Source organism: Calonectris borealis, chromosome 1, assembly GCF_964195595.1.
Source record: "Calonectris borealis chromosome 1, bCalBor7.hap1.2, whole genome shotgun sequence".
NCBI lineage: Eukaryota > Metazoa > Chordata > Aves > Procellariiformes > Procellariidae > Calonectris > Calonectris borealis.
Window position 1 is genome coordinate 150,821,978 of NC_134312.1, and position 144,179 is coordinate 150,966,156.

A 144,179-nucleotide genomic window follows, 5' to 3' on the forward strand; every position below is an offset into this window, starting at 1 on the left:
TTGCGGTTCCCATCCTAGAAGCATAAGCTGCGTGCCTGGCGTGCAGTGTCGGGGTGTAGGTCTGCAATGCCGTTTTCTTGGCAGGGAGATCACTCAGAAGAGTCCCATTTCTCCATTCTCTGCACCAGTTTGCTGCTGCCTGAATTGTGCAGATAAAAGCGGGTGGCAGCTCTGTCCACCGAGGCCTTGGGAAGCTCTAGCTTAACAATAGCAAATGGAGGTTTTTCTTTGCTTGCTTTGCTTTGAGGAAGGGTTGGGGTTTTTTTTTAGCTGAGGTCATTTTGGTGAAGCTGTTCACAGAGCAGTGCTGTAAACACATTTCCCAGCAGGGTGGAGGTTGGGGAGATGAAATTCAGCTTGCAAAGGACCTGACCGCCCAAGCCGGGACTGCCCTGGTGCCAATTTTGCCAATTTACATGGAGCTCAGGCTGTAGCAGGGGAGGGCGAGGAGGAGGAGGACGGGAAGCCCTGAGGCTGGCATCACCACGGGGGTAACTGTAAGAATGACCCACCTCATCACTGGTACTTGGTATTTCTGCCCAGGTGCCTGGAGTGACGTTGGGTGAGGGTGAGAATAAATCCTGTGGGACCTCTCTGTGCACCTGTTAAAATCCAGTAATTTGAAAAAGCAGAGGGTACTAAAGACAAAGAAAACGGGATTTATAGATTTCTGTGTCACATCCTAAAATAATGACATGTTCCACTCCCGGAGAAGGCAGCAAGTGCCTCCCTGCTCAAAGGATGGTTTTCCCCGCTGAGCCCTCTGGCCGCGCGTGACGGCACTGCTCGGGTACTCTGTCCCCCAGCCCCTCTTTCCCGGCCTCCCCAGTCCTGGGCTCCCTTGCCTCGGGCTCGGGCAGCGAGGGGTCGGCAGCTGAGCGCGGCAGTGAAAGCCCCCGAAAGCAGCGAGCAGGGACCTGCCAGCTCCAGACTACCATAATTTAGCCCAACCGAACACGCCTAATTTCTCAGTCACCGCTTCTTGCACACATGACCTGTTAAAAGGATTAAATTAAAAGAATTCCCAGAGCTAATCTAGTGATGATATGATGAGAGACAGGAGCTCAAGCGTATCCCAGAGGTGGCTCATCAGGTTTCCTAGGATGTATTATTTATGGGGCCATCTGCTTGAGACAAGTATTGAAGTCTGAAGGGGAGGAGGATTTTGATGGCATTCACTCATTTAACTGGGATGGGGGGTGCTGAGGCTTTTCCCCTCCCCAAAAATGCTGCTGTAGTTATTTATGGAACGAAGCCGGCAGCAGAGTACCTGTGTGCCGATGCCTTCAACAAAATCCTGCTCAGCTCTGAGAGCTCGCCCATGTCCTCACAGAAGGGGCCATTCATAGCATGAGGGAGAGAGGTATAAATGGATTCCAGTCTGAGTTACTGGTACGCAGGCTGTGAAATACAGCCGTATCTACAGAGCCGTGCCTGAAATGTGAGGAGGCAGGGGCAGCAGCCAGAGGAGGCAGAGTCTGCAGGAGAACAAGAAGAATTTCCCCAAAATAGCAGGTTTAGTTACTGTATAGCTCAGTAACTGTAGGATTTGTTTACCGCTATTATAGGCAACACGAAGCAAAATCGCAAATGTAAAAAAAGAAACTGTCTCTCTCTCTGATTTGGGCTGACATGCTATTTAAATAATATGGGTCAAGAAATCTGAAATAAAATATCTTCATGAACAGGATTTGTGTTCTTCCCGTTCTTGTCCATCTCCCCTGGTGCTAAAAGCAGCCACCTTCTGCTGACATTTCCCCATCACAGTTGCATCATCAGATTTCTGAATATCGAAGCTTCCTCAGGCTAATGTCTAAGCCTTTCTTAGTGGTCGGGAATGAAATTCCTTGCAAAGCTTTAGTTGGGAAGGTTCTGCTAAACCTTTACATAGAAATTTGCTGGAAGCTACCTGTCAGTTTGCTGCCCGTTTTCCAGTAATTCAGACTAATGACTCGTCAACCCTCCCCCCTTTTTTTTTCTCTCCTTCCCTTTGCATCTGTCTAGAAGTTGCTTTCTGCTCCAGTTACCAGTTTAATAACACAAGGCTATCTACCGAGGCAAAATACTCACCCAGTCTTACTTGATTTGTCTCATGACTGTTTTCATAATCCTTATTTTGTTAGTTATTACAAAAAAAAAGATAATCTGGGCAACTGGTTGCACGTTTGTACCTCTGATTTGGGGTATTGCTTAAGAACTGTTCTCCTGGACGCTGGAGCTGTGCAGGAAAGTCCCTGTGCAGGGGATTAGGTTTCTGTCTGATATGTGACTTGTGATAATGATCCGTGTGCCAAATGTTCAGGCAGGGAAATGCAGCCTGCGGAAGGAGCCTGGATCAGGCCATACACTGGGGTTGTTCTCACTTGCAAGCTTCTCTGTGGTGTCTTTCCAATGTAGCTGCCCCCCGCAAGCCGTCCCACCACCCCCCCGGCCGTGGCACGCTGAGGCACCATCGGGCTCTTCTGGCTGGGGGACAGTGCTGTGGGACACAGAGGCTGGGAGGAGGGAGCAGCCCCACGAGTGGCCTTCGGGCACATCAGCATAACCAGTTATCTGTGAGGGCCTCCGGCAAAGGGCTGGGTGCCCTCAGCATCCCCTGCTCTGTGGCGCCTGGACCGTAAGGGTCAGGGTGCTACGAGTTGGGTGCATATAGTAAAGGAGCTTCTCTATAGTGGGAGCTTCTCTGTGCATGCTGCCATAAGGCACTGCGAGAGCAACCCCTGGGCTCATGCTTCGGTCTCTAAAGACCCAGCAAGGCGCGTGCAGTGCAGACCAGACACAAACCCGCATGAAGATCAGCACCTGGGGACATGCACTATCTTCTTGTTGCAAAAGTCTGAGTTAGCAAGATGATAAAAAGCAACCAAGCCACTGGAGTCCCTTTTTGTTCCCATTGCTTTAAGACTGATACCAGTGGCAGATTTATCTCTCCTCCTCCCAGCCCAAAAGCCTCATGAGGACTGGATTTCTCTCCCGAAACTGCTCTGGTTGCCAGCCCTTCACCTACTGCATGAAATGACTCACAGGGACAAGAGCTTTGGGCAGGACAGAGGGCCAGGGATTTTAAAGCCCTTGCAGGACAAAATACTGGAAGGGATGGCATCAAGTGGCTTTTGAGCAGGTGCCTCTGCAGAGGCTTCTTCATTTTCCAGCAAACCAAGCAGAAGAGTCATGAGAGCTTCCTAAAGAATACCTACGAGCAAGCAGCATCATGCCTCGCTATGTGTTTGTGCAGCCATTATCACAAAGCGCTTGGCTGCTGCCACCCCACAATTAAATCAGGGATGAAATCCAGTCTGCCTGATTTTACTGTTATTAGTCGCCGCTGTGGCTACTCGGCCACGTTGGGTGGCAGTGCTTCTTACGTCGCCTCTTTTGCTCAGGATAATCTTCTGCCAGGTGGCTGGAACAATCTCATCCCTCGCTGCTGTTTAAAGGAGAGCCCCGTTGCTCAAGTTCGGCTGCCCATTTCCACGTCCTCCCTGGTCCCATGTCATATGCTTGTTGGGTGCATCACTGCGCTGGGCTCACGAAGCCAGCTAGGAGAGCAGCCTGCCTCTGTTGTTGCTGTGCTTGGGTGAATGGACGCGCTGTTGGAGCCAAGGTGGCTCCAGTGAGAGTGGCTCCAGGAAGGGATGAGGGGAGAAGAGAGGGTGTTCATGGTGGTAAGCCATCAGGGTGGTTCAGTCTCATCTAACTTGGTCCTCATCCCTGGCTGGTGCCCTCCTGTCCGCTGTGCTGCAGCTCATTCCGTCAGTGACGGGGTGGATCAGGAGAGCAGGTGAAGTGATGGGGAGGTTGTTTCTCTTTTTTCCCTTGGGATACTTGCAGCCAAAGCCACTTCCCTGATGCGGATCGCTGCATAGCTGTATGAAGAGCTGTGTGGACAGACACAACAGTGTGGGAAGAGGCAGGGCAGGGATTGCTTAACCCATCTCCGCTGTTAAAAAATGTTCACTGCATCGGAGCCTTAGGGACCAGACTTGAACCTACATTTTAGTTTTCTAAGAGGGCAGATCTTTCAAGTAAGCACTGATGTTTCCTGTGGAGCCAGTGAAGAATAAAAAAAAGTTTTTGGAGGCTTCCAGGTTCTGTTCCTTTAGGTTTAGATGCCTACACTATGTGGATTGGGTTTTGCACAGTGAACAGCAAGCCACAGTAGTGCTATTTCTGAGGTGTGCACGATCATGTTACTTCCAAGTGGCAGCAGTAAATACAGCCTCGCTTCTCAGTACTCCTGCATGAGCGTGGATGTGTGGCTGGTTGGCTTTAGATGAGCCCCGTGTGGAGTATCCAAGCCCTTATGGACTCCATGCAGCTGCTTCACCACTGTATGTCCAGATACATGCCACGGCCACGAATATTCACCCCCATGTGGTCAGAGATCCTGAGGTATGGTCCAATAGGTACATCCCTTTCCACTGAATGCCTGGATATGTATCTTATCTTAACTGTTCTGGCACTAAAAATACATAATGTGCCTCCAACATACAGCTGTAACTGCATCAAAAGTTTCATTAAACTGATTGTGATTTCCTTAGGCCACTTGCAATGTTACTGGGATGTCCCATTAAAAACCAGACCTTTTCAGTGCACAGATGCCACGCTCATTTTCTGTCCCTGACTAGTTACAGAGTCAGAGAAATTATTTTGCTACTACTGATGCCCATTCTGTTTATTCCTCCTGGATTATCCATAACAAGAGGTAAAAAACACTGCGCCTGGAGTAAAACATAGTTTTGCTGCTGCAGCCTTGCGAGGTTTTGAGCACGGCTGGCATTCTCCAGGAGTATGGGTCTTTACTGGACGGGACATTATTTCCTGCAGCAAGGTGAGCTTGCAGGCCATGCCTTCTCCCTCTGGCCCTCCTGCTGACCCTAGGTGTGCCATTCCTCCCTGCACGCTGGGTCTCAGCTCTGCCGCGCCGGCGGATACTGGCTCCCAACACCTGCAAGAAATTAAAGAGCACTGAAATACTCCCGGGTGCCGGTCGCTTATCGTACAGCCGACACAAAAGCCCAAATTCCTTTCACATGAGAACATGGGTACATCTGCTTGCAATCACCTTTCTCCAGGCAGCCGGCCTGATTAAGCAGAAATGTGATTCTTCACACTTGGACTGGGGAGCGCTGGCAGACGCCTGCAGCCGAGGGGCTGGGATTCGGGAGAGGCAGAATAAACACGCCTTTCACGCCCGGCATCCCCAGCAGTCCCGTGGCTCCCGCGCTCGCAGCCTTGGTCGCTTCTTGCCCTGCTTGCAGGAGGCAAGACATGCTGATATAAAGAGAAACTTGTTCTGTGGCAGGAAAAGTCATTTCTTCTGGCCAGGCATTTGGGAAGGAGACAGGAAGCATATAATTTTAAAGGTAAATTGATAAAATATTTGTTTGTTGGAGGAAGGGGAGGAATGTCAAAAACATGTCAGCGTTCTTTAGAAAAAAATATTGAGTCATCTTACTCCTGCCCTGATGACAACTGTGGGGTGTCGTAAAGAAATGTTGTAGCCTTCAGCGTTCCGTAGCCTCATGCAGGGTACTTTCCTTGCTGGAAGGATGCTCTTTGTCCGTGTGCGCACAGGGGTGTGAATGCACACTCCGTAGCGGAGGAGATGGCTAAAAATACTAAGAATAAAAAGCAGTGAGTGGACACAGAGGAATATTAGCAGTGTCTCTGGTAATGCTATTGTTTGTTTCTTAATATTTTCTTTATTGCAGCTGACGGACAAGGAAACAACTAAAAATCGTTACTTTAATGAAAGCTGCAGTTTGTAGCACAGATGCTACAAACGTACTTTTGTAGATTATGGTGTACGTACTTTTGTAGATTTGTCAGATTCCATTTCAAAACTTGCCCTTCATGCTGCTACACAACAGGATCGAAAAAGTAATTTATAGGTCCAATTAAGAATGCCATGTTTGGGGAATAAAGGGAAAGTATTTTTAACAAAAGCAAGCTTGACAATTGAGTAGCTCAGCTTCACTGTGATTCCTGAAAGCAAGCTGAAGGCAGCAGCTGCAGTATACTCTTAATCCTCAAATCTGTTCGTCAGTTAATATGTTTGTAAAAGCTACGTTGCCCCCCCTCCCAAGACTTTTTTTCACCAGCTCATAGTCCAGAGAGCCTGAGGACTCCGGCCAGGTCTGCAGGAGGTACTTTGCCGGCACAGTGCTGCAGTTGTAGCCGCAGTGCCCCTGGGGCACACGTGTCCCAGCCCAGCCACAGCATCCCTCCGGCTGGACTGGTGAAAATGGTCAGGAGTGACAATTTGCCACATCCTTGACTAACACAGCGGTGCTGCGCTGGAAGGCTGGGTTAGCTCAGCCTGCTTTGCGTTTGCTCTTTGGAGACATGGGTTAAATCGGGCATGGACTTCTCCTCAACTCTTTGAACTGAACTCTTACCAAGACCTGCCAAGGTCCTGCTTTAGGCCAAGCTCTATTCTTGGCCTCAGACAAATGCCTAATAGAGAGGAGAGCTCTCCTGAATAAGTGTGACTCTGGGCATTTTTAGGAATCTAGCTGGTTTAGGGAAGTTCTTAATATAAGGGTAGGGTGGAAGAACATTGTCCCTTAACAAGTGCAGGGAACGGTGATGGACAGACACTGTTTTAAAAAATTTGGCTTGCAGGGATCTATTCACTTGTCTGCATGTTTGAACATTGCAGTTTGTTCACCTGCATTCACATACACATGCAGAATTTTAAGGTGACAATAGAATGACCTACGCTAGTGCATGAAGATTCAAAGGGAAACATCTGTCATTAAAAAACAATAGGAAAAAACATTTATTTAGCACAGGCTGAAATATAGAAATGTTTGCATGCTGTGTTTGGCTTGACTTACTATAGGCAAGACTTAACGATGTACAGAAGGGTTGTCTGAAAGAAACGGTGCAGGATCTGATATTTTCTGGGGCTTCTCTCCTAAATTTTCATTGGATGTTGCAACATGCTGACACTCTGTAATAAATCCTTTCGGGTATTATTTAGAGGTCTCATACACAATGCCTTTTTTTAATATGCCTTCATTCCCTGTGAATGCTAATGCAGATATACGGAGATGAGAAGCTCTCCGATGATAGACACAGACAGGATGCCTTTAAGGCTATGTCAATGGCCTTTGAAAATATCGATCGCCAAGTGTGGTTACTGAGAAAAGATGCTGAAGCCTTTGGAACCGAGCAGTTAACAGAGCGTGGATCAAACCTGGATTTTCAGTTATAGGACGGATAAACCCTTTTGTCAGTCTGTCCCTGTGGCAGTCAGCCAGTCTGATGGTTGGGTCTCAATGTAGCGATGGGAAAATGCACATCTTTGTTACTCTGCTTTGTGAAGGCTGCGCTCGTAGAGAATATTCTTACTACTCGCCACGCAGCTTTCATCCTCAGCGGGAGGCACAAGCACAAGTCTTTGACTTCTGGGAGTAAATGTGGTTTGTCAAGGCCTTGCAGAATTGGGTCCCGCTCTTGCCCCTTGGTCTTTCCGATCTGTTACGCTACCACCCTTTGCCTGCTCTGCTGCCTACCTGCAGCCCCTCTGCTCCTTGTAGCTCTGTCATCAGCCATCGTCCTTTTTCAGGTATTGCCTTAAGCCACTGCTGTGCAATTGATGGGAAAATGGTAATGGTAGGGTGAAGGAAAGTTGGCTTCTGCTGACATTTTTGTATAAATTTGGAGCAGCCAATTTCATAGGGGATTCGTAAATGTACAAACTCTACGTTACTACCTGTCTTTTCCTTCCTTTCACATCCGAGAGAGATGCATTGGTTTTAAGGCTAGAAGACATCACTCTGGGCTGATCACCTGCATAATTCAGATCCTCTGTATAAACTCATGTTTCAGGATCAAGAAGAGTACTTGTGACAGAGACTTTCTTTTAGCAAGAAAAAAAAATCTCCCCTGGATTAAGAAAGATCCACATAGTCCAAGACAATCCTTCTGAAGATGTTCCAGAGTTGTTCAAGAAAAATGTCTTATACCTTCCACATGCTTGTTAACACCCATCTGATATTTTTCCTCAGGAGTTAGACTCTGAGCCTATTACACATCCAATTAGCTTATAAGCACCCCAGAAGGGAGGCTGCTTCACTATCTGCACACGCATCGCCCGTGCACAGAATTCAAATATTAGTAAAAAAAAAATACATGTTTCATAACTGTAATTGTTCTTGTCACAAACTCAGCCTCAGATCAATTTGGCTAATTTATTCCTGAAGCTGCTCACATAGTCTGGGAAGGGAAAAGGCAGATACATTTTCCAATATACTGCTATGCAAAGAATGTGTTTAGATCTTTGAATAATATTCCTGGTTTATATTTTTTATTTACGTATAAGAGTTTAGTTCTCTGTGTGTAAGAGCTTATTTTAAATGAAAATACATGTTGTTTAAGTGGAAACCAGAGATGGATATGGGATAGAAACCTCTGATGAAATAAGAGGAGGTGGAATTTGTCCATAATGAAACCAAAATGAGGGTATTCTGTCAGCCTTTGTTTTACTTTGTTTCATTTTTAGCCTAGCCTGGAGTTGTCTGTGCGCTCGCAGGGAAATCAATCTGTGCCTTGGGCAGCAGGATCTCTCCCTGCCTAGGGGAGACTGATTGATCGTTTCACATATTGAGACCATAGGTTTGATGGGAACTGTATAGAAATGTGACAGTAGTGGAGATTTGAGGGTTTTGGCTTCTTTACTAATATATATACCTTACAACATATGCTCCTTTTTCAGATAAAATGAAAAAGCCCTCTCTTTGCTGTGTATTTCTCTCCTTTCTCTGCTGTGCAGCTCTCTCCTTCCTCTCCAAACATTTCAGTATGCCTTTTTTTAAGCGCAAAACAAATTAATAAGTCATGCAAGATTAGTACTATAGAAAAGCTTTTCCATAGGCATATTTAACGTTTTCGTAATGATTCGGAGATTTGGTTATATTGGTATTGGGGTGGGTTTTTTTCCTTTAGTGTAGCACTATTTCTCATAAAATGGCCAACCCAAACCACAGGACAAAAATTTCGTATGAAATGATCAAGGATTAAATGTTGACTTTGCTAAATCCAAGGACAAGTGTTGCATTTGAATCAACAGGACTAGGATTCTTCTTGTCCAGGTGCCTAAAATTTGCTCAGCAGCAGGCCAGGCTAGGTCTCTGAAAAATGCGCTCTCATGTTGGGTTCTGCCTGCTTCAAAGTATGACTGATCTGTGCTTCCCCAGTTTTCTCTTCTTTGAAAAAAAAGGCAGCAAGCCTCCTATCTGACCATCTCTGATTAACAAGTGATTACCAACAGCGAAGTTATATTGCATGTCGCATGCTGTCCCTGCATCTGTATTAATCAGCATGAAAAATAAAAATTTAAATTACCATCTTTAAGAAGATATTCCTAACCCAGTTATTACTTGAGTGAAAATAAATAATTTTATGCTACTGTGCAGCCTCTCCTGCTCTATCATATAGTCATTATGGTAGCTCGTGCTCATATCATAGCTCGTGCCCTTTCTGTAGGGTACGAGAAGTCCTCAATGGTTTGTCTGCGTGTTTACTCGCTCCTGTATAGCTATACACTGGCCTGGACGCACATGGGAAACAAAGAGATCAGATGTCACCAGAGCATCACCGTACAATTACCCTGCTCAGGTCCTCCCACCTGTCAATAATGTTTAGCTAATATGTATTAGACTTACAGCCACGGCATCGTTACTAATAATTACCAGGTGAAAGCATCTTTCCATTGTGGCCATTAGGTGGTAACATTACCTAATAGAAAGGCAGTCACTGTCCTTCGCTTAGGAAGAGTACTACAGACCTGCAGTGCAGGTTGTGAAGAGATGTTAACCCAGGAAAATGTTCTTTAAAGCAAAAATCACTGCAGTCTTCTTTAAGAAAAAGGAGTTGGACACAAATGTTTATAGTGGCAGATCTGAAGAAAGGACGAGGCGAAATACTTTTGTGTTGGTTTTGGTAGCAGCAAGCGATTAAATTGCTCACCACACCTCGAAGAATTACAGCCTCAGAATTCCCAGATTAGCTTTCTGGTTAAACTGTGTATCTGGTCTGGCCCAAACCTAAGTGATCTGGCCCAAACCGGGCCTGTCTTGCCCACCAGGACATTTTTGATGGCGAGGAAACAACATACTGGAGATGGATGGCAGCGTATTAGCTCCTCTGTGCTTCAGCCATCCCCACTGGGAAGAGGTCTGGGGCATAAGAGCAATTCTGCCGATGCCTGGAGGAGCTAGCAGGGACTTCAGAGGCCTGTCTACATCAATAAATGTGGGCAGGTTCTTCTGCCTGGGTGAAGGACAGCCAGCTTCAGTTCAGAAGTCTCGCAGCCCTATAGGCACAGACAGAGCTAGTGGGCCCTGCTGTGAGCTGGGTCAGGCCCCGTGCCGGGCTTCGGGATCAGAGCCCAGCAGCGTTCCCCTCCGCCACCCACCGAACACAACCCCAGGAGAGCAAAAAGTCGGGGATAAAACGCCCGCCTTTCCAGGGGAGCCACGTTTCTGTACGATGGCGTTTTGCGAGATCCAGGCGTAGCAGCAGCAGACTGGGATTTAATCTTTCTGAGATAAATGGGATTCCGTAGGGCTCTTATGATTGAAAATACTTGTGTGCATGAATACTTGCAGGACGGACGCCTAAATGATCACAACAGGCAAAAAAATCTCCCCTCAAATTTCCATACCCCGCAGCCGTTGTACTGCCGGGCTGGCACACAAGCCCTTTGAAGCCGCTGGCACCCAAGCACAGCCGGGTGCAGCGGGGCTTCACGCGGGAAGATTAAAGATGTCACGATCTCTCACTCAGCAGCAGCACGGAGAGACTGCAAAAAGGGCACTCTCCTGGAAACAAACCCAACCATAAATCAGAAAGGTAATCCAACATCAAATGAACAGAGGCACGGGCTTGTTCACAGGCAGGGCTTAGGCAGGGCATTGGTGAAACTGGAAAGCACAGATATAAAGCAGAGCCAGGGAAAGCGGCCACAAAGCAGATCAAGAGAGGTGTAAGGTCACACGTGATAATGTCAGGAAGACAAGTGAGGTTTCTGCTCTGATAACCTGAGAATCGTGCTCCGAGCTGGGATGCGCTGCCTGTTATTAAGGCTCCCAAAGGCTCATGTTCGACCCGAGGAGAGAGCAATCACCTGCCCTCCGCTGCGGATGGCTTTGCTGTATTTTGACTGTTTGGGCAGACATTTTCTGTGCCGGGGGCCTGCCTCAGGCAGGCTGGCGATGCTTCTGAAAATTTCAGCCCACGCGATTCCTACCTGCCTGAGAAGGCAGGCGGGGAAGAGCAGGTTGGTTTTTTCATGCTAAAAGCGCCTGGCAGGCTTGAGGCAATGTTCCAGCTCCCATGCTTTGAAACGGGGGCTTCACACTGAGCAAGGGGTGGCAGCAGCTGTCTGGGACGCGCCCCTTTTCCTTCCCCAGGAAAATGCTCCCACTTTGTCCCATTTCAAATTAAAAAAACAATTTAGAAGCGTACACTCAGTAGGCATGCGCTGTGTCCCTGCAGGTCTCTGAGGCTTGCGTCCACGCTGGTGAGGTTGCAGTGGAGCTGCGCAGGGCTTGCCCTGCCGCCCAGGCTGTCATGCATCGCTGCAGGCTGCTGGGGCTGAGGGGACTGAGGCACAGGGAAGGAAACCCTGGGTAGAGCTAACCCATCACTGTCTCAAGCCCTTTGCTCCTCAGCAAGCAAACTTGTTCTGCTAGTAAACTTCTCTTTGCAGGCAGATATCCGCTCTGGAGCATGCCCAAATTTAACAGGCATCCAAGCCATAGCTAAGGGGTCATGAAGGCACTGATTTGGCCGGCAGGGACCAGTTCTAGGCATTGCTAAAGCCTCAAACACAACACAGGAGGAGGAAGCGATCTGACCGGAGCACTCAGATGGGATGGGATCAGTGTGGACTGAGATTGCCCCTCTCTCCACAGTGACCTGCTCCTGGGCCAGTGCTTACTGAGCACTGTGTGGGCCTGACCCCCGGCTATTCCTTGGGGAGGGGTGGACATAATACCTTCCTCCAGCAAAAAGGAGAAGTTCTGTTTCACCAGTTCCACCCCATTCCCCCTTCTGGCCGAACTCTCCCATTGTCTTCTTACTTGGCCTCAGCTCTTGCAGACCCCCCACCTGAGCCATCACAGTCCTGAAGATAACTAACCCAGCAAAAGTAAAGCGGGTCTGCTGGTTTAGCACACTGAATTGGCTCCAAAAAGTACTGGAGCCAGTGCTAGTAAGAGAGAGGAGGACAAGCTAGCAGGGGGCAGAGAGAATTCCCCATCTTGGCAGTAGCAAGCCACCATATTGACTTAAGCCCTTAAGGCTATGGCAGCTGCCTTGGGAAGCACAACCTGGTTTCCAGTCGTCCTCCAGTTTGTGCCGAATTCATTGTATCCTACTGAACTGTGCGTTGGAAAGGCTGGCTCCTCTGGTGATGCTCGTTACAAAGGAAGAGACTCGTGTGCTGTTCTGCGAAGGGGTTTAGGGCTGCAGGTGGCAAGGGGAGGCATATTCCTCCAGCCGTGATGAAGGTGCCCAAGTGTCTGAAGGTGTTGGGCTTGCAGAAACTCCTCTTGTCCCAGCTTCCCCTGGCCTTGTAGTTGTTGACATGATAGTGTCCCCAAACCAGCTTTCTGGTGAAGCACAAGGGAGGAAATAATGATCTTGTGATGAGGATTTGGTTGGGGGCCTGGGAAGACGGGGAAACCGTGGCAGCTGGGACAGGGCAGTTGGCGGTGGTGTGGGACACTCTTCAGGGAAGGGCTTGATCACCGTGAATAGCACGTGGTCACTGGCAACACGATGTAGCACAAGGTCAGATAGCTTTTTTTATTAAATGAGCACCACCCACCCCATGGGTAAGTCCAGAGTTTTGGGGAAAGAACAAAAATTAAGACAGCAATAATGTGTAGGAAGAGGGATGCTAAAATCAGATTGCTAAAATTAAGATTTTTAAGACTTCACATTTACTAATTTTTGAGTAGTTGCAGCCCTTTTGTTGTGTTTTTTGGTGGTGTTTTTTTTTTTTTTTTAAATGTTCATGCATTCTGGATGTGAATAATAAAGTAAGGGAATGAAAACAAGTCAAAAATAGCTCAGAAATAAGAGTTCAGAAAAAATGTTTTGAAGCATAAAAAGAAGAGTCCCGAGAGACAGCAGTGAAAGAAACAATGATTCGAATGAAATCAGGCTGTGGTAAAAAGACACATTTTAATGTACTACAGTCCCTCTCCACGTCCCTTCCTGTTAGACCTGACTCGCAGACTTGCCACATACTTCCAGGCTCATCCAAAAATACACTGGAAGCAGTGGAAGAGAAAAAGGAGAAGGATTTCTTAGAGAGAGAATTTTTTGTATCCCTCTGCAGAAAGGAAGCAGCCGTGATCAGATAACGCTGCTGAACTAACCTGCTTCTCACTGTGCTTATCGTGTAGCGTGTCCTCACTAATCCTGTCGTGAGGGCAGCAAAGTACCCTCAGTTAGTGAAGGGAGGAGGATGGACAGACCAACAGACACCATTTCTTATCTGACAGGGTCAGCCAGAAGCTGCAAAAAATATCAGCAGTAGCCAAGAACAGGGGGAAAAAAGATATATGGTATTTTAAGCTATTTTCTGTGGAAAATATAAACACTAATGTTTATTAATAATGTGGATCAAAGCAATGGTGCTACCAGGTGAGACACAATGGATGAAATGTGTCCCAAACCATGCGTCGAGGCCAACGAGACTCATAGCCAGTGACCAATAAACTTCCCCTACAGCAAAGGTGGTTGATCGGGGATTTGGGGCTGGTCCTGTCACTACCAGGAGGGCTCTGGAGCGGTGGAAGAAATAGTATGAAACTCAAAATGTTTTGGAAGGAATTGACTGATGACTTAAATGTTCTTCCTTCTGTTTGGAAGGAAAACACAACTCCTGCGGTTTTCTTGGAACAAGCTGCAAAAAACAATATCTGGAGTGCCAAATGCCTCTGTCCTAAGGCTAGAGACCAGGCCAATATGGTTGGGAGATTTTGTAAAAACTTCATTAGCGGAAAATAATCATTTTCTGGGTGTTGGGAACACTCTTCAATGCTGCCATGTTCTTGATCATATGGGTTGTTTTAGTGGATCATTAAAATCTTCGTGGTGCTTCTTTGCAAAAGATGAAGTGTCATCTCCTGCAATCCCCGGCCAATTTCCAATTTATCTATTTGCCTGCTAAGTTAGTAAGCTGATGCCAGGTCTCAGCATTTTATCATAAGTATTGTTATATTTGATGGGTTTTTTCCATGAAAATCCAGCTTTGGGAGGCCTGTGATCATATAAGCATTTAATCTACACTATATTTAAAAACATTATTGTGTTGAAATGCTTGAAAACATGAAGCTTAATAGCAGAAGAAGGCAAGGAACCAAGACCAATCTTTTTAACACGATTTTTTGTGCTTTGAATTTCTGAATATCCTTGAGTGGTCATTACTGATGCTATCTCTTACATTTTAATGAATAGAACACAGTTCTCTCAACAGCTACTGTGATGAGATGCAGAAGCAGAGGTGTCTCTCTGCTATTCAGGAATCTCTTTGTACTTAATTTTAGGCAAAATGTACAATAATAATAAAGGAATTAAGACACTTAAAAATTCAGTGATGCTTCGGGGCTGAGGTTTTTCCCCTGGTTTAGTTCAGATCAGTTAAACAGCCACACATGCCCACACCACTTTAGGTAGTTTTAGAAGCCACTGGGCTTAAAACCACTACACGTAACGTTGGAGATCACGCAGGGGAAACGGGGTCGCCTGAGCAGTCACCAAACGTGCAGCGAGTTGCAAAACTGTTTAAAAAATCAGCTAGAATCTTATCTGCTTATCCCAAAAAACGTACACAAAGTCCTGCAAGCTCCGAAGACAACACTGGCCGGCAGTAGGCTCAGCGATCGGGATTTCTCCGGCTCCAGCGAGCTCCTTGCCTGGCTCCTGCCCGTTGTTTCCAAGGTCAGGCCCAGAGCAGCTTTCTGCTGGAGCAGATTTCTGCCTCAACACGCAGGCTTGCCAGACCATAGCCCAGCCCCATGCTGGGGAAGCGGCGAAACCCGTCAGCTCCATCCTGCTATCCTGCCGCGGGCATCCCTCCGACTAGCGGTCCCCGTTACGCTAAGGGGCTTGACGGAGTTTTACACCGTGCGTGAAAGGGGCCCTGCTCACCACTCCTCATCCCAGAGCTGTCTGGGGAACAGTCCTGCTGACAACGTTAATTAACATCTTTCAACAAAGTTTCGACACCAGGAGTCTACCATTGTCACCAGTGGCGATGAAAGACGTTAACTGAATGACGTCATTAGCTCAGACTTGCTTACCTAGAGCCCTCGGGGATGCTGCGCAGCTGTGCCGGCAGAGAGCTCCCAGTGCTGGCGTGCCAGCCGAGGCAAACCAAGCCCTAAGACAAGCCTTCAACTCCTTCGTCATGAAGCAAGGGATGTTTTAAAGAGAGCGATGTCACTGCTGATGGAGAGAACCCAGGAAAACAACGCAGTATCAGCTACACGCACAGCGGCTGTGTTTTCACATGGCAAAGAGCAGAAAGGGGTACCGCAGGCGTGTCAATAAACATGGATACTCATTTGAAGGTAAATACTTCTAATAATGATGCAGTAGTCACAAGCTCAGCAGAAAGATGTGTGTTACTACAACACCAGGGCAACACTGCCTTAGTCCTTAAAGCAACCTGGAACAGAAATAAAGATTGCTACTGGAAAAACACCAGTCACCTTTCACCACTGCCTCTGTAAAGAAGTGGTGTTATATTTTTACACAACTTTTTTACTTTACGTCAAAAACTTCTGTCCCCTGAACTGAGAAAGTGACCTCTTCTGAGAAGATACTGCACTCAGTTTAACCCTGAGCATTATATTCTTCTGTCAATCATTTCTTCCACTGCCAGAGCAATGATTTTCTACAATAACCTTGCACTTGAGTCAATCCGTTCTCTGGGTTTCACCAGCTAGCATTTTATCTCGGCAGTTTCTTGAGTCATTGTGATACATTTGGTATCCAGAGGAGGTTTTGTGCTTTGTATTCCTTTGGCCCAGAGGCACCAAGTACCTGAAGTTCTGCAGAGCCCCAGCTGAACAAAACATCCTTTGCCATTACCAATATAGCAGTGGACAGTAAATATTCAGAAGTTATTGCCCTGGTTTTATAAATTATATCTACATCATGGCTTTTTCATGTAGCCTTACATACGTGCTCTTCACTTCTGTCCCTGCTAGCTACATTCCACAACTAGCTATCCAGAAACCTCAGGTGGTTTTAGTCAAGAAGCTGTCAACAGTAGGCTCATGAAAGAGCACATTGATTCTGAAGAACGGGCGTTTGCTCCAACACAGGGTGATAAGTCTGCTGACACTTGAAACATGGGGCTATGGGGAAAAACCACTCAAAAGCAGTGACAGAAAGGACAAACTAATTTTCGTTCCCAGTTGCATGGGAGTTGAGCTGGGACACCGGCCTCCTATGGGAGTGCTTCCATCACAGGGGTCTGGAAGGCGCTGCTCCCGCCCGCCCTGCCCCCCCGAAGCCACGGCTCCTGCAGAGAGCAAGGGGTGCTTCGCCTGGGGTGACCGCATCGCTTTTTCATGCTGCTGCCGCTGCCGTCTCACCTGGGATGAGCAGAGAGGCCCGAGCATTAGCTTGAGGGCGGCTGGGGATGGAGGGTGGCAGGGGAAAGGCTTTGGGTGCAGCTCCAAGTACTTTTTTCACAAGGGGAAAGACGCATGGGGCAATCAGGGGTGGTCACCTGAAGCAACATTCAGGCTGGGTCTGAGGAACCGCTGAGGGACCAGCCTGTGCTGGTGCTGGTTCTGTGTTTTATGGCAGGTGGTAAAGCCGGCCGTAGGGCCTTGTCCCACCTGTGCAATTAGCTGTGCCTGAAATGGCACTGACAGGCTCCACATCTCATCGCAGGGAGTTGCCGCACCACCGCACGGCTCCCTCGCCATACACACGCGTATATGTATATTACACATATGTATTCAATGTACATATTTATATACAATTACAATATATACAGTATATACAGCATCTCTGTGTGTGTATATATATACACATGTTTCAGCTGGAACCAATCTGGAAACAATCCTTGGATCAGGCAGCTGAGGCCCCGGCGCTTGCCAGATTTCTCACAAGTAGGTTACAGAGAGAGCCCGGCTCTCCCTCGCTCACCCTTGCCGCCTCCTAAATCCCTCCCGCACTCCTCGCTGTACCCTGGCACTGCTTCAGAGGAGGCGAGATGCCCGTAGCAGTCTCCTGAGTGTCATGGGTCTCTGCTGTGAGAGAAGAGAGAGGTCTGTATCCAAGGATAGGGATTTTACTGGGCTTCATCTGGGGTGTTTCTGGCATTTGCAGGGGAAGGAGCTGAGAGAAACTGAATTCACTGAGGGGAGCTTAAACCCGAATTGGGAAACAGCAGCGTAAGTTTAGGCGCTGTTACAGTTATGATCTTGCTGAGTAAGGACTTTTAGTTTGTAAGTTTGGCTTTTGGTCCCCGAGTTGTTACTATAAGCCAAACCTGTCTATATGTAGAAAAAGAAATCTGAATTATTTTTTAAAGCTGATCAGTTAAAAGCATTGCGGTTTTCTGTGGACTTGGGGGTGGGAGGAATGGAGACAGAAAAAAACCCCTGAACTAAGTCACCTTTGATTGATTCTGATTCTGTTTTCCACCAAGACGATCTCTCAATTTCCATCTGCTGTTACGGCCAACTGACAAACTGGCTTTGTATGTAGAGAAATGTTAAATTACATGCTACAGCTATTTTTTTTTATAATTCCCCTGTTAGAAAAGCCCGCAAGAATTGCTGGAAGCTCTTCACCAGTTGCACTGCGTGGTGTGTCGCCTTGTCTTACCGAAACGCATCCCCCTCCACCTTCAAGCGCGAAGGGCACAAGCCCACGGAGATGGGCGGAGGGGCTGTCGGGGCCGGCCGCGCTCCCTGCCCGCGCCGCTGGCTGCGGCTGCTGCCGGACCCGCAGCCCTCGCCCCCCTCCCCCGGCCGCCTCCCCGCCCCTCCCCGCGGCGGCGGGCCGGGCCGGGGCGCGGCGTGGGGCGGGCGCCCGCGCCCCTTCCCTCCGCTTCGGCTCCGGCTCCGGCTCCATCCTCTCCGTCTCCTCCCGCCCAGGTGGGTCGCCTCGCCGCCCGCCGCCCCCCGCCGCCATGCCGCCGCCGTGCCCACGCGGGGCCCTGCCCGGGGCCGCCCTCCTCCTCCTCCTCCTCCTCTTCCTCCTCCCGCTGCTCTGCGCGGCTCCCGGTGAGTGAGCGCCCGCGCCCGGGCCGGGGTGCAGGGTGCGGGGTGCGGGAAGGGAAGACCTAACCCGGCACGTCCCGGGGAGCAGGCAAAAGTCTTCCCCTGGCATCACACGTGGCCGCGTGGGTGAACGGTTTTGGTCACTCCAAAACTTGTGCAAGCTGAGCATCTTTTTTAAAGGGCTTGTTTTCGAGCGAAGAAAGCATTTCGGACCAGCCGAGCACTCGCAGGTCTCCTGTTGCACTGCCTGGCCGTGGGCTAAAGCCTTGGATCCCTTCTGGGAAAGGGCTTCGGTGGGACAACAGCTTTGATGTGCTTTGGGACAGGCTGCAAGGAAAAATCTTGAAGCAGTCTGGTTGTTAACGTGCCCCTCGCTCAGGGACAAGGGTTTTCCAGGGTTATCAGGCCACCCTGGACGCTGTGTCATGGTACTGGCATCGGCTGTGGTCTTCTGCTGCAAAATATTAAAATTTAATTGGTAAAGAAAGCCAGTTTCGGGGTTTCCTTGCCAAGAAGAGCTGGAGAGAGGATGCTACAGTATCAAAAGCTTCCCTGTAGCTTATGTTGCGCTCGAGAGTGGAAACGGGAGCAAAGGGAGGCACTGGTAGAAACTTGCTGCAGAGTTTTGCCTGGTGGTCTGGAGCTATGACAAAAATACTTTTGGTATTTTTCAAGATACGATTTTTTGTTATTGTTTTTTCCTTCTTAGTAAATGTATGTGTTTTATTTTTACTTGTCTAGATGTTTCAAGGGGAAATAAGCTTAAACTGATGCTTCAGAAACGTGAAGGTAAGTAAAGAGACAGCAAAGTGCTTTCCCTTATTTTTCCTTTGAGTCAGCTATCGTTTGAGTCCGTTGCTATCAGTCAAAGCTGCCAACGTGCTGTCACTCTGTCTCCAGCTCAGAGGGCAATCAGACGAGCCGTGTACAAGCACCCGGTTCAAAGCTGGCAGCGCACAGCCGCTCTCGCTACATATCATACCAAAACCTGCTGCGCATATGGTGCCAGCCCCATGGAGGCTGTGCCTGCATGTCCGTTTGGGACTTGGTACTGGCCAGGCTGGAGGCTCTGGTTATCACGGCCCCCTCTGAAAACCAGGGTTCCCAGCCTCAGGCAGCACGCCTGCGTTTTGCTCTGCGCAGTGTATAGCACCTACCTTTTCCAGTGTATGCATGGCAGACGTGGCGTTTATCTGGTTTATTCCGGGAAGTCACAAGCTTTTCCAAGGAGTTATGATGCATGGAAATACTGCTGGCTCAGGTGCAGAGAAGAAAATGTGCAAACCAGGCTTGCTTGCGATGCCTTGACTTGTTCCCTTTGTCCTCTTGGCCCCACGTGTGCTTCCTTTTTGGAAGACTGCTCTCTCTATGGGAGAGATGATGGCCAAGGGCCCAGCGTGCAGATGCACCGAATAGCTCGCTGGTTGAGGGAAGGGGATGGAAATGGAGCTGGCCGGGGACAAGCAGCACTGCAGCAGGTGGGGGGCAGGATGAAACACCCCAGAAGTTTTGGTTGCCTCCCTTCAGCCTACTCTGTGGCTGAGGTAAAGAATTTACAACCCCCACAGAGGGGACTCCCACTTTCTGCAAACCTGCCTGACTTCTCACTGGGTTTTTCCTGGTATCACCCACCACCTCTTGCCAGCCCTAAAATGTGTGCCCCATCCACGGCTGTTTTCCTTGCGCGTGGGTTCCCCACCTCACCGATCTGCAGTGCTTGCATGCAGGTAGGAGCGACCACGTGCAACAGGCGCCCTCCCTGCGCCCCAGCAGCGGTCGGCTTGTTTGCTCAGGTCCCCTGGGGAGAGGGACCTCCCCGGGGGAGGCTTCTTGAGCGTGCAGACAACACGGCCCAGACCAGGAAGAACTGCAAAGCCTTGAATTGATGATGGAGGGAATATGCAGCCCCTTAATTTCAGCCTCACTCCCCTTTTCCAGTTGTGCGCTAAAGCCAGCAGGCTAAGTACCCAGTAGTGGGTCCCCTGCTGGCAGTGTCCCTTGTGCGAGGCTCATTCATGTGACACTTGTTCAGCTGTCCCGCGTCCCAGTAATCACGCCCAGCTCGAGCGCACGGCGAGTGATCAGTTTCCAGCCCATCGCCGCAGGGCAGCCTGCTGTTTCCCACTCTTCCTGCGACAACTCAGCTATCGTTTTTACCTCTTGAACCTCCTTCCCCCTGCAGTCCTTCGCCTCCCCCTGCGAGTCTGACCCGCTCCTGCTTCAATGGTTTTCACATCTCCACCCGACTTCCCCTTCTGTCCTAGCCTCCTCCCTCACATCCTCCGAAAATCCCCATCCACACCCTTGTTCCTCGTCTATCCCTCATTGCAATGAACCCTCTGAAGCCGAGACATTCCTCCTACTCCTATACATGCTTCTTGTTTCACGGGAAGACCAAACATACCACATTTTATCATTTCTGTGCGTGGCAGGGGACTAGCCAGTCCTCACGTCCATACCTTTCGGAGGTACATAAATTCCTCTAGCAGCCGCAGCAAACTGCTGGCCTCTTAGGCATGGGGCAAGCCAGATGGCACCTCTGGGTCTGGCAGGTTGAGGGCATTCCCATGCATCCACCACGCAGTGTGCTATGAAAGCCTGATGGGCTTTTATTTTCAGGCATACAGGGCATTTAGTAGCACTCATTATTTAAAAGCCACATTTTTACACAACAGATTCAAAAATCTATCTTTTTATGTGTGCCTCCCTTCACACTAGGAAGTTAGCAGTGTTTCTCCAGCTTCTTCAGGCTTTTTAACTTCACCTCTCATCTTCTTTCCCGTTCCTGCAGCAGCAGCGCGGAGGCCAGTCTCCTGTTCTCTCCTCAGAGCACAACACAGCGTATGCTCTTTCAGCTTGGGTTTATTTATTTAAATGCCTTACTGAGCTTATGTCTTTGAGCTCAGAACAGCTCTTATCAAAGCCAAGAGAATGAGGGTAGCTGAGAAATCCTATTACACCGACGATTCCTGGGCTTATTACTGTTACTGCTGCAACACGCATCACGCCGCCGAGCACAAAGGTGATGGCATGATGCGAGAAGCATTTTCTTACTTGCTGCAAGCGGTACGCTTCGGGCTGACTAAAAATTTCCTGGCACGTCTTTTTGGGGGGGAATGAATTTCAGCCCCTGTTGCCACGAAGCCCGAGGTGTCAGTGAAAGAAACGGTGGCCAAGGAGTTCCTAAGCAGCCTGAGACGCCAGAGGCGTCAGCTGTGGGACAGGAGCCAGCCCGACGTCCAGCAGTGGTACCAGCAGTTCCTGTACCTGGGATTCGACGAGGCGGTGAGTGTAAGGCTTTCCAGAGTCGGTAGGGCTTCAGAGCGAGCGGCTGCGAGCGTGGATGCACAGCCACGGGGGCACCCAGGGAGAAGCTGCCCTGTTTCTGCTCACAGACACTGCGATTTCTTTTTTTAAAGAGGCAAACATTGCACAGAAATATAAGCTCCGTATTTGTTAGAGATTTCTGCGTTATTTTGTTAATAGAGAAAAATGACATTAAAATCTTGCGTGGAGTTCTTGCCTGCTACTGAACTTAAGCTTAACAAATTGCAACCAAAGTTTGCTTTGAGAAATAGCCAGACCCAAAGCAATCAATTGTATCTCAGGAAATTAATTTGGCAGCCTCAACCTAATCAATTTGCTTTTTAACACGCTGAGAAATCCACACCAAGCTGGTCGTGATTGGCTTTCCTCAATGAAATGGCACTAACATTACATACCTAATGCATGCATGTGCCTTTGTGGTGCGGGCAGCTCCTGACCATCACGAGCACTGGCGGCAGCTGTGCCTCGACTCTAAATGTGAAAGGAAAACCATTTGGTAATGTGCAGCCAACCTCCCTTCAAATAAGAAGGATACATTTTTTTTTAAAAACAGTTAATTTGTAAAAACACTGGAGTGGAATCAAGAGTTCCTGGCTCTGCACAAAGCTCTACTAAATAGATGCTGAAACAGGGCGAAAAATGTGCATTTAGTTGCAGTCCCACATGTAGAATAATTTCTACGTTAATAAGAGGTAAAAATAGTTAGAGATGTTGAATTCTTGGCTTCTGTCAGCTGCCTGAATACGTTTAATGAGACTGCATTGGCACAGGCAAGCTGGAGTACATTTTGGACCTTCATGCTCTGTGGATTGCTTAGAAGATGAATGCACTCATTTTCAAAGCTGGAACAATTAGAAAAATAATCCTTTGCTTGGACTGAAATAAGGAAGGATACATTTTTTTGTATCCTCCTGGACACTATGCAGCTACAAGTGACTTTTTAACAGCCTGGCTATATCCCCCTCCCCCAATAGGAATAGGAAAAATAGGAAAAGTGGGTTTATGCATCAGAAACTGAAGACTGAGGGCAAATACCGAGAAGTAAGTAATAAGGACAAACCATGCAGGTAAGATGAATTCTCCTCTGAGTTCCTGTGGCATTTCAAAAACTGAAATGAGGCCTGTGGTGGGATACAATGAATCCACTTAGTAGGTTTTCTTCAGTATTAAGACACAGTTTTAACAATGAAATAACTGTTTGTTCCAGCAAAGGACTTGGGCCATACTTACCCATTGTGTATTTTGCAAAACTTTTTTTTCAAATCTCAGCCAAAAATATTTCCAAAGAGTCATTCAGATGGAAAGACTTTGCCTTGGCAAGTATTTGATATCCTTGCACACTGTTTTTCCTCTGCTGTTGTGAGCAGAATTGAACTGCTTATTGCATTTCCATAGCTAGAAGGCTGCACTGTACATTCATTTTTACCCATACCCATTTGCAAAATGGGAATGAAAGATCACAGGCATAAAGCGAAAGCCTGTTGCACCCACTCTGCAGTCAGGGACATCGTGCCTAAAGGCAGGGGGCAACGGAGAACCAAACCTTCAGATTTTTAAGTACAAAACACTGAAATGTTTTTCTAATCCACCACTGAAAAGGTAATATAAATATTAAAGGTGCTCAGTGCATGCTTCAGTTGAAGGCGCTCTGAGTTGAAGCACTTCACAGTGGGCAGAGGGTGTGGGGGTGGGTCCCAGGTGGGGCTGGGCGGGACAGTTCCTGCACTCGGGGCCCTGATAATCCCCTAGAGAAGGTAGGTGCAAGTCACAAAACCCCTCAGATCTAAAGATTTCATTCTGACAAATACGCAAAGGATCCGAATTTCTGAAAGAGATAAAAGGAACCTCTTGCACCACTTCTGTTTCACTCTCTTTGTTGTAAAGTTTCAGGCTTGGAAAGCAAGTATGTTCTTTTTTTGGCAGAAATTTGAAGATGACATCTCCTACTGGACAAGCTTAGGGCGTGCTCGTAATGAATACTATGGTGGATACTACCAACACCACTACGATGAAGATTCACCAATTGGCCCACGAAATCCACACACCTTCAGGCACGGAGCAGGTGTCAACTATGATGATTACTAATGCCATCTATCCTACTATAGTTGGTGCCTATAGGGCTGCACTGGCTGAGGCTGAGTCCTCCTCGGCCAGAATGACCCTGCTTTTCTCCTGTTCATGTAAAACAGCAGGAGTAAAGGCACTGCCAGACTTTGAAGAAAACAACATGACTTCTTTTTAATTATCGTTACTTAGTAGTACACTATATCTAAAGTGTTATAGAAATAAAGCTTTTTTGATAAAATAAACAGGTTGCCATTATTTAGTAGAGTTTGTAACAGCAAGTTTCATTCCAATTGTATTACTACAGATTCCTTTTTAAAGAGCTTTTTCATTTACTTTCCTACAATCAATTGCAAAATTACATTATATCATCTAGTTTGGCATATAGAAGACATAATATAAGCCAATACATTTCAGATGTGCCTGCTTATTCAGATTTGTGTCAACAAATAAATCCAATTATTCTTGGGGGAAAAGAAAAAACAACATTCCTCTCAGTTGAAGTGCTGCCTTATTGCCTCCTCTGCTGTTTCCTTACCTACTGTGCACAGCCCTCCAAACCTGCGTGATACGGCACTTCCACGGTTCCTGTTGGGGCAAGGACACAGATGTTCACAAAAGCTAAACTCAGTGCAGAGGAGCTCACCCTCCTCCAAAGTGAAAGGAAAGGATTCTCCAGGGAAAGGGCTCAATGGAGGAACCTGACTTCAGAAGTAATCGCTGAGACGCAGAGCATCTAACCTGAGTGGCCCCTACCCTCCCCAGGCACGATAACCCAAAGGTTATCTTTGATGAATACTCCCCTTTGTGTCCTTTCCGCTTAGCTGCAAGCTTTCAGTCTAGCTCGAAACAGGGAATAAAATAACAAAATAAGCTATTTAAGATGACGTTAGTATCAGATAGTATCCAACACAGTCCCCAGAAGTAATTTCCTACCATGAAGTTGCCTCTATCCCCAATTCAAACTGGAATCTATACACATTGGGCTGAGCACCAAAATACATCAGAGACTGGGCATTTTAATGAAGTATAGGATTAAAGGGGGGTTGGTTGGTGAGTTTGTGTGTGTGTTAAGAACCCCAAAATACAACCAACTTTTCCACCACAGCAAGATCAGCCACGTTGCTGCTTCTCTCTCGTTACTGTAGAGAAAGTCCTGAAGCAGACCTAAGCCTAGGAGGGCGATTTCAGCTGTCAGGGGCTTCAGGAGGAGCTTGGTGGGGGAAAGCACTGCTGAAGCTTGACAAGCGTAGAGGGAAGGAGCAGGTGAGGAAGGCTGGCTGGCCCCATGACTTCTGGAGCTGAAGAATAAGGATAAAGAGAGATGGAACGTGTACTGCCAACTACAGCAGAGTCAGTGAAGAAAGACAGCATGGATGCTTTAGCTGTCTGTCATCTAAAGCTTACAAGAAGCTTCCAAAGCATGGATCATGGCAACACCATTCTTTACACTTCACTTACTTCTTTCTTAGCGTTGGGTGTATTTCCTAATCTTTCACTTGAAGTCCCTGTTGCGTGATGGACTGGTGTCCAGGAGAGGCAGCCCGGCACTATCCAGCTCCCTGCAGGAACGCTTCCAGGGAGACAGCTTTTTGCCGAGGGAGCCAAATTGAACAAACATGTTAGTCACTCTTCTTCTGCACGCACAGATACGTGCTAGCCTAATGTGCTCCAAAAACTCAGCTTTCCCCTAGGTTTTGGACCGCTTGCTCTTAGCAGAATCCTTGCCAGTTTGATCGGTTTAAACTGGTGTATTTCCTCGGTAGAAGACCCTTTATTCCAAATATGGAATAATCATATTCTGAGTCAAGCACACACTCTTTTGCACAGTTGGAAAACACCTATTCCTAGAAGAATATTTTCATTTTGTGTCCTATCGAAAAAGTGCACAGAATTTGGCAACGTTTGAACCATGCTGATAATTTCATCATTTCCCAGAATTTACAACAACTGGGAATTCAGACCTGCTGAATAAGGAAGAATAAAAAAAGTGCTGTAAATAAATACCATCCCTCCCTAGGCCTTTGTAAGCTGTGTCCATTCCTGCAGGCTGACTCAGTCCGGCAGCCTTCTGTGCCTTGCAGGCTCAAAACAAAGTCTACGATCTCTCTCTTGTGGATTCTCTAAGAGAAAAAAAGTAAATCTTTTCCATTACATTGTGCTGCATGCTGACGTTTTCCACCATGTACTGGGGTCTGGCTGGGATAGAGCTAACTTTCTTCATAACAACAGGTACAGTGCTGTGTTTCAGATTCGTGACTAAACCGGTGTCGATAACATACCCATGTTTTCACTGTTGCCGAACAGCGCTTGCACAACATCAAGGCCTTCTCTGTTGCCCATGCTACCCCCTCAGCAGGTAGGCTAGGGGCGGGCAAGAAGTTGGGAGGGGACACAGGTGGGACAGCTGACCCCAACTGACCAATATCCCATACCATGTAACGTCTTGCTCAGCAATAAAAGCTGGGAAGAGGAAGAAGGGGATGGGGGTTTTATCATCCAGGGTAGCCATGGCTCAGCGACCGGCTGGGCATCAGTCTTGCTTAGGGGAGATGGTGAGTGGCCCTGGGTTTTTTTCCTTCTTTCCTTCACTTCCTAAACTGCTCTTATCTCAGCCCTCAAGTTTGCTCACTTTTGCTCTTCCTGTTTTCTCCCCTGTCCCACTGGGGTAGGGGGGAGTGAGCGGCTGTGAGGGTACTTAGCTGCCGGCTGGGGTCAACCCACCACAAAGCAATAGCTCTGAGGGGAGGGCACCTTCGTTCTTGCAGAGGGGTCCACCTGACTTGAAGTGCAGCAGTTGCAATGATGCAAAAGTACAATGATGCAATAAGCTACAAAGAAAGCAAGCAGGTATGAGCCATCACAGGTTTGGGCAAAGGAGAAAAACTATTTAAAAAAAATTTTTTGTCAAGCATGCAGAGTGCTTCAAAGTTAACCACATTAACAAAGTTAATTTCCTTTGACTATTTCTGTCCCAAACCACAGATGAAACTGTGCACCCCCTCCCAGCCCTTCCATTCTGCTGTGCAGACAGCACAGAGTGTTCACATCATCATCACCCCCAGCCATCCCAGCACTGACATCACATAACCTCTCCACCAAGACAGCAGAGCAGCCATTATTCATTGTGGCTCCCTACAGAACCGAACAGCTTGGCCATGGTCCAGCACTTCATGTTTCAAGACCCGATGCTGCCGCATCTCCCAGTTGGTGGCAAGTCCGTCAGACGGACTGACAGGGCAGTCCTGCCTCCTTTGCTGAGAATACCTCTAAGGTAACCCTTCTGTCAAAGCACAGGACTACTGCTGTGCCCCCACAGCCACCCTCATACGCTCCCCCCCAAGTCTAGACAGAGATCTCTCTCTCCAGATCAAGTGTCTTCATCAGCAGTCTTAAAGATATATTTATTTTATTATTTTTAGGGGCCTACATTCCCTTTAAGTTCCTACTTGTAACACAAACACGTTGGAATGGGGGATTGGGCACTCTTACCCCAGGACTGTTTCCCGGATGGAAGATGTTGCTCAAAACAGCTTTCTCTGCAGTGGGGTGGACAGAGCCCAGACTGTGGTACTTAAGGTCACCCCACAGTTCCCTGTGGCTTCATGTTTTGGACCTTCCAGCTGCTTCAGCCATGGCATGGACCAAGGCATTCCACAGGACCCCCTCCTTGCTGAAGAGCATGTCAGAAACTAGGGAAAACATTGCAAGAATGAACCAGCTGTTGCTTGTTCCAGGCTGTAAATGGCAACAAAACAAGGTAGACAAGAAGTTGTTGCCACATTTGCTATTATGGAATAGGCAAGTGAGAGAAGGAAAGGGATTGGGAAAAGGAATAGAGAACCAGAGTCTGTTTTTTGCAAGAAATATGAATTGTTATTGCAGACCAACTTCTCTGTTGATATGGAGTCGCACTGAGGAACCTTCTGCCATACAAAAGGAGCCCTGCTTTTGTCCTGAGCTCTTGCTGCTGTTCCTGGTGGCTTTAGGGAGCCAGAGCCGCAAATAAGGCATTCCCTTCCCCTGCCACTTGTGATCCAAGCACAGGGAAACGTTCACAACAGAGCAACTACGGATTTGTGGTGGCTACATTCCCACCGATTTCAGGGAGGGGACGTATGCATGTTATGGTTAGCAATATTGAGTACCCACTTCCCTTGCTATTAACAAAGCATCTTCTTCCTGTGGACAGGTCTTCTCTGATCAGCCTCTAACAACCTTCAAGTAGCATTAAACTCAATAATAAAAGCCTGCGGACTAGCTCAATCCATCACACTAATCAAAGCCCTGTTTTGCCCTCTGTAGCCTGTTCTCTAAGGCTAACGAATTTATGCAATTGTGTTCGTGTCTTCTCCCCCTCCCTTGCCTCCTTCTCTCAACTTTGAAACTTAATTCCAACCCTATCTGACAGAAGTGAAAGCTTTTTCAAATATACTACATTTCTAAAAGTTTCTTGAAAAAATAGGTGACTCAGAGACGTTCATAAATACCCGGAGGGTGGTGAGTTCAATGGCTACTAAACTCGCCAGAGTCTATATAGGTTAGAGAAACTGCAAACACCCCAGACACAGGAAGACTGTCAGATCATGATTTCCCCACATAGCAAAAAACCAAACCTAGACAGACATGAGGCTTCTCTAGACTATACATTCATGGAACTACTTAAAATAAATCAGATCTGCAAGCTCCACTGTAGCTTGTCTGTAGACCAGCAATGTGGTTTACAAAGCTTCCGAGCAGCCTACGTATAGAAATAAAGTACACCATGTCAAAAAAAAAAAATAATCCAACTGTGGACCTCACACTGTGGTAACCTCCAGAGTGGTCCTCCTTGCGAGGTTCAAGAAACCCACAGCAATGGATGCCTTGCACACCTTTCCTTCTAGAAGACTTATCTCACTTGCCAGCACCAAGCTGGCCAGTTCGTCACAGACCTCCGCTACATTACATGTTCCCTACTGAGAGAGGAGGACTTGAATCTAACACCGGCTGAGCTGCCCATTCATGCAGATCACTGTGACCAAATAGGCACCTCAAGCCTGGTCATGTCAGTTTTACCTTGTCTGCCTGACCAGGTGACAGCAGAAAACCCCAATTCTCGAATTTCCTGAAAAAAACCCCAAAACAATACGTTGTGTTCAGGCATGGAAATAAGAACACGGCTTGGCTTCATTTACTCCCGAGTCCGATGTTCCCAAGCTTTCAGTACTGTATTCCACCACCCTCCATCAAAAGTGGCTCTTCGGGAGCTGTTTCTCACCTGTGGTTCCCTGCAAACTTGATGCCTTCTTTCTCCTTCTGAGATGTGACACGCCAGACGGGAGCGGAGAGCACCAACGTGCAAACCCTCATCTGCCTTCTTGAAGACTCAGTTCAGCCCAAACCAAACTTGGAATTACCTCAGGCTTTCAGTCTTAAGCACCAGCAGACTCTGTTTTAACAAACACCTACGATTCGCGCCTTTCGAATCAGCGAGGTGGCCAGTCACCGTCTTCAAACACAAAGGGCAACAGCTGCCTCGGCTGCTGTTTCTGGAAGACACTATTTAGAAAGAATACGGGAACTGAACCAGGAACCTCTGAAACAAAAGCTAGAAACAGTACAAAGAAAGTAGCAAATCAATAGTCTGTCCCTCGGGCCCAGTGGGAGGCATGCCACATACTCACAGATGGGTTGTATCGGTACCAGCCATTTGCCCTCTTTCCGATTTGCTCCTTTTATGATGGAGCTCAGGCTGTGAAGTAACCTACAAAGCTTTTAAATTACTATCTGTAGTATCCAAACTTTCAGACTTCCTGAGGAATTTTTTTTTTGAAAAATGCACGTTTTGTGCTAGTCTCCAGAAGCATGCTTGTTCCAGTACAATTTACGTATTTTGCACTGAACTTACTGGATTAAATGAAAAACAGTCCTGGAAGTAACAGCTGGTACCCACAGCTCTCATTTATTCCCAACGGCTGCTCTAAATTCTGGACTAGGGTTGCACCCTTGTGCACCACCTTTTCACAGATGCTTTGGTATCCAGTGGCACAATTTGCATAAGCAGTAAAATATAAGGAGAAAGAGCACCTTCCCCCAAATATAACCTAGAGCTTAAGGGTTAAAAACACCATGCTGGGAGCCGATTAGCAGTTCTCACCACAGAACTATTAAAGAAGTGGGCACTACTTTCACAGACATCCAGCTGTGGTTTTGAGTATAGGGAGAGGCTGTGCTTTGTGAGTGTATCAGTAATGATACGTTACAGGCACATTTGGAGCACGCACACCACGGTGTACTTTTCAGGCAATTTAATACGGAATAAATGCCCAGATCAAGTACCTAGAAAAAGGCTTCAAACAAAAAGCAGACCTCAAGCTGCTCAGCTGTGAAAAGATGGAGGCAATGTGTAATACCTAAATTCTACTTCTGAGTCCAGACAGGAAAATGCTCCCTGGCTCCCCATCGTAGCTGCGTGGCAGATTTCCACCGGAAGAAAACCTGCGCATGTGAGCAGGGAAGAAACCGTTTTGTCTTAAAAGGATCACTGCAGATCCAGTCCAGGCAAGGCGCACAAACGAACACAGCAGCCCCATCATTGCTGGAGTCCTAGGGAACTTTACCAGACAGACTGGATGAGACTCCAAGCCTTGCAAGCACCGGCAGGCTCTGGTGGGTGGCCTAAATAGCACGCCGCTCCCAGAGTCCTCCCCGGGTCCCGGCGTCAAGCCATTGCTACAGGTAACTGCCACTTTGACTATCAACCTAAAGATACTCGGAAGCTAAGAAAACATCAAGCTTTAATGAGATAAAATCAAGTCGCTTTGCTTGATGAGATTTAGGATTTTCAATTTTGAGTGGCACTAAGCCAAAATACCTTTTAAAAACTCTCTGCCAATCTCCCCTCCTAGGTATCCAGTCTTAGGTATTAAAAATAAAGGGGAACTATTCAAAACAAGGGGAATTAGATTTTTTGTTTGTTGTGGGTTTTTTTTTCTTTTTTGGTTAAGATGACAGCCATAGTTATCAAAGTTGAAAGCATTTACTGGCAAATCAATAACTGCTTAAAATAGAAACATTTTCTCCATTAGGGAGGCTGAAGTTAGACTTTACAGTTTAAAGAAAATCTCATACTCCTGCACCACTATCAACTACCTGAACTGGAATAAATCATGAAGTTTTTGTCCAATCTATTTCAACAGACATCCTGCAGCCCTTCCTATATATCTGTTAAGAGACAAGCAATGAAAGACTGATGTTATTAACTTCGAGCCAATTATTTACGGACTGTTACTTTCTAATTAATATACAATAAATGCACAGATGTGTAATGCCAGAGAAGTGCCCACAGTGAAACTCTGAAACTAGTAAATAGAAGTTTCAATATTTTATTAAAATAGCATATTCAACCACTGTAACCAATAATACATTAACTTTATTCCCAGAGTACGCACAACACAGTAGTGATTCAAAATATCCTTATCCACGGTAATCAATGAAAATATCTCAAATTCAAGTGTACAACTAAAACTAAACCTTTGAAAAAATCTCTCCTTTAAAGAATACATAAAGCTCTCATACAGAATTCTTTTAAACTCCTCTATACTTAGATGTCAGTGTCTCTCACCTGACAATACCACTAGCTTTTTTCTTATGCATAGTAGAACATCTCATATTTTATAGTACCCATTTTATAAATAAATTGGCATTTTCCATCCTGTTTGTGTTTATCATCAGCTTCACAAAGAAACCAGTAAATAAAACTGTCAAGGACAGTCACAACAAAATGATCTCACAGCAAGATATAAAACTTGAAGATACTAAAAGATGCTTCTACTCTATTTTACATAAAAAGACAGATTTAAAAAGTGCAAGGCAAGATTTGCAGGGCAAGGGGAATATTTGTTTGTTATTTTTAGGCACATCCACTTCTTTAAAGCAAGCTTCAGAATGAAATTCCAGTTTGTTCTTCATGATACCTGTTTCAAAGTCTCTCTCAAAAAAAACAAGAAGAAAAAAAGATTACATCCGTCAAATGTCAAGCAGGGAACTTCCTGTCCAACTAATAGTCTTCAGTTATGTCTTGTTCTTCCTTTTTTCATCCTTGCGGGTTTTGGTTTGGGAATATACTGATTGTTCGCTTGATACTCAAGTTCTTTACGGAAGTAATGAATTGCTTTATTCAAACCTTCTTCCAATGGGACCTGTTCCCAAAAGTGAGGAGAGAATCGTATCACTCTAAGTTCACATCAGCTCTTTTAACAATGGTATCTTTTTTAATACAGCTATCAAAAGACTGCTAGGAAGTCTCATTCTTAGCCAATGTAAGTATTAACAGCACCACATACTGGTTACACCTCTGCACTACTAATGCATGTTAGCTTTTAAACATCAAATATATCTTCTGATGTAGTAAGTCAAAAAACCCAACAAATTTAAATCTCATCAGATGGCTATGATTGGTCTGTTTGGTGTCAAAACAGACTTACATAATTCTACTTTCAATTCATAATACATTTAAAGAGATAAGCACACAGAAATTTAAGCCCCTTCTGTTTTTAATTGTTAAAGATCCTCTTTCGCAGAATCTCACGGAATGGTGTATACCACAGAAAGGTATAAAGGTGGTGGTTTTTTTTTTATTTTTTATTTCTTCAGTGCTCCACTAATATACAGAAAAAGGGATACGAATTATCACCCAGTATCTCATTTGATATTCTTAAATCCTATACAAATAATTGTAATTCTTCATATTCTATGCCTGTAAACACTATGATTTGTAGACAGGAACAACAGAAATACTACCCACTTTTCTCAGGAGCCATATCCTCTGACATGCTTGCTGATACCACCATCAATACAGGAGGATAAAATAGCAGCACAAAAACTACTTGTCTTGATGTACCAACACTGTACTGCTACTTCAGAGTAAGTTTTGGTACTGACTGTGCCAAACACAGAAGGTCCAAAGTATAAAAGTTAACTGTTTTAAATCTTTTGTGATTGTAACACTTGCCATCGTCCTTGTGCTTTTAGACATAGTCTATTAGTATCTGGTGCCTCTGTAAATCCTTTCAGAAGGGTTTGGAGCTACCTTTTTCTATTAATAGGTTTACATTTACGAGATAGGTTTACATGTTTCCTGGAAAGATTTTTGTCTGCATATCTAAAAAAGCCTACAAACCACTGTGCTAGCTAGAATGGGGAGCTAGCTAAGAAAGTCACACCCTTTCTCGGGATTTAGTAGACCTTACCTCCCCAAACCAACCAGTTCTTATCATCAGCTATGCCTCGTTATATTGCACAGTTAACTTGATCAAGAAGGTTGAGAAAAGAAAAAACAGCAACCATGGGCATTTTGCATTTCTTGCATATTAGCTGTGCAGAACAACCACAATCTTGACATCACCTCAGATAGCTGGTAACTAAGCTTTAGAGGTGGACAGACATTACTGTGGGTGGTGAGATGTTAGACTAACCCTGAGCACATTTCGAGCTTATCAACACATAGAACAAGCTCTGAACATCTCTACATATGATACCCTTAGTCCAAAATAAGGGCTTTTTGTTCTGGTTTACTTCAGTCCACTAGAATAAAAAAAAAAAAATCAAAATGTGTCATCTCTCTCTGGCTAGCTTCTGTTTTGCCTGAGTTTCACATATTTCCCTTTAAACAAACTCTAAAAACCAGAACACTTTTCTGGTGCTCATATTTCTCCCTATTAATCCAAACAAACTTTTTGGTTACAATGATGTTACAGATCATCTTAAAATAGTCTTACTGCAAAGATTTTCTAAATATTTTAATAAAATAAGAGCAATTTTTTCTTTCCATAATGCATGTTACCACAGCAAAACAGGAATGAGGACTGCAGCAACAGCAAACTCATAAGCTCCCATAACTATGTACCACGTATTTCAAAGGATTCATCGGGCTTACAGAAAGGTAGATACTTCATAATATGCATGTGATAATGTTAAAATGCCTATCCTAAAAATGTTTTTTTCTACTTAAGTCTATTATAAATGCTAATGCTAATATGCTCTTCTGCATGGCACAGGCCATACAGTCTTATCCAGCAATTCTAGGGCAACATGTGAGAGAGAGCCTTTTAAACAACTGTCCTGGAGATTGTGTTAAACAGATATTCTGATAACTGAAATGTATCGTTATCATGTGGTCCTCCCCCAACTCCCTCTGCCTCCCTGTGTTTTTGCACACGACAACAGTAATAGAGCTGTACGTACCACAGGTTCCCAGCCAAGCAATAACTTGGCTTTCCTGATGTCAGGTTTTCGTTTCTGAGGGTCATCCTGTGCTTCTGAGAGAAACTGGATTTCACTCCCACTGCCTATTAAACAAGAGACTGTGCATTATCATCCGCAATTCACTATGCTTTGCATTTACATCTTTCCTACCTATTGGAGTGTCAAGTCTTTCTGCCACTTTCTGCTTCATAATTCTACCACTGAAATGCTTTCCACAGACACAGTTACACTGCGTGGTACAGCTGGGTGAACCCGCTGTCCCACAGCAACATGGATTCACAAAGCATTTCACAAAGCTTTCAGCATGGATTCACAAAAGGGAAGTTATGCTTGACCAGTCTAAAAACCTTCTATGATGAGATGACTGTAGCCAAGGGCAGAGTAGTAGATATCATCTACCTTGACTTAAGTGAGGCTTTTGACACTGTCTCCTATAACATCCTTATTGAGGGCTGGATGAGCAGACAGTGAGGTGGATTGAAAACTGTGTGGCCAAGCCCAGAGGGTGGTGATCAGTGACATGAAGTCTGGTTGGAGGACGGTAACTAGTGCTGTGCCCCAGAGGGCAATACTGGGTCAATACTGAGTTGCTGATATACCAGAGGGCTGTGCTGCCATTCAGAGGGACCTTGACAGGCTGGAGAAAAGGGCTGACAGGAACCTCATGAAGTTCAACAAGGAGAAGTGCAAAGTCCTGCACCTGGGGAAGAACAACCACAAGGCACCAGTACGTGCTGGGGGCTGACCACCTGGAAAGCAGTTTGGCAGGAAAGTTTGGGGGTCCTGGTGGACACCAAGTTGAACATGAGCCAGCCATGTGCCCTTACGGCAAAGAAGGCAAACGGTATCCTGGGCTGCAGTAGGAGGAGTGCTGTCAGCAGGCCGAGGGAGATGATCTCCCCCCTCTACTCAGCACTGGTGAGATATATCTGGAGTGCTGGGTCTAGTTCTGGGCTCCCCAGTACAAAAGAGACATGGACATACTGGAGAGGACTACAGTGAACAGCTACTAAGATGATGAAGGGACTGGAGCAGCTCTCCTGTGAAGACAGGCTGAGAGAGCTGGGACCTGGAAAAGAGAAAGCTCAGGGGGATTTTTTCCATGTGTATAAATACCTGATGGGGGGAGTAAAGAAGAGGGAGCCAGGTTCTTTTCAGTAGTGTCCATTGACAGGACCAGAGGCAATGAGCACAAACTGAAACATGGGAGGTTCCCTCTGAATATCAGGAACGCTATTTTACTGTGAGGGTGGCCCAGCACTGACACAGGTTGCCCCGTGAGGCTGTGGAGTCTCCACCCCTGGAGATACTCAAAAGCTGTCTGGATGTGGTCCTGGGCCACTGCCAGCTGTAGGTGGCCCTGCTTGAGCAGGAGGGTTGGACCAGATGACCTCCAGAGGTGCCTGCAAACCTCAACCATTCTGTGATTCTGTTAGCACTTTTGCATTGTAAAAGGACTTCACTTCCTCTTTGCCCATACTCTCCAGTCTGATTTAAATAGCCAACATAGTACTTGCCCTTCCTCATGACAATACACAGAAACAGGACAATTTTGCTAACCAAATCTAGCAAATAGTTTACATGCCATGTTACTGTGGGATTTTATGGATGTAGAACTAAACCGCCTCTCTGGGCAGACTGAAACAGATCCAGTTGTTTGTGAACAGACAGACAAATAGAGGTAACAATTATTCTATGTGCCTGATGGGTTTGTTGCTGTGATTTTCAATTTCCTTCCCTGATCTGTGGATTCATAGATGTTTTCCAGAGGGTGTAGTCCTCTATTAGAAACATCACATGCATCAGCTTCTGTACTGCCTGTTTGAACTTGTCTTTTTCAGATCCCTCCGAAGCAATGCTGGAATCTACAGACTAAAAACCCTTGGCTAATGGCATCAGTATGTTTCACCTCATTAGGAAGCTGCACTAGAAGATGAAGCACAGCACTTTCCTTCCATTCTTGAGAGCTCTGATTTGCTACAGGTATCAAAGCAAGAATGAAGAGAAAGCCACAGTGTTATCTTCCCAGTCCCACATACAAGGGAGGTGCTGACAGCCCTTGCAAGAGTCACTGGTAGATCAGTAAAAAGTACAGAAAAGACTATCACCACAGCATGAGGTTTTTAATGGTAGTTGAGGGAGCGCAGCCTGCATAATTGTGAAGATCCACCTTGCTGAAGTATCCATATTTCAGCTAAGATGTTATGCAAGACATATTCATTCGTATGTTTTACATGTCATTTATGTATTGTCTTTGTGCCAAAACAATGCTAAAAAAAAAATGCATAAACAGTATACAAAATAATTGGCATAGATTGCACAGATACACAGAAAGAATGTATTAATTCTACTGTTCATGCAATATTTTACATACAATTGAAGGGATTTGGATTATCTTATTAATATTTAATTAGATGATTAGGATACAATTAAATGCCTTTGATAAAGTTATTAAGAAATCCAAAGACCAATTAAATTATCCATATATTACACACACTAATCAAGTAATAATAATCTAACAACAATAAGTACTTCATAGCTTTACTAAGAATTACTTATCATACTCACCAACAAGTTTTTTAATTAACTGGGCAAATTCTAGGATAGTGTGCTCTTCTGGGTTTCCCTAGAAATAAAAGGGATATTCATTACAATAGCAATTAAACACCTTAAGACATGTTAGCTTTCTGACATGAGATGTTTCTAACAGGGTCATGTTAAACTCTGAAGAGGCTAAATATTACGCCTTACTCCTACTTTGATGAAAAAAATTTAACTTTGACAAGCTCCATACTTATCAGAAAAGTTGTCCTCCATTACATTTGCCTTGGTAATTCAATGTATTGTAGGGGGGTGCCCAAAAAAATCAGTCTGTAAAGAATGGGCAAATGCACCTCAATCACAGTAAAGGCATAGACCACTCAGCAGCCCACAAAAACACATCATCAGTTTGAAATCTGGATTCAAGGACTTCGCTGAGTTGAGGACAGACGATATAATGAAGTAGTATGCTAAATTCTCAGTTCATCCAGAACTACAAAAATCAACCAATTTAGCTGCAAACAATTGCTTCTGCATTTACTACATCTTACATATCAATGTGCATAAAGGCTACTTGCTTTCCTATACAATATTCCTTTTCTTAACTCTAATTTTTTTACCAACTTGCACATGAACTCCTGATCAACATTTCAGAACAAAATGCTGAAAGCTTCCTGTTAGCATTAGCTCACCTTCATCACACTCAATTCCCTCCATCCCTAGCTTTCCTTATCTAAAGCTGAACATTTAGGTACATACAGATTTTCTGCAGACAAAACATGTGATGAGGTTTAAAAATATCACCATTTGGATAGAAATACAGAACTGAATTTATGGCTACAGTAAAAAAGGAAAATCTATTGAACAACTGCCCTGCAGAGTTGAATACCTGATCTGGCAGAAGTTGGCATACACAGAAATGACCTGGCACATGCATCCTTTTTCTATTCTTATATCCACTGCTGAGAATAAGGTACAACAAATGGGACAGAACAAAAATCCTATTAGAAAAGTTAAGTTCTAAGCAGCCTTAATCAATACTAGAAAATTAGACAACCAAATGCTATCCCATTTTCCTCTAATCAAGGCTAGTATTTCTAGATTTCTAATTATTTCTAATTATTATTAATCCTTCAGTGCTTTTCTTCATTAAAACCAGTCTTCAATCATTTCCTTGGTGTATTTTGCATGTCCTCCCCCCCCCATATTTTGTTCAGTTTTTTTCATATTCTAATTACATAAATCTTTTTGCTAAAACAAATTAAAAACTCTAGCAAATTTATCCTGTTCTTGGAACTGTAAGATCTCAACATAGGGGCTTAATCTTCTTATTTATAAAGAGAATACATGGAAGATTACATTATTCATAATGGAAAGAGCTTTTTTGCTCCATTTATTTCTTCCAGAAATCAGCATCAGTGACAAGGAGGAAAACAGAGGTGATGTTGGCCACGGCACAGTTAACACAGTAGAGTGGAGCTCTCATACTCACCAAGTTGACAGGACTGCTGACATTGCTGTTCATCAACGCCACCAACCCATTCACAAGATCACTATAAAAAGGGAAGAACAGATTGAGGCAATTTCCACTTCCCTATAAATAATATCTAATTGTCTAAAAAGAGAGCTGCCTCCTCAGAGCTCCAGTAAAGCAGATCAGGCAGCTGAGCGAGGAATGCTGAAATCAGATTTACAGTGTATACTTGAATGAGTGCATGTTTTCTCAGCTGTTTGTTCCACAGTCCCGATTGTAAGATATACTGAACTGGGGGTTAGTTTGAAAGGGTGGTTATCTTCGGATACATTGGCTATAGTTCATCTGAACATATGAAAGAATATAAAAAAATATCAAGTTACTAAAAAACAATATTTCCTCTAAAGAACAATATTCCCAGTACCCAAGAATATTTAGAGGCCCATTACCAACACATTTCAAACAGAATAGAATCAGTTGTAATACAGAAGCACATGGCACCACCACCTGCTTTGCAGTTTGTTGTTTTAATTGTCTTCTCGCTTTCAGAAATTCTTAAACCAAGTTTGTTAAAAAACAGTATTTTGGTGTTACCTCTCCCCAGCAAAATAACCCAAAGTTATTTTGGGTTATCAGCAACAAACTTAGCAGCTTGCCCCCAGACATACAAATCCAGATCCCTTTCATTATGATTTATAATCAGGAAAGGAGTGGCTACTTTGAACTGATGGGGTTTCCGTAGTGTCTATCAGCACTGTTATTACTTTCAGCAGAGGGAAAGAACATTTCCAAGCAGAGGAGAATGATTTAAACAACCCAGAAGCCTGGCACGGAAGTTCAGCTAGCACGACAGAACAAAAGATTCTGAGGAACAGATTCACTTTTTTGTAGTGAAAGTACATTCTGGCCTTGCTTACACTGCAAATATTAGCTACAGCAATACCCCCTCAACCGGTTCCTTCCCCCAGATGTACTACGGCATCTACAGCACACACGCTGACCACAACAACCCCAAAGACACACGGTGGCAGTGTTGCATTGAAATGCAAGGACTGACAAACTGCTCAGCATTAAACACTTATCTACGCGTTACCTGCTGTCCCTTGAAGGGAAGAACACATTAATAGTTCAATTCAAAGTTCTAAACCAACTAACGTTTTGTTTCTTGGTACTTTTAAAGACTTCAGTGTCTCCCTTCTGAAAGTAAAGCTGGCCTAAGAATGAACATATTTTTTTTGACTAAAATGCACATGCGTACAAAGTCGGCCAAGCTCAAAGAACCATCAAGTGAAATCAATATCAGACAGTACAAAGAGGCTTACCTGACATACTGGAAAGCTCTCGTCTGAGTTCCAGGTCCATAGACCTAAAACCAGATGAAAATTAGAAAAGTTACATAAATATAAAAGCCCTCTCTAGCTCAATTATCTTTTCCTCACCAATCTAGTATCCCAAGGAGATACACCTGAGACACAAGCTCAATGTTACAGGAATGGAAAAAGATGAGCTTGCAGAGCCTCTGGCAAAGTATCAGTTCTTTGAAGGTCTTCTTCCTCTTGGACGTGTCTCCAGTAAACATATCCTTAGGCATTTTGTTAACCAGAACTCTGCATGTAGAAAACATTCTCAGGGATGTAGGACGGAGTGATGCTTTGTCCTCTCCTGGAACACTGAAAGAGGCTGCAGTATGCACTCAGCCAGAAAAGAGCACCAAATATTTAAAGCAAACCTCGGACTACTAAGATGTGGTTATGACAATCAATTTTTATTCGCTTATTAACAACAGCCGACTTCAAAGAGACCACCAAATGTTAGTGGTCTCTAAAAAAATTGTCAAGAAAAATAGCACTGTAAGTGTTTAAAGCAATCAGGACAAAAAAAAAAAAAGTGGCTCTAAGTATTACTATCTGGGGAAATGGGAAGTAGAATAGTTTCCGGAGGAGACAACTCCCAAAGTCACCTGTACAGATTTGTATCAAAATCTTAGAGGGGAAAAAATAAAAAGTTTTCTCAGGTTATGCGCTGGGACTTTGGAGCAAGCAAGTTGCTTAAGTTCAAACAGATATTAAAGTATACTTAAAGTGTACGTAATGGTATCAGATAACATTATTTTTTTCACAGTTTAATTGTGTGCAGTACTAAAGTCCCTAGAACATGAATACTTAAATTCTGAAAGCAATTAGTAGGCATACTGAAGTGGTGAAAACACTTAAGTGTAACTGGGGATGCACACAACTTACCATCAACCTGCTACAACAGAAAAGCTTTTTGGAAGGACAGACTAGAAAGCATGTTTGTTTTCCTAGGGGACAGGAAAGACAATACAATTGGTATACATGCCATCGTCTGTCACTTGGTAAGCCTGCTGCTCTTTGAGGCCGATTCAGAACCAAGACAGTTCACATTTCAGCAGGCACTGGGTAAGATCAGGGGTTTACCCAATAACTGATTCTGAGAGGAATGCACCAGGAGAGCACACTGACAGCCTGATGGACTCCCAAAGCAAACAGGAAGCAGATTTTATGGACGTATACAGAGCTTCCTGCTTGTTTTCTTTTAGCTTGTGGGATAAGTTTTACAGAACTAAGTCATTTGTGCATGATTTCTGCAAAGTCATCCGTGTGGCTACCTTTCCTATGTGCAGGTGGTGGCTGGAAAATACAATGTAGTTTCCTCCTCCCATTTTCTCTTAATAATTCCTGATTTCTCTTAATAAACCCTTCCTTTACAATAACGCAAAGCAACAATGGTCATGTTTGCATAGGCTATAATTTTTTCAAATTAAAGAGATTGTTTTCTCAGAGACTATTTACTCCATTTGAACAATTCCTTTGAACCAAGAGATTGAATAAATTTGGTTTCTAAAAAGGTCAACACTTGGTATTCCTGTCAGCCAAATTCTGTGATGATACAAGGATGAAACCTTTTTTTGTCTCAACTACTGCTTATTGCTGATAATTCATTTTATTTGACCTGGTCAGCTAAACAACTCTCCCCTTAGTTCTTCTCTCATATTCAGTAATTTCCAATGTCATACAGTTACTCCCTACAGAACAGTGATGTTGGGCAAAATGTTCTATTTCATCCTCTATTACATTCTTGATAAAGTTGAGACAGCACGGCAATTACAAAAATAATAACAAAAAAAGCTTTCAATATTCCCTTCCACAGAACAGCACTGACTCCAGACTTCTCTTACTGATGCTCTAAAATATCCCATGGATTCTATGTTTTAAAACAAGATAACTGCTTCATATTTAGTAAGGCTTCACAAAACTTCCAGTTAGTGTTCTCACTCTCTACTTGTTATAGATTACAGGACTACTTTCAATGAAACTTGAGAAACTAAGCATGAATGAAAAAAAAAGTTTCAGAGGCCAAATATGGCAATAGTTCACTACATGCACTGGGGAACAAACTCGAAAAATGGAAGTACCTTCTGACCCTCTGTAGGCTAGATAAGCTTTCTAAACAGCATTTAGAGGCTCAGACTTTATGCCCCAGGATGCCATCCTGGGAACTTATAATACTGACAAATCAGTATATGGTTACACTCATATTTGGAAACAAGCAAGTCCTACAAGGACCAAAAGTGTCAAAGCAAGAAGCTCCATCTTCTTGTCTGCTTCTACTTGCTTAGTGTCTGGCAACAAACAGAACCAACCTCAACCTGCAGCTCTGGGGAGACGCCTGGGTAAGAAAATCAAACTCTTTCTGCAGGAATTTGAGTGCTTTTTTTTCCTTGATGTTTTGAAAGGAAAAAAAGTACTGAACCCATGTGGTTGTGCAATTAGCTGAAGAGACTCCTATCAGTAGAGACTAGGCAAGCTGGGCTCACTGGTTTTGTCAGCTACTCAAGACTAAGCCCTGACATCTGCAGTCTTAATGCTGACTTATGACACATTAAACATCATATGTCCTAGCAAACACTAGCCATTAAGTCACAGTCAGCCACACACGATTGCTACCATACTCTGAGCACTGATAGTGCTTTGTAGAAAAAAAGTAAATCTCTGGGGAAAAAGCAAATCTTTAGGAGATGCAGTGAAAACAGCATTCAAGTTACTACAGGCTTGTTACTCTGAAATAACCACAAGTCTAAACCAGAAATTTAGCAATGGTTAGGAACAACAGAGTAGCCAAGATGCATCACTTATGACATTAAAAATAATAACAAATTGCCTAAGTTAACAATCACTAATAAACAGCAAGCAAGTAAGCAAATGCTGACCTCCAGAGAAGACCAATCTTTCAAAAATTATCAGTGTACTTAAGTCAGGTGATGTGCGTTGCTTTGCAGAATATACACAATTTGAGCTTTTTTAACTTTATTTTTTATAAAGAGTTCTAGATTTCACCCTGTCAGTAGGGTAGCGTTTACTACCCAAGTTTTGCAGGGGGTAGCCGTATTTTGGCATATTATTTGAAAAAGATTAAAGTTAGGGGAGATCTATGACAGGACACCAAGCTTCACCTTGCCTGGGCATGACTTAATCCCTGGTCTAGACTCTTCAATGCTCTGTCCAGTTTCAGGTTTTGCTCTACAAGAATCACGATAGGGGGAGTTGCCACAAAACTTTCATTCTTTTCTCCTCGGATTGTCTGCTCCTTCCTAGAGGAATTCCTGGCTGAACTCTGGATTTTACAGTCTCCATTAGAAGGAATGCTGTCTCAGTCTCAAGATAGCTGCCCTGTGGAGGTACTTAGCAACATTTTTAGTTATTTAGCAGAAGTCGCTGAGTCATTTCCTGGCACTTCACTCTTCTAATCTAGGCAATATTAACAAATATTTATATGAAGTTTTTCTTATATGTCAAATGAACTGTAAATGTTTCCATGAGCTTACAACTGATCTCAGATTCCAAACTACTTCTCCATGTTTCAGGATGTCTCCTCATTTATTTTACATATCCTCATTATTTTATAACAGTAATCGAAACAGGATCAGGGCATAGGTCAGACACTGTCTGTACTGCTACATTACCAGCAGCATCTTTGGCAGAGCATTGGCCTGTGCCAGCTCTTGCTCTCCCAGACAATGTCGTGACATTGCTTAAGCATTATCAAGAGCCAAGGACCATTCACAGCAAACTGTCTGGATATGGCAACTTGCTTCAGCAGGAAAATTTAGCTGAATAGATGTGAGCCATGCCACACCATTTTGTCAATAGTAACAGAAACTAGTCCTGGCTGGCTTTACTTACTAATATGTGATGTAGCCTGAAGGCCTTTAACATTACATTATACATGGAAAATTTAGGCTCATCTCCAAGCTTGCAAAAAGAGATTTAGATGCCTAACTTCCAAAAAGGGTTCAAGAGAAAGTTCCTCAGCAGGAGGAAGTAACAAAATGCCATGTCCCCATAGAAGAGTCGTGACAGACAGAGATTCAAGTTCAGAATGACTAGAACACTTTCTCAGATTGCAACTGGTAGTCTTATTTCTCTCTGGGAAAGGAACACCATACCATCAACAGAGCACATCTTTGGATACATAATTCTATACACTTGAGCTTGATATACTGAAAGATTAGATTTTTAGAGGGAGGGAAACCCCAGTGTTTTCTAAAATCCAGCCTCTTTCACAGCACATGAGGACAGGATATAAAGATGAACAACTCTTCACATCACTGAGAGGTCATTACTTACTGTTAGTGGTTCTCCCTGGAGGGCTTGTAGGATAAAATTACTGACAACTCTACCATCATTCATATGCATTCGAGGACCAAAAGTATTGAATATTCTGGCAACCCTCACTTCAACTCCTTCCTGTAGGCAAAGAAAAAAGAATTGTTACTGCCTTAGTAAGAGTGTCTTTCTTCCTAAAAGTGCAAATTAACTCTCCCCTGTCCAAAAGCTTTCTTAAGAATCCATCTTCCAGCTTTAACAAGCATTGTTTTCTCACCATGAAACACTTCTAATCTGTCACCAACGCTACTGGAAACTGTAGTGCATACAGCAAGGTAATGTATACTAGTTCTCAGTATTTGTAATCCAAATTCTAAATCAGTGCTAATATAGCTGACGATTTCAGCACATGCATTTTCTTCCAACAAGAACTTTAAGATTTTTCAATAGTACCCTTCCAACAACTTATTTCACCTGTGACTTATCTACTTTTTTTTGCACATAAGTGAATTCTCACAGTCACCAGATATAGTACTAAGGTAGTGTTTCCAAAGATGAGAAAAGTCGAATACTTCAGATGGGTATCTTTACCAACACTATAAAGTAAGTGGCTTTGTAATCACAGCCACAATGTTTCTTAGCTCTCTCCTACTTAATAGGCTGTGTAAATGCATGCATTGCAATCCAGCTCTCTTCATTGGCTTAGTTTTTTTCCAAGAAACATTTGTATCATTCCCTGAAGTCCTTTCTGGAGGATATTTTGCAAATCTTCAAAGCAAAGTGCAACAAACAGATGAAATTGGAAACTGACTGGACAAAACATTTTAACACTGGGAGACTGCAGACTGAAGTAATCTCTCCCTAGGTATTTTCTGTTTATTGACACTTACTCATTTGGACAAGGCACAGTTCATGATAAAACCTACAAGAAGGATGTTTGGTCTTTGTGAGCTGAAGCATGCACTTGGCTCCTGATGAGTTCAGAGCAGTGTGGTATGCTGTAACAGATAGATGCTACCACGTGAGAGTGAAAGCCACGAGGCAGGGAGGAAGGTGTCAACTTCAGCCCAGGCCTCTCCATCCTCCTCATACTCCCTGGTCCTCCACCGTTCCAGAAAAAGCCATCCTTGTATCAGTCACAGGAAACACTTTTTGTCTGAAGCAAACTTTGTGCCGCTGATTCAACTGAATCAACCGAAGTCACAAGCACAATGTTCTGGAGTTGCAAACATTCGGTTATTTCTTCAGAGGACACACAGAACATCTTGTATTTTCAATGCCTTTTACTAAGGCTTAGACCAATGCTTGCCATTTTCTTGGAAGACAAGAGCGTGTATGGAAGAAGTGTCTTGTTGGTACATCTGTAGCTGAAGGCTGCAGCTCACACACACTTCATTCAGAAGAGACCTGGAAACACATTTTTCTTGGAAATAAATGTAGCTTCATGTATAAGAGAAATTTGCAGGAAAATCTGATCTTCTGTCTTGGATCTCCAGGTGATTCATACACAAATGAATCCCCAAAGAAGTTTTATGAAAGCAATAGCATTAGCTTTTTACAGGTGGGAGAGTGAGAGAGGCAAAAGGCACATTTAACACTTCAGCTATTACTTGGTGTTGAGAAATGGGAAATACCAAGTAGTATAAGGAAAGCCAACACTCCCTAGTATGGAGAAGACCAAACAACATCCAGTTCTGTTTAACTGCAGGTAACATTTCAGTCACCATGATCAAATGTTGTTTATATTTGCAACTAAACTGTAAACTAACAGTAACCAGGGAGGTAACTGTTGTGCCATAGGAAAAGCTACAGTCTTGGGTCTTTGTCACACAACAAGCTTGCAATTTTGGCACAATGGAGCCAAAAAAATAACCTCACAACATCCACTTGGCCCTGCTGAGACACTCTGGAAAGACCAGAAGTCCCTTCCCATGCAACATGCATCAGCTGGGAACATAAGCTTTATTTCCTGTTAGCTAAAAAAGCATGGCAGTGTAACATATCAAACATATACTTCCAGCAGCATATTACAGAGCCATTCCCAATGCCTTCACTGTATCTGGAAATATATACTCTGATAAGAGTTTCTCGTTCTTTCATTTTGCCCAGCATTCTATCTTAAAAAGGACACTGACTCCTTCAGGGAGTAATTGTATTTCATGTGGGCTTTCCAGATATTGCCATTAGTAACAAGTTCAGAAAACAAGGCACTTGGAAGCTAGAACTCAAGGTAAAAATAACTCATTAAACAATGCTGACCAAAAATTCTCTCTCATAGTGCACAAGCTACAGCAGCAGCCTTGTTTTCCAGTACTGGCTGGAAACTAGCAAGAGAACTAGAAAAGAGAAACAACACATTCTCTGTAGGCACTTACTCATAGCCACAGTGAATCTGTATTTCTTCTCCCTTCTATTTATTCCCCTCACCCCACTGTAATGTTATCTTGTAAAATGAGTAACTTTTTATTTATAGTGTCATCTTGCAAAGCTTTTCTCTGCAGCCTACTGCTTTGAAAAATCTATTTTCTATGCAGCTGAATTTTCATTTGTGCCTGTAAAACTGGGATCTATCTTCTCAAAAGAAACTCTTTCTTGAGATTTTGGAGCCACTAACTTAAAAATTGTCCCAAGTTTCCTTTTGCCATTTCATGAACATCTCCTTTGAAGTGATCCTTTTTGCATGTTGAGTAACTCTACTCCTTTTTGTTTTAATTGACTACGAATACTTACGGTACGCTCTTACCTATGTCTTGTTATTCTGAATATCAACAACAACATGTTAATTATGACTGACTACCTTCACCATATTCCCACTAGCAAAGCCATTTACTTCCCCAGATTTGTGGCAGTAAGTCGTGTACAGTATTTTATTATATCCTAGAGAAAGGAGAAAAACTTCTTTGGTCCACATTTATACTGCTAAACAAAAGAGAGCTTGAGACTAATCCCTGAAGCTGAGATCTAATGTGATCAACTGGCTTCTGTCCTCACGATTTAAGACTATGCCTTCCTATAACAGATTAATCAGAGAGAAAGTTCCTTGAGCAATACAAAAAAGAGCCCGGGAGCAAGCTAATAAAATGCAGCATTGTGGGCTATCAAAACACCTCAGCTCACTCTATTATTTAGCAGTATGGACACGTTCACAGAGACCGTGCCTGTACAAATGGAGAGGGAAGACAGAAAAGATGCAAGATTGTTATGGCTTACAGAGATACCTCCTCTGAATAAATACTGAGACTATTCTATAACTGTCAGTCAAAAAGTAACATTAGTTTTCCAGTCTGCCCTGCAAAACAAACTTTTCCATGGTCTTCAGCATGAGTCTTTGCCACTTAGTTCTAGAGATTCCTGCTCCAGAAAGCATCAAGCTATCAAAGATGCTATGATAACATCTTAATTTAAAAAGACGTATTTTAATTTTATAAGTCTTGTAAGAAATGATATCTCCTTGCATTGACTGTCTCAGAAAATAGATCAATACAACTCAAATGTCAAGCGGTTCTTTTCACTGAAACAGCTCGGATATATGCTGTGGCTGTAATTCATAAGTATATTAGGCAAGCTTCTCTTACTAATTAACAGTGCTTCCTTCTTTGTAAAGTCTGTGGATCTATCTGAACAGCAAGCATGAATTAGATCTCCCTGCATACAAAATCAGGAAAGGGAAAGCTGCAATTAATTGTCTGCTCTCCAGCAGACAACTGGATTAAAAAAATCTGCCACCGAAAGCCCAGACAGTTGCATGGATATCACTGTGACCTGATACAAGTCTTTATCAATGTTTCAGCTAAAATTACTAAGATTGTTGCCTGCATCCCTTGCTTTATTAGTCACTTTCTTACTGATTCATATTCTTTCCCATGTGTTTCAGAGATCATTAACTAAGTCTCAAAATTGTTCCCAAAACCCTGAATTGTAATCACAGCAGAATTACTAGCACAGTGTTCACCAGGATCCATCTGTGACATGTTTAAGCTACCATACTCCACACTGAGGCTCAGTCCAAGGTATTTTATATATATGTACTGCCTATAGTATAAGCAAAAGGAGATTAATTCCGGGTTACTAACAGCTTTTTAAAACAGTTTTGCAAAAATACGCTGAGATCTGAATTTCATAAACAGTAAAGTACCTAAACAAGCTAGGAAGGAAAATCACAATGATCTGACTCTACTTTCAGCATCATGCAGGTCCCTGAACACAACCAAGGCACACCTCCAGTACTCTTATCTTACGGTTGAAATATTACCATGCTTATAGTTCAACACTTCCCAGACTACAGAAGCTACAACTTCTCTTCGAGGTCTCTCCATACCGTTATTTATACCTCCCTGCTAAAAGTATGTGCTATTTCTGGCACTTGCCCCAGCTTGCATACCTCTTGTACGTACTGTACATGGCCAATGCAAACAGCCACAGGCCTGTTCCACCAACACTTTGACAGGAGACGTTGCCATTGGGAAGGGATGTGTACCCTGAATCAATCATTCAAGTGCCTGAATTACTAGGATATCCCCTTCAGACAGGGATTTTAACTTCAGTATTTTACTGCACAACATGGCTTCTGAACATGAGGCGGCAGATAACATAACCAGTGCAATCATACCCAGTGAATGAGAACTGTATCACAGCTTCCAGTAAGTTTCCAGTAAGGGTCAGGAATACACACAAACAAACAAGAATATATATGCCAAACAATTTAATTTTAATCATCTGCATAATGGAGAGTTCTGTAGAATTATACTCATGAATTGGTGTAACAATGACAGTTACAGGTGAAAGAAAATGCCTTACCAGTGCTTTTAGAGCAATGGTGGCTGTATGAGGAGGATGCACCTTACAAAAATAAGAGGTGTACCAAATTGAAAAGAACATCAGCGATAGGACAAGAGGAAATGGCCTCAAGTGGCGCCAAGGGAGGTTTAGATTGGACATTAGGAGAAATTTTTTTACTGAAAGAGTGGTCAGGCCTTGGAACAGGCTGCCCAGGGAAGTGGTTGAGTCACTATCCCTGGAGGTATTTAAAAGACGTGTAGATGAGGCGCTTAGGGACACGGTTTAGTGGGCATGGTGGTGTTGGGTTGATGGTTGGACTCGATGACCTTAAAGGTCTTTTCCAACCTTAATGATTCTATGATCAGAAACACCACATACTTTGCATCAAGAGATGAATGCTGCTATGGGTATATTCTTATTCAGACACCAGATAAACTTAGTGAAGTGAATCAATCTCCAAAAAAAGTTTGAAGCGTTCCTGACTTCAAAATTCAATTTGCACAACAGTGTAGCAATATCAAGAACAAAGAACTAAGTTCTCCAATTACCTGAGGGAAATCAGAAGATGGGATTTCTTACAGCACACCAAGGAAAGAAAAAAAAAAAAAACACTAGAGCACAGAGACTATGGAAAACATTCAGACTTTTCTTAGGAAACTGCCTGTATTTGTTTAGTCCATGGTTTTGATAATCATTGCAATACAGTATTCTAACCTTGTCTACAGTACAAAGTTATTTTGCAATTGTTAACTGCACAGAGCATGTAGAAACAATAGAGATACTAGAGCATTAGCAAAACCATTGTGTCTGAATATGGGCCAGAAGACCTGACAGTTTTTTCCTGCTTTATTTTCATATAATTTGGAAAAAAATGTTGCTCCACTGACAGAAAAAGCCTCCTATTATATCCACGCTATGTTTGTATTGGGAAGTTCTAACAACTCAGATAAAATAATAAAATTTATAAACAGATACTTAAATAATGAAACTCTCCACTTACAGAGGGGCTCCTATTACTAATGACCCAGTGAAACAAAAGGTTGCATTTTTATAATACTGCCTCAGATACTGCAGCATTCTCCTTCTCCCCTTTTCACCTCACTTCCTCCAACTGAACGTTAACAACAGACTTCCACTTCTACATTTGTACAGGACAAACCACAATGTTCGGTTCACGTGCAGAGCTCCTACACAGCAAAAAAATTATTACAGACAGCTCTAACAACTCATTAGAAAATGTGCAGATCCATTAATCCAATAGTACAGAGAATACATACCAGCAGCTTTTACAAAAAGGTAGGACTATCAGAAGGGCTGTACGACAGTAACTGGAACAAACCAGTTTCAAAAGCTTAGCATTATTTAATCTCTATATTATTACAGTTTGCAGGACTTTACTGAACTATGGGAAAGGGTTTTTATCTGTGGTTTCTCTCTTCCAAAGTATAAAAGCCTATTTGTGAACCAATGGTTGAAAGCAGCACTGATTCCTCTTTCAAAGTGGAGCCAGTTAATCAAGGAGATAAAAGCGACTAACAACAAACAGCACTTGAAATTTTCAATGGAACTGCCCCATTTATTGAGAATATTAATATAACTGTGAGCGTGTGACCTCTCAGACTTTGCAAAGGAAAGGAATTGTGGATGATTTTTTTCTCTTCTTTCTGAATTTCACTGACTTTGTATATAATAACTCAGATGGGACACTAGCTGCGGTGCTGACACCTGCAGTTCAGGGGTGTCAATGCCCTTTCAGTCAGCAGTGAGAGGGGCTGTAGCATCTCAACTCTTACCTACATTAGAGGCACTGCCCAAGGTGGCTGACTGCCTGTAGCACCTTACAGACTCCCTTCTCTAACCTTGGCATCACTACTATTCCTGGAAGTGAAACTCCTCTGCATGGCTTCTAAAAAGCTGAAGGAATCCATGATGTCTTTTACCACTACAATTTAGCTTTGGCCTGGTATTCCTCCAACAGTAACCACCATCTGTGTCATTAAAGGACTGTTCTCTGGGTTTTTGACTATTGCCCTGAGAAGATGCAATGCTTCCTCTTCTCCCCCATGCTGTCAGAACCACAAACAATTCAATTCCATTCTTCCACAGAAAGAATTCCGCATTCTTCCAACAATTCTGCATCTTTTCTTAAGCAAACTGCTAACAAACTTCATGTGATAACACCAAAAAAGAATGCTGCATGCTTAAAAATAATCTATATTGAATATCAAGGAAACGAGCGCTAACTAGAGAATACAGGCTACACTCCCAAAAGACATTAAAGCAAACTACTTTAATTCAACATAACTATTAGTTTTCTATCTAATTACTCAATAACTACCCTGGTTATTCACTATTCAATGTCTTTTCAGCTGCAATTCAATCAACAGTTTTCATTACCACTACATTTTACATCAAGGCTTTTTATGATTACTGAAACCACCACAATTTGTGAATTAAAGTTCAGGGAAAGTACAACTCTATAAAACAGAAAATTACCCCAGAGTTGCAATTGCAATGCACTTCTATATTTAACAAATGTCAACACCAGTTTGCATGTGTTATTCTCCCATATTAATATAATAAACTTCACCTCTAGCATGTCTTCCCCTTCTTCTGTTACCTATTAAGATTTTTTGGTACCTTGAGTCTTCACAGTCCTGGTTAAAGACTATTCTATAAGGCAGAGCATACCACTTGTCCACTTAAAGGTGGTTATACTTCATATTTAGTTATGATAACTCAAGTCACACCTGTATATGAAGTTTATGCAAAAGCATAAAGCACTGGAAGGACTCGGAAGGATAGGCAAAGAGAAGAGTACAGAATGGAGAAAGTAAACAGATTGACAAGCTGTTATCATAAAGAGAGTTTCAAAACTATGCCTTGCACCTTGTTAAGGGAAGCGAGTGAACTGAAAAAGGCTTTCCAGGAGGGAGTGCTAGCAAGCAATGAGAGATGAAGAGAAGGGAATTCTGAAGAACTCTGAATCAGAGGATGCAATTTAGTTCCCAGATGAACAGGGCAAGGAACTAAAGCTTCCCGTGGCTTGAGAAAAGTTCCAGAAGCAGGTACTTCCACTCACACTAAGGAGCATAGCTGACCTATGCTCCCACACATATTGAAGGAGGGAGAGCTGCTCCTGGAAGCCTATAGCAAATATCTTCTCAAACCACACACTCAGGTGCCTCACACAGGATGAGATGAACTCATGTACATGCTCTGAATTTGTGAGCCCTGTTTCTCCAGCCTCTCCTTTCAAGCAGATGCTTCTATATTACTGAATGCTACTACTGCCCTTGGACTCTTTGATAAGAAAGTACTGCTGGGCTTGTTTAAAGACAGCATTTGTAAACAGGAGAGAAAGTCAAGAAACGCTTAATTCATAGGGTCAAAATAAGTGAACAAAACAATGCTGCCAGCAGAAAAAGCACACCAAAAAGGTCTTGGTCAGAACAGCCTACTGAGAAACTCTGACAACTGTGAATAAAGAGTCATACTCTTTGACTAGATTCAAGACCTGTTCTGATTCAAACAACCTGTCTGGAAGTATAATGTAGAAGTTCATTTTTATATTTTTTGGAAATGTGATTAGATATATAAGGTACCTAAGTATGTGCATGATGATGGAAAACTCCGGAAGAAATGACCCAAAAAAGCAGAAATAAACTTGCTTGTTTCTTCTTTTTATTGAAGCTGAGAAGATTCTGGAAACATTTTAGCCTGAAATCCTGTAAATCCAATTGTTTTGGGCTAGGTCACTCCTGTCTGAAAATCCCCTTAAAAGCACAATACTTACTTTGCTAGCAGTAGTCAGATTTTTCCACTAGCAAAAGATAATGTTTCCTCCACTAATAACAGTGTATCATCTAAATTCTGGGGGCAAAAAAGCTCAACAGTGTTTCAGAATATACCTGAATGTGGGACAAGCTAGGGCAGACTTCACTAACCCATAATAAAGTACAAGAAATATCTCACAGAGCTGCCCCTAGGATAGAGAGCTCATTTGCATCATGAGTTTTCACTTAATGTATGTGTGCATCGCAGTTCTACCTTACAAACCTTTACTATCCTTCGTAAATACTGCGTAAAATTTATGGGATAGTATCATGACTCATCCTGTGGCTTTAAGATACAGCCCATGATTTTCAAATGACCTACAGTCTTGCCCTTCTAAAAGACTACTGCAGTGTTTACCACAAACTTGCAAAAAATTCAATACCCTACAGCACAAGAATTTCTCATAAAAACTACGATATTCAACTGTGAACAGATTTCCAGACCCCCAAGGCATATTTTTCTACAGTGAAGTATAGAAGGCATCATCCTGAACAAGAGCAGTACCCCCATATTGTACCTTAAATGATTTAAAAAAGAACAAAGGAGACACGATCCTCTGCCTTCTCTGTCTGGCAGAAGAGATAAGAGAAAATTACTACAACCTCTGTACTAAAATACCATCCCTAAAGTCTTACCACTTAAGTTTAACTCTGTTTTCAAGGTTTTTAAAAGCCCTTAGTATTTTATCATTTAAAGGCTTAAAATTCTACAGAATATACTACATTTGATTGATTTATACCTTTGTATATTAAGCCTGCAAACACCAAGAAACAGTGATATGATTTTCTTTAGTGTGCCACATTTTCTAATCAAATAGTCTCCCAGAGACTAGCTGAACAGCAATTAAATAAGGCAAGATTCACATACAGGTAAAGAGTCGATACTAGGTTAGTTAATGATGAGTTGCTATTTGTTGATTATAAAACCCACAGAAACTGGCTTGTATCATTTCACAAACATATTTTAAATTGCATTTTTATCCTCATGTTACTGTATTTGTCTGAAAAAGTGCATGACATAGCTGAGTATTCCTGTCTTTCCTTAAGGGCTGTATTTATACCTACATAATTTTAAGACATTTCTAAAGTGATTTAAAATACACTCCTCCTATACGAGTACTCGTTAAAGAACTTCCTAATTTTTACCTGTATATTCTGATTTCAATTATGCTCATTAAACATTCCACATTTATCAGTAATGGCCCTATTCAGCAAAGCACTTCTCAGCACAGGACCAACTTAAAACAACTGTTATCTGGCTCCCAAATTAGTAAGGTCACCTCAGTTTAATCTGTCTAAAAACTATTTACAATAATGAAAGACATAATATGTCTATCAAGAAGACTAAAGCACATTTTCTTGAAGAACACTGCTCATCTGAAAAAACACAACAGATGGGAGCAATAGCACTTCTCTTTACTTTAAAGAAAACAGATTTTGCAGCTACAGTATGAACGTTCCTACTCAAGACATTCTCTTTTGCCCTCTACCCCTAAATACACATATTCCAGTTTTGCCACACATCTGGCCTTCATAATTACAGAAAATCCACTGAATCTGATACAAGTTTAATACCTGCTTCATGTATGCATAGCACATGGTCTCTGCAACCCGCTTTCCTTCATCATAGCAGGCTCTTGGACCTATTGGATTCACGTGGCCCCAGTAATCCTCATTCTGAGGGTGAACTTCAGGATCTACAGGGGAAAAAAAACACCTTAAATGATCTTCTATCGAAAAGGGTGACTATATATAATGAATCTTTCAGTAGATCACTGGTGTTATACAGTTTAATAGCTTCTCTCTGAACTATGCATTTAAAAGATATTAAGTTTCAACACCATTCCTTAAAAGTGTGTTCACTGGAACCATGAAAATGACAGTTACGGAAGATGTGAGTCTCCAGTAAGATAACTGAGTACAAGCAAACAACAGCCATCATCTGCTTTCTCCTAAAAGAGTGTGCAAACAGAGGGTTAAATTCAACTCTTCTCTGCAAAGACAGACTACCTCAAGGGAACAAATAAGACTCTTATTAATGTAATTCAGAGAAAATACTGTAAGTTATGTAGGAAGCATTTTTTACTGTATTTGCAAAAAAAGAAAGTAAAGCATCTTCAAGTTTTATAAAATAAGAAACAAGGAAAGAAAAATGGACAAAATGGAGAAGTACTACATTTCTTAAAGAAGAAAGAGTAGAGTGATTTACCACAACGTACTTGCTGTGTTTCTTCTGTTTTATCCTAAGCATTTTTACTAGCTATCACTAGGCACAAACAATCAGGTTAGACAATCCTTTGGTTTGATCCAGTACCGAAGCTCTTGATTACAAAATCAACCAACCAACCAAGAATCTCCTAGGAAGCTCTGTGTGTGCGTGCATGTGTTCGCTCTATATACTTGAAACAATGCAATCACTTTGTTACATTTCCCCACTTTGCTATCTGTGCTGCCTTACCCTCCTTCCTGGGTTTGAAGATTGCATACATTACTACTAAACTTTCAAGTGTTGCAGTTTAGTTTTTGAAACAACGTTGATGGTCAGTTCTGATTAACCCTTCCAGTTTTTATACTGCTCACTCATGATTACAGATGAATTCCTGCCGTATGAGAGCCACAGAGCAATGACAAATGCAGAGAGGTTTTACATGATTACAAAAGCCTACAGCATTCTTAAAAGGGCCCTAGAAGGTGCTGCGAAGGCCACTTCAGCTTCTGTCTCCTTTCTGGCAGAGGCAGCCTTAAGGAGTACTTGGAAGCTCTCTGTACAACACTGCTTTGAGAACTCCTGTGGAAACAGCTAACAAATATTTTCTGACTTTATTTTCTGACCTTTATTTTTCAGCAAAATGACTTTGTCTGTTTAGTCAGAGTATGATATGAGTAGACACTCTCCGCTGGCTTTACTGACACAACAAAGCCTGATAAAGGGAGTTTCAAGTTTTCCACTTCAGCATGCAGACTGTAGCAGAGCAATGAGCCTCCAAAACTTGGGGGGTTTTTTGCCTGTTGGTCCCCTGCTCCAGAAGGGAGTTTGTTCAACTACAGAAGGGTCCTTGGGGCTACCATTTTTCCCTGTGGAGCCTGACCATGGATAATCAAAGGCAAGGGAGGCAGTAGGAATGCTGTACATGCTCAAGCCGCTTATTTGGTTGCCCAGTCATCTTAGTGGATCTCTTGCTTGGGTATTTGCCTTGAATCTTCTTGACTGAAGTTATTCCACCAAAAGTGTACTCCTTCAGGTATGTTCTTCGTCCTTCCTCACTTTTTCCTCACAAAGCTTTGCCTCTTGTTACAGAGATGAGTATTTTTTGTTTCTTTGTTTGTTTTTTTAAAGCCTAGACTCTCATAACTACTAATGTTGAGCAGGTGACTGTGCCTACATATCTCCATTAACCTTGCAACACTGCTATTACCAATTAGGCAAGAGTTTACAACAGCAGCAAGTTTCGCTAGTAGGCACATGGTCTGTTACACACCCCAAGGAAGTACTAAAGATTCTCGCTGCAACCAGCTAGCAGTTCTATCAGTCATTCTCTCACTAATCACTTCTTAGTAACAGCAAAAGGAAGAAGGAGAGATATGGCACCATTGCTCGGTATTACGTTTTAAGAGACACCACAAGGCATGCATGCACAATCGCTGGTTTCTTAGCTTGGAGGTTATGTCCTTGTCTCTTGCACTGTGCTGCACACACTAGGGCGATTGCTAAATCTTCTGGGGAAGACAGAAGCAGATTTGCTACTGAAATAATCTTTCTTCACAGGTTTCATTAAGGCATCTGGATTTTAATCAGAGTTCAACACTCAAAATTCTCCCACAAGTCCTTTTGAAAAAGAGCCATAAACTAAGACATAGGAAAGTTACACAGTCTGAGCCTCCTTCCACCACTCTGACTAGAGATTTAAAGCAAGTACTAATGCCAACATTTTAAGCTGTGAGAAGTACATCTAATAAAGAAATCAAGCTAAAACAGTGATGCAAATCTATCAATCATCCAACAAAAGGTTTGCAAATACCCTTTTACACAGTCACATCTCAAGAGCTCTAAACACTGTTTTATCCTTCTTACCTCCATATACCTCTGATGTAGAGGCCAGCAGCAGCCGTGCTCCAACACGTTTGGCTAACCCTAAATTTCGGGCAGGGAAAGAAGAACGTAATTAGATCAAGTTCAAGAATCTTTCAGTCACGTTAACTGCTTTAATGTGATCCCATTTTACTTGTTTTTAAAGAGAATTCGATTTCTCTTACTACATAAATCTAGCTGTAAATCACAGCCAGAGCTCCCACTCCCAAGCTAGAAGAATTGAGAAATGGCAGAACAGCACCCACATGTGATGTGTTTGCTTCTGGGACTAAAAGTTACACTGAACCAAGATCCAAGAACTTTATATATATTACACCTTAAATAAAGGCCAAGTAAGCATAAACCATTCCAGTTATGAAATCAGGATCTTGAAACAACACAACGTATTATGATTAGCAAAACTTAAAGATAAGCTACATAAAGAAACTGATACAGAATAACATGTTATAAGACAAAACCAATCATTCTCCCTTTATTATGCGCCTTTAAACAGCCTGGATGATCCTACCCGTCACTCAAGATTATTCTGCACTCCATTTCAATGACTTTCTGGCCTTCAAAGAAATCTCTAATCTATGCTGTACAAATGTGTGGTATCTCGATAGCTTCTAAATCACTTCCCTGAATTGTACTCACTAGCGTATCACTCAAATAAGAAACTCAGCTGAGCTAATGCCCAGTGGTTTTTTTGCCTCCTAATAACTCTTAGGATCACTGACACCCAGTTCAAGCTGCAGCATATGCCAAATGGATCAAAGATGGGAGGAAAAAGTAGTGGAGGCTTGAGGCCTTCTTTTCATAGGCCCATTCCTAGCATCAAAACCAACAGACAAAGCTGAAAATGTTACCTTGTAATTATCTAGCATGAAGCTAGACATTAAATGTTCTTGCAGAATTTGCTAGCCAAGGCATGCACAAGAGGGTGCAGTGCTCTTGATGTTCGGGGTTTACAGAGCCAATGCAGTTCCACCTAGTTCAATGTTTGCTGTGGTGGAAAGGAACAGTCACTCATGGCAAACGTGGGAATGTTCCACAGTCACCAAGGTGAGAAGTGCAGTCATGGACACAACTTTGCTATAAAAATCCCACGCTCTTAACTGTTCCTATGATTTCTATAATTACTGCGGTTATTACTCCATAGCCAAGTTACAGGCATGAAGTTCTTGTGCTTTGATAGCTGAGCTTGCATGTTGTCACAGTTCATCTGCAGATATATTTAAAGTACAAAAATCTTCAAAGAAGGGGAAAAAAAAAAAACCCTTATTTTTCTTAAAGAATCAACTTTTAAAAACGTTCAACTCATCTGCTTTACCCTCCTCTCCCTCCAGTAACTCTGTCCAGGTTATATTATGTCTAAAAAAGTTAAGTAAGAGAAAAGACTTCCACTTACCCAGCATGTTTAAAGTCCCAATAGTGTTGGTCTTTAATGTTTTTATAGGATTATACATATAATTTGGAGGTGAAGCAGGAGATGCTAGATGATAGATCTGGTCCACTACAGAAAACCAGAGGTGGGGGGAAGAAAGCATTATTATTTTCCCATGTAACATATTAAATAAGAAAACATTAGGGTCAAGAAACAAGTACTTCTTTCTGCATTTCCTAACATTGGAACTCAGCACTTCCTGTATTGCTACCTACAGATAATATATATGTATGCAAGCCTGTTGTAACTCAAAGCAAGACTTATTTTTTAGTAAAACAAAAACTAAAGCATAGCATGTATCAACACTATTGACACAGATACAGAAGTCTGCCTGGCTGTTGACATTTTTCACTTCTCCCCAATACAGAGATTCCAGCCCCCCCAGTTATGAAATATAATTAACCAACACACCAGACCATATGTTGTAATCAATGAAGGTATACTGATGCCTAACCTATTCTAAAATAAGGTAGCTTGGGCAACAGATTGCCCAGGTAGCGCAAGTCCCAATCTTAACTAATTAAATTTGCTGCATTTCTGTGATTTCAGTGTAAACAAACCTAAAGACTCAAATCACCCATAGGAAATACATATTCCACACAACAGCAAAATACAGCCTAGTACAAAAAAACTAAACAGGTACACCACGGTCATGAGTACAGACTAGGGCCCATGTGAACCTCATGAAGTTCAACAAGGCCAAGTGCAAGGTCCTGCACCTGGGTTGGGGCAAGGCCAAACATGGATACAGGCTGGGCAACGAGTGGATTGAAAGCAGCCCTGCCAAGAAGGACTTGGGGGTACTGGTGGATGAAAAGCTGGACATGAGCCAGCAATGTGCGCTTGCAGCCCAGCAAGCCAACCGTGTCCTGGGCTGCCTCAAAAGAAGCGTGGCCAGCAGGTCGAAGGAGGTGATTCTGCCCTTCTACTCTGCTTTCGTGAGACCCCACCTGGAGTACTGCGTCCAGCTCTGGGGCTCCCTGCATAAGAAAGACATGGATCTGCTCGAGGTGGTCCAGAGGAGGGCCACGAAGATGACTGGGGGGCTGGAGCACCTCCCATATGAGGACAGGCTGAGAGAGTTGGGGTTGTTTAGCCTAGAGAAGGGAAGGCTCCGGGGAGATCTCATAGCAGCCTTCCAGTACTTACAGGGGGCCTACAGGAAAGATGGGGAGGGACTTTATCAGGGAGTATAGTGATAGGATAAGGGGTAACGGTTTTAAACTGAAAGAGGGTAGATTTTGATTAGATATAAGGAAGGAATTTTTTACAGTGAGGGTGGTGAAACACTGGAACAGGTTGCCCAGAGAAGTTGTGGATGCCCCATCCCGGGAAGTGTTCAAGGCCAGATTGGATGAGGCTTTGGGCAACCTGATTTAGTGGAAGGTGTCCCTGACCATGGCAGGAGGGTTGGAACTAGATAGTCTTTAAGGTCTCTTCCAACCCAAACCATTCTATGATTCTGTGATTCTTAGCACAAGAGAACAGAGAGAGAAAAGAGAATAAAGGCTGTAACAGATTTTAAGTTCAAAGGCCAAAGGTATCACCAATCAGGACTTCCTTCTCTCTCCAACTTCTTCTACTTCGGTTTATTTCTATCTTAAGCTAAATGAATTGTGCTTTGCTGTCTATTCATCCAGTAGTCAGGCTTACTTGTTTATTTTCAGCTATTTACCCATTTTCATAAAATGGTCTATTTGCAGAACAAGCATGGCAGTAATTTCTATCAAGGTAGTTCAGAAGATACGTATAGGTATCATAAATGGTATTTGATACAAGGAAAACAAGCACACAGGACGTCACTCAACTTTGGTTTTTTAACAGGCCATCAGAAAAGTTGCTATCTCTGTACTTCAGAACTTCAAAGACCTCAGCTCACCCCAGCAAATGTAAAGAACTGAAAAAAACCTCAATAAGCTGTGCAGTACATCAGAACCAGTCTTAAATATGAAACCTAAAAGAATCCCAAGATATTAGTTGATTAACATTGGTAATCATGAAAATTATAGGCAAATCTTAATTTGAGACCAGTTTCAGCGTATCAGGGTTGCAAAATGGGTTGCATGAGATAAGAATGCAAAGGTTGGAGGTACTACAGGGAAAAAAGATTTTTTTTGTTACATTATAATAAAACCAAACCAATAAAAATTGGACTTATTTTAAAAGCAGTATCTGATATTCAACAAAGCTCAACCTGCAAGCCTTTCATAACACAACTATTGTAAGTATAAAAAGTCTTTCTGTCTTCTATGTAACACGAATCACAGTTAGCCAGAACTACTTAAAAAAAAGAACATGGACAAGTGAATGCCAAAAAAAAATTAAACATAAGATCAAATGAGAGATAGTGATGCTTAAGAAAGAAAAAGAATAAATCCCCTACCAAGTTAATTCAAGAAAAATAGTCAAAAGGTGATGTAAGAATTAGAATGGCAGGATGGAAGAAGGGAAAGCAATTCCTTCTTTGTGTTACAAAGGACAAGTTTGGTTTTTTTAAGAAAACTCAGCACTGAAACCTGAAAGAACCTGGAAAAGTCAAAGCCAGCTGCTATTCTGACAGAAGATAATATTGCATGGTATAAGGCTGTCTTGCCCTAGAACAGAACGCTATTGGTCAAACGGTACACTCAAACATTTTTAACTATTTTCTCAGGTGTTTTATAATTAACAAGCAGCAGCAAATGACAGCAATATAAAATAAAGCTGTATTTTGACAATGTATTGATTACTGTTAGCTCTCTGTCGGGTTTAACTTTCACAGTATCTGTGACATAATGAACTTTTTTTCTCCAGTTTTAAATTAATTCTTCTACCAAAAACAGGGTAGAAGCATCCTTGAGTTTCAAATTAAAAAAAAAAAAAATCCAAATCCGATTTTTCTTTTTCTCCATTTGAATATAACTATACTTGCTTAAACAGCACAGGCTGTATATGAAGTACAACTAGTAGGAAAAAAAACATGAAATATGAAGTTATCACCTACTCTCAACTAGTTGAGAACACTGAAATGTTAGAGGAATGTGTTGAAGGCTTCCCTTCTTCCCTGATTCCCAAATTTCATTTGACAAAGCAAGCACACAATCCTTTGCTTCTTACCTCTCTCTAACATAAAAAAGCAGAGTGGTTAGGGTGACAGTGTATGTAAGTGGCTTGACTTATCTGTGTGGAATGTATCTATTACTTTTCAAGAATCCTTTAAGCAATGAAAAAATTAAAAGTAATTAAAAGCCTTCAAAACACAAGCATCCCTTCATATTAAAACATTACATCCTTTTTAAGATAAGCACGTGTTCTGATAATAAAGCTTTAAAAATACTGGCAAAATTGTCAAGGTAAAATATTTAACCTACTTTCTTTCTGAATCCTCAGTGAAATGTGCTTGCACCTATAGTCACATTTTTCTAGATTAACTGTTGTTTTTAAGTCTACTGAGCAAGCTCATCGCTCTTGTGAGTGCATACTGGCTCATCTGTAGGAGGCATGTCAAAGTTTACCCCGTGCTGCATCTTTGCATTATTGCCCCAACACAAGAAATCCTGCAAAATAATTTATGATTAAATTTTATTCACTGCTTAAGCTTACAATGTCAATAGTGACGACAATAAGAGAAATTATTTCAAGTCAAACCTCATCACACAGAACAAATAACTATCACCAAAAACACAAGATCAGCTTCTAAGGCGATCTGCATGACTGCATCACCCCCAAGTTTTACCGTCTTGACAGAGTAATGATATTTGACAGTTAGCATGCTCAAGCAGATGCCACAAAATATATCTACTTCTTATATGTTACCATGCTCTCTATGGCCTATAGCTGTTAATCTCAAGAGTGGAGATGACCAGCTGCTTACAAGATGTCAAAACAGCCCAAAAAGCTAGAGATACAATTTTGGCGTATGTGTCACATTGGTGAGGACTTACTCTCACATTAAAAAGTGCAGAGGAATACAATTTCACGTAGCAGACTGCTCTGCTATTTGCTGTCCTATCAACAGAAACTGGTATTTCCATTCACTGTCAACTCTGGTGCAGCATCAGAAGAGAGCTTTTCACAGAAGGCAACCTATAGTAGCAACGCATTTAGTATCCAAAGACAGTCTGACACAGTGAGTGCTGGAAGAAGCAAGCTCCCAGTTCAGACTCGATTCAAAGCCCTGCCCGCATTGCTAATGCAACTGAAACTTTTAGGATCCTGTCTGCAACGTGAAAATAGTTAATTGTTCTGTGTGACAAAGTGTGACATGGAATAATTTCTCCTCATTTTGGTCATGGTCACTGTTGACATTGTAAGCTTCAGTAGTGAATAAAATTTAATCAAACTATTTTGCAGGATTTCTTGTGTTGTGGCAATAATGCAAAGATGTAGCATGGGGTAAAGTTTAATTGGTCTGTTGAACTTTGACATGTGACATGCCTCCTACAGATGAGCCATGCATATGAGTGAAATACATGACTGCCTCAAGTTATGCCTCTGAACGTAAGCATCCCCTTCCCACAGCATGGTACTGTCATGAAACCAAAAAAAAGGGGTAGACTGGAAGCTGACGAAAGAAATGCTCGGAGAAGCCGCTGACCGCTGCTTGCAAGCAGCGGGCAATTCAAGCACAGGGGCTCAGAAAAATGAACAAAGTAATAGCTAAAGCCACCTGCAGCCAACGCAGAGCTGAACTCTGACCTGGGTTTTATGCTGTTTCTCTCTACCTATTCCTTCACAACCCTTTCTAAATCTACTTTACAAGAGGCTGTGGTGGAATTTTTGCAGAGTGAAAATGTCACTTCAAAAGCATTGTGGTCCATCAGTAATGCCCAATCCTAGTCTGTCAGAGCAGAAGTGAACACTTTCCTGCCTCCCTACCTCCATCCACTTCATTTTTGTTGTTTTATAAATACCTGCTGAATTTTTGACACACAGCAGCTCCCATAGGAATGGTTCCTTCAATGTACGTGGCAATTCAGATGAACAGGGCCAAAAACTACCTTTCCTTTTGCTGCATCAGGATACAGCTAGGCCTGTGATTATCCAAATAGCCGTACAATTGTTAGCTAGAAACAAATGCAAAAAACCATACAAAACCCCAAAGGTTCCTTATAATTTCAAATTTATTTATTTATTTTTAAACAGGAAGCTAAGTGTAATGGACAGTGCTTTAAAAAAAAAAAAAAAAAGAAAAAAGAGAAAGCACTCTTCTTCCCCTTCTTCACAGCTGGCAATTGCCTTAAATGTGACAAAGAGAAGGAGCTGGGAGACAAAGAAGGTTTTCCTTGCCAGAGACATGGTCTTGCCTGTCTGACTCTGGTTTGCCTCAACATACTTCCTCTCATATGCACAAAGGCTCCTGTGATGAAAAGGTTCAGCAAGAGCAGAACTAGCAGATGGATGGAAGGTGGGGCATTTGCCAAGTGTCAGATGGCCATCTTCTGGGTCAAAGGGACAGACAGCTCCAGGATCCTTCCCTCTTGCCTAGGAAGTAATCTTTAGAGTACTGAGCTGTAGACCAATTCAAAGCATCGCTCATTTTCCAAAACGTTTAGAGAATGTTGGACATTTCAGAAAGGTGGAAAGGCAAGTTTCTTCCCCAAACTGGTCACATTTGAGACATCAAGCTGAAGATGTTGAGACAAGCACAGTTATTTGTCCTTCCACCTGCTCTCTTTTAACTGTCAGGTCTCAGAATTTCAGCAGGCCAGGCAGACATGCCAGACAAAGCCATCTACCTGGCTTGGCTGACAACCTCGTGTGCTCTAGCATGAAGTTGGCAGTTATTAAATACAGCAGGCAACTTAAACTCTCCTCAAGCCAAAACTGTATCCTGTTTGGGTGACTGGGACAGCATCTACTGGAGGATAGGAACAAATGCATCTTGCAGTTGACCTCCACACCTCTTCCTTTTTTATGAAGTAAAGAAAAAAAGTTTTACAACATTTAATTATGCCTGCTAAGAAGACTTGAACTAGCTTTACAATTAAGCCATGGTGCAATTAATTGAAAATGATGGTGTGAAAGGTTCTGCAAAGCTTTACGTAGATAGGTAAGGATCATAAAAGAAGAACAAACAATAACAACAGAATTCTGCAAGTTTTGTATGAAACTCATATCAGGGGCTAGAACTCTGTAAGCCACTGCGAACACAGCAGCAAGAAGTAGTTTACCAAGCACAGGATGGTAGACTAGTGATAAAAAGAAAGAAACATTAGACACATTTTTCATGTTATAATTTTGCTGAAAAAAAGCAAAAAAATAAATCCATTTCAAAATAGCACAGACTTAGAAGCCAGCATAAACATTCAAGCCATTAGGTACCTAGTGAAAAATACAGAAATCTACAATCGACATAAATAAAGTTTTAGTAACATGTTGCAAGGTCCACAGCAACTAAAAATTGTCAGTTGTGCCCTTTTCTATGTGAAAAGCTAAAAAAATCCCTATAATTTAGTATACATGGACTCTAATACCTAAATCTAGACACAAACATTCGGTCTTGCGTTTTCCTTAATGCTAAACAAGTATGATCAATATAACCACTCAATTTTACAAAATATTGCAATAAAACTACCTTCCTTCATATCATCTATCTTTATTTTCCAGCTGTATCGCTGCATGTGTTCTGTGTGCTTTCTAATTGAATAGTAAGGGTAGAATCTACCACCTTTCCTATGCTAGGAAATGACACTCCTTCCTATGAAGGAATGACCTTCATCTCCAATTTCTGCCTTCAACATGTGTCATGGTACTAAAAAGGACTAAATGGGTCACTAACTCCACTAAGCACCTGCATCCATCACTGTACTTGCTGGTCAGGCAGTACTAAGCAGAAAAGCTTTGATCAGAAGCATACAAACAAGTGTCTACAGCTTAAACACATGGACTTTTCTTGTAAAGAACAGCCACACCAATTCTGTAGGTCAGGCCAGAGAAGCTGACACAGTGAAGCGAGACATTTCTGTCGCACTGAACTAAAAAGGACTACAAATACAAATTTATTTTCCTAATGTTAAAATGATCTCTGTAACTTATATGGCAAACTAAAATAACTTTATAAAAGTTTACCATATTGCTTATACTGGAACAATTTTGAAGAGCTTCACCAGAGACCCAGGCACCACTGCGCTTGGCTCTGGACAAACAAAATTAAGTGGCATATGTTATCTTCTGCCTTGTCATGACTTTCCATAATCGTACAATTTAAAACCATCAAGTCGAATGTATTAAGTACCTGGCAGAAGGAATGAAGACTAGGGGGAGAAAAATCTGGGATGGAAATACTGAAGCAAAAAAAAATGTATTGAAGGCACTCACATAAAAAATTAGAAGCTGTATCTGTACGTGCCTTAAGTTATCTGTGAAATGACTTGGAGACGGAACAATTTAGGATATTCTAGAACAGTGTTTAGTAAAATGTTATCATCTTGACTTCTGGAAGGCTGTTATCCACAAGAAGGCAATAGCCTATTCTTTTGGCCAATTTTGTGAGACTGTTGGTTTTAGCCTTAAAGTCAACTCAGACCCACAAGCCAGCAAAGTCACTTCTCAACTTGCAAAATGTGGTTTTATTCTATCATTTTGAAAGCTCTTCAATGAAAGTCAGAAGAGCCCAATATAAAACCCAAACAACCTTTGCATTCACAAGTCACTGAAAACAGAGCTGACTTTTAAGAAATGTTTTGCCAGAAATCGGTTTGCTGGTATCAAGAATAATAATTAAAAAAACCCCAAACCCAGAACACAATAAAAAAAAAACCCCACAGCTTTATTAATTGATCTTCACATCAATTATTTCAATTTATCTCAGAAAGCAAATGATGAAATAGTTCTTCCTTACCTACCGCTTACAAACTCTTTTCTTCTCACTTACGTCATAATATATTAGTTAAGCAGTGCACTTGCATTTCTTTTAAAAGCCTGTCTTCAAGCAACAGAATGGAACTACTCTTCACTACCCTGACCAAAAAGAAATAACCTATTTCGCCTTCAGCTGCCACAGACTGCAATATAGAAGTATTGTATGAATATTTTACCAAGAGCTCCTGTTTAAGCAGTGAAGCATTGGAGGCCATCAGCAAAATTCCTACTCTGCAACTATGCTCCTATGGTTCAAAACCAAAGTGGGCAGTGTGATCTAATTAAGTTGGAAAGAAAAAGAAAAATCTCTAAAAAGTGTAACCCTTGAGGACTACTGTGAACATCCTTCCATGGGAAGAGATCTTTAAGCTGTATCATTTTCTGATATAACGATAAAACGATTTGTGCATTTGTGATTAGGGAAATGAAATCAGTTCAACTGAGCCACTGTTGATAAAGCATTGGAAATCTGTGGCATTTTCAGGCCTGTTTTTGTTTCAAATTTGTGGAAGGAGTGGTAGGAGTGGTAAAAACAAAAAACAAAACAAAACCCCCCACAAACAACCAAAAAGAAACCAAAGGCCTAAATGTGTTCATTGTGAACAGTGAAACAGTTCAGCTGAGGAGGACATCTTTCAGATCCAAGAGATGGCTGGGGGTAAAGGGAATGTGATCTATCACCTTATAAAAGATTGTTTTAAGGCTTCCAAAGGTTGCTGAAGAAGTAGAAAGAAGAAACGCCAGTGGGAGAAGGATAGAGGCTGCGCATGCCTGTCTGACATTTTCTTCCAGTTTTATTCAACTGCTGCAGCTACTGTGGACAAGAAGGTGTGTGTACATAACAGCAGTTGATAGCCAGACCTCAAGACTGAAGACTGAGGGGTAGTGCTTGCTTTCTAGGAGTCCAGTTTGTGGTATGACTGCCATCTAATAACATCACCTTGAAATTGGCTTATATTTTTGTATGTGTTGTTTTTGGGGGTTTTGGTGGGGTGTATGGTTTGGGGGGGGGGGTGTTGTTGGTTTTGGGATTTTTTGGGGTTTTGTTTGGTTTTGGTGTGGGGATTTTTTGGTGGTGGTGGGTTTTTTGGTTTTTTTTTTTGTGTGGGTTTTTTTGTTTGGGTTTTTTTTTTTTTTTTTTTTTTTTTTTTTACACACTATTCAAGTATAACAATAATTCACAGCACAAATACAGACTTTGGTGGTTTAAAAGTGTTTAAAAATACAATTTTTTTTCCTACAAACACACAGTCAACTCTAATGCAAAGGTGGGTATGAACAAGACAGCATGAATCGTCAAGTCACTATGCAAATTAATTACATAACTTCTGTCCTACATTTATTTAATCTAAAATTTCATTTGGTAGTTTTTAATGCAATTCTATTTATTACCATGAAGTGGGTTAGATCACAGTAACACCAGATCAAGCATTCATTCTCATTTGTTCTCCAACTAATATCTGTGCATCTTTACACTAAGGTTTGCAGAAACGTGAGCCACAGTGCTCTGAAGTAACCATCTTAGGGTGCTTGTTGTTTGCTTACGTTAAAGAATGTAGAGAATTAGAGGCAGAAAATAAGCAAAGGTGGATTTCTATACTTTTTTTGCTGATAATACAGAAAAGAGTAATAAGGGATTCTTTTCTTTATACACCATCCTTCAGAAAATAAAATTGTCTTCATGTACCAAAAAAAACCCCATTTATTAGTGGATTAAAACTCAACATAACTGTTAGGCTGAAATGAAAACATCTTTAAAAATCCCAAGTACTTTAAAAATACAGAACTCAACTACAACTAAAAAAACCCTATTATGCAAATTTTGGGAAATTTTCTTTTCAGACTTTTTTTTCCCTTTCCTTTTTCTGTCTTTCAGGATTCCTAAACTACTTTCATTACATTAATTCAGGGCCTTTCCTTTTCTGCTTGAAAAAGCGTAAGTGAAAGCTATGTTCTTGTGAGTGTTCTACTTCTCCAAATGCTAAAGGAATTCCTAGTGGAGGGGAAAGTCATTCAGCACTACAGTTAACTATAGGTATCCCAGGGCTGAGAAATAAAATGTGTGTTTAGGTGATTTATTATTGTTTCTGGCCAATCCAGATCAAGATCCAAGAATGCTGAGTGCCACTTCCTGTCATGGATCAAAGATAAAGACTCGGACAAGGCAGATTTTAGCTTCACAGTGATGCCTATGCACAAAAAAAATAAAGGATAAAAGCATCAAGAGATTTAGTGAAAGCTACACATCTTGAGACTAAACTCACTTTCCATATCAAAAGTGCAAACGTTGTTCTTTCTAGATCAGAAATTAGGTCCTCTTCAGAAATAATTCCAAAGAGAGTAATCAGTACTTTAAGTGTCAAACATCCTTATATGATCTTGTTTAAACAGGACAGCAAATAAATGGGAATTCTTTAGATATGAACCTTCTTTTGTTATGACTTCACAGTCGTTCCAATTTCTTTTTACAAGTAAAAAGGAGAAACTGGGACTAAGAAAGGAAGTATTGATCCTTACACCATGTTACAATAACTATCCCTCATTATGCCATCTTTTTTTTTTTTCCCTTTCCTATGTTGGAATGTAAACTCTGCACTGAAATGAAATTTTATCACATTCCCATACCAGTATATTGAACGTAATTTTAATTCAATATTTAGCCATGCCAGCTTTAATTTATGTTGTTGGAGGATGAAAAGACATTCAGTAAACTGCCCACTGAATAACACATTATAATTTGTTGTCAGTACACAATGGGGAATTGGTGACTTAATTACATAGAACATGGGAGAGGTAGCTGAAGGATCTCAGAATTCCCATTCATTCGTGCCTAATAACTGGGTAACAGTATTAGCAACGATGATGATTCTCTGAGAAGGTCTCATGTGAAATCAGTCAGAAAGAAGGTAACGCAGGGGAAAGATTACGAAAGCTGACAAACTGGACTGGCTGAGGTGTAAGCTACCAGCACCTGGAGACAATTAATAAGATGCTAGTACTATTATCCTGTCAGTGGAAGCAGAAGTTTGAAGTAAAATAACAGGTAGTAACTGAACCAGTGCATTGTCAGAGCAGAGAAGGAGCATGTGTTTGCAGGACTGTTTCAGTAGTACTGTCAAGAATTAATCACAAGCAATAATACAAGAAATGCAATTGCTAGAGATTTTCCCTGTGAAATTCCATCCATTAGAATTCAGCAAGTATAAAAAGTACAACCTCAGATTCATTTTTTTGTTTAAAAAAATAAAACAACAACATTGCTACAAAGCTTAAAAGGGATGGAGCAAACCCACCAGAAATGCAATGTAATTTGAGTAACTTTTCCATTGATTCACAACATACTTATACACTCCCAAAGCAATCTATAAATGCATGTATCTCTCAAATACAGCTATATTAATGCTGTCTTACAATTTGACATAATAGTTTGAGGTTTATAATAGTTTAGATGTTGAGTTACTTCCACTTCTTCGAAGCAGAATGGTTTTTTGTTTGTTTCTTTGTTTAGGGTTTTTTTTTGGTTTTGGGGTATTTTTTTTGTTGAAAACTTGGGAAATTCAGTGCTGCCATTTTCCTATTCTATAGGCTGTGGAATGCTTGTACCTAAAGTAGGAACAATGTTTTCCACAGAAGACACATAAGGCAATTAAGGAAAGCGAGCTGACTTGCCCTCTGAAAGAGCTTATTCCCCTCTCAACTGACCATACACAGTTGCAGGATGTAAGCTGTCTAGTGTAACTGCAGCCCTGAATCAAACTTCTCAGTTCATGACATATCTAGACCGCAGACACTGTGTGCGTAGTAAGCCTGTGCAGGCACACAGGGACATGAGACAACGGATGGGACAGATAGACTGTCCCATTGCCATCTTGCCTTCTCACAAAACCAGTCACATTAGGAAGTTTTTAAGATTTCCTTCCTCCTGTCCACTCAGAAAGGAAGAACAGATTTCAAAGACAAAAGCGCTCTGAACCTCTCACTCGACACTGATCACAGAAATAAGGCTAATAAACAAAGCATACAGGTATTAGATAGACCAATCCAGAAGTCAGTGCATGAATTTCATTTCTTTACAGACATACATACTTAGAGGGTAAAGCACAACAAAGTGCAGATACCAAAGCAAAGACTACTCACCTTCAATGTACAGGGGCTCAACGACATCATGATTTATCAGTTCGAAGTTCTCATGACCAATCCAGTGCTCCACATTTCTTTTCCTGCCCGTAAAGAAGTTGTCCACAACTGTAACCTCATGGCCATCCATCATTAGTTTGTCAGTAAGATGAGAACCCACAAACCCTGCTCCTCCAGTTATCTGCGTTAGGACAGTTGGTATAAATTTCTTTTTCTTTTTACAGAAACACCAGACAAAGTCTACAAACATGAAGACAGAAGAACAGTAGCTTTCAGGTCTTTGCTTACCCCAGGGGAAACAACTCCATTTCCATGCTTGAATTTTTTTATTCAGTATTTACAGCATTTAAAATTTCAAAAGAGATGCTTGACATGTTTCATCAGTGTCCGGCTAGAAATTCAGCTAACCATTCACATCAACATCTCTTTTTCAGATTAGATTTTTTTCCTTTTTTCCTTCAAATTGGATTGTGCCCTTTTATGCGACAGCAAAGCCTAAAAATACCCAAAAAGGTAAGAGGAGAATTCTCTGTGATTCTCATTTCTCAGAAAAGAGACCACAGAATGCCAGGTTGTTTTTGTGGAAGATTTATAATATCAGAAATGTGAAATCCAGCTTTTGTCTGGTTTGAATGGACGACATGTTAGGTGTTCTAAGTAAGTACCACAAATGCCTTCACCCTTCATAGAAGGAAGGAAGGAAGCGTATTCTTAGACAAAAGCAAGTCTTTGAAGATCTCTCATTTGAAATATCTGCTAAAACCAAAATTACTCCTTTTGTGGTTTAATGCATCCATAGCCCACACCCTATCATTTTGTTTTCAGCCTCTCATACCAATAGCTCCGACATCCAGCATTTACCTGTCTTGGAACTTTATGATGTTTTACTGCAAAGAAATAGGCAGAATTAAAATATTTAAAAACTTGCACTCTTGTTCCATTGCAGATGTAGAAGCACGGAAGTTTTTTATTTTTACCCTTTCTGCACCTCAGTCTTTAACAATAAACAAACAAACAAGAAAATCACTAACTCAGTATTGAATCAGTCAACACAGTAAGTAGTAGAACTGCAAGTTGTGTGACACATCCAGACAGACATATCTACGGAAGCAATTATTCTCTCTGCACTTCATAAGCTGTTTTCAAGAACAGACAAAGACATGACCGATCACCACTCTCAAAGAATGAAGGGACTTTTAAAAGCCCTGTGTGGCATCAGTTATATTATATGACTGAATGATCAAATTCACGTTTTGAAGGTGATTCAGCTGTTGATCTCCATTCTTCAGCTGCAGTGACAACTAACCAAACCATAAAAGGACATGGTGAAACTGTCAAGCAGGAATCTAATAGATGATGTGCTACAATGACAAAGTGCTGCGTGGAGAAGGATGTAGATGACTAAAGTTCTTTCCCTTTGGGCTAGTCAAAGCCTAAACATTTATCCTGCCCGCTCCCTCCCCATCCACTATTGAAAAAAGCCAGATTAGCAGAGATTTTTAAAAAAAAAAAAAAAAAACACAACAAACAGGAAAGAGACAAAGCCAAATAGAAAGCTATCAAAAACTGAAAAGGGAAAAAACATAACTACATCTGTTCTCTTCTGTAAAAACTTGAATGTCCACTTCTTGCATTCTCACACTTGTTTTTCTTCTTAAAAATTCAGGGCCATCAGTGTGTCAAAGACATTGTAAGTACCAGTTAATAAAAAAATCACTTAGTTGGTCTAAGGAGAAAGAGGATTTAGGAGAAGCTCTCTTTAAAAAAAAAGGAAATATTCTCAGTGCTCCCACTATCCTGGAACAGACAGGAGGGAAGAACAGGTTTCTGGCAGAATGCTGTGAAGGAGGAAAGAAGAAGGGTAGTAACTGAGGGAGAACAGCCCTCTGCCAGCTGCCACCACTTACCAAGGGTAAAATAATATGCATGGAAAACCTACTGCCATAAGCTTATCCTGACTTGGAAGCAAGCTGCAGGCTTGCTGAATGTTCCAAGGGTTTTGCCTTTTTGTAGTGACCAGGACAAAAGTTTTCTGTAGACGACCTGAACCTATTCATTCAACTGAGGCCCAAGGAAATCCCCTGCTGCTACTTCTATTTCCAGGATTCCAGAGAAGACAAACTCGATGCTCGCAATATGTCTTTGGTGGAGTAAAAGAAGTTGTCTTCCTCCCCATCTCCCTTTTGGAAAAAAACATAAACCAAACCAAGCATTGCTTACAGCACTCTTCTATGCTATATGTAAGCAAAAAAAAGAAAAAGAAAAAAAAAAGCACAAACCAATTTTGTCTGGAAAGAAGTTTCCAATTACTTTAAATATGTAAGCAGTTTTTATGATAAATTTATGTTAGCTTTATTAAGGTATCACTTCAATAGGTATTAGATAAAGAACTACTTGGAAAAGGAGCTGAATTTCCCCTGGAAAAGTAAACAACTGTATAAATTAATTTTTTTATCATTACTTGAGGCTACATTAAAAAAAGAAAAAACGATTTATCACTGAAGCTCTCTGTATAACCCTCCTGTAATCACTCATAAAAGCAAGGTCAATATACTTCATTTCTAAATATGACTTCCTGCAAATCACAATGACATATTAATCTACAAAATCATATACTCTATGTGAATAATTTCCATATCGGAATTGAAGTACCAGCACCTGGGGCTTAAATAGGCATTCTTTAATAAGACATCATTAATAAAAATATTTAATTACGTAGTAGTGCCAATATGCTTGATAACTTCAGTATCTACTAAAAGGCACAAATATTACTGATAATTTCCTCCACTAGAGGCACTTAAAAAATTGTGTATTTGCTAGAGGGTTCATTTCTGCTGTCTGCAGTCAGATTCAAAACATCTAATGTCCCATATGGAAATTATATTTTTTTTTTTATTTTATGCTTCAGTTGGCATACCACATTCAATTCAGAAGAAACCCCAACAACAGATTGAACCAATGTCAACACTATCATCCACAGTATTAACAGAATTCCTTCACTCGCATACGAAAACCTGTGGCCTAGTCACGTCAGAGAACTGAGCAAGTAGATAAATCATGCACAATAGGACAAAGACCTGAGCTCTTTTGAATGGAAGTGCCAGAGTATCTAGTCTCAGCTGAAATACCACCCCTACTAGCAGTCATCTCCAAATAGATGCAGTATAATAAAAAATAACTGCTAGAACTGTTGCCTGATCAGATCAGCGCTGTGGAGACAGCATTCAGAGAAAAATCAGAACTTAAAATGGTTTCCAGGAAAAGATGCAGTGTCATCAAAATATGAAGCAAATCACCTACCAAAGTTCACTTGGGTTGCCAATTCTTGTGTTTACTCCTGAGAAACTTCCAAGTGTCATGCAAGGTCTACGTGAGTCCTCAATAAGCTGACTTCAGCTACTCAAAAGAACATTTTTCCTGTAGGATTACGACAGCAACATTCTAACAGAACAAAACTGCCCACATGGGCAGGATGCTTGTGAAAGCCCATCTGAGTTCCCACTGAACTAGTCCCCAGTCACGTCAGAGAAGAAACGACTGAGCAACTCACTGATCATTTTGGCCAGCTTTCTCCTTAGTAATTTAAACTCTACAAAATACATGGACACCAAAATATTCACGTCCAGGTCACCAGAAAACACTCCTATTCCAACTACTTGCCATGACTGTTGAAGCAACAGACTTCATGAAAATATCCAGTATCTTCAAGAGGCAAAATTTAGAAGTTAATATTAAGAGCTCCATAGCCTATTAACAGCTTGCACCGACACTTTTCTTGAAAGTACCTTCTTGCTTACACAAAAACCATGACATTAAGGTAACTTTACTACACTTGGACACATGAGCACACGATTTAGAAATTTTCAGAATTAAGCCTCTCTCTGATGTTTTCCTCAGTGTACCCTCCACATTCAACAAGGGATCAGGGAGCCTACAGGTCTATCTCCTTCAGACTGTCATAAAAGAGACAGAATGACATTGAAGAACTAAACTAATTTGGTGACACTTACGCTTTATGCAGTTTTGCAATAGCAGTAGTAGTGAAGACTATTGTCTAATAAAGCAGTAAAAACCAAATTTGTTTTTAATTGCATCTTTTCAGCGTTTTTCTTCAAAATTTTGAAGAGTCAAAGCAAAGAAGAACATCAGATAAGTTAGGCACTTTAGCAGGGATTTGTCCGAGACACTGCTCTCTACTACAGAGGCAGAAATTCATACTTCTATATATTACACATCTTAAGTAGCTGTACCTTCTCTGCCTCTTTAAAATGTGGGGACAATTTTTTTCCCCAGGACAGACAGAAACAAGAAAAAAAAAATTAGGACACAGCTAACTTCAAAAGTGTTTGTTGACAAAACTGGAAAGCTGAAGTTGCAGCACAATTTGCTGAGTTAAGAATGCCTTGGACAACTACTTGTCCTGACTTAACCTGCCTTCCTCGTCCACCCTAAAACACCTGTGATGCTTCAAAAATACCAGAAACAACATAGAAGATAAGAGAGATGAACATTCCCTCAGTCTAATTAACTGGTCCTTCTCAGAGTGCTGCAGAGCAGCTACTTTTCTAGCCTTATGATTAGATTTTGTCCAATTCAGGCACACAAGCTTTCTGTCAAGATGTGCCTAAAAAGTTTCCCAGTCTCGGCAAGTTTAAGCCATCTGGGAGCACAAAATGATAGACCCTTTGGCAATGCAGTCCTGAGATATTACAAGCAGAGAACAGCAGCTTAATTGGCAAGTTAAACCTCCAAACCAGAGCCCAAGTGTATTATCCATGTGCTAAGTTTGAGAACATCAACACAGAATAAGTGAAGTACTACTCTAAACCCTGTGCAGCACGTATGACATACAAGGTAATTTACTTTATTCCTGTTCATGTCTTATAATCAATGCTACAAGATGGATTACATTCCACAGGATTTTTTTTTGTTTCCCAAAAACAACCCCTGAGTAAATACCAACTTACCAGGATTCTTTTACGATCCTTTTCTGATAAAAATTTCACTGGTGGGTATTTCTGGGTGAAACTACAGAATATTTCAAAACAAAGAAGAAAAACTATGTAAGTTTCAGCCTTGCTTCTTCTTTCACATATCTGTGTTTGACATATGAAGAACTGCTCTGACAACCTCCCGTTCTTAAAGTTCTGCTACAAGTATGTTTAGTCCTTTTTTCTAAGGAAGGATCTGGGCCAACATGAAAAAATGCCTATGCTTTGTAAAAGCACTGTGAGAAATATCAAAATTGATCTGCAAAGAGTGCTTTTAAAATTTCTGCTTAACTGATTTTCTGGAATGAATCACTTGACTTCTATCTTTTGAGAGCAGAACTGGTGCTAGGCATGACATCACAAGACAGTAAGACACAAGCAGCGATTGGACTTTTTTTTTTTTTTTTTTAAGTTTTGAAAAGCAAACAACCTTCTTAAAAGTTCTGGAAAAGAAAGGAAGTTGTTTTGACTTACCGCATTGACTTCAGACATCTCTCCTTAAAGTTTCAATGTGAAGTTTACAATATAAATTTTTAATTCTCCTTAAAGTTTCAGAGTGATCAATGTAAAGTTTACAATCAGAATGTTGAAGAAACTCTTTTTAAGATACTTCAACAATTTTTACCAGAAACCTTATTCAGTATGAAAGCTAATCCTAATTTTCTTCTCAGAAATTGCTAGACTGCCATTGTTTTGATGGTCTTCAAGTTACTTTAATTTTTTTGCACCTTCTTCTTTACAGGAACTTAATCAAAATGAAAACATCCTAAAATAAAATTATGTGACATATGAATCTTAGGTGCTCTCTCAAGCTTAAAATTGATGCTCAGAACCTTAGATGATTTCACGGACATCGAATTATATCACTTCTTTCTCCCCCCACTGGCATGCTTTCTGCATACAGCAACAAACTCCTCCAAAGGAAGGTGTGAAAGAAGGTGTGAATTTTATTTTATTTATTTATTTCAGTAACTAGCATTGTAGTCTTGGCAATATTTTAATAGCTCAGGTGTTTTTTAACTAAATATCAGTGTGACACTCGACAGAAATCAAACTAGCTTACTCTTCTCCAGTAAGTCCACATGCTAGAGATGCAACTGGATGTAGCATGCAGGAGGTATATATGCCAAGACTTCACACTGAGATTACATTTTCATCTACTCACAGATAGACTCTGACTGAACTGACCCTACACCTCTGATCTTGAAGCACCTCCTCTGCTTCTAACCTGCAGTACTGGCTCAACAAGAATTCTTCAGAGGCAAAGCACAGATGCTTCTGTACTTGTGCCAACCTCTCATCCCACAGTGAAAGCCATTTTCAATTTCCTGGATAGGGGAAATATGGCAGTGGAATCTTCCAATGTTACCCATACAGGAAGACTGAAATAGGAAGCTACCTACACTTGCCTTATTATCACCACATGGGTCACTAATGGTAACCCTATTTCTTTGATTTAAGCTGAGAAGCAATGAGAAACAGCAGTACATAAGTATAATGCAGACATGTAAAACACAGCCTTCCTGTGAAAGAAAGGCAAATCCACCAGGAGGTTAAAAAAAAAAAACCACAAGTAAAGTGCCAAATAATTTGATGCAAGGTAAAAGTCTGTCTCCTCCATTTTTAAGACCACTATTTTAAGGTCACATTAATCCAGCATGGAGTAATACTGCTGCCAAAGGGAACTCCCAACCGTTTTTGCTTCTTCCGTTACACCAGTACCAGCTTAGAGGCAGTGGGCAGGAGTCTGGAACTGATGCAGCTGAATGTTCATCTTTTGGCAACAACGTCAAGTTTATCTTGACCTAATGCTTGCTTTGATGACTACACAGTAATGCTTTTGCTGTGCAAATTATTAATAAAAATTTTCCAACTTTAGCTTCAGTTAAACAATCTCTTGTCATGAGACAAACATTAAGGAATTCTTGTCTTTCCTGCCTCCCAAAAGCATGATGATGGCTTGCTTTCAGGTTTTATCAGCTTATGAGGTAAAAAACCATTGACACCAGAGAGTAAGCTTTGCAAGCAGGATCAGCCTTCAGGCATCTGACAGTGAGTAGTTATTTACTGTCACTTTACATAGATTTATACACATAGATAGATATATACCTACACTATTTGAAAAACCCAAAACCAGTAAGAGCCCATATTTTGATATGGGCCGTAAGAGCCCATAAACCCACATTTTGTGAAAATATAATTCCCAGATTGGCTCATACAGAGGTAAAAAATCATTTTGATTCCTTCTCCTCATTGCTAGACATTTGAAACAAGACTCATCAATACACTGCAAACACTACTCAAAGAAAAGAGCATTTAGATGGCTCCTGGGAGAAGTTTTTTAACTTAACGGTTCCACCCAACAACTCATTGCTCATTTGGAAAAAAAATAACAACTATTAAAAAAAAAAGCCAATCAGGATACCCTCCCACAAACATCCTCTGTGAATGGCAGAAGGAAATACCTGAATTGCCAACAACTGAAGCTGAAGATATACTGGACTATCAATAAAGATTAAATAAGTCAATCGAACAGAGGCTTTTCCTCAATCACATCACCCGGTTTAATCCAAGATATCACATTCCCTTAAAAATCCTGAGAGAAGCGAGTCAGTCGGGCTCATCCAAAGCACATGCACAGACCAAGATTCACAAGCAAATCACTTTACATTAGCTGAACCATGGTAACCGACCACAAGTATGGGAAATGTGAGGTAAAACATATTTTCAGTCTCTTGCAGTTGAAACCAATATGTTTTAGCACACACCTGGGTTGGCCTCACTAAACCATGGTAATCTGTTCACCAGCTGGACTCAAACCAGCAAACTCCTCCACAGGATTTGAACTTCACAAAAATCCAGCACTCCCAGTTTACTTTAGTGGGATTAATCAACCTGAATACCTTAAGCATTAACGTCTTCCAGCATTCAAGGCCCCATCCTCACTTAGATATGATAAAAATCCAAAGGTATGAGGGTATATGCAGAACATATATCTGAAGCCTACAACTACAGAATTGACCGCTACAGAACAGAAACTGTGCTTTTTAACTGCTTCCCAAATTTAGCAAAAAAGACATACCTTTTTTCTAGATCTTTGATTTTCTCCCTTAGAGGTGCAACAGCCTAAAATAAAGGAATAATATTTAATCTTTGAAGAATAGAACAAGATTCACATCACAATACATGCATATAGGAAGTTATGCTAGGGCAAAAATCACGACAGTCTCCTATGAAGAGCTTCACTGAAGACACTCCAAGAAACCTGCATCTTAAAGCATCCTTCATGTCAAAAAATCTTGAACCTTTTTCACCAAAAATCAAATCACCTAGTACTGTGTGAAATCCCTTAACTTATCACTGAAAACAAAACACCTCAAGGCTATGAGTACCATAGCCTTGTTGATAGGAACATCCAATGTTATGATTCCTATTTGGCAAAGTGAAGTCACAAGTGACTTGTCTGAGGTTGTCAAAGGCAATTTATATTGAGCAACAGCACAATAGGACAGTCAGTAAAACCTCAACTATTTAAATGGACAGCAGATACACATACTTAAGAGGACACAGAAGCATTAGCTCCAGTGCAAAGACTATAATTCTCTCAGAACATGGTATGTGAATTTAAAGAAACATCATGTTTAAAAATCTAAGATACGTTTCACAACACAATTTGAGGGTATATCTAGGCTTTTAAAAAACATTAAAAAGAAATTTGTTAGAAAATATAGTTGACCTACCAAGACTTCTGTTTGCATTTTCACTGCTTTGAAAGAGAGAATCACTTAAGTTGGCATCAGTTTCAGGTTCTTTATCACAGGACCCAAATTTCTAACAGTCCTGCCAAATTTCAACAAGTCCCTGCACTCTTGTTTTTAAGTTTACTAAAACCCTGTCACAAAATTTACCATCTAGGACCATACATAAGTTGAAAGCTATCAGAGGGTTATCACTGGAAATGGTACTATATAGCTACACATCATTAATTTGTTTTGCATAAGTATTGCTGGTTAGAGCTAGACAATTCAGGAACTTCATGAACTGAAATAAGCTGCATATTCTTGTTAAGAGGAAATACAGTATTGTCATGTATATTCATTAAACATCTAGCTCTGTGGAGCAGCAAATAGTTCTTGAAACAGTTATACTTATTCTGATGGTTCAAGATACTTGTGTAACTAAACCTTTAAAAACAATATCCAGAAATGCTTAACTTCTCAGACCTTAACTCCGATCCACGCATTGAATTTCAAGCATTTGACCATTCTCAAACAACTGGGATTTTCAGAATGCTTGTTGCAATGTTTACCAGAATTTTTTAAAAAAAGAAAAAAAAGAAAAAAAAAAGGAGAGAGGAATGCAAAAGACATAAACTAAGAACACAATCCTTCCATTGATTTTAAACAATTTCAGTGGGCTTCTCCCTGTGTCCAGAGGAATCATTGCTATATAAACCTGTTGGAATACAAGACACTAGGCAGATCAGACTTACACTAGTACAGTCACACACCCACACAAGGGGTAGGGGGTATTGATCTCAAAGACTTCTGTATCTATTAAATCCTTCGTTTTATTGTTATTAGACTGGAAGTCTAAAAACATCTGGAGAAAGATCTGTTGCACAAATTCTTAATATTTCACAACAAACTGAGGTTGAAATGGAAATCCAGAGGTATTCATACAGAAGTTCACAACCACCGGTGTGTTCAATACCCATGTCTACTCCAGAAATTGCCAGGACTTGTGCTTAAAGCATTGGTACTGCACACCATCCCTGACCACAAACACCACTACCTTTGTTCATTGGTTAAGAACAAAGCAAAGGGAGGTTTCAAATTTCTAATAAAAATTATATATACTTAACATTTTGTAAAGGTGACAGGGGAAAGAATTTGTGTATATCTTTCATTCAGTAACAAAAAACAGTTCTCAGGAGGATTCTACCAGTCTCTGCAGCTAATGAGACAGTAGAGCTATTACTTTCAAGAAAGGTTTAGAGGAAAAAAAATAAAAAGATGAGAGTCACAGATCTATGTTAGAAACTCCACTTTAGTGAAGAACAGTTCAAAAACTTACGTACAGACACAAATCCACTACTTTGAATGGTTTTAGTGGAATGGAGAGTAATGACAGAACTAAATACACCCTTTCAATATGAAATGAGTGAAATGGAGCCCTCAAAACAAAACAGACTACAACTGTTAGCAAACTAACCTCCTCTATTTTACTTTCCACCTTCTGATCCCCATTTTCTTGAAGAGACCTGTTGGCAAGAAAAGAAAAAACATAATCCATACCTAAGCAATAGTTGCTCTACTGCACCTGCATCATGCTTTTCCTGTTAAAACAGTATCTTTAAAGCATCCCAAGTTAGTATTATTTCAAAGACATACTCAGAGCAAATGAAAGCGGATGGTCCAATTCCCACTGAAATCAACTAGTCTTGTCACCAAGTTTGGCAGAAGCTGAACCAAACCCACCGGAAAGAGTAATAACAATAAAGATGACATTCATTTTACAGAGAAAATTAACTTCATTGTAGAAAAGTGTCTAATCACTGCACTAAGGTAGGGTCAGCAGAAATGTTTTTGCGTGTACCTTTACTATGCAAATGCCTAAGATGTCTTTTTGAGGGTCTCTGTTTACTGTATGCTACAAGTATGCTAACAAAATATTTTCCCTTAATACCACAACTGTAACTGTAATTTCAATCAAAAAGAGAGAAGAGCAAACATGTCTAGCTTTGACTTTGAACTTTTACAAAATCAAGGAAAAAACCCCACACCAAAACTTAGTCTTAAGTGACCATCTGATGGGCAATACTGACTTAGCATACAAATGCTACTCATTTGAAATGAAGCCAAGCTTATACACTGACGGATGAAGCATGTCAAGGTAACTTGTGAAAACAGAGTACTGTCTAAGAAGTTGGTGTCTCGGACAAATCTGTGTGTTCTTATTTAGCACCTAATTGTGTAAAGTATCTCAATTAGTTGTGTTCATTCTTTGAGTAAACTTCTACAAGTGTAGAACATGTATTTTTAAATTTTACCTCTTGCTTCTCATCTATGCAAGACTTCCTTAAGTTTGCATAATTCTTTTTTTTCAATTAAACCTTCTGAAAGGGGAATTATTTATCTTACAGTAGTAAGTTTTTGCATACTACAGGATTCATGGGTATCCAACATAAAATGGAGTTCTTTCAAATAAAACAGAGCTCCTTTACTTGGGACCTGAAGTCATTACACCTAGGGAAACAGAAGATCCTTTGTTAAGCAGATATACATATGCCAAACTGTTAGAAGTTACAGCAATGATTCGCTTAATATTCCTCTGTAAAACTCTATTACTAAAAAGTCAGTTCAGTCTATTACTGAGGCAAAAAGCTGATTGACCAGATTCGTTTTGTCGTATCAGTAAAGAGTGCAGTAAATTCCTAGACTAAGACACACAGACCCTGAACCATCTTTTCAAAACAAATTGTAATTTATTGCAATAGTACCAAATAAAAACCCTCGAGTTAAGATAGTATGAATTTACTACAAGGAAGCAATAATTAAGTAATTCTTGTGAATTTTTCAAATGTTTTCCCAAATAACAGAAATCTACAAAAAGCTATGCGAACAATCTGTGGAATACATAGCCTTTCCTCTCTGATAAACGAGCAAGGAAAATTAGGAAAACCTCTCAGAATATAAAAAGGTTCCCTCAGAAATGGTTCCTACTATTGTTTATTCACAAATCCTGGAACTTAAGGACTGTCACTCTGCAGTTTAGTTTTTAAAGAGCTTTTCCTCCTAACAAAGACAATCTTATTGGCTGAGGACCAATATCAGACGTTCAGAAATAAAGTTTTCCCCCTCGATAGCTCTCTTAACGGACACCTCAAATAAGTCGTCAGATGCAGCTAATGGTAGAATTTGTAAGGACAGCTTATCAGAGAATGAACACGCTGGATCCCATGCCCACCTGCTCTCCTCTCTGAGGTTCTTGTCCTTCCTTTGGAAATGCTCAGCTGCTCATGTAACAACTGCTAAGCTGCCATAGTTTGCTGGTCACGATAACATGGTAATCTAAACGATACTTCCATCCGCAACCACAGCAGCTCAGCAGCTGTTTGCCTACTGCAGCAGCTGCTCCAACACTTTGTAGCAAGGGTGGGAAACTCCGAGAGAAGTAAAGCGGACAGCTTGGGACAGGAACAGATCCCAGGGTAAGCTGTCCTGGGTGAATAGGAGCCCACAGAAAATTCACTGATTTTCTCACTTTGCCTCAAACGTCCTTCTTTTTCAGTTGTGTCTTCCTGGTGAACTTTCCCAGATGACAAACACTCACATGCAAGCAGAAATGCCGTGAAAATCTGCATGTTTTGCATGCGTATGTTATTCCTTCCTATTTCTACGGGCAAAAATTCTGGGGGACAGTGCAGGATTTTTTTTGCTTTTCAGCAGTTAAACTATCAGATTATCTCCCAATTAATTGTGGAGGAGGAAAAACCCTCAAAACCACATTTCTAGTTCTAGGTACAGAAACATAATTATGGCAAGCAGTGGAAGATCTGCTGCTCTTCAATGTTTAAGCCTGTATTGTTACTGAGATATGGTCAGATCTGTGCTGAGGAAAAGCAGAAACCAAGACTATGTGCCCAGCTATGCCAACCAACTTGCCTGAAAACATCTCCAAAATCAGAAGGTGAATTTGTGTAAAGAAAGGCAGATGCTGAAGTAAGAGTAAGATCCTGAGCGAGATTTGCAGCAGACACACAACCCTTTTTGAGACTGAACACCTTGTATTTAAAAAATGGTATCAGCTGCTTAGCAACCATCCAAACAACAGTGTGAGCTGCTGTTCTATTTTCTCCCTACTTGATATATAGTGATGTATGTTGATAGGAAAGGTAAGTTATTTTATTTCAGATAAGGATATTCAATACAAAAATTATATACATTACCTCATATTGACAAAGTTTCCCCATACAGCTGGAAAATAAGAAAAAAGAGAACATTACAGTGTCGTGTAACAGTACATCAGGTCATTTTTTTCTATTATCATCAGAAGGAATTTAAAACGATATTAAGTATGTTAATCACAAATTATCTAAATACTTACATGCATGATATATATACACACACCAAGTGACTAGAACACAGTTTAAGAGTATGAGAGGAATTCTGATGAAATTCCATGAGACTATAAAAAAGTAGGAAAACACAGTAATTTAATAAAAAAGGACTAGATTATTCCAGCGCACACCTGGAACTATCTAACCGTAAATCAGCAGATATACTTATGTGATCATCATCCCCACACTATATTACATAAACAAAATGTACAGGAATTCTCAGAACTATAATTTGACACCGCACACAGATTAAACAAACCAGAGCTCTGGACTTGTTTATTAGGACTATTGAAAAAAATGGCAAGAGCAAGAAAGGAGTCCTGTAGACCTGAACCGCATGAACTGGAAACTGCAGACTGACAAGAGTAAAAAGACTGGCCACTGTGATAGCTGAACAAGTCCAAAGAGGTGCCACAACAGTTCTGCATTAAAGGTAGCAAGCGCTTGTGCGCGTGTGAATTCTCTCTCTAAATATGTATATATTGTGATGCAGACACAAAAAGTACCTAAGCAATGTAACCAAATGCCTCACTAAGGAAACAAAGATCATTTATTACACTCTTCGTATGGAAAAAAGTTTTAAGGAAGACAAACAGCAGTATAAAATAACACAGCAAACATGTATCAGCTGTTTCTCTGTGTTCACAAAGATTCATCTGCCCAATTTATTTTCTACTAGAAAAAAAAAATCTTCTGAAACTGTTCAGGGTTTAAGTGATTACACGAAGACTACCAGAACACTGATTTTCCTTTTAACTTTTAACTAGGACACAGAATGTAGTTTAAAGTGAAAAAATGACATGCCATAAATCAGGCTACACTACAGAGCTGACAACTTCAGATCGTCAAGACAAACAAAGTTAATACGGAACAGTTACGTAAGGGACTCTGCAACAATAAGCAGCACAGGAAATATACCCAGAAAAACACCAGACAATCATTCTGCAATTGCCCTTTAAGAGACAAGGCTCAACCTAAGGATCCAAATTACACTGGGTCTTAAGAAGGAGTAGCAGCCTATATGCAGTATTAACAAATGTATAGAAAGCTTCTGAAGTGTCCTCAGGTTTTGGAAGCTGCGCTTCGGGTCTCAAGTAGCAGCTAATGAACTATTTTGCCTAGGTTCAGGCTTTGCACATACATTTTCATGATTATCACTTATTGATCTCAAGCAGACGATGAGGTGTTACAGAAACAAGAAAACAAAAACCGCTGCTACAGTCACAGGCACCTTCCAGACAAGAGAAGAAAGGAAACATACCCAGGAAAGAGGAGCGGGGAAGACACGAGTGAGGATGCAGTAATGCAGTCGCTGTTCCACTCTTTAGGGAATGGCAAAGCTACTGAACTGTTTTTAACTACGGAGTGCTGCTGAGTAATTCAAAGAGTACGGGCTATCAAACAAACTGTAGGAGGGCACTGTGATATCTGTGGTGGTATCAGAAAACCTCTGTCATCTTCTGGAGAAAAGATAAGGAAGCTTTCTATTAGAACAGATGATCAATAAAATCCAACTGAATTTAAAAAACACTGTGGATTTCATGTTAATTAGGTAAAGTAAATTCTCTGTGGGAAAAGGAATACGGTGTTGAGCACTAAGTTAAATTCAAGTTATTTACCCTCTGGCTAGGATTTTAGAATTATTTATGATAACGTTAATGGAAAAACTCCTTTTTTTTTTTTTGCAGTGAATGATGACCATATGGCAACTACACGTACAGAATTCTCAAGTTATACATTACTCAGCTATACTTACAATCAGTTATTTTTCTGGGCTACAGAATCCCATACAAATAACATAACGTATTGTTTACGCAGTGGCAGGAAACATCTGGGCTTAGTTCGTGAAGAAGGAATTGATGAAAAAATGAGTCGCCAGCTGCACCACAAATACCACCCTGCCAGTTATGTTGCAAAGACAGTGCAGCTACACTGCATACAAGAAACTGGCTTCCTAAAGAAAACATGTTAATTGTGTGTGCTCAGCATCCACAGCAGGGAAGGGGAGCTCAGAAAGGCATTTGTGTACTTCCAGAAACACTATGCTTGATATCCCAGTTCTGCAGGAGTAAATGACCTTCCAGGAAACTTCTAAGAAGCGTATTTTTGTACCATTGCAAAAAAGAATGAAGCTCCAAAATGAACCACATAGGCAATACCATATGGAGGATTTGAAGAACCCTGAAGGCTCTGACATGCAGAGAGATGCCGCAGAAACTCACTTGAACATACTGCCCTCGCAAAGGATTCCAAATGCACAATTCTAAGGAGGATCTCTTCGGCTACTGCACGTTCACATACAGCTTACGTCAAGGTTGAAGGGATCAGAGGTAAAGTTTTGCACTACAGTGGAATTAAGGTTTTGTTGGTTTTTTTCTAAATGCACATCACAATTGTTTATATAATGGGCTTACACAGCTGCAGAACCAGCAGTATGACTATGGCTTACAGAGGATTTCCTTGACTTGTCACTTCCTTGCCCTAAAGGTTATGCCAAGGCCAGTCTGACACTCAGGCCAAGAATGATGGAAACATATTAAGGCAAGTGGGCCCAAATCCACAAGCAGAGTGATGCAGAATTACAAGCCTAAATCCAAGATGAAAACCCTCACAGGCACCATAAAACCCCTTGACAGGCCCACCAAGTTCAGGCACCAAAAGCTGCAGACACGTGGATGGTTAAAAAAAGCTTCCATACCAGCAAGGTCATGAATCAGGCGCTACACATAAATCCAGTTTTCAAAGGCATCAGACTCCTAATGGACCCAATTTGAGCAAACGCTAACATAACTGAGCACCTCACTGTAAAAGCCACTTCTAAAAAAATACAATTAAAAAAAATTCCAACTCTAAAGCCACATCTTTTAATCCAAGAGGTATTCACCCAGGATAATAGTCTTATGCCAATTTTCAAACCTTAGAGATTTAACACCCTCACCCCCCACAGCCGCACACAGTACGTACTCTATGAAGCACTTCCTATTCATCCAACTAGAGAGCATTCACAGACAGAGAGCCTTCCTGCCATCTACTGAAGCTCTGTGCAAGGGAAGAATTCATGATTAATTGGACTAGACAGACAGAAGCATGACTTGTAACCAAACAAATTAAGACGCTCACCTACAAGAGAGAAGAAATAGAGGTTCTGCTTATTCTCTCAAAGACTATTTGTAAACCTCATCCAACGACTGATTAAGGTAGTAATAAATTGCCATTAGGGAAGAGATCAGAATATCTGGATGGTTCTGAGACATATGAAAGCCTGGTTTAATGGTCTGTACGAGAAAGGTGTAGTCCTTCTTTGACTCTGTCTGTTCTGGGATGTTTTTTCCCCTCTGCATCCCTTTCTGTAAAGTAATGAGAACAATCATTTTTATGGTAGTGTTTTTGCAAGGATTAATTGCAAGTACCGTGAAGATTAAAAATGCATCAGAGGCACTAGTCACTCCCACAGACATTACACTTTAAAGTGACAGCTTCCAGAGAGGAAGAATGACATGCTTTGGATGAAGCGATAAAGAACTGTACTTTTAGAAAAGAGGAGATTTGTTTCTTAAAGCCTTAGTCACAGTATTGTTATTAAAGAGGCATTTACATTTTGCCAACTAAACATTAATCACTCATGGTTTTCAGAAAACCCCAATTCTCTTTTTTGTTTGGTTTGTTGTTTGTTTTTTCCCGCTCCAGCCTCTGAGAGATAAAGCTATAATTATTTGGCAAGCATAGCCTTATGGTAAAATTGTTGTAGATTTCCAAGACTTCTCAAAACTACCTTAAATAAAAGCCAGTCAGTCACAGACAAGTAAAGAATGGCTTCCTTTCTACTGAATACATTTATATTCCTGGAAATTTAAAGGTTGGTTTAGGTTTTTTAGAGAAGACCCTTTCTGAAATTATGCCGGATGCAGAGCAGTATGATGACTGGGCTACTTTCAGCAAAGCAATATTCCAAGAGCTATCCTTTGGATACAAGCCAATCCTGCCTGCATGAAGTAAAAAGAAAACAAACACAAAATCTGTTAAGTCACACTCAAAAAAGTACAACAGAAATCCCAAGCACTTTGCTGTTGAGCATTCACTATTAAATGGACACTTCCCTATCTATCATAGACTTTTAGCTCTGACCAGCTGAACTTCATAGCAGGCAAAAGTTATTCTTCTAGATCCTCAGAACATAGGAACAGGATATATGTTTTCACCTGAATGTCCTTTGAGTATGTCATCTGCAATAATACTTACTGCATAGGTTTCTATAAAACACAGACGACTATTCTGAAAATCTTGCATGCCTTAATTAATTCATCCACAATAGGCTTGGGAACCAGAAAAATAACACTATCACAATCTGAAGGTGGGAAAAAACAGAACCTCAAAGGAGGGCTGTGCCTTTACCCCTCTTCTTTGTATCTCTTTAAATGACATTTAAATCAAGTCATAGACTATCACAAGGCACCAACGGTAATAAACACTCATAATCTGAAATTATAGTGACAATATTAGTTTCAGCATCACATACATTTTAAAACAGATGTTTTAAAAAGCAAGACCATGATGCCCATAAAGATCCAACTGTACCAAAAACGGATGCAACCTCTTTTAAAACCATTTTCTTTCCCAATGGCTTTGTTGTTTGCATTTTCAAGACACTCAGTTAAAAAAAACTTTTACACAAACTTTTGTCTAAGTAGACTTAGCTGAAAACATAGGATTTTTCCCCCTGTATCGCCCTCCTTACAACCTCTGCTCCTCAGAATAAAAAGAGTACATGATGTTCATTTCAAACATATAAAAACATATCTACATATTTTATATCTATATATGATTTGTATTTTTATATATATAATATATAAACAGAAACAGCATGCAGGAGCAATATGAATTGATACACAATCATAACCTGAATTTCTAGAGCAAAATCGTAAGTTCTGAACATCCAGAGCTTACGAATTGCTTCAGCCAAATTTTCTATTTCAGAGAGATGCAGTGTCATTCAAAAGAGGGTTTTTCTCTTTTCTCCTTAAATGTGACTCCCCATAGTCACTCAGCAGGTTCAGTCTTTTGGTAGAAATAAGTTTTTTGTCTCCAGAGGAATACTTGCCAAACAGGAAAAGTAGGCAAAGGGAGCTCATAAAATGCTTAATTATTACAGATGCATTAAAGCCTTAAATTAATTCTTTTGCAGATCTCAATTAGATATGTAATAATGTAAAGAAAACTGTTATTTCCTTTAGGAAACTTACTTCCCACACTACATCCTTGTTGCTAAATTGGAGAGAGATGGGGTTGATGGATGGACTACTCAATGGATAAGGAATCGGCTGGGTGGCTGCATCCAAAGAGTTGCGGTCAATGGCTCCATGTCCAAAGGGAGATCAGTAACAAGTGGTGTCCCTCAGGGGTCTGTATTGCGACTGGTACTGTTCAGCACCTTTATTAATTAATTAGTGGGATTGAGTGCACCCTCAGCAAGTTTGCAGATGATACCGAGCTGAGTAGTGCCATTGAGGGATGGGATGCCATCCAGAGAGACCTTGACAGGCTTATGAATCTCATTAAGTTCAACAAGGCCAAGTGCAAGGTCCTGCACCTGGGTCGGGTTAATCACCAGTATCAATACAGGTTACGAATGGACTGAGAGCAGCCCTGCCGAGAAGGACTTGGGGGTACCGGTGGATGAAAAGCTGGACTTGAGCCAGCAATGTGCGCTTGCAGCCCAGAAAGCCAACCGTATCCTGCGTTGCATCAAAAGAAGCGTGACCAGCAGGTCAAGGGAGGTGATTCTCCCCCTCTACTCCACTCTCATGAGACCCCACCTGGAGTACTGCATCCAGCTCTGGGGTCCCCAGTACAAGACAGACATGGACCTGTTGGAGCAGGTCCAGAGGAGGGCCACGAAAATGATCAGAGGGATGGAACACCTCTTCTATGAGGACAGGCTGAGAGAGTTGGGGCTGTTCAGCCTGGAGAAGAGAAGGCTCCAGGTAGACCTTATTGCAGCCCTCCAGTACTTAAAGGGGGCTTATAAGAAAGATGAAGAGAAACTTTTTACTAGGCCTGTAGTGATAGGACAAGGGGCAATGGTATTAACCTAAAAGAGAGTAGGTTTAAATTAGATACAAGAAAGCAGTTCTTTACTAAGAGAGTGGTGAGACACAGGAACAGGTTGCCTAGAAAAGTTATACATTTTATAGTCTAGATTCCATAACAATAAAAAAACCTCAATTGTATCCTATCTGTAATTCCAGCAGTTTGTTAATTTGCTGTAGAAAATTATTATACCAATGAGAGCATGTTGCAATATTAGTGGAGATAACAACATACAATTACTAATCTTAACTTTGTATTACAGAATGTCACCTTCCTGGGTAACGTTTATGATTATGCCTTTGGGGAATGTACAATAATTTGAATATTAAAAAAAAAAATCTACTCCTCTGGTATATCTATACAGATTTCTGTATGGCAAGTAGTTCTTCCTGTTATATTTCCTGAACTGACATCTTGTTCACAGTAAAGGTCCTGCCCCAAAATCAAAGACAGCAGATAGGAACTGTAGCTTTTCCCACATGGGAAGTACCCTAGACACCAGGATACAGGGTTTTCTGAAGGAGAAGATGCTCTCTCTTCCCCTTGGATAACACCACCACTATGTCACTCCCTCAGCTAGTCATCACCTAGCAAAACAAAGGCAACATAGTCATCAGGACAATGTTTTTGTACCTTCTCTTAAGAACAAATACTTAAACTTTGGCAAACTGACACACTCCTACAGCTGTGAGATATAATATTATGCAAATTTTCTTTCTTTACAAGAGTTAATGGAGCTTCACACTGGATAGGAAGCTAACCATGAATACTTATTCTAACATTTCAGTTAGATCAGTTAGATCATCACTTCATGACTGAATTCTGTTCTTTGTTTCCCAGACGGCAAATTCTCTCCAAATCTTCTGTTAAGTCTTTTTTCCAGTTCTCTGTTCAGTGTTTCTACTCCTTCCTATCTCTTATCTCTAGCAAATCATTCTTTACCACTACTCATCCATTTTTGCCTATACTTTGTATTTTGCCACAAGTAAGGTAATGCACTCCAATTTTTAGCTACTACAAACAGAAAAAAACATCCAATATTTACAACAAAAAAACAGAATGCATATAACTCAAAGTTATGAAGTTCCAAACAGGATCTTCAATTTTCATCACCACATATACTTGAGTGTGCCTGGACATCATAAAACTTTCTAGCTTTAAATTTACTGGCTTGAAACAAAGTGGTTTGCAAATATGTTGACTGCCTACAAAAGGTTTGAATTCCCAAGAGAGACAACAGAAGGCCTTTGACCTATACCTAATTGGAGTACTATGTAATAATTACATTCTGAACAGGGTCAAAATTATTTTGGCAATGTGAAAGCTAAGCAATCTAAATTGCTAACATTCCTGTGTCCCCTTTTCACTTAATGATAGAGAAAGAACTGAAAACCCTAAGTGTCTTTCCTTAAACAGCAGCAGATGATGAAAAAAACTATGAAATGACATCTATCTCCAGATAAATCTGATCTACACAATTCAAATGCACAAAATTTATTGAGAAAAGCATTTTCTCCTTTGCTTTAATGCAACACAGCAGATTAAAGAAACCAACAGAAACCTTCTAAGCCAACAAACCTGTACGTACTGCTGTTAGGGCCACACATCTCCCTGTTTCAAGTGAAGGAAAGAGAAAGCATCAGAACTATTATCTCAACAACTGGAATATATCATACCCAGTTTTACACAAATCATGCTTTCTCCAGATGGCAGCCCTGATTTTAAAAATGCCTTTTAAAAAAAAAAAAAAGCGGGAGGGGGCACTGTCTTCTTTAATTTAGCCCTTGACCTTCCCTTTGTTTCCCAGACATGACCAGTAGAACTGTGGGACATTTTTCAAGAAACTCAAAGAGGCAGAGAATATTCCTCTCTGTCCCTAGGGTCCACGAATGAGAAGTTGAAAACTACCAGTTTCAACTAAACTCTGCTTTGGTAAACCAACCTTACAGAAAAGAAACAATCAATATAAATGATAGGGAAACACTTCCCCTTTGCAAAAACACAAAGGGAAAAGAAGACGAAAGCTCTAAGAGTGTTTGTCCTTGAGTAGAATGATGACAGCACCACCTCCTTGCACATGCCACAGAAAAGACAAATACTAAGTGGAAATGAAATATTAAAGACAAATACTAAAGACAAATACTAAATGGAGATAAGCTGGGAACTGTAAGGATGAATTTCTCCAGGATGCCAAAAAGTTGGTTTAAAACATTATGGCTAGCAAAGCGGAGTTGGAGTCCATCTATTCCTGACAAACTCAACCGAAGTGTGAAAAAATTTTCGTAAGCTACACAGCTACGGCTAGTTGGAAGCCTAATGAGTAGGGAATTGGAAGCTATTGAAGACAGTAAACTTATTTGCATAAACCCACAGATGAAAGGCAGCTCTGCAGGACATGAAGCCAGCAAGCAAATGTTTTTGGTTTGGTTTTTTTTGGTGGAGAATCCATGGCATGCTGACACAAAAAGCAGGCGAGCCTGATGTCACATCAGACCATTTCTAACTCTTCCATGGCCAGTCAATCCTGCTGTCTAGTTGTAAAACAGCTTGGGAAGGGAGATTTCTGGTATTCTCCACAGCAGTGCTGAATAACTTTCAGACAGCTAGCCTGCAGCAATAGGACAGGACCAAATTCACAGCTACTTTTTCTATTATGAGAAATGAAAGTAAAAGCTTATCAGAACACAGTATTAAGTAGCATTTAACCTTTGTTTTGAACACATGCAAGACAAGCAACATGCAAGGGGCTGGTAAGATTCAAACCGAAAAGCTTACTCACACCTTGATATTCTGAGAAGAGCGCATTACATTCTTCCTAGCTGATGGAAATCTGGCAAAAACAAACGGCTAACCTTGTAAAACAAAGGATAACAACCATGGAAACTAACAATGCTGGGAGAAGTCAAGCCACTACATTGCAGGATGTATTTCCCTCACATTATTTTGACATTTTGTTTTTAAGTTGTTTCAGTAGCTGTGCTGTAATTTATCTTACAAAGGTAATGAGATCTTAAGCTTGGATCTCATGACAGCACCCTACTATTCCTCTTTTTTCGCTTTGGACTGACATACTTCCTAAGAACTATTTGATCTACAAACGAGCAAAGAGAACTGTTCTACTTTACCAGAAATAGAGCTCTTAACTTTATTTTCATTAAGAACATGCAACTCCCTTGTTATACCAAGACATCAGTAAATTATTTGCAGTAGCATTAGATTAAAGCAAACCATGCAGATTGACAAGCTCTGGTCTTTAAATCCTGGCTACAATATTTTTTTTTTTTTACAAGTTGTATTTCCAACTTAAATAAGGTCCTGATTCTACAAAGACAGCCTCACTGAAGCATCTCAGTATATCCATATAAAGCTGAATAAATATTTAAAACTTCAAAGGGAATGAGTTTAAGGTGTCTATGTACTGACACACACCAACCCACAAACTGGTGGGCTTTTTAAAAACAAAACAAAACTCTCAGCCTGCATATAAGTTACTCATATTGTGGTGACACTGGATTTTTTTTAACAATATCTAATGTTGCTGTTTTATGATCTGTCTACATTTCTCATTACAGACAACAAAAATCAATTAAATCCACTTCACTTGTGTTTATAATCACTTCATGTTCTTAAGCTGTGGTTTCGCAACGGCTTCAAGGTGATGCAAGTGCAGCCCATGATTGAAAGGAGTTGTTTCAGATCACCTCCACATGCCCCCCCTCCCCTCCTTTGGTTAGCATTAGCACTCCTGCAGTATCTTGCTGGGGGTTAAATCAGAGAAAAGCTGTAGCAGAAGACTTTGTCCCTTTAAAAGGGCAATGAAAATTCAGCCTTTGGGCAAGGCTTCCCATTATATGTAGCACAGTATAACCATGCAATGTTCACAGAAGAGACAGCACTGCAAGCGAGTCAACTAAGCTAATTCTGAAAAATATTAAAAAAAAAAAAAGCAGTAGCATTCTACCAGATTACACAGTGATTTCGACAGCTTGCTAGCTGCACTATCTCCAGATTCATCACTTGGGTGATGGGGAACAAAATCACCCCTTTCACCTAGGGCCTACAGATAAGGTAAATGTAACTGTTAGTTAAACTCTGTACACTTCAGTTTTGCCAGGGAACAGTCGCTTAAGTTACAACAGCTTTTAACTGCCCGCTGCATAGAAATGCTTCTTTGGGCTTCTATTTTTATATACTCAAACTATGCATAGCACACTGTATCAAGTGAATAACTATTTTTTTAAATTCATAGAAATTAGATTTACAGAAATGAGGCTTCAAATATTAAATTCAAACCCAGATGTAAAGTAAGGATCCTTCTTACTCCAAGTGCCACCAGGGAAACCAGTGAAGTCCATAAAAAGAGTTCAAGGTATCTTTAACATGAGCCTGACTGCACACCTCATGTCACAGTCATACTTTAACCAATGTCAACAAGATTCCTTAGGTGAGACACTAATTGTAGACCTGCAAAGCACGTGATGGCAACACTGCCAACAGCACTCCCAGCTGCACAGCCTCCTCAGCTGGGCCAAAACAGCTGTCTGAATACCCACACTGCCAAATGGTTATAACCTGAACAGGTGAACTTAGGCCAGACCAGTTCCTCTACCTGGTGCACAGCACAGAAATTTAAGTCCTTGTACATGGTGGATGCTGGTGGGAACTGGGAGATGTGGAGAAGGATACCTAAGCCAGCCTAGCCATCCAACACCTTGCGCTGTGAAACTACCAAGAGAGCCACTCAATGACTCGAGAGTGAGATAGCCGAGACCCTTTCAACCACCTGTAATAAGCTCTTCCTCTAGTTTGGGAACTCTCATAAAGAAGTTCTTCAGGCACTTCTGTACCAAATTTGCATTCAAAGGCAGAAGATTTTTAGGAAATAAGACGCTTTTAGAAAAGATACTCCCTAAACATTCTCTCGGGGTTTCACACACATACTGACAAAATGGCACTATCAAAAAGTCCTATCTCCTAGTTCATAAAAAAAAGATATGTACTTGCCAAGTATTTAATTCCCTGTAACATAATGTGCTCCAAATCTGATTCTCCATGTACTAACACTGAACGGAAATTCATGGAAAGGAGGTGCACAGCCTGAAAACACTTAGTCATTTAGAGAGCACTTGAGAAAGAAGGAATGTAAGGAGTGCCAGCATATACACCTACATCAACAGCTCAGTCTTCTCAGATTCTATGCTATTTTAGTCTGGCATTATCTGACTGCAACCAGAGCACAGTGATGATTCAGTAATATTGCAAGGAGTGCACTTTTAGGATAGGGGGATGAGATCATAATCACTTCCATATAAAAGAAAACAAAAAGGGGCAAGGCTTCCCATTCTCTCTAGAATCTATTAGACCAGTGGCATCTGCTAGCATATCACACTATATTGAAGACACCAGAGCCAAAACTAATGATTCCACTACTTCTGACCACTAGTCAAAAGATTGAAAAGCACAGCAACCTGACACGTCAGATTTGCCAAAAACATACCCCATCAGACATCAGCCTATTCCCTTTTTAAGCTACTTTTTGCCACCTTGATCTGCAGTCCCTCTCCTCCTCCATTTTTTCTGAATCCCAAAGAATGACCAGAAACAAGCGGTGAGAAGACTTCTATGATTTACAGCCCAGACAGCAAAAATCATATGGCAGTTTCTCCCTTCCTTAAGGCTAGCTTTTACCCACAGAGCTAGACAGCAAACACCAACTACTGTCCACAGAACCTAATCAATAGCCAGGTCCCAATGACCATGTCAATTGCCACTCAATTCCAGTACTTTAACAGCAGCCTAGTAACTTAGTTTTCAAAATTAAGTATCATTTTTGGCAAAACACCAAGCCCTTTCAAAATAAGAACAGACATTAAGCTGTCCCTGCTTCAGTATGCATGGAACCTGAAGCCACTTGGACAAGCAAACTGTCCTAAGAGTCAGAGCTGGCACATAACTTCAATGATAACAGCAGTATCTAAATAATGAGGTCCTGCAAACACAGTAACATATGGTAGTAAAGGGAATTCCAATGCTGTGTTTCTGGGGTAGGAAACACCACCCCTTCTGCCAAAATACTTGAGTTGTACCTCTCCACCCTCCCAAATGCAAAGGGAGGATCCTAAATGTGATGCACACACCCACCCCCAAAGCTAGCTCACCTATGCGTGCTTTGGACCATCAAGAGAATGCTAGTTAAGCTGACAAGGCTTCAAAGATCCCTCATGGTGTCCCATCGACATAAAATCCACCTAAGTCTAAAAACAGAACAGGCTAACATCAAATAAACTGAATATGAAACATGCAACAGAAAAAACTGGACAAGAAAGGGAAGAGAGAGGACAGGACAACGTTATAAATCCGAGGCTCTGACTCACGCCTAATGACTGAAGTCATAAATACCCCTGTCAGTGGTTATTCTAAGATTTTCCCAAATACCTTTGTGCCTCTCCTCAGGCTCTTAAGACTCCAGCTATGTGCTGAGCAAATAAACAAACAAACAAACACTTATTTAGCCCCCAAAGGACATCAGAGGATTTTACAAAAACCAGACACGAGGCCTGCCCTGGAAAACTTCTCGCAGCCTCACCTCACAGCTACCAGGTTAAGACCAACGCGGACAAAGAGCGGTCTGAGGAGCGGCTGCGGAAATACTTACTCCTTGAGCCACGTCTCGCTCACACCGCTCCCCCTCAGCCTCCCTGCCCAGCCGGCCCACCCCACCGCCCGCCCCACCTCACGCCTGGGGCTCGGCCTGAAGGTCGGCCGCCTGCCGCGCGGCGCCGGCGAGCCCCCGAGAGCCCCTTCCCGCGGGGCACCGAGGGGAAGCGCGGCCGCCTGCCCCCGGGGGAAGCGCGCGGCCGCAGTGCGAACGCCACCGCCAGCGGTCGCCGCCAACGGCCGCCGAGGGGGCGCGGGGGGTCCTTCCCGCGCAAGCCCTCGGGACGGGGCCAGGGAAAGATGCCTGGCGCCCTCCGCCACGGCCTAGCCGGCTGCCCGCCGGACTTGGGAAAGTTTCAGCAGGGCGAGGAAAGGGAGGAAGCCCTCAGCCCCACCGCCCAGAGACGCGGGGGGCCGCGGGGAGCCCCCTTCCCCGCCGGGCCCGCAGCAGTCGCGCTGCGGCGCCTCGCAACCGGGCAGCGCAACGGGGCGCAGCAGGAGCCGCCACCTCCTCCTTCCTCCCGCCGGCGGCGGAGCGCACGCGGGGCCGGGGGCGCCGGGCCAGCGGGCAATGAATGGCCGGGCCAGACCCGCCTCCACCCCCGCTCACTCACAGGCGACATAGGCGACGAAGGCGAGCCCCACGAGCAGCTTCATCCTCCTCCGGTTGATGGCGGTCAACAGGCGCAGCAGCTGCCCCTTGCTCACCATGCCCAGCGGCAGCGGCACGCAGCGCCGGGCGCCTGCACGGCCGGCCACGCCACCGGGCTCGCGCGCGCGCCGCCACCCACCGCTCGCCTCGGCCTCCCCCCGCCCGGGCTGCCCGGGAACCGCCCGCGCAGGCGCAGCGGCGCCCGCCCGCTCTCCCTCCCTCCTTCCCCTTCCCCCGCCGGGGATGCGGTCGGCGGCCAACGGCGGCCGGAGCGGTGGCGGCGTAGCGGGGCGCATGCGCGGGTGCCTACCGCCGGGCGGCCTCAGCCTCTCCCGGCGCCGGGGCCGAGCGGTGAGGCGAGGCGCGGCCGCGTTGCCGCGGGGCCCGTCCGTCCTTCCTTCGTAACAAGCGACGGGCTCTTGGCTAGAGGCTGCCTGCAGGGCGCCCGCCTCCCACAGGGCGTGCTTGAGGGAAAGGAAGGGTGCCCGCAGCCTCTCCGTGCCCCCGGCCGGGTCCTTCTGGGTGCTTCAGCGTCGGCCGCCTGGGTCACCTGTCGCCTCCCGCCGTGGTGGCCCTTGGGTGGTGACCTGCCGGGACGGACGGACAGACGTGGGCACACGCATAGACAAAACGTGTGTCATGCTGTCTCCTTCAGTGCCCGGTATTTTGAGAGTGCCGTTTGCCTCATCCCAAACGTGCTTTCCGCATCTCTTTGCCATGGTAAATGAAAAATTTTGGGATTTTTTTTTTTTCCCTAAAGTAATAGTTTATGAATTTGCCTCTGTTTAGGATAACGAGATTGCAGTTACTTTAAAATGGTTTACATTCCTACCGCAGCTTCCATCCGAAGTCCTTGTGGCCTGTTCCAAACTGCAGATTCGTATTAGCCTGGAACGGTAGGCACCTTCCTCACGTGTCAAAACATGTTCTCCTGCCAGTAGAATACACCCGCCTAATCTGAAGAGAAATCTCCCTCCACAACCCAACCTTCCCCCTGAGTAGTATGGCCTTCATGCAGTTTCTAAGGGATATCCTTTCTCACATTCATCTCCCACAGGAGAAGACTGCGAGAACAAGTGTTCTTGAATTAAATGACTAGATTCGATCGTTTAATTTCAGTAGAGAAATACAGCTTGTTTACATCAAAGAAACTATGACCTCAGTCAAACAGAGACCCACACAGTTAACAAGAGTTAACCCCTCCTTATTATGAGGAATAAAGTCCATCAAACGTGTGACTCTCAGAAGGGTAAATGCAGAAAGATGCTGTTCAGGGTGATTAAGAATATCCCCCTGCGGTCCAGAGAGGTGAAGTGACTTTGTACAGGAAGCCTTGAGAATTGAAATTTCCGAACTCCTTACCCTGTGCTTTGATTATAAGGCCACTCCTTTCCTCTTGACTTTTGTTTCCTTTGATTTGTATTTGATACACTTTACTTGCCTGTTAATTCCACTGCTTGTAGCTACGTGGGGAAAAGGGAGAAAGAATTATCACCATTTAAAACACAATCTAGCACCAAATTTGTCTGTGTAGTAATCACTCAAATACTAATAGAGTTTTATACCAGGAGTAAATTTGACTATCAAAAAGCTGTAGCTGAACAGTGCTGCATGAAAACTAGATAATATTACAGGAGTATCATTCCCTCCCTGCACCTCAAACTCCCATTGTTTTGTCACGATTTTCCATAATGGTATCCACACGCACAATACCAATTCCACAAGCCTTTAGGGGTAGGCAAGACGCTTTTAACAGTTGCCCTGCCCTAAGCTAGGCTGCACAATCCGTGACTCGATCAAGCTGCCTGCGTAAGGCACCCTGCTTGGCACCACGCTCAGTGTTCAGGCTAATTTTCCTGCAGAAACATGTCGAGGCAGGCTGCAATCCGTGAAGATGGGAAAAGGAGAGCAAAGGAGCGGGATGCTTTATGGAGCTTCATGGTGCAGGAGACTCCAACCCCGTGGGAGGCAGCCTGACCGTGCCCTCTGCAGGACCAGCTGTGTCCACATCATTCTCCAAGTGAGCCAGAGCATGCCTAACAACTGCAGGAGGGTGAGCGTAAGTCTGTCATATCTCAACTATAACTATAGGCATGTTCCTTACAAGTACTATAAAGTTCCCCAGGCACATGCTGGCCATCAGCAGGGATGCTTATTTCAGGATACAGCCGGTCACATTCACAACCTTATGCCAAGGTCTGGCACCAATAGCAGTGGTTCTGGTATGTAGTGGCTGCTACATGTGCCAAGAGAAAGGCTGAGGGATGATACAGGTTTGAGTGCTGACTCTTAGGTGTGGACTATAGATCAGGAAGCAGGCACCCATCTGCCTTCAGGTCATTATCTTAGCCAGGCTGATAGCATGACCTCAGCTAATGGCAATCCTCTCTGGGCTAGTTTGCAGGCAATATACCCTGTCTCCCATACTGCAGTTTTCAACTTCTGTTTCCCGGATCAGGGGAATGTCGTCTCTTGCAGAAACACGACTGGGACAGAAAGGCAAGATCCTCCCTGTATTTCCATATGGCACAAGAGTCTCCCTCATGCGGCATCGTGTGGAACTCGTGCAAACTGTGGCAGTTTTTTTTTTTCCTGATTCTGGAACGACAGCTGGGTAATTGCACGGTTCTGATCTGGTATCAAGGAAAAGTAGAGGTCGTTCAGGTAAATACACCTGCACATTCACATTTTTAATCATTAAAAAAAGTCATTAAAAAAAAATGCCATCATTTTACAGGATGTGGGCACTGAGACCCGAGCAGAGAGAACGGCTGTGCTTGAGATAAGGAAATGAGTTGCAAAGCACTGAAAAAATGCAAAAATAAAAACAAGCCATTACCATCACGTTACTATCATCTCTTGTAACTTCCGTTTTCAGGTTAGTTAAGGCTGAATGTAGCCAAGAAAGTAACTCAGAGTTGCACAGCTATGCATGCCCCCCCTCACCATTCAGCTGCATCTACAGCTAGTGATACTTACCTGGGAGGAATTGTTCTGGTACCTTGATTCTCCTCTGATAAATCTACAGATGATTCTGTGGAGTAACACTGTTGTACTGCATAGGCACAATGTCATACACAGCCCTAGATAATCTTGGAAAACTAACGCCATTCATGTATGCACAGATAGTAAAAATGTGAAAATATTTTTTTTCAAAAAAGATTGGAATGTGAATCTTTTTTTGGTGAACTCTACTTTTAACAGCAGATCATAGTGGGGAGGGGAACTTTTAGACCAAAAAAAAGAGTTAAAACTAGCAGCGTTTCTTTTCAGGGAAAGTTAGACGTTTGAGTGTTTGTTTTTTGTAAGACTAATGAAAAGAGAACATGCAGTTCTGGGAACAGAGTCAATTCTTTTAATATTAACATCTCAAAAGAAAAAGAAAGCTGCTAAGTGCTTCAGACAGTTATTATTTATTATTTGGATGGTGATGGCAATAAACAGTTTCAAATACAACTGGATCACAACTGTCCTAAGTATTACATGAATGCAGAATTGAGACAATCCCAGACCTTGAAAACATACCAATTAAGAGGCAGATCATCCAGTGAATGTGAACAAACAAACAAGCAGGTGTCAAAGCATAATATGGAAATGACTACTTAAATATGGGTTTTCAGAAATTAGGTGAATCATGTAATGATTTAGACAGCTATTTGCAAAGAATAAATTATAACATACAAGGAAATAATTGTATTTCAAACTACAGTGCAGTCCATCTATTTTGTTAACCAGTTTCATAGATATCATGTGGGAGTAGTCCTAAGATTTCATTCTGTAAAAGTTGAGGCTCCTTTTTACATCAAGCACTTAGAAACCCAACACACAACGCTACTCAGAAAATTGCTTCAGGCTCCAGGCTTGAAATTGATATACTGACTATATCAAAAAAAGGTCAAACAACATTCCTAAATTGACTGGTAGCATTATCTACATAAAGTACTTGTTCTTCATGATAGATTTTTCCCCTGAGGTAACTGAAGACAGCCCTGTACATTTTCAAAGTTGGAAAAAGATTTTAAGGTGTTATATCTATTCCGAAAGTGCAGAAGGCCGCATGCAAGATTCTCTGATAATTGGGTCAGAATGAAATAGCAGAGATAGTAGCTAAATTACTGATTATAAAAACTTGTGAGCAGTTAAAACCACTATTCCTCAAATTTCTTTTATCATCCATCAAAGAAGCTAGTTTATTAGGCTAGGTCAGCAAGTAAGTTATTCGTTCACTGCTGTTTTACATTTCATAATTTCCCCAAGCCCTTTGGAGCTTTTTAATTGGCGTCGTTCTACCCTACAGCACTTGGGAAGTAGTGACTTTGAATGGATCTATTTTGGGTTGGATTCAGTCCAGATCATGCTGGAATTAGTACCAAAGAAGCCCACGGCTTCTTTGTATAATGGTACAGAGCAGTTGTAACTATATGCCTCTGTTTCCCAGTATATCACTGCCCCAGAAAATGAACAAGATTAAACCTATCTTAGGGTGAGCCAAGGATGCATATGCATGTAATTGCATGTGATGTAGTGGCTGAGGACTGCTCTTTTTTAAGGAAACCCACTTGGGCCTTATGCTGGAAGTCTGTGCGGGCCACTGCAGCACTATGAACAGGGAAGCTATTTTTCTTCTGCATCTTTACTTGCAGTAATGCTAGCTGGATGTGACTTTAGCCGGTATGCTATATAAAAGGTCTGCTTCTCCTTTCCTCATGCAAGCCTTGGGCAGATGGTTTACAAGCCACCTCAGCGATGGTGTTTCCTCACCATTGTGGAGGTTAATTGCGAATAAGGGGCTGATGCTCTGTATAACTGGAGGAGCAGGACTGTGAGGTGCTGGAGAGCATATCTGTTCTGCAGCGTAGATACATCTATTGCTGTTTTTTCCTCTAAGGCAGAAAAGATTCTTAGTGCTGTTCAATTACTCCAATGCTGTTAATAAAGCAGAAAGTAAACAAGGTAATTAAAGGTATTAGAGAAGCTGTATGGTTGAATTTATAGAAAGACACTGCTGAGAAGAGTCTGTATCACAGCCCAGTTGAAATGTGTTTGGTACTGATGTTTGATATTATTCCTCTTCCAGAAATTTCCTTAGCTGTAATGTCAGAGAGGTTAGATGAATGACAGAAAGAACAAATACACTCACACATTTCTGGAAATGTAACATAGAAGCATTATTAAGTTTATGTGGTCCATAGCTATGATGTTCCATGGCCTTATGATCTGGGACAGCTGCAAACAGAAGAGCCTCATGTAGCAGGCTTATCTGAATGATGGGTCAGAGTGTACCCTCAGCAAGTTTGCAGATGACACCAAGCTGGGAGGAGTGGCTGATACGCCAGAGGGCTGTGCTGCCATCCAAAGGGACCTTGACAGGCTGGAGAAATGGGCTGACAGGAACCTCATGAAGTTCAACAAGGAGAAGAGCAAAGCCCTGCACCTGGGGGGGAACAACCCCAGGCACCGATACATGCTGGGGGCCAACTAGCTGGAAAGGACTTGGAGGTCCTGGACATCAAGCTGAACAAAAGCCAGCCATGTGTCCTTACAGCAAAGAAGGCTAATGGTATCTTGGGCTGTATTAGGAAGAGTGCTGCCAGCAAGTCGAGGGAGGTGATTCTTCCCCTCTACTCGACACAGGTGAGGCCACACCTGGAGTGCTGGGCCACACCTGGAGTGTCTGGGCTCCCCAGTACAAGAGATACATGGATGTACTGGAGAGAGTACAGTGAACGACTACTAAGATGATGAAGGGACTGGAGCAGCTGTCCTATAAGGACAGGCTGGGAGAGCTGGGACAGTTCAGCCTGGAGAAGAGAAATCTCAGGAGGGATTTCATCCATGTATATAAATACTTGAAGGGAGGGTATGAAAAAGAGGGAGCCAGGCTTTTTTCAGTAGTACCCAGTGACCGGACCAGAGGCAGTGGCCACAAACTGAAACACAGGAGGTTCCCTCTAAACATCAGGAAATGCTATTTTACTGTGAGGGTTACCAAGCACTGGCACAGGTTGCCCCGTGAGGCTGTGGGGTCTCCATCCCTGGAGATATTCAGAAGCCATCTGGACATGGTCCTGGGCAACTGGCTGTAGGTGGCCCTGCTTGAGCAGGAGGGTTGGACCAGATGACCTCCAGAGGTCCCTGCCAACCTCAACCATTCTGTGATTCTGTGTTCACAAAGCAAACAAAAGCACAGATCCATATATTTTACTTAGCTATGGGCTTTTGTTCTTTTCCCAGATACAGCTGAATAGACACAAAACCAGGCGAGTGCAAGTACCTTTGTATAAATTGGCTTTAGGTATCTCAATAGAAATATTCATGTGAGTAAAGACACTAATAAACAGCCTTCTGTGTAACTTTACTCTCTTTTGCAATTACAGGCTTGGTCAAGGTAATTTACAGTATCAAATTTCTGTTTTGAAGTAAGGAGGATTAGGAATTTCCAGATGAGTTTTCCAGTAGCTAATGAGATTTAACCAAATAAACTTTCATTGCTGCCTTCCAAAGTTAAATTATGGTTTACATAAACAGTAAATTCCCCCAGTGAATACCTGTTAAATGAATTTGGAAATTGTGTTGGAGCCCAACAAGCAACCAACCAAACGTAATAAAAGAACTCTTGAATTTTCTTGTTATACAGAGTATAAATTCACTGCTGCTGACAGCAGTACCTTATAGATTTCCAAATCATGTAAAAGCCATGTGAACTTTTGAGTCTGAAACTTATTTGTAGAAAAAAAAGTGACAATTCTTATCTGCATGCTTTCACCTTGTGCCTCTCATTGGCACTGAAGATTTATTGCTGCAGTGCTTATTAAATGCAACCAACAAAAGACAGTGAAGGTCTAATATGTATAGCGTTTGCATTATTAGATCAAAAATAATTATCAGAAATTTATCGTTTCATGTTATGCCAGTGCTTCCATGGGAAGGTTTTATAAATGAGCAAGTTTACATATATCATGGGCTTCACACTAGGCAGTTAAGCTAAGTTGATTAGGCCAGGCCTGGCCAATACCATATGACCTTACTGGCTCATGCAGCCTTCTCTTTTTAGCTATGGAAACAATACAGCGAGGCGAACGGTGAATGGAGGAAGGAATGCAATGAAGACAAAGCTGGAACATTCACCTGGACTACATCTGGGAAATATTCCTAGATCCCGAAGTTTCAACACATGGACAGCTTTGAAGCATTCTGCAAAAGGTTCTGAAAGAAAAGTAATCCTATTATCAGGAGACTTACATCTGAAGTCTGGGGGAGATCAAAAAGGTTTGGAAGCCTTTCTTCTATGCACACACTAGGCTGACTAGGTAGGAACAACATCTCAAACTCTAGTGCCTGTTAAAAGGAAAATAATTATGTTGATTCAAGTTATTGGTAATTTCAACAAATACATGGCTCAGGAGCTTGTCTACTGTATATACAGAGGCATTTCCCAACCTAGTTGTACTGGATTCACTTCCAGATAGTGCAAATGTGCCAACATAGATTATATTGGAAAAATTAGTCTTTGGCCAGGATAGCTTAAACCAGTACCCTGAAAAGAATCAAGCAATATCGGTAAGATGAGTTGTTACTAGACATTTTGCTCTGATGTCTGCTGGTGATGGCTGTAATTTTTTTAGCCTGGGTACAAATGTATAAATGTATGTACACATTCCGGTGTCTCTTTACATCTCTCTCCTGCTCTCCTGTCTCTCTGGTCCCTCAGTAATTTTTTAATCACCAGCTTGTTTAATCTGAAACAGCATAGGTCTCAGAGGTGTTAATTTCCCTATACATTTATTGGTGGTAGGTGGATGGAAAAGATACAGGTTATGCTTAAGTCTTATTAAGAAGCAAAGAAGCCATGCAGGAGAAAGACATATGAACACTGTGACTATGAGAATTTCAATCAGAGCTCACAATTTATTAGATATGAAACAATCCAACCACAAGATATAAATTCTTTGGAAACCAGGCTTCATTAGCTCTTCTGTTCCTGGAGTTATTAATTGTAACAAAACTTGAGAGAAAACCCACAGTGCCAGCTTCCTGGGAGAAATGAATGTGGCTGCAGAAGCAGAGAAATCTACAGGAGAAGATGGAGAGTAATGTGGAAAGGGGAAAGGAAAAGAAAGCAGTCTGTTGAAACTAAGAAGCTGTGCCCAAATATCTTGAAGCAGAAGCTTTAATTATCCATGTTTCTCTCAAGAAGTTTGAGAACAATGCCAGATGATAAAGATCTAAATAGATTTCTGAACCCTTTTTCTCTCCACATCCAGTACTCCATGGCATTTACAAAAAGAAGAGCTTGCTTGTGTGAGAAGAAGGAAGGGTGTCATCCATGTGAATGGCACTTTGGTAGTGCCCACCCACACCCACCCAAAATGAACTTGGCTGTAGAGACTCCGATTACTCATGCATGTCATGCAGCCTTCATTTGCTAAATCCAGCCAACTGGAGAGCAAGTGCAAGTAAAACCAGTTTTGTACTCCATCTGTCAGGCCATTCATTTGTCTTTTATATGGTTTTGTCACCTGTCAATGGACATTTCAAAAGAAAATGCATTTGAAAGGCATTATTTTTCATTTTCATTTTTAAAGAAAATGACCATGCTGAAAGACTACATCAGCAAGCTTTGTCTAGAGATTAATGTGCTCTTCTACAGAAATTCCAACAAGAAATTCCTGGCTGCCTTTATTATTTATTTCAGTGTTTACAGCCATGTACACTTAGGGTTTATAGCGCCTAAATTAATCTTGTGAGACGATAAAATCTGTAATACTCTTACAGGTGGCACCCTTCGTATTCATCTAGCTTTAGTAAAGGCTATGCTCATACATTTGTGGGCTAAAGTATTCTGTGTGGTTGCTAAATAGAAATAGCTATGGCTGAACAAAAACTGTATTAAAACCCAGCTTATTAAGGACCTCTAAATGATGCCCTTCAACACGGTCGTGCGCTTTGGGAAATAGTTACAGTTTACTACCAGGGACAAAGAAACCTCTCTTTTTAGCAGAAGTTGCTGTCTATATTGCATCCTGCAATTAGTTAAGATGCTATCTATTGGACCATTGTCCTTCACTGGGAGCTGAAGGACACCCTAATACCAAATTCCTGATGTTCCTCACTGTTTTGATCTGAGACCAGACATAAAAGCACCATCAGAGTGCAATAGCTGGTACAACAGCACAAAAATCTTTGTATTTCCCAGCTTTCACGTGCCATCTAGTATGTCCCGCTGCCAGTCTTGGTGACTTCCCATGGGTTCAAGCGCTCACAGCTCCAGCTGGGGGCTGCCCAGTGCAGGTCCTGGGGATGCCATAGTCAAGCAGGAGGGAAAGGCAGAGATGTGGACACCTGGCCTAAATTTTCATCTTTCCCACATACAGGTGTTGGGCAAAGGTGAGTAAAAAGGAAAGCTCTTTATGTGAGAGAGAGAGACAGAGCTGGTGTGTTGTTGGGGTTTAACCGCAGCCGGCAGCTCAGCCCCACGCAGCCGCTTGCCCACTCCTGACCAGTGGGAAGGGGGAGAGAATCAGGAGGGTAGAAGTGGGAAAACTCGTGGGTTGAGATAATACCAAAGTATTTGAATGGGTAAATCAAAGATCTGAGCTGTAGAGTGAATGCTTGCTCTGGCTTTACTGCAGGGATGCATAAATTCTGCACTGTTTATTTCACTATATTCAGAGCTCTACCTTTCCACGCTGTCCAGGGGTATAAAAAGGAAAGGCGTTTGAGGAAGGAATTGTCTGTGTGTTTGGGGGAAAATTAACTCTTGAAAAGCTGAAGAGTAAAAAAATAAAAGTCATCTAAAGCAGAAGCAATACCCAGGGACAGGCTTAGTGCTGAAAGTAGTATTTTGCAGACAAAGTCATTGAAAATGCAAATTAGGCAGTATAAAAAGCCATTACACCAAAACACCTCCTAGCACCCTCTCCCTCTCCTTTCAGCCTGCATTTTTCCTATTTGGCTAATGAATATCAATGGTCTTCTGAGTTTCCAAGCCAAGTGGACCAACAGATGGGAAGGAAGCATTTGCAAGAGCAGTGAGCGTACGGAAAGCCTGACCAGACCCCTATCTCTAGCCAGATGTTGTAGCCATGTTTGCAGCGCATGTCCGATTACAAACCCCAGCTGGAAAGGCCCATTCAAGACCACAGAGCATGCTTTTGCAGCTCCTTTCTCTTGGTGGTTCTAGTCACATCTACACACAGCGTGGATCATGCTGGGACGCAATGTCTACACTGCAAACCCAATCAATAACCTACACCTTTCCAGGACCCGTCTCTCCTCGCTTGTTTGCACATGTGTATTGGTTTTGTTTGGGATAGAGTTAATCTTCTTCATAATAGCTGGTATGGTGCTATTTGGATTTGTCACCAAAACAGTGTTGATAACACAGGGATGTTTTAGCTATTGCTGAGCAGTGCTTGCATCAAGACTCTCTTTCTCACACTGCCCTGCCAGTGAGTAGGCTGGGGATGCACCTGCTCAGGTTTATTATTTGAAATCAATCACTAGAAGTGAGGCAGTTAGGGGAATTTTTTCATCCTTTTGATGTATGTAGTATTTACATTAGCATCATGCAAAAGACACAGTTTACAGATCAGACATTTCAAGAAGGTAAGTAAAGCCTTTAGAACAATTAATGCAAGTCACTAAAATAGTGTTCATACCTGCATCTTTTTCAGACTTCAGTAGTTTAATTGCCTCTTGAGCCTGATGAGGTGTTGATCTGTGCTAGATTGCAATAGCTGAGCCTCCTCTGGCAATAAATGGAAATAGGGTAATTATCATCTGGCCATCCAGTTTTCCAAATGAGACCCGAGAAATGTTATTTAAAATCTCTTCCATCAGCAGAAGTGATCATATAGTTTATATAATTCTGCTTCAATCTGATAAAATTAAGAAAGGTCTATTTATAATCTACCTGCTCACTGCTTGGTTTGGATAGAGAAATAATTTTTTACTTATGTTAGTACTGTCTCCCTCCAGCCCTGCAGGAGCAAGGTAACTCAGGGAGAGGGAAGACAGGAGCTAAGGCGTTGCTATTCAGTCAGACACTTCAATTTTTAATTTGTTGCCCCTCTTCCAGAATACACTTTTTAACAGTCTTTCTACTCCCTGTGAATTTAAAGGGAACTGCACATACAAAACATGCCTTTTATGAATGTGGGTCACTGCCAAGTCAGTAAAGAGCCTCATACCAGAAATCAGGTGAATTCCTTGAGGTACAAGTTAAAAGCAAGGAAAGTAAGGAAAGTGTATTTCAAAAGAGTGAATCACTAAGAGTGATTTGTTATAAACACAATGTTAAGCCACATGTTTAATGATCAGATGAACTGGTGTAGGCCCCAAACTAAACTGGACTGGGGTTGAGAACGAAGGGTCCGTGAAAGCTGAAGCAGAATCTTGTCTGGCTGTTCTAAGGGAAACTGCATCACTTCTGTGCAGACCTTTTCCTGTTGTTTAAAATAAACATTAAAACACTAATTCCAGACACTAATCCCACTACCAAACATGAATTCCAGAAACCTCTAGTCTTCTGTACTTGCCACTGGAAAATGCATTTGCTGAATGCTGGTTGTATCCTGCTTGCTAAAAGCTGTATCTGCAATTCATATGTAAGCACGTCTTAAAATTGTTTTATATTCTGTGACCCCACTTTAGCTATAACTGTGTTGCAGGATCAAGTGGCATCTAATAAATTGAAAAATGTGAGTGGAATCTTCACCCACCCTACAGCATTATAGCAAAACAGTTAGTATGATATAGGGAGACCTCTTGAAAGCTCTGAATCTACTGGGAACATGACTTACCCGATGCCAGGATCACAGGAGACACTATAGTTCATTGTTCAGATGGGTTTTACCCTGAGCTAGCTGATTCTCCTTATATATTATGTAAAGAATCAAGGCACCTGGGTATAGCTTCAACTTTGGGGTCAGACGTCTAAGTATTAGACGCTGTGGGGTTCAATTTTTAGGTGATTAAGCCCTTTATCAGCTCTAGCTCAAAATGCCTGCCAGATTCCCAGAGGAACTTGTTGTCTTCTGAACATCCTTCATTCTGGCTGGCCCTTCCCCCTCTTGCACCAGTTAACATCATGGGACTAGATCAAAACTATCTTCCTCCTTGTTTAATGAAAAAGAGGAAAACAATGGAGCAACCTAAAATACCCTGGGGCTGCAGGTTGGATAACAGCTAGCAAAATCAGCATTACATGATTTAAATAACAAAGGTGGTCTCTGTAAGCTTGGAGGAATGACTGTAGGTTCAGTCATAGAGATTTTATTAAGAACTTCATAACAAGGCTCTTATGTCAGTCTTTCAATAATTTTTGCATCTAAATTAATTTGGTAGTTCAGCTGTTACTCTGTATTTCGGCAAAGCATATCTAGCTAGTTAGCTAGCTGTATCTCACATTCAACGTTTTTCATTGACAAGGAGTCTGTTTGCTTTCAACACCAAGAATAAAGGCTTGTCTGGTTTTGATTGTGTGAATGGATATTCTTTTTCCATCTGTCACTGAGAAATAGGAGGGATGTCACCTAAACTGCAACAATCTCTATCCGTTTTTAAACACAACCAGATGGCAGTTTATTTTCCTATTTTTCTTAGATGGAGTATCCTATGTAGTTTACAAGACTCCTTACAGCCGCATGATTTTTTTGACCATAGAGCAAAAGAAACACTCATATTTGTCATTGCTCTCAAAGTATATTACAGCCTTCCTGAGCTCTGTTCTCGTTTCTTCCAAGAGCTCATCTCTATCACCATCATGTTGAGTGCTGATGTTGGAAGTCCAGAGAGTATCAGCACATCCTCCCTCCCCTCCTGGGAGTTTGTCTACCCGGGCTTAGAACCAAAAGCTTATCTGGCTGCGTTCAAGGCCAGCTCATTGTGAAGAAAGAGCTGGAAGATGCCTTGGCTAAGGGTCCCCACTTCTTTCTTTCAGAGTTGCTTTTAAGCCGTGCCTCTCACCCTTGTCCCCACCTGAGGCACCTTGCAGTTGTGCCACAGTCATGCCCATCCCCGGCCATGGGCACTGTTGATCCAGACCCTGATCCTGACTCGTTGGCTTGACTCCATGTCTTGATCTCAGTCCTGCTTTGTCTCTATGGTCTTGTCTGGTGATCTGGACTCTCAGCCTAAGCTGACTACTGTCACTGGACCTTCTGTGGTCACCTCACTCAGATTCTGCAGGATTCGGCCCTTGCTGGCATGGCCCCTCTGTCTGCCAGCTGCTTCATCATGCTTGGATCCCCGCTGCCTTTTCCTTACGGAGCAGCTGGACCTTGCTGCTCTCTGACAGGGAGATTCATGGCAGCAGGCATGGTTTGTTAGCAGTAGCCTGGGTATCATACTGTGCAATGACTGCCTGAAGAAAGAAAAGCTGTTTGAGAGGTGAAGAGGGCCCCCTCACAGGATAGAGAACAGTCGTGCTAAGACCTTGTCTATACCTGACAATTTTTCCTTTTGTAATTGTGCCAGAAATAAAGTTGCTATCTTCCCCACTCACCCACCCACTGAGATATACTCACAGTGGTACAGTGGTGTTACTATTTGGCTTATTATGAAAAGCTGAGGGATGCATTCTGGACTGTATGAAATACATGGCACCTGTAACTAACTAACTTGGCAAAAAAATCATACACCCTCTCTCCACCATAGTTAAAAGTGGTAAAACTTTAAATGTATGTTAGGCTCCAATTTCTAATTTTTGTGTAGTTTTGCTGCTATTTGAGTTACCAAAGCAATATTATTGTGCTCCTTTCCAGTAAAGTCAAATCCTGGGAGGTGTGAAAGTTTGTCCTATACATACCATGCAAGGATGTTTGGAGGTACATGCAGGATCTCTTCTTTTTGTCTGTCTCTCTCTCTAAGCAGTTTTCAGTCATGATTTTCTTTACACTCCATGAATACAACTACCTAACAAGCAGGTGATACAGTCACACGGGAGCCAATGTGCCGGGGGGGGCAAATGTGGGTTACATATCCAGGGATAAGTAAATACTTGTGGCTTTAATTCAGCCAGCAAGGCGCTTTTCTACCTTTTAGCACAACTTCTGTATGACCTTGACTACCACATGTTGGGATTGACATTTAGAGGTTTGTAGGTTTCTCCTATAGCTTTTCTCCCCTTTAAATCCTCATTACCACTACACGGTTTTTCCACTTTTTAAAACTTGTTCTTGGTAATACCTTGTTACAGCTGAGAAGGACTGTAACACATGCCTATGTATTGCTCACTCTTAAAAGCCTAGATCGTCGTTTTCAAAAACAATTTAGCCACCTAGAACTAAATCTGCATCTGACCTTATCTGGAAAAGACATATTAGTGATCCATCAACAGTTACTGGATTGCACTTACGCACAAGATTATTCACAAAGAGAGAATTTTACTGATAGCAGCTTCTCAGCAATATCCAGAACTCACACAGACCAGAACATCACAGTGACAAATTACTGCAAGCAAATCAGCTCCATGGTAGAAATTTTTCTGTCAAACATTCACTCTAAATTATGTATTCTTTATGTGTTCTGCATACAGAGCTGGTGTCGACCAGTGGGAAATAAAAGCATCAATACTTTTGAGACAAAAGCAGAAAGATAGAAACTGCAGTGTGTGGAAGGAAAGAAACATCTTCCTTTGGTTTATTTGTTCTGGAAACAGTGTAATTTTTGCAAGATTTTACAAGACTACCTAGAAAGCTCACTTATGTGTTGCAACCCTTCCCCATCTGCCAAAAGGCTTCTACCTGTGGGACCTTGTTACACCAGGATGTAACATTGAAACACATCACTCAGTGTGTTTACATTTGTCTGGAGGGTCTCCCACGACTACCGCAGCTCACTTCTCTCATAACTACTGCTAATAGCCTGTCTTCACAGCAGAGTTAACTCAATTGCAAACGTAGTGAAAGTACGATATCGGACCACTCAAATGAAGAGTATGTTAGATCTAGAGGTCTTCATCCCTGAGACACTGTAGTCCAGACCAATGTGACTGTGTCCATAGAAACGCTGTCCCAGCCTAGGTGCTTTAAAAAGGACTGTTCAATGCACTCATTCACAAGGTGCTCTCTCGCCTGCCCAGAGATGCTGTCTATGGCAGTGACATGAAAACAAAGCTTTATGTAAGTAGCTTCCAAGCAGTTATTCATTATTAATGCAGACAGTTCTGACAGCAAAAGCAAACAGCATTTGGCAGCAAGAACTTAATAAGAATGTCATTAAGGAATTCAGTCTGCCAACCAGCAAGTGCTATGTAGTGCAGTGAGCTGACTTCCCTGCCTCTTTGCCTCTTTTTTTTGGCTGCTAAACGTAAAAATGTCAGTGTAAGTATATTTTCCCTCTTGATGTGTTTTACTGGTACCATACCACAACTTACCAGAAGATTGATGTCAGCTCCTGGCAATCTGTATTCTCTGATGGTGTCACAGAGATGGAACAGAAATAAATGAACAATGCAGAACACAAGAGAATCACAGCGAAGAAGTACAAGCCCAGTAATACACGGGTTGGAACTGGAGGACCAGCAGTATCAACATTCAGTTTCCCTGCATATTCATTGAATGTATTTGCAAACACAGGCCATTACTTGTGTAGGTGCTTTGCAGAGTATTAACAGGTGGCAAAAAATAGCCGATAAGCATGATCCCTGATGAAAATTTCCTTTTCTCATGCTTATTCAGCGTCACAGAAATGAACCGTGTTCAAGATTAAGAGAACGAAGTAATTTTTAAAACCCCATGGCTTTAACTTGAGCTGGACACAGTAAAACATTTTTATCAAATAGCTGGAAAGACTTGATGTATCAATCGCTTTGGAAAGGTTAATCAACAAAATTGGCATGTGGCACTGAGTCTTGGCATGCCAAATACCGTCCTGTGTGGCTGTACAGAGAGAAAATAATGTAGTGCTCTGGTCTTGGTCCACATTCAGCTGGCTTTGGATCAGCAAGTCAGCATGTACCTACTATCTCACTACAGGTGATCTGCAAAGAATAATAATGTTTATCAGTTCTCTTTAAAAAAACTAGGAGAACAAAGTGCAGAACCATAAAAGGCCTCATGTTTGGAGAATGAGCAGCACTTCCTGAACTTTTTTCCTGCTTCACTTTCTAATGTTAGAAATATCAGGAACAGAAATCTTGTCTCTTATACCTTTGCTGAAAGATTTATTCAGCATTTAGTTAAAAGAGCAGAAGGGTTGAGTGATTCACACAGACAGTATTTCTTGCGAATAGTTTAATTAAATGAATGTAAACTAACTCTAATCAAACAACAACAAATTGCACAATCGAGGTGTTTCAAATGGTGAATAATGATCTGATTTGCTTTACTTGATCACTCTGAGTTCCTTGGTATGTATATTCATATCATAGCCCTGCCATTTGTCTAGCTCTCCGTTGAGACTCTAGGGGAAAACAAGCCCTGAAAGTGTTTCTTTTTTACAACTCAAATATTTAAAACTAAAATCCCTTCCCCCCTCCCCCCCCAGAGGAGGTCTTTCAGACCATCAACTTCACTATAATTTAACCCTCCCCTCCAGAAATTATGCCAACTTGTGTCATAGGATCATCATCAGCTACCTCTATTTGAAGTACAGAAAGATAATTCACAAGAGCAGAAATTGGTAGCTTTTTTCACAACCACCCTTTCTGGTCAATACATATGCAGTCAAGGTAAAGGAGCTGGGATGAGTAAACATGGCACACGGAACAGCTAGGGAGTCACTGTATCCAGGGATCGAGTGTCTCTAAGAGTATTCTTGAATGCTGAATATGTAATTGTTATAGTTTTGTATTCTCCTGAAACTGAGGGTTTTTTTCATAGTTACAGAAAGAAAAATCAGTAGTACTTTGAACCTGAGAGAATTTGGTATTTGGTGGTCATGATGCGTGTGCTTCTGCATTTTACTAGATGGAGAATTCAACTCTGTTCATCACCATCCTTATACCACAGGATATATGTTTTGGAATGTGACCCATCCTGGCTAAAGATGTTTTTAAACAAGCACAAAATCTGCTTTTTTTAGGTAGTCACTATCTGTAAAGATCCCTGTCTAGATCAAGAATGCAGAGAAGTCAATATTAGTAGGCACCTCTTTTGAGTTAATTGTGGTGTAGCAAGTTCCTCTTAAAACAATATCCAAAAGCGTATTCAGGTTTGTCCTGCATGCTTCCCTTTATCAAGCCATCAGGCTTAGCTGCACTCATTTTGCGCTGCTGCCAATGATTTTACAAGCTGCCTCAGACGCTGAATGCCCCACAGATACTGGCAACCTACAGTAAGCCCCACAGAATAGGGAACTGCTCTTATTCCAATTTTACCAGTAAGGGACTGAAGCAAAAAGGTCAAAGAAGGCCATAGCCTACTTCTCTGTGCAGGTTACCGAGTACTTCCTTGCATGATGGCTCTCCCTGACTACTCACCAGGTACCCAGCTCAAGTAAGGGAGGCAGAGCATGGCTGTGAGTGGCCTACCTAGCTTTGGAGAGCTGAGCTGTTTTATTTTTGTGGTATGCTCTAAGGCACCACACGTACTGAAAGAAGCAATCCTGCCTTTCATGCAGCTGCGGTGAACCAGACTGGGAACTGATCTGGAGAAAATGCACTTTTTTTGTGTGTGTGTTATAAAGTCTGGGGATTGGAAGACAGCTGGGGTGATTATTTTGCTGGAGGGGCTGCCTTATGCAGGCTTCACCAGTTAAACTATGGCCTCAGTTTCAGGATACTGTAACATCTTCCAGGGATAGTGACAACCAGAGCAATATCAGTTGTGCTGATTCATCCACTTTCTATTCTTATTCTTCTATACAGCATTTCAGGAAACAGTCTATATTTATAAAAATATCTTGTTTAAAACCTATGGGTGCATCAGAATTGTGAACTTCCACAGTTCCATGATTTTGGTTCTATATATGTTTCTATGTTGACATATTGAACAATTAGAATTAATAAATTACCAGCTAACCATGGCAAACCTCAGTTTAGATGACCGATGTCCAATTGGTCCAGAGAAGATACATGTTTTCTTCTGGAATATCCTGCCTATACTGCTGCTTTAGATGTTTTAATTGAGTTAACTAGTTTATTTTGCACTTCCTTCAAGGATTCCTTATGGGCAACTGAATTCTAACAAAGCTATTTAGAAGCTTCAGAAATGATCCCTACCGGTACCTTTGACACTTCGCAGGTTTACACATCTTCTCTGACTTTTTTTTCCTATTGCTGAGAAAGTAAGGTACATATTATTAAACTCCCTATTTTTTTGTTTGTCTTCCTTCCTGAATTTCCCATCTTTGGAATTAGTGTAGTTTGAAGGATTGTCATTTACTAACCCAGTTCCAGTCCCACCAAAGGGCAGTGTGACTCTGTAGGAAAGCAGTGCTATCTATACTAATAAGCATTAGTGACACTCAGGAGAACTGGGTCTTCTGAGTAGACTCTGCATGTTGCCTGTTCTCTCTGCCATTCAGCACTAATGAAAGAGTTGATGACCTTGCTGCAGCTAACAGCTGCAGCAGGAAGGGTTGCAAGGCTATTAAATTAAGAACGCAAGTACAGTACATTAAGACTAATTGAGCATGCCGATTCCTGTTGCGACTGTGATGTTGCTGGTTTGATAATGACACCTCTGCTGAGAGTTTCTGAAGCATTCCAGAGTTCTGGCATAGGAGCAGATGAAAATTTCGAAATAACAGCAATTTCTGAAGTAATGTTAATGGCAGCACTGACAGTTCTGGTGACAATCAAATAGGAAGAAGAGTCTGCTAAAGATTACCAAAATCTCCAGGTCTACTCAGCTATGGAGAATGCTGGATTGCCGTCAGAGTAGTGTGGCAAAGTGGTTTGGTAGGAGCCTTCAGGATTCACCTACCCACTTCCCCTACCCTGCATTCCTGGGAATTATTTGCTGAGCAGCTAATGGGGACTCTTTGAGCTCTTAGGCAATCTACTGAAGTGCTGCTTTAGAACCGTTCCTCCAATGGAAGGGGAAAACTATATCTCCAGTACATTTGGTTCTTCAAAACACTTTTTATTTCTAGACCATATTATGTCAGGATAACGGTTGTTTCCCTTGAACCAGCTGCTTTCCATCCAAGATTGCTTTTTTGGGAGGAAGGATTGATTCAGAAGCTTCAGGAATGGCAGGGATTCCATCAGTAGAGAATGAGCCACATTACAACAGTATAGCTCAGCTCACAGCATCCTGCAGTCTTACACTTTTGGAAAGAAGCAGCAAAACCAAGAAGTCTCTAGTGGCAAGAATTTCAGGGAGGAGGAACTGTTCTCTTTCAAACCTATTTGAATTCTGCTGCAGAGAAAGGACTGAAAGCTGTTGCTGGGCCCTCTCTTCATACTCTCATGGGCAAGTTAGAAATACCCAATTGCTGAGAAGTACTCAGTTGCTGAGAAGCCCAGCAAGGTGGACACAGAGCCACAGGACCATGGAAAAAAATTACTTAGCGCACCATGACTTCTCTCTGCCCTCACCTGAGCCCTCTCTCCAAGACGTCCAGAACATACACAGCTATTGCATATAATTGCAGCTTGGCAATTATTTCTTATTTAGTGACTTTGTCCAGGCATTACAGTCTGGAGAAAGACTCGCAGCTGGGTGGCACTTGAGTAAGTCTTGTCTTTTTCAGAATGAGGTGATGTACAGCAATTTTTTATGATTTTGATATTGGAATTTCTCTATCATCAGAGGCATTTACTAGTTCTTTGAAAAGTGAACGAAGGTTATTTTTTAACAAATTTTAACAGCACAGGGAAGCATGTATCTGTTTCACAGGTTGCAGCTCTGTATTTCTCAAAACTTTTCAGATTTTAGCATGAGTGAATAGACAAGATCAGTGAAAAATGGTGGAGAAGATAACATTCAAATGTTGAACAGCCGCATTCTTTTACAGATTGTCCACCGCCTCTTCTCCACCATGAGGCACTTGCCACAGCAGATTCCTTCTCCTTTCCAGCCATAACTGACAGGAAATATAGTATATGTGTCAACACATACAGGTCTTGTAGCATTTGGTTTCAAGGCTCTGGAATTTACCAGAATCTAAGATACTTCCCTCACAACAGTAAAGAGGGAAATATTTGTTAAGGAAAATGGTTCTCATGCTGCAGAACATCCACATCGTTCTTTTGCTGTATATTTTGGGATTTGTTGTGTCTCTTTAAACTCATTATGAAACTACATCACTGAAAAGTAAAAAAACATGCTAGATTAACTTCTGTGGAACTGGTGTGTGTCTACTTGGTACTGTGAACGGAATGACTTCTTGAGAACCTTCAACTTTGTTTTCTATTATTTTATGCCAATGTTTTTATTAGGGATTTTTTTTTACCTATGGAAGAATTAGAAGAAAATTCAGAAATTAAAAAAATACTAAAAATAAAAGATCTAAGATTACCTCAGAGGTACCCACAGGAACTGTTGTTTGGGTTCCCCACGGCATACTTTCTTGTATAGGTGAGGCTCCTTGATTCAAATAAAGCCCCAGCTGAGTTTTATGGTCTCCCATCCTGATGAATCATTTGAGGTTACACTGGGAGTACCCACATGAAATCTGTACCGGGAAATGGAATCATGCCTGGGATTCTGATCCGAGGAAAACAAGGACACTTCAGACAATGATTCTCATAAGGTTTTACATCAGGGCTTCTTAAATAAGATCCTTTTAATTACTGAAATATTTGATTTATCCAAAAATAAATTCTTTTTTGCTTTTTTGGATTTTTTTTTTCAGAAAAAAATGTGAGATTTGCTGCTGTTCATGATTTAGACTGAAAACTTTGAATTGAAAACTTTTGAAATTTTTTTGTCCAAAATTTTCACATCGTTCTTTTAGCCAGCGAGATCTATGATGATTAGAGCATTGACTTTTTAATGTTTCCTAGAATATGTTCTCCCCTGCTTTTATGCTCTTAATACAAGAGTGTGATGGTAAGTGATACTGACTCTTTGTGTAGTTTGTTAGTTAAACTGAAAGGTTATCTTACATTCATAGATAGATAGTTGGAGAACATGTTGACCAAGAATAACACCTAATTCTTCACATGGTAAGTGATAAGAAAAAATTAACATTGAAGCAAAGACTTGCTGCTTAGTCATTATTTTCCACTTCCACCTTGGCCTTATTTGATTTGGCATCATTGCTCAGCACATTTGGCCATGCTGAATCAGAGAGGAAACAGAAAGCAATGAATTCCACTTGCTAAAGCATCTTTCCTATTCTGCCCAGTTTTCCAGGCAGTGTTCAATCCACTGCTTGCAAAGCAATTTTATTCTGGGGTTTGCAGATAATGATGAAGAAAGTTTGAATACATATTTTAAACTGTAGTTATGTGGAACTAATTATGCAAATTGAAGCACAAATTATGAAACCAGGTATGTATGTGTTTAAATCCAGTACTGTAGTTTGTTTAAGACCAAAATTAATGGATTTTTTAATATAATGTAAAAAACCCCAAAAGCCGTATATTGAATATGAAGGGCAAAGTGACTCCACAAATCTAATAATACACTCTGATCCCAAACTCATACAAAAAGAACAAGGAACTCACAGATCTGGTCTTTGAAATGCTATCTCCAACAAGGAAACTAAAATTCTGCATGCTCTACTTAGAATTTGAGATTTTTGTATTTTATTCAGTCATTGTCTTAATAATTCACAACAGCTCTCCAGGGGTGTCCAAGGAGAAGTTAAACAAGAACCTGCTTTGTGGAATCAGTAACAGGAAGAGTGGATCACATTTTGTATTTTGTTTCCAAGCTGAGAACATGTTGTGGGCACAGAAAGTTCAGCCTAGAAAAAGTTCTCCTGTGACTGAAAAGTGTTTTATTTATTTTTTAATGTGACAGACAAAACTGATGACATGCACAGCGAATAACCTCTAAATCTTTTCAACCAGGAGAACAATGACTGAAGAATTATGCAGTTCCTCACAGGTTCTGCTTTTAAAGATATTTTCTGGCAAGTTGAGTTTTTATCCAATATGACTTACATACGACTAGATGTCTGTCCAAAAATCAGTGTGAAATCATAAAGTTGTATTGGTTTTATTGTGATTTTAATTTGAAAGTAGTAGTGGGATTCATCTCCACAATGCCCTTCTCCCCCCAAAATCTTCTCATTTTCATGAATATTTTGCATTCCTATCAAATATGAAAAAAGACTAATGTTCACACCAAAAAGTTATGTTTCAATCTCCAATTTTTCAATGGTTCCATACTAATTCTCCTGATTTAAAGACAAGGAGGTCATACGAGACATTACTTGACATTTGCTGGAGTATGTTATGGGGATCTATAGCTGCATCTGTGTTATACTTTGCTTTGATACACTACAGAAGCTGTGTAGTCAATTCCTCCAATTGTCCCCAGCTGTGGGTTGATTGATTTGGCTTGTAGAGCAGTTGAATGTATGCAAACCCAGTATTCTTTTGATGAATATTAAACTAGAAGCTGTGCTCTTGCTGTGCATCAAGTGCACCCCAACCCCTAACAGACCTAAGGGTCTGAATCAATGACGATCCTTTGGACAACTTCATTCCACAGCCAGGGGGACAGATAAAATCTGATCTGAAGTAAAAGCCTTGTACCATCTTGTACAGCTATATAAGACAAGCATTGATTGCTCGCATGCTGAGCCACTTCTCTTATACCCAAGTACTTGCTAAAGTAGACATTGCCTCTGATTCTTCACTTTCTGTGAAGTATTTTAATCTCCTGATTTTCACCTCTTACATGCCTCTGTGTTTCCTTTTTTTTATTAATACATGCCCTTGCCCTCTGCCATAATAGGACATATTTTTTCTGATTTGTTCTTGGAAACAAAATAGTGGCCTGAACAAGTTCTCCAGTTTCCAGTTTCCATGTGCTGTCTAAACATAATTTATCACTTTCCATTTTTTCTTTTTATCCTTCCTGGAAGGTTTTGCTTATCACTTTTATGTCTTTGAAATGCCCATTTCCCTGTTAAACGGAGTGGCATGAAATGAAGAAGCCACTTGCTTATAAATTATCTTCTTCCTTTGACTTACATTTCTAACATTTTGCAATAGCTGATGTTCAAAAATTCTTTGGGAACATTATTACAAGGGACTCTCAGTGGATTACTCATGGAGCTTAACACATTACATATTACAGTATAGCAAAAGCATAACAAAGGCATAATTCAGGAAATGTTATTGAATGTTAATATGCTTGAAGTAAAACTGCAGCAAGCCTTCATCTCTGCCCTTGATGGGATTTTGTTTATATGTCACTCATACATGGCTATAATTTGTGTAAGAAGTTTGTTCTTAGAATCATAGAATCATTAAGGTTGGAAAAGACCTCTAAGATCATCGATCCAACCATCAACCCAACACCACCATGCCCACTACACCATGTCCCTAAACGCCTCATCTACACGTCTTTTAAATACCTCCAGGGATGGGGACTCAACTACTTCCCTGGGCAGCCTGGTCCAAGGCTTGACTACTCTTTCAGTAAAGAAATTTTTCCTAATATCCAATCTAAACCTCCCTTGACTCAACTGGAGGCAATTCTTAGACCTTTTGTACTGGTTTTGCTTCAATCTCCTTCCCACACTTTTTAGGTTATCGGACAGTGTAATTAGGTGTTAAAACTTTACATGGGTTCAAGAGAGGGCTGGGCATATTGCCAGAAGACAAATGCAAAATGCAGGATGTGGAGTGATAGTTGGGAGAGGTATTATACCTGCTCAGCTGCCCTTATCCACTCTCAGGAATCTGCCTCTCACCACCCAGGACCACTTCAGACACCTTTGCTGTCCTGTGGATGCCCTGGTTGCCTTGACAGCTGTGGGCTCTGCCGGTGGTTATCAGCTGCAGCTCCAGCCCTCTAAGCTCATGCTTCCTCACAAAGTGAGCCAGTGACTTTTTTAGTCCCCTTTCCATCCTTCAGAGTATCTCTAGGGAAACCCTTCTACCCTTTCCCCAACATTTTTAGAAGCAGATAAACAATATCCCTTTAGGGAAGAGAGATTCCTTGGACAGAAGGAGGTGGCCTACATTTAGCAGTGGATGCCAGATTTTTTAATTCTGTGCTGTGTGGCTACTTTTTAATTTCTTACAAGCATATTTTCCCTCGGATGCTCTGGAGCTTTTGTATTTATTTTTATATGCAAAAGTTGCAGTTTTGTATATAGTGGTTATAAAGTGGTACCAGCCACAGCACATTCAGGTACTGGTACAGCCCAATGACAGACAGGTTGCACCTGATATTGTTAAAGTTGCTTTGCAAGTTTTAGATTGGTCTTGCAGCCATAGCTGGAAAGAGAGGAGTGTATTTGCAGACATGCTGGGGCCTCCCTGCTCTAGGAATTTAAAAATGTGCTGAAGTTGGAAGAAAACTCTTCCCTCCCGCTGTGTTGGAATGCAGAAAAAAAAACAAACAAACAAAAAACAAACCTAAAATACCTCAAAGCCCTCACTATTTTTGTGCAGGACCAAGCTAAAAATGCTGGCTTCAAATCCATACAGAGTATGTGCAGAATATTTTGAAGGAGAGCTTGTGTCCTTTCCATTGTTTGGTCCTTGGGGCTTTTCTTGTGGGGAAATGGGAACCCACAGCCCCAAGTGCAGATGTCGGGACGGCCGCAGTAGCCAGTCAGTTGCTTTACTAAGTGCCTGCTGTCCTCCTGAGCACCAGCAAGGAACAACAGGAACACCCGAGAGCATTGCCTGCCTCTACCAAGTACGCTGATCCAACACCACTCTGCTCATAATACGAGTTAGAAGAATCACATCAGACCCAGTTGGACCTACAAAGTGGTAATCTTCTCAGCTAACTTTAGCAATCCACAAGTGAAATGTCTAGTCTTTTTTCCAAGTTCCCCCTGTAGTCCAGGGAATGAGATCGTCACTTCCAGCTGGGAATGCATTCCACCTGCAAATGCCACTTTCCCTCCGCTTGCACAAAGGGGACCTGAAGGACTGCCTTCCACGCTTAAGAAATTCCCACCAATCCCAACGATGGGAGAAATGCTCACCCTCATTAAGTTGGGGGGCAATACTTTAAATGAACCTTATTTTAGAGGTATCTAGGACAATCCTGATATTATTGGGGTGGCAGCTGTGTACCCGTCACATCCCCTCATTTTGGGTGCTCAGTTTAGACACAGCAGCTAGTGAGGTGCCAGTTCAGGAGCCTGAGACCCGTCCGATCCCTGCTGTCCGGCACTGCCAGGCCCTGCCTCTCTGTGAAGAGAATGAGCTGCTAACATGAATATTTGGAAACAGCAATTTCTGTCATCTCAGCAGCACCAGGCATAATTTCAGGATTTCTTTGAAAAAATAGTTGAGTTCATCGATACAACATCCACATCCAAATAAAACACTGTCAAGAGTTTTGGAGATAAGCTCTGTAGCAGATTGAGTAACTTGTCCTCATGTAAGCAAAAAGCCTCAGAAAGAACTGGAAACCCACAGGATTTCCCAACCTAGCAAGCGCTTTGCTAAATCAGTGCAATACCTTCATAGAGTGACAGCTTGTTCAGATATTTAGTATTCCAATTACCTGGAACAACATTACCATAATCTCTGGGACAGAAGCAGATAATTTCATCATAGTGTTTTAAGAACTGACTTCCAATAACCAGGCTGATTTAGAGAGAGTGCAATAATTTAGGTTTTACTTAGTTGGTTATTGCTGAACCAAGTCAACGTGGCATATTTATTCCCTTTAATCATGTCAGTGTTATGTTGACAATTAACCTTTGATGATTCAAAAGCCTTTTGAAATAGCTAGTGGCACTATAATGCTATATTTAGATCTAATTAAAACTTTTTTCCTGAACATGATTTTTCCTTTAATGCCAACTGCATTACTATATGTGTTACAAATGCAATGGTATAATTGAATGGATTTGAAGTAGTAGCTTAAAAAGAACAAATGAACAATCTGAGTGGGAAAACACTTCAAGAAAAAATGAAGTGGTAATTAGCTGGCTAGCATAGCATTTTTGTATTATTTTATGAAAAGCAGAATGTTGCTGTATTGTGCATTTTATTTTTATGATGTCATCTCTGGCTTTTCCTATTTATATGCCTTTGCTCCTTGAACTAATCTAAATCTAGATCTAAATCTAAATCTAGATCTAAGTCATAATCTAATAATTTTTGTTTTATAAAAGGAGATTTTTTTTATGCATATGACTGCTAATCTCCTTGGAGTGCAAGTGACTGGTGAGTTGGAGCTAGTTCTAATTGAAGGAGATCAAATGCTCATTTTGGAATCAGTGTTTTCAAGATACACAGAAGGCTTAGCTATTATTCTGTATCGTTACCACTGTTAATTGTTTCCCGTGTTCTAATCTTATAAATTCTCATTTTTTCTGAAATGAGACATGAGACAAATCCGATTCAATGACTAAATTGGACAATGAAGATCATTTACATATTGTATATACTTATACGCATGTAAAAACCACATGCATACGTGTATATACACCTTCGCCCCCATAATCTACATCATGAACAAATGAATGCTTTATCTGGTAACTATAAATTAATAGTGGCTGAAGGATATTTTTTGAATGTACGTTCATTAGCAAATATTAGCAAAAATAATTTTTGAATGTGCATTTGTTAGCAAATATCAGCACCCACATTTAATTTAACAGAGGTAGGATAACGACAAATTAACGAAGCACTCGCTTCAATTTAATTGCTTCCCTCTCTCACGCGGTCCGACTGGAAGGGTCAGTAAACAAGCCGTGTGTTCCTTATAACGCAATACATGTCACTAGACGCGTCATTCCCTCCGCCAGCGGCCACCGCCGGTGGGGCCTCTGCAGTGGGGCAGCGCAGCCTTCGGAGGTGGAGGTGGTTTGATTTGAGTGCCTTCCTCCACCAAAGCTAATGGCCCCCGAGTCAAAAGGGCAGACAAGTGAGAGACAAAATGGGGCGGAATGGTGATGTGCTGAAAGGATGTTTCCTCTCATTGCAACAGGCAAGGTTACCATAAAGATGAGAGCGTCACTTATCGCTTCTTTATAGGCAGTATATGACTTTTCCCATATTGATGCTGTCCCATTTGCCTTCCTGTGTCTTTTGTACAGATTTGGTACTTGCAGACAGGGAATTACTGCCTGGGAAAGGTACCCCAAAGAGGGACTGAGTAATTCCCATGTTTTTGATTGGGGGTTCATTGGGGATTGCAAGATCTGCTATGCAACTGGAAGCGAGCAAGTGTTCCTGGCATTTGGCGGGAAGGCTGCCCAGCTGTGTTTCTAAGTGGACTACAATGAGTTTGTTTATTCGTAACTCTGTTTTTCTGAGGGAGGCGTAGTGCTTGTAGAGCAGAGGAATGAGGAGAACTACTTTTGAGTCACCATCTTGAGAAACCCTCTTTCTCTTTCACTCAAAGATAGCAGTTGTGTAGGTCTCTTGTGGTCTAAAAACACTCATTTGAAGGCCTCCCAGATTTCTCCTCTAACAGGAGACACTGCTGCGTCTGCTCAGGAAACAGGGAGCGTGCCTGGTGAATGGTGCCATGAGAGGGAACAGATCTAAGCACCCGCTGACCAGCTGTATGTGGCACGCCAGGTGACAGCGGGAGAGTCTGCAGCACTGCATTGCCTAGCCATAGCGGGCCTGTCTCTCTGGGGGGCAGGGGAGGGAAAAGCCTGTCTGTCCCCTACGCAGCAGGAACCTTGACAGGCATGGTGTGCCTGGGAGCCCCTCTTCCTATGCACTGGAGAGCGGCATGAGAGAGTCTCTAGCACCGTAGATGTCCTGCTCAGTGCCCACAGCTCAGGGGTCCCCTTGTTGGGAACGAATGGGGTGCAATTGTGCAAGTAGCCAGTGGTGTTAAACGAAGTACCTCTGTGTGTCTGCAGTCACTCAGAGGGGCCGTTGCAAAAGCAAGAAATACAGGTCCCTCTCAGATGGCCCACACTGTTGTAACGGTGGTTTAGGTGGTGAGAGCTGTCATATAAACCAGCAAGAAATAAATCTTTCCATGCTGCCTCATGTGTCCCAATCCAATGTCGGGGGAGGTTTCGATATGATCCCAAGAGCGAGATTAAGACACAAACGAGGTCAAATGCCGTATGTCCTAACCAACTTTTATTATCGAAAGTAAAACTCGGTAGCAATTGGATAGATCAGAACAAAGATAGAAATCAAGCAAGCAGTCGGGATAAAGTTGCAACAATAGTCAGCACCACGGATCCGTGGCGTCCCGGGGGTCCAAGTCTCTCGGTGTTTCAGCGGGGGGCGATCGCGTCAGGGTCCAAATCTCTCGGGGTTTTGGTTTCGACAGTGGGCGATGGCGCCAGGGCTTGTCTTGGCAGCCCCTTTTATCCTCACTCAGGGGCTCCACTTTCCATGACAACGGCACGTACTTGCACGTTGCTACATTCCTGTGCATGTGCATACGCTTCACGCGGCTCCAGCCTGGCTCTTCACGCGGCTAGCACACGCTCCACGTGCCTCCAGCTTCCCGCGGCTAGCATGTGGCTGCACGTGCGCACACGCTCCTCGCGACTGCGGCTAGCGCTGGGTCTCTCGCAACCTTCGGTTGGCCCCAACCGCATCCTGCACATGGCGCAGCCCCTACAAACCGGAGGTCTCCATGGCCCCGCAACCGCTCCCCCATCATATTCAGAGGATTCTTCGCTTAGACAAGCAATCTTTGAGACAGATGTTCTACAGTTCCGTCCCTCACATCACGGTGAAATAAGTATTTGCTCCCTAAGTGTGGTTTTTCTGCCAGTGACTGGCAGCAGCAAAGCTGCTGTGAATAGAGGGCCCCAGCATGTGAGTGATAAGCATTATAGAAAGATGTGACTGTTAGGGACGGTGCTAAGTACTCTTTTACCGCACAAGGAGAGATGAGCATAGGTCGTGAGGTGGTACATAGCACAGTTGTTGCACAGTATTTTGAGGAAACCCCAGAGGGCTTGGACCGTGAAAGACGATAAGAGAGGATTAAAGAGTGTGTCTTTCTTCAGTGAACTATACTTTGCATAAAACTAGTGACTGCTTGAATAAACAAGCTGTGTAAAAAGATGAATACACAAATGCAACGTGAAGTCGTGAAGGTTCAAGCTTTCATAGGACATCAAGCATTCCAGGCAGATTTTGGGGACACAGCCTGATAGAAAGGCAGCCATTTGTCCCCCAAATTGCACAGAACAATTTGTTGCCCTGAGGTGTCAGAAATCGACGTAGGGGACTAGATAGTCTTGCTTTGACTTGTGCTGTGGTGACTCTTGCTTCACCTCAGCTTGTAATTTCTGGAGAACATAGCAGCTTCAGGATGATTTGGAGGCGTAGAAAGCCTTGGGAAGAGAAACCCAGGGACATGGTCCAAAGGCAGCCTTAGTCATTCAGCTCCCGAAGGGGCACAGGAAAAGGTATTTTTCAGTGATGTAGTTCTAATTAACTCTTCAAAGGCACAAGTGTTACAGTCATCTCATTCAGGATGAAAAAGGTGTCTAACAAGACCGTCTGTCAATGAAAACACGAGAAGCAAGTAAGTCTGTGCACAACAGAACTGAAGTAGCCCAGTCTCCAGGGTCTGTTTCTCTTCATCTCTTCCCTGCTTCCTCACCCCTACTGGGGGAATTTTTGGTGTCTAATGGAGAGCAAAACTGCCCCTTAATGGGAGCACCAAACACACATTTGGTGTGTTTGTGATTCCACAAGCTTTATTTCCTTAGACAACCATGCTAAAAATAGGCCCTTTCCTAGTTTAAACTGTTGATTACATGCTATTACCAAGGGGAATGGTAGCAGAGGAAGAAATACTGCAGAAACATTAATCTTTGTGTATATACAACAGTGGAAGATTAATTAGCATAGCACTGTATCTGAAGGGACCTTCGGATGGGAGTTTACCTGCCTAAAGACCTTACAGTTTATCTCATTGTAGATTTCATTTTGGTTTTGTTCCTGATCTTGCTGAGACTGGATAATTAGGTACCAAACCCAGTGCCCACAGGGAGCCTAAAATCAACAGAGCTCTGCCCACATGGCCGTGGTTACAAAATTCTAACCCTCTAATGCAATAAGGCATCTCAGAGCCGTGTCACAGCAATCTGTTCTGGTTTTATGTATGCTTACAATACAAAATTTAAACTCTTAAATGATGCAGTTGCAGTATTTCTTTCTCCCTGTGAAAAACTTTTTGTACAGTGAAACCATAAACAGATCTAAATGTGAAGACAAATAGAATTTGCAATTCAATATGTCTCAGCATCATTCAGAAAGGAAATGTATGAACCCATCAGTGTGCTGAAAGAATTTGTTTAAATTTGTTTTCCATTTGATTCACTTCCCATAGTTTAGTAATGTTAAAATTCTTGTGCTTCACTGGAGCTGTAGTTTTAGTGTATCTTTGTACAGTATCTTGTATTGCAAGCTTTGCATAGTATCTACTGCTAGACAAGGGTCCAAAGGGAGAATGGAAGAGAAGATGTCATTTTCTACAAAACCAGAGGCAGAATGTTTGTGGTTATGCTTTATGAGATTTATTCTTTCACCTCACTTAACATCTCCAGTGTTAGTGCTCTGGTATTTTGGGGTACATTGCTGTATTTTGTTACATTAGACTTTTGCACTCTTTACTTCTTGCAAATTCACTGCTCATGCTGTTATCCTAACTAAAATTGTTTCGTGAACCGTGGGAGGAAATCTGCATTATTTCATTCACAAACATAAGTCCAAAAACCATCTTTCACAGAAGCCCAGGGATTAGCATGGTACCATCCATTTCCTATCCAGTCCCTTTTGCCAACGGAAAGAATGCAGATCAGATTGACTGGACAGGAGGCAGAAATTTTGTGTCAGATTTGGACCAGAATTTGCATTGTGTGTATAAAAGTGCAGAGTGGATGAAAAGTAGCGCATGCTCTTAAGCCAGAATGTGCCAAGGAGGATGGGGAATGGAAGCCCTGTACCAGCTATTCCCAAGATACTTTAATGTAGTAATCACACTGCACTGAAGTTATTTAAATTAATCTTATGAAATTCTGTTGCATAAGAAGTGCCAGAGTGAATTCTGGCTAAAGATTTTGGTTTTCTCCTAATGATAATTTCTAATTTATTTACTTTTTCAAATGAATCAGTTTAATATCTGTAGGGTGAAACTTAAACATTGCTTGAGTATTTATGGTTGATTTGAATGTGTATTATTCTAAGGTATTTTCACAGCATCCTGAAAGCTGTGACAAGTACTTTATAAATCAGCAACGTATCATCAAAATCTATTTTTGACTGAGCTCTTGAGCGCATTTTCAAAATCCCTACCTGAGTCAATCAGTTGCAATCACCCAGAGTACACATGAATGATTGATTCTGACATCTGGACTGGTAAGGTTATTATAATATAGAATAAAGCACCTGTGCCATTTCTGCCTTGAACGGCTGTTAGGGTAATACCATAAAGTAATGAACCATCTAGCACAAATGGTTAATGACAACAGTTAAGCTTTCACAGCCAAAGCAGAATGCTTTGTGAGGAGCAAGATTTATAAAAAGCTTGTCCAGCGATGCATAGCATCATCAGCCTATATGAAGACCTATGTAATCATGATTCTCACTATCAGCTCACAGTACCAACACTGTATTTTGCATAATTAAGGTAGCATAGGCTGTTATTTCATGTTGTTTAGCTGGTGTACATACTGGTTACAGAAAGGCTTGCTGTAGTAGGAGTTCCAATGCTTGATATTTTTGTAAATAACAAAAAGAAAGCGGTCCAAATCTTTGAGCATAAATAGTTCTGGTCAAGTCAGTGGAGCTGTACCCCACTGGTATCAGCACAGCATATAGCCCATCACATTAGTACTCCTAATAAATATCAATAAAGTAGCAATTAAGTTTTTCTGAAAAGTATGTCAGTGAAGTGAAAAGTATGTCACTTTTTAGCAAGTGAATCAAGCATTTTCAGTCGTGTTTTCATTTTCTTAGTAGGAAATTGGATGTATTTCTTACTGGTTTTGTAAGCCTCTATCTTATGGGTAGGGAAAATCAGTTGTAGCCTTTATAGTGGTTGTGCATGTTCATTTATAGTTCCCCAAATTCCCAGAGTAAATCTGGAAATACAAAAGCACCTATTCTATATCAGATTAATTCCACTTCTTTCCCTTGTTGTCTTTGCCCTTAGGTGCTAGTGCAACATCTTGCTGGGCTTATGTTTACAATCAACTGCAACTTAATTATTCTTCACATCCCTGCATGGTCCTTCCATATGTGACAGAAAGAGCTGCTTTTCATGATGAGGCTTTTCAATAGCAAAATGTCAATAACAATAACAACATTCTATAAAGTCCAGTCAAAAGGGTATTTTAAAAACAACAGCATTTGCTGGCACTTGTGCTACTGTCACAGCTGTGTAGCTGCTGTGTCTGCGTCTGGTCTCAGATCAGCTTGCTTCTGACCCAGACCTGCTGGCTTGGCTTCCTGGCTTCACCTTGGACCTGCCTCATCACTGTGGACTTGCTGGATGATCACCGGACGATGTCTGACACTGGTCAGTGTCTCCTGACCTGATCCTAACCCTGACTTGCTGGCTCGGCTTCCTCGCTCCTTGCTGACCAGGTCGCTGCTCTTGCCGACTTGCTGTCACGCTCGGCTCATGGCTCACCTTCCTCTGCGGAGCGGCTGGCCCGTGCTGCTCCCTGACACTAACAAAATCCTCCATATGGAAATTCAGGGTTTACCACCCAAGAGGAAAAGAAATCTTACTTGGAAGAACAAGATTCAGATGAACTGGAAGTGACCACACCAGAATTTGCTGGGTTTCACCCCGGCTGGGGGCAGGTGGGGGCCTGCCGGGAGGATGCTGCCCCTCACCAGTTACCTTGTCTGGACTTTCTTCCCCCAGCAAAAAGCAGCACATCAAGTTATCATCTGTGTAACTGGATATAATGTCTCCTCACTGAACTCAGTGTTCACAGGGTCTAGCCTGACTGTGCCAGGGTCTGTCCCTCTGCTGTAAGTAAAACCAGAACAAACATGGGGCAGTTTTACCTAGCCTTGTCTCTGCATGGGCTGACTGGTGTTTTACATTCTCTGTGCAGGATTTCCTGCCTACCCCCTCTGCTACCGAAGGCAGCCTTTCTCCTCTCCTCATGAGACCCCTCTGACCTGCTGACAGGCAGACTGAGCAAAATTCCCTTTCCATCTTCATCTAATGCTCTTCTCTCAGTTTGTTAAAACACCACCAACACCATAAAGCACTCATTGTCAAGTGGGAGTTTTCGCTTTAACAGGCTATTTGCTTGTCAGAGTGATTCTTGCAGAAGAGACCACACATCTGGGGGAGCTGTTTGTCATTTTCTTTCCTCGGACAGCAGGGCCCGCACAAAAGTGTTATCTCAGTAGACAAGTGCTTGGCAGGAAGCTCCAAACTCCATGGAGAGGCTGTCTGGCAAGGCTGCCCTGCCAGCACCTATTGCAGAGTGTAACCATGAAGCTGCCTCTCTTATTTCAGTGCATGAAAAAGGGAGGGATCCATCTCAGCTGGACTTGGGCAACTAATCTTACTTAGTCATCACAGCGATTCTTAATCATCTCAAGACAAGTATCTAAAATAACAAGCAAGAGTTGCCCTGTCGAGGTGCCAGTTGCTTTCTCTTAACTAGAGAAAATGTTTAGACTGCCAGCTCAGACCGGACACCTATTTTTTAGACAAAGAAGTCAGGTGATAGCCCACTAATAGCTTCTTGTATCATCCCATATTCGATTACTTCAACTGCTTCACTGTGTTTTAGTCCTCCACTGCCTTCTTTAGCAAATGACCTCAGCTTCTGAGCCCCCCTGCACCTGCCCATGGCTGCAAATGCCTGGTCTTGCCATCAGTGTTATCCTCACTATTGTTCTTGGGCATCACAAGGAATGAGCGGCAAATGTCTGCAGGATGCCATCTTGTGAAACACTTTAACCATTGTGCCATTCTCTGTCACAAAAAGGGGAGTTACTGAAGATCTATACTGCACAGCAACCTTCTCTCATATGTGGAGCCACTCTTCATCTCCTGTCGAAGATTGCTGGACCTGTTTCTTTCTTCACTGGATATCAAACTCTTTTTTCTCTGACTGTGACCCCACCTCCAAAAAGGAAAGAAGCAGCTTCTCATATGTGACAGAAAACATGACATCTCAGGTACCATTAGGCATGCATACTCAGGTGACAGGGAGGTGGTGGGAGAATCTATACTTCTAAACTGGCTTCAGTTATGAAAACAGTATCTACCGACGCGCGCTGCTGGCACTGCACAACTGTCATCACACACAAGGCTTGACACAAGAAGGTTCTGCCAACCTATAAATGAATTGTCTCGTAAACATTATCTTTTTCCAAGCTTTCTTTTTTCTGGACCACACAACTCTGCCATGACTGCAAAATATAAAAAGTTTATATAAGCCAGATGGAACTAATCTCAGTGATGGCTGGACATAAATATGGGGAATATTAACAATAGATTAAGCAAAAAAAGCACAGATTTTTTTTTTTGCTATTGCTTTGTAAACTATTTCAGCTCTTCAGCTTTCTATTGTTTTCATTCCAATAATTTTCATTTTAAATTACTTATATTTTTTCTTTTCCATTCCTAGCATATCTGGCCAATGTGCTGTGCAATTATTGAAGGGTCACTGGGAGCTGGGCCACTTTTATGGTGGCTATCCCAAACCCTGCCTCTAGTTCGGTTTTCCACAAAGACATAGAACTTCTTAAAAATGAGGCAGGGATTTTCAAGAGTTCCTAAAGGATTGGCATGCTGAATACTCTGAATACTGTGTAAGTTGGGCATCTAGCTTCTGTAACAATTGCAGGCCACTCTCCCCATCACTTAGTGGTAAAGAGCAGGTACTGCAGGAGGCACATCTGTTCTACTTTCTTTATTAGATATCATACTTTTAAATGTTACCTACATATAATTATGTATTTATCCTTGTTCAGAGGTGTGTAGGAGAATTATGTGCAGGAGAATGACCTGCTTCATGGTAGAGTACAAAAAGTTGTTAAACAGAATCATTTCATCATTCATCTGAAAGGAAATGGAATGTTGTATTTCAATGTATTTTTAAAACAGGATGACTGAATAGATTTTGTCAGCAACAATGTGATAAAGAGCTGTCAAATTTGTGCTGCTGCCCCTTCATAAATATTAGTATGTCTACCTTTTTATTTACTGAAAAGTCATCTTTTAGAGAAATGACAGGTATATGTTATTAAACTCATTTTTTTACAGGTTTTGCTTTGCCAAAAATATACTGCTAGCTGAAAGTTGCAGAACTCAGTTGGGCTGTTGTACAAAACAATGTAATGTCATTAATTGCAGGGCCTTTGTAAATAGGTTTTCTTTGAAAGAAGACATGTATCTCAAAAGGGGCACATCTTCGACCAATTTTTGATAAGAACTGATTTTAGTTATGACTAGAAACATTTTTTGTTTTATTTCTCATGTCTCAGGTTTCTATTTCCCTTTTCAATCACTTAAAATTTTGTTTTGGTTCCATTTTATATGTTAACATTTTAAGTATTCCTGTTCATAGTTTTGTATGATAAAAATTTTTTTTTTTTTTTCATTTTAAAAATATGCAAAAAGTTGGTATGTCCAGTATGGGACATAAGCTGAAGAAAATCTTGACCAATATTGTGTATTTTCTACGTTAAAAGCAAAACATTTTCTTCATTTATCTGTATTCAGATTCTCTCTGATGTATTACTACAAATCTTGTGTTTCTCTGCTATGTAGGACACTTGCATGTTTGTATTCCCTCTCCAACACTTTTCAGGCATGACAGAGTTGTGTTTCCAGAATTTACCTTGCATAGTACCTGGAAATTTTCCAGATCCTCTTCTTGTTTTCCTGTGTGCAGAAGCTTTCATAGAAACACAGAGTCATCAAATATTTCAGTTTGGATGGGACCTCTAGAGGCCATCTAGTCCAACCCCCTTCTCAGAGGTCCACTCAGGTGAGGTTGCTCTGGACTGTGTGCAGTTGAGTCTTGAACACCTCCAACGATGGAGATCCCATAGACTCTCTGCGCACCTGTTCCAGTATTTGACTACCTTCACGGAAGTTTTTTCCCCTAATATCTATTCAGAATTTTCCATGTTCCAACTTGTGCCTGTTGTCTCTCATCCTATCACTGTGCACCTCTGAGAAGAGTTTGACTCCATCTTCTGTCTGTCTTCTGATCAGGTAGTTGCAGACAGCAATAAAGTCTCCCCGAGCCATCTTTTCTGTAGGCTGAGCAGAACCAGCTGTCTCAGCCTTTTCTCATATGTCCAGTGCTTCAGCCCTGACCAGCTTGGTGGTCTCCACTGGACTTGCTCCAGGATATCCATGTCCTTCTTGTACTGGGCAACCGAAAACTGGACACAGTACTGCAGTGCAATCTCAGAAGTGCTGAATACAGGAAGCATCACTTCCCTGGTCCGGCTGGCTACTTGCTAATACAGCCAGGGATGTGGCTGGCCTTCTTCACCACAAGGGCACAGTGCTGGCTCATGTTCAGCTTGTTGTCCACCAGAACCCCTGCATCCTTTTGTGCAGAGCTGCTCTCCAGACAGTCGGCCCCCAGCCTGCAATGTTGCATGGGGTTGTTCCATCCCAGATTCAAGACCTTGCATTTGGTCCTGTTGAACTTCATGAGATTCCAGTCAGCCCATTTCTTCTCTGTCCAGGTAGGTGAAGGATAGTTTTCTTTCCAATCTGCAGTCTACAAGAGGATGAAAGAGGTCTTTGGCTATTTGTTACTTAGCTACAGAAAGTTTGAAAGGGATCTTGAAGACATTAACAAGAGTTAGGGTTACATTTATCACACATGATTTAACCTAGGCATGAAGTCTAGCTTATTGATTATGTGCACTGTACAGGCTTTGGGGAGAGCTAGATGCCTCTGAGTGATTCCTCCTAACTTCCCATCCAAAACCATGCATATTGTCCTATGGAAACATCTCTTTTGATCTCTTCCTCTCTCCACTTACTGCAGAGGGAAGCTCAATAGCAAGCCTCATCATTAATTAATGTTCAGTAACTTCAGGTCTTACTTATACAGGTTATGCTGGACTTCTAGTAGACTCATTCCACCTGTAGTCAATAAATAGATATTAGGTGTTTGGTACTAGACTCTGCCATTGATCCTGCCTCTACCTGCACAAGACTTTTAATAGTAGCTTCCTTCCTTTTTTCCCCTCCAGCAAGAAGAAAGATGGGGATGAATGCATTGAGAAGAAAGTGTAGCTAGCTATTGAGGGAGAGGCAAGTCTTATACAGTGGGGCATTCCTTCTGTTGTGTCTGCTTTCACTTCTGCCAACTTGCTTTTATTTAAATTTTCCAAATAACGAGAATTTGATCCTGCTGAAATCTTTTTTTCTACTACTTTCTTTCTCTGGAGGCAGCATATCCAATAATATACTGTCCTGACAGCCTACTGGTGTGTGCAACATGACACGAAGAGCTGTGTGATAAGTAAATCCTGAAGAAACAAGACAAAAGGGTAGGAGATACCGCAGGGCCATTCCAGCCCAATGTACTGAGCTGGGCATTTCTAGGTGGAGAAGAGAGCACCTTATGGTTACACATTTTGCTGAACTGTGGTTTAATGTGTGACAGAGAACATACTGCCTGAAAAAAGCCCTTCAGAGGTACCTGACAATTTGCCAGTCAAGTTTGCCTTGAGAGTGCAAAGCATTTGCCTAAGGATTCAAGCAAAAGAGGCATCACAGTCATTGTGCTCTGGGTAGCAGCTGGTTGCATCGCAGGTTTTTTGTGCAACTTCCACCTGTTTGCACGGCAAGATACAGACTCTTACCAGTTTAAAATGTATCCAGCAGTCAATCTTAGAGCTGCCTCCCCCACAGCCATCTCCCACAGGCCCCCCAAGCCCACCACCAAAACCCCCTGGTGACACCCCATACAGGGAGCCAGGCACAACTGCTGTCATGTACTCATCAGTGCCTCCTGTGCTGCATTTCTCAGTGCTGTAGGTTGTAGCCCTGTGGATGCATTAAAAAAAAAAACAACAATTTTGCTTTAATGTTTCTAAATTAGAGTTGCCTCTAGCCAGTATCTTCATATACTGTATACTGCTGCTTTCTATTTCTACCCAGATTGCTTTTTCACTGCTAAAACTACATACTAGTCTACCAGTGAATAAATAATAAATTGCATATATCTGAGGCTTGACTTTTCCTACCAACACCCTGTCACTGAGATGAGGCAATATAATGTGAGTTTCCATTTTCTTACGACTGGATTTCATCATGACCATCTCCACCATCACCCCCAAGAAAACCCCAAAGCCCTACATCTTTGCTATTGTAAGAAAGGGTATATGAACAATCTTTCTCATGAATCTACATGTAGTGAGAATGAAGGAGCAGTACGTAGCCATATTGGATGAGGTGACCGATGGGTGCCTTCCTCAGAGGTAGTGGTATCTTAAAACTTATCTGTTTAGTGTATACAAAGCTGGGGAGTGAGAATGGATTAAATTCCATTTCACACAAATTATATGTAGGTAAACTCCACATGTCTCGATTTCTTCCAACCACAACATGGGATTTCCTGCTTGATTCCGAGATCTTTTTCTATTTAATAGGTGGTGCAACAAAAAGAGTGACCAGGTTAAACTTTATCTTTTAATTTGCAGTAATCTTATTCATTTTGCTTTGAGCTGCTGGTCACAGGTTTTTTTCTTACCTGTTTAAATTGTGATGGAGAAAATGCTGAGAGAACATCTGGCATATCCAACTAGGTTCAGTTCTGAAAGAAATCACTCCAAGCTATTTTAGAATGGAGCTTATAGGACCTTTAAAGCTCTATTATTTACAAAGCCATACTAGAATAGGGCTTTATAAATCTCTGACTCAGATTCTGAAACAAAATTGGACTGCAAACTTATTTTAGATTTTAAAGTGTTAAGAAAATGTTTGCTGCTCACTTCTTCATTGCTCCAAACAGACAAAACTAAGAGCAATCCCTTAGCAGCTAATGGAGATCATAGGCAAAGTTGTCTGTTTCCTTTAGTATTTACTCTAAACGCCTGTTTGCAGCTATACTCAGGTAGCCTCTTTCAAGTTAAAAGCCAATTACATAAAGTTGTTAAATTGTTCTTTCACAGAATTACTGATCTTGACAATATGACTTGTGACAGTAAATCCTAAGTGAAGCCAAGTTATCAGGGGGCACAGTTCTCCTTAGGATTAGTGAGAGCATGGTGCCCACATAAAGAGAAGAGCAGGCCTTTCTAGCTTTTGTCCTGTTTAATAGGTTTTTTGAACACTGTGATGAAAATTCATTGATAGACTTAATTATGTTTTTCAGAGAGATAAAATTTTTCTATTGCTTATAAGAGATGGATGATACAGCAGAGATGGCATGTTAATTGGGCTACTGCCACACTCATGTAATTCAGTGTATACATTTTATTTCCTTTTAAAAATGTGTAGATCGCTAACGCTCCTGCTTTTTGAAACAAGTTGAGAAATGGCAAATCAGCAACTAACTAGTTTCGTTTCATCTTATCCACAGTGACTCTATGCCCTAGATTCTTGTTCCTCATCCTGCCGTTCTCTTTTCGCTGATGAAAACTATTCATGATCAGCTTCCTTACAGAGCAGTAGTGCCAGGTACAGTGAGAAGCAGAAGAGCCGAATGCCATAAAGAACATAGTTGTTGAGCTGTTTCTTAGCTGGGCTAGTAGCCCCTTAATTTTATTAAGAGTATTAATTTTGTAAGTGCAGGGGCACTGAATTTATCAGAGGATAGATTCCTGTAGTCATAGCTGTGTTCAACTTGACCCATGTGTGTTCACCCTCCATAGTTCATTTGGATTTTTAAAAATGTTTGGGCACCTCCTGGGACTGCCAGAGTGTCTATTTGGGCTGCATTAGCCACTGAGGTGCTTTTGAATATCTGTGCCTCAGCGGCATGGAATATGAAATAAAAGAGGTATTCCAGCATAACTCCCCTCTTACTCCAGTGCCAGAAGAGCTGAGCTGAAAAAGAGCATGGCACAGTCCTAAAAACAATGACTACCTGAGAGTTTCCAAAGCTGCTAGCAGAGACTAAGCTTAAAGAGCGGTAACAACAAAGGGCAACTTTTGGCCCATTTCTCCGCACGGTGAGCGAGGTCACTGTGAGAACTCAGCAAAAACAAACATAAAAGCCATGCCTGGGCTTTTCTGTCTGACACTTCGGTACCAGGAAGGTCACACGGGCTGAGCACTGCTGCAGCATGGGGAACATAATTAAAATGTAAAATGACAGCAGATGGTATTATTGTCAGTGGAAAGTTCGCCCGACTGCTGCCTGCAAGTTGCTCTGAATCACTTCAGAAATGGTGACATCAATGTGAATGCTCCCAGCAGCAAGAGCCACTGTGGAAAATGTTTATATCTTTGCTTAATTTCTGACAGTTAATGAGACCGACAGGGAATATTCATAGAGCAAAAAGCACCTTGTTTTGGCTTGTTAGCTTTCTAATGCAGAATATTTATTGGTCTCCAGTCACTCCCTGATGACACTTCCCTCTTTCAGTCTTTGGCCTCTGCCATTCTGGATACAAAAAAAATAAGGAGAGGCTTTGCAAACTGCTTTTAAGTACTGCTTCTTTGCATTTCCCCTGTGGGACCTGTTTGCTCCTGTTTCTTAAGTATTTGGAGCTGTTCACCTTCCTCATCTCTGGCATGGGAAAGCCAGGGGCTGGAGTCCTGACCCCGCTTCTCCCGCTTCCATGCAGGAAAGGCCGTAGGTCCGTGGCCTGGCTGGTACACCCCTGCACGTACACGGACTGCTGTACCAAGGCGGCATCGTGGTGCCTGGGGCGGGATGTCAGGGTGATGGCTCTGCCTCATAAGCTTATTTGAAAGAAAGACTGTGTTTAACGAAAGGTGATATGGAGAATCCTCCCTGACGAGCCCCTTGTGCAAACACAGGTTACGGAGGAAGATTTTGTTCTGCAAATAAGTTTGCCCTCTTTTGCTACCTTCTCGGGTCAGACATCCTTCTCAGGCTGCCCTGGCTATGGCATGTACACACAGACACTGCCTGTGGCATAAACACTGACACACACACACGGCTACCAAATGAAGCGGAGGTCTCACAGGATAGTATGAGCACGCACATGCTCAGAAATAAAGACGATAGCTCTGAGGAGGCGTGCAAGGCTGAATCTATTCTTGCTTACCAAAGAGTGAATGCGATAGAAGCCATTTCACTCAGACATCGCATGGTTTCCCTTGTTCAGAGGTCTGACAATGACATGCCAGGAGGTAAATATACTTTGTCTTAAGCTGTCTGTCCACAGATAAACCTGTCAAAAGGCTAAGTGATATATATGAAATTCTTCTGCCTGCCTGCAATACTGCATTTGGTGAGCACTGGTGCCCAATGTCAATTCCATTGCTTCAGACTAAGAGGAGAGGAACCACTCCGTTGTAATGAAGATCATAAATGCCAATGTAGATTATTTATTGGCTTGAACAGTGGAAATATATACAGAGTTCAATGTGGCTTTACTTGCTGGCTACTCAGTTCAATTTTCACAGCTGGTTGTGAAGGTCTGAGCATACAAAAACTGCACTGGTATAGCATTAGTTGCCTTTTATAATCAGTGTAGTTAAACTGCTGAAAAAGATCCATGTGGACACAGTCTTACTTTGATGAGAATGCAGATGGTTACTTCAGTTGGTAAGGATTGTGGGGGAATGGTTGGGAAGTGAGATAAATAGGAGTTACAAGGTTTGGGTTCTTGTCTGCAGCGGGAAAGAGTGTGACGGGAGAATCTAAAGAGTTGTGGAGCTGGAGGTTACGATAGAAGGTCAGTACTGTATTAGTGTGAAGGCATAGCAAAGGGAAAAAAAATCCTTCAGCTTTCCCCATTTGTTTGAAATTTTTGTATTTATCAAATTGGGTTTCATTCTTCCTTTTGAATTAGTCCTGCTATGTCAAAATTACTCCTTAAACTATGTTGATGTGATTCACTATTTTGTTTATTTTGCAGACCAGACACTTAGCAAATCTTAAAGAAAACAATATGATGCTGTAGGTGTACTAAGCCAATATGCCTTCACAGACAAAGCTGTGTGAAGTTTAGTAGTTTCATCTGGCTAGAATTTCTTGAATTTTTTTTCTTCCTTGTCTAAATGATTTAGATTAGAAAACAGCTTATTTCCTAATGGAGAATTTCAGAGGAAAGTTTTCTGCAAATTTCACTTTTGACAGATCTAGTTAAAAAGTTGATTAAAACAGTGATGGTATTTTGATTCCAAACCAAAGTCCTGGAGTTTTCATCCCAGGGTTACTCTGTACTAAACTTATTTTTCTGTTTTTAAAGCTCTGCAAAACACTTGGGAGGAAAGGCTGAAGTGAAATTTGAAGTGAAGTGGATGTTGTTTGGATTTGGATTGCATCATAAAAGCTTTTCTTATCCTGTAACAACTTCTTCTCCATAGAGAATATCTTCCTATTCCTCCCAATTGTTAAAAGCTTTTCAGTTGTGTTTGCTTCATAAAATCTTTAGTATAATGTGAAATTCTGCATTCCATCTTTGTGAAATTATCATCCAGAAAGCAAGCATATTCAAGGAAACACATGTGGTTTAAGCTAAAGAGGTACGTGTCTTTCTGGAGCTATTCCATATCTTTCTTACTTCAGGGGTGCAGGGGAAGATGAACCTAATTCTTTGAGTACCAAAGGCTGCAGAAAAAATCAGAGGGAATGGGACTAATTCTGTGACACGCAGAGGACATTCAGATGCTACAGGATAAGGCTTTGATACATTTTCCCATCTCCCATTTTGACGGGTTGCAAAAATCGAAAATCTCCTCAGATGGTCATACTAGATTTTATTCATCTTTTGCTGACAGTCTTGAGGAAAAGAAGAAGTTTATTTATAACATAAATAACATAAATCAATTTTCTGAATGCCTTTCCATTTTCAAATGAGAATATTTCTTGCTCCTTTGGATTCAGCAGAGTTACAGATAAAGTAAGAAATGTACAACAAAGCTGCAAAAAGAGGTTTTTCTCAATATGGAAATGCATAGCCTTTCAGGTCTCCAAAAACTATGTGTACTGCAAAAGAAGTAATCTAATCACGTGAACCATCGAATCATGGAATTATTCAGGTTGCAAGAAAGCTTGGGGGGTTGTTAGTCCAGCCACTTGCTCAAAGCAGAGTCAGCTATCTGATAAGACCTGGTCTGTTAGGACTCAGTTCAGTCAGGTCTTGAAAACCTCTAAGGACAGAGATTTTCAGCCTCTGGCCACTCTTTAGGGCATTTCTCCATTGCAAATTGCAGTAGAAATAGCCAAGAAAGCATACAGAAAGCATTGCCATATATCATGGGAAGTGATTATTCCCTTTTACTTAGTGCATGTTGTACCATATCTGCATCCAGTTTTGGGCCCCCAGTGAAAGAAAGATGTTTCTGATCATATTTACAGTTTTTTAATTTTATTTCAACTAATTAAATGTATTTGGCTTATCTAGATCAAACAACTTCAGAAATACACTGGGGAAACCAAGCAGAGTTTTGTTTCTTGATGACTGACTTTTTTCTTAAGTTGTAGAATCTTAGGTACTATAAATAGCTTAGATTATCAGGTTTGATTTTTGTGAGATAGTGTTGTCTAAAGATAACTGGGGCTTGTGTGTTTTCCCAGTTGCTCTAAGACAAAGGGTTTTTGTTATTGAGGAGACTGGATTTTTCTTTAAGCTGTTCATTCTTGAGCAGAGGTCTCCGTTTATTTGGATTCTGTTATATAACTGTTGTGTATGTAAACAGTTGGTTTTCCTGTATAAAAAGTCAACTCTTTGAATTGTGGGAAATAGAATTGTGAAATAAATCCACATATGTGCCAGTGAGTTTGTCCAAGAGAAAATTTCTATGTATCTCCTTTTATGTGATAGGAGAACTTGTACTTTATTTCTTTTGTAGGTGGACAAAGCACCTTCTTAATGAAGTCTACAAAACAAGACAAGTTTGAGTTTCTTTCTTTAACAGCCGTAGAAATACAGTCATGGCTAGATCAGTAATCATGAGAACTACCACAGCTGCAAAATCATAAATCTCTCATTGTAACTTTTGCATGAGTTCTTGGTTTTCTCCTGGCTGATTGTTTCTTGTATAGTTTAAAGTTTCTGATCAATTTTAATATAGCAGCTTTTGATATTGGTAGGTGGAAACATATGACTGGGAGGTATCTGGACCATTGCACAGCAAAATCTGAATATGACTCCTTTATAGCCTTTCACTTTCCAGCAATGAGCTCTGGGCTGTGAGGAGGGTTAAGTATTCCCTGGTGGCTGCTTGCATTGAGAGCAACGTAAGCTCCATACAAGGGGAAAACAAAAAAAGAAAAAAAAAAGAGGAGAGAAACAAGATCCTAGTTCCTAGGATTAAAAAACTACCAAATGCTGGATTTGCAGCTGAACTTTCATCCTGAGTATGCCACAGATCTCCCCCAGCATCGGCTCTGCTCAGAACAGCTAGCAGCCAGGCACCTAGGGCAGTTTGGCAAGTGACATACTGAAGTACAATGTTGGAAGTGGACTCTCAGTCTGGTCTTCCAGGCACTACCAGTACTGAAAAGAAGGTCCTGGCATTTTATGAAAAGATGACCATTGTCTTTTTTCAGACAGTCAGATACATAGACCAGGAATCCTGTTCTTATGCACGTGCCTGCCTGCAGCCCGGACTCAGTTGCATGCAGAAGTGTGTAAAACCTAGGAGATTTTGGACAGGATTTCCTGTTCTCTAGCTGTGGTAGCTCCTGGCTCTGTGTCCAACTGATGTGATACCATGTGAGACCCAGGACCTGGCTTAGAGCCAGCTAGAGCCAGGGAGCCGAGGGTTCTCTATCAAACTATTCAGCACAGCAGTAATGATGGCATAAGGAATCACAAATCCTTCTTGAGGATCTTGTCTTTATTGTTATTTTGGATTTCTTTGGGTTCTTCTTTTCTTTATACTGAGATTCTATCTCTAGCCTTGTCTACACCTTGAGACTGGGTGGAAGTCTTAAAGGCGCAGGAGCAGGCTGTCCCCATGTGCCGCAAGAAGAACGGGCGGGGAAGACGACCGGCCTGGCTGAACGGGGAGCTCTGGCTGGGACTCAGGAAAAAAAGGAGAGTTTATCACCTTTGGAAGAAGGGGCAGGCAACTCAAGAAGAGTACAGGGATCTCGTTAGGTCGTGCAGAGAGGAAATTAGAAAGGCAAAAGCCCAGCTAGAACTCAACCTGGCCACTGTCGTGAGAGACAACAAAAAATGCTTTTATAAGTATGTTAATGACAAAAGAAGAGCCAAGGAGAATCTCCATCCTCTACTGGATGCCGGGGGGGAACGTTGCCACCAAGGACGAGGATAAGGCTGAGGTACTCAACGCCTTCTTTGCCTCCGTCTTTAATAGTCAGAGCAGTTATCCTCAGGGTACTCAGCCCCCTGAGCTGGAAGACAGGGACGGCGAGCAGGATAAACCCCCCATAATCCAAGAGGAAGCAGTTAATGACCTGCTACGCCACCTGAACGCTCACAAGTCTATGGGGATGGATGGGATCCACCCGAGGGTACTGAGGGAGCTGACAGAGGAGCTTGCCAAGCCGCTCTCCATCATTTACCAGCAGTCCTGGTTAACTGGGGAGGTCCCGGACGACTGGAGGCTCGCCAATGTGACGCCCATCTGTAAGAAGGGCTGGAAGGAGGATCTGGGGAACTACAGGCCAGTCAGCCTGACCTCGGTGCTGGGGAAGATTATGGAGTGGTTCGTTTTGAGGGTGCTCACGAGCCATGTCCAGGACAACCAGGGGATCAGGCCCAGCCAGCACGAGTTCATGGAAGGCAGGTCCTGTTTGACCAACCTGATCTCCTTCTATGACCGGGTGACCCGCCTCGTGGATGAGGGAAAGGCTGTGGATGTGGTCTACCTGGACTTCAGTAAAGCCTTTGACACTGTCTCCCACAGCATTCTCCTAGAGAAGCTGGCGGCTCATGGCCTAGACAGGTGCACTCTTTGCTGGGTAAAAAACTGGCTGAACGGCCGAGCCCAGAGAGTTGTGGTGAACGGAGTTAAATCCAGTTGGCGGCCGGTCACGAGCGGTGTTCCCCAGGGCTCAGTACTAGGGCCGGTCCTGTTCAATATCTTTATCAACGATCTGGATGAGGGGATCGAGTGCTCCCTCAGTAAGTTTGCAGATGACACCAAGTTGGGCGGGAGTGTTGATCTGCTCGAGGGTAGGAAGGCTCTGCAGAGGGACCTGGACAGGCTGGATCGATGGGCCGAGGCCAACTGTATGAGGTTCAACAAGGCCAAGTGCCGGGTCCTGCCCTTGGGTCACAATAACCCCATGCAACGCTACAGGCTTGGGGAAGAGTGGCTGGAAAGCTGCCCGGAGGAAAAGGACCTGGCAGTGTTGGTTGACAGCCGGCTGAACATGAGCCGGCAGTGTGCCCAGGTGGCCAAGACGGCCAATGGCATCCTGGCCTGTATCAGAAATAGTGTGGCCACCAGGAGCAGGGAGGTGATCGTGCCCCTGTACTCGGCACTGGTGAGGCCGCACCTCGAATACTGTGTTCAGTTTTGGGCCCCTCACTACCAGAAGGACATTGAGGTGCTGGAGCATGTCCAGAGGAGGGCAACGAAGCTGGTGAAGGGCCTGGAGCACAAGTCTTATGGGGAGCGGCTGAGGGAACTGGGGTTGTTTAGCCTGGAGAAGAGGAGGCTGAGGGGAGACCTCATCACGCTCTACAACTACCTGAAAGGAGGTTGTAGTGAGGTGGGTGTTGGTCTCTTCTGCCAAGTAACTGGCGATAGGACGAGAGGAAACGGCCTCAAGTTGCGCCAAGGGAGGTTTAGATTGGACATCAGGAGAAATTTCTTTACTGAAAGAGTGGTCAGGCCTTGGAACAGGCTGCCCAGGGAAGTGGTGGAGTCACCATCCCTGGAAGTATTTAAAAGACGTGTAGATGAGGCGCTTAGGGACATAGTGTAGTGGGTATGGTGGTGTTGGGTTGATGGTTGGACTCGATGATCTTAGAGGTCTTTTTCAACCTTAATGATTCTATGATTCTATGATGCTGTCAAGCTGCTAAGAGCAAGTAGCTCAGGTCACCAAGCTGTTCATTTAAGAAATCAGTAAGCCCTTTAAATCTTCAACCATAAGAGACCTGTCTGTCTCCTTATTTTTTCATATGCATATGTGTTTATAAGTATGTATAGACCTACATATATACAAAATATGTGTATCTATAATTTCCTTCAATATTCTAACAAAACTCTAGATGCCTAATTATTATGTGCTGCTGATACACCAGCAGAAACTGCTGACCCCAAAGTTTCCAGGGTTTCATTCCTCTATTAAGAACCCCATATTCTTCAGTCCTAGAATGTAGTATATAAATATTATTAGTGTATAAATATTGTATAAACATTACTAGTCTTTTATGTCCTGATTTATGCAAACGTTTAAATATGCCCTCAAGTCTGCTGCCTTAAATGAGACTTGCAATGTTGGCCTGAATGAAAATGCTTCCCTGAATTGGTACCGCAGCAATTTAAATTATCATCACATTTATATTTTAAATCCTTCTCCTCTGATTTTTTTTTTTCACGGGCTTTGTAGTAGCAAGTTAAAAATCACTTATACTTTACAAGTCCATTCTTATCTCAAAGCATCTATCAGCAGAGATGGAAACATCCTTCACAATTGGATCAATCTATAAATTTTAGGGCAAGTCCTCTCCTTTTAGGAAACAAAGATTTTGAGAATATCCATACAATTTTTGAGAGCTGGAAGCCCTGCCCCTTCAGACTAATTAATGAGATCTGGCCCACATCCTTTAGGCTGGAGCTGAATCCTCAGGGGGAGTGAGTGGAGCTTGGTGGGAGCTTGGTGTTCAAGAGCCGGTATGGACACAGTATGGGCAGCTAGGGTACCAGGACCTAAGGCTGAAATAGGGATCAATCCAAACTGATGGTGTATATGCACCCTCTGATGGTTGTTT

General features: G+C 41.8%; 2 protein-coding genes across 5 annotated transcripts; one reads left to right on the top strand and one right to left on the bottom strand.

Moving 5' to 3' along the window:
* The first annotated feature begins 5,205 nt into the window (after positions 1-5,205).
* ECRG4 (ECRG4 augurin precursor) lies at positions 5,206-24,154 on the top strand. Of its 3 annotated transcripts, none has more exons than XM_075136212.1 (5): positions 5,206-5,366; positions 18,150-18,278; positions 19,017-19,064; positions 21,403-21,560; positions 23,526-23,911. In XM_075136212.1, exons 2-5 carry the CDS (start codon positions 18,185-18,187, stop codon positions 23,685-23,687), a joined length of 462 nt encoding a protein of 153 aa, XP_074992313.1. In that variant the 5' UTR covers positions 5,206-5,366; positions 18,150-18,184; the 3' UTR covers positions 23,688-23,911. The 3 variants fall into 3 exon arrangements, with proteins under 3 accessions (XP_074992313.1, XP_074992322.1, XP_074992306.1); XM_075136221.1 differs by lacking the exon at positions 5,206-5,366 and adding an exon at positions 17,219-17,315; XM_075136205.1 differs by lacking the exon at positions 5,206-5,366 and having other exon boundaries at positions 18,058-18,278; positions 23,526-24,154.
* A 6,863-nt stretch (positions 24,155-31,017) lies between these two features.
* Positions 31,018-96,334, bottom strand: UXS1 (UDP-glucuronate decarboxylase 1). 2 transcript variants are annotated; one of them, XM_075136235.1, is made up of 15 exons: positions 96,138-96,334; positions 82,609-82,636; positions 79,872-79,920; positions 77,740-77,783; positions 74,634-74,694; positions 69,667-69,847; positions 57,652-57,756; positions 56,244-56,303; positions 53,747-53,868; positions 43,578-43,697; positions 39,252-39,295; positions 37,948-38,008; positions 36,483-36,540; positions 33,894-33,997; positions 31,018-31,849 (listed from the first exon to the last, which is right to left on the bottom strand). In XM_075136235.1, the coding sequence occupies exons 1-15, from the start codon at positions 96,232-96,234 to the stop codon at positions 31,718-31,720; spliced, it is 1,266 nt and encodes a 421-aa protein (XP_074992336.1). In that variant the 5' UTR covers positions 96,235-96,334; the 3' UTR covers positions 31,018-31,717. The 2 variants fall into 2 exon arrangements, with proteins under 2 accessions (XP_074992336.1, XP_074992344.1); XM_075136243.1 differs by lacking the exon at positions 74,634-74,694 and having other exon boundaries at positions 69,667-69,749; positions 96,138-96,302.
* Positions 96,335-144,179: the final 47,845 nt, after the last annotated feature.

Bases quoted from the DNA above. Each gene is read 5' to 3' on its own strand.
- UXS1 (XM_075136235.1), bottom strand. From the start codon at position 96,234: ATGGTGAGCAAGGGGCAGCTGCTGCGCCTGTTGACCGCCATCAACCGG. The intron at 82,637-96,137 runs GTGAGTGAGCGG...CTTATTTTCCAG, and splicing joins CTTCGTCGCCTATGTCGCCT to CTGTATGGGGAAACTTTGTC. The intron at 79,921-82,608 runs GTAATGTATATA...TCTTGCCAACAG, and splicing joins GGAAACTTTGTCAATATGAG to GTCTCTTCAAGAAAATGGGG.
- ECRG4 (XM_075136212.1), top strand. From the start codon at position 18,185: ATGCCGCCGCCGTGCCCACGCGGGGCCCTGCCCGGGGCCGCCCTCCTC. The intron at 19,065-21,402 runs GTAAGTAAAGAG...AATGAATTTCAG, and splicing joins GATGCTTCAGAAACGTGAAG to CCCCTGTTGCCACGAAGCCC. The intron at 21,561-23,525 runs GTGAGTGTAAGG...TTTTTTTGGCAG, and splicing joins ACCTGGGATTCGACGAGGCG to AAATTTGAAGATGACATCTC.